The 144,179-nt window shown below is 34.1% G+C and overlaps 6 protein-coding genes across 10 annotated transcripts in view; 2 read left to right on the forward strand and 4 right to left on the reverse strand.

The window, feature by feature from the left end:
• Positions 1-25,660: 25,660 nt before the first annotated feature.
• LOC111053952 lies at positions 25,661-43,450 on the forward strand. The gene is made up of 9 exons (XM_039432589.1): positions 25,661-25,820; positions 27,590-27,721; positions 34,251-34,349; positions 34,927-35,059; positions 36,531-36,655; positions 39,739-39,905; positions 40,916-41,069; positions 41,661-41,729; positions 42,305-43,450. Exons 2-9 carry the CDS (start codon positions 27,649-27,651, stop codon positions 42,451-42,453), a joined length of 969 nt encoding a protein of 322 aa, XP_039288523.1. The 5' UTR covers positions 25,661-25,820; positions 27,590-27,648; the 3' UTR covers positions 42,454-43,450.
• A 277-nt stretch (positions 43,451-43,727) lies between these two features.
• On the reverse strand, positions 43,728-84,821 carry LOC111053953 (replication factor C subunit 1). 2 transcript variants are annotated; one of them, XM_022340901.2, is made up of 15 exons: positions 84,411-84,821; positions 82,668-82,830; positions 80,867-80,985; positions 79,157-79,942; positions 76,392-76,794; positions 74,720-74,788; positions 73,896-74,042; positions 70,448-70,683; positions 65,218-65,388; positions 62,981-63,129; positions 60,626-60,743; positions 59,806-59,951; positions 50,577-50,790; positions 49,858-50,070; positions 43,728-43,840 (listed from the first exon to the last, which is right to left on the reverse strand). In XM_022340901.2, exons 1-15 carry the CDS (start codon positions 84,411-84,413, stop codon positions 43,742-43,744), a joined length of 3,036 nt encoding a protein of 1,011 aa, XP_022196593.2. In that variant the 5' UTR covers positions 84,414-84,821; the 3' UTR covers positions 43,728-43,741. The 2 variants fall into 2 exon arrangements, with proteins under 2 accessions (XP_022196593.2, XP_039293527.1); XM_039437593.1 differs by lacking the exon at positions 84,411-84,821 and adding an exon at positions 84,001-84,162.
• Positions 84,822-88,998: 4,177 nt separating this feature from the next.
• The window catches only part of LOC111058998 (spermatogenesis-associated protein 17-like), a 263,715-nt gene continuing 208,534 nt past the window's right edge, over positions 88,999-144,179 (forward strand). Inside the window, exons 1-3 of the mRNA XM_039432669.1 lie at positions 88,999-89,050; positions 92,068-92,090; positions 92,649-92,719. Of these exons, the coding sequence (XP_039288603.1) occupies positions 88,999-89,050; positions 92,068-92,090; positions 92,649-92,719 (146 nt within the window). The remainder of the gene's footprint in view (positions 89,051-92,067; positions 92,091-92,648; positions 92,720-144,179) is intronic.
• LOC120353563 lies at positions 107,260-109,217 on the reverse strand. Its single transcript, XM_039437668.1, has 3 exons — positions 109,067-109,217; positions 108,354-108,422; positions 107,260-107,615 (listed from the first exon to the last, which is right to left on the reverse strand). Exons 1-3 carry the CDS (start codon positions 109,194-109,196, stop codon positions 107,305-107,307), a joined length of 510 nt encoding a protein of 169 aa, XP_039293602.1. The 5' UTR covers positions 109,197-109,217; the 3' UTR covers positions 107,260-107,304.
• LOC120353566 lies at positions 109,183-110,209 on the reverse strand. The gene is made up of 2 exons (XM_039437678.1): positions 109,909-110,209; positions 109,183-109,449 (listed from the first exon to the last, which is right to left on the reverse strand). The coding sequence occupies exons 1-2, from the start codon at positions 110,174-110,176 to the stop codon at positions 109,214-109,216; spliced, it is 504 nt and encodes a 167-aa protein (XP_039293612.1). The 5' UTR covers positions 110,177-110,209; the 3' UTR covers positions 109,183-109,213.
• LOC120353561 lies at positions 110,093-121,065 on the reverse strand. 4 transcript variants are annotated; one of them, XM_039437644.1, is made up of 5 exons: positions 120,032-121,065; positions 113,675-113,816; positions 111,700-112,060; positions 110,858-111,055; positions 110,093-110,303 (listed from the first exon to the last, which is right to left on the reverse strand). In XM_039437644.1, exons 2-5 carry the CDS (start codon positions 113,812-113,814, stop codon positions 110,127-110,129), a joined length of 876 nt encoding a protein of 291 aa, XP_039293578.1. In that variant the 5' UTR covers positions 113,815-113,816; positions 120,032-121,065; the 3' UTR covers positions 110,093-110,126. The 4 variants fall into 4 exon arrangements, with proteins under 4 accessions (XP_039293578.1, XP_039293570.1, XP_039293566.1 ...); XM_039437636.1 differs by lacking the exon at positions 120,032-121,065 and adding an exon at positions 118,701-118,781; XM_039437632.1 differs by lacking the exon at positions 120,032-121,065 and adding an exon at positions 114,736-115,014.

The raw sequence follows: 144,179 nt of genomic DNA on the forward strand, positions 1-144,179 counted from the left end.
GGATGATATTATACATCCAATTTCGACGTTGGATTGGAAATTTGAGAAGGTTGCAATTTTACACGATTTGGCAACCCTGTAATTTCTACGGATGGAGGGCCAAGTCTCAACTTATTTTACAGAAACTATAAGGATTTTGATGTGATTTTCAATATAGAAGGATCTTGATAAAAAAATCGATTGCACTGAGTCTCATTCCTGGGAAAACTCGTTGAAGGACATGAAAAGCAGAAATCTATCCTTCCAGGAACAGCTGATACAAGACTGCAATTTCCATTATCTGTTGTACCACTAATAAAAGTGCGATGTGATTATTCCAGCTGAGTGGCCCGGCAAATACATTCTATTTACATCAGCTGATCACGTGTAAAACGTGACAAAATTCTCAGCTTAGAGGGGAGAAGGAAAAGGAGAAGGAGAAGATGGAGAAGAAGGAGAAGGAATGGAAAAAGGAGAAGAAAGAGAAGGAGGAAAAAGGAGAAGAAGGAGAAGGAGAGGAAAGATAAGAAGGAGAAGAAGAAGAAGAAAAGAATGAAGAATAAGAAACCTCATTACATTCATCTTCATTATTTATTATTTTACAAAGGCGACTTTCTAGAAGTATTTTAAGCCTAGGTGATGATGATGGGGTGAATGGATAATACAATGAAGGTAGGATAATGAATGAATAGAAATATAGGTTATGAATTGATTTGAGTCCACTTTTCAGTCCAGAAATAAATAAACCAGAAATTTTGAATTTGATTTGATAAAAACCAAATATAATAGAATGATTACATCCAATGAACTCTCAGAACTTGAAATATTAAGCTATTAAGAAAAATTTATCCCTGTATCAATTCTCATTCGCAATTGCGAAAATGAATGTAATGAGGGAATAGGACAAAACTGAAAATAATTACTCCTATTCCCTCATTACATTCATCTTCATCATCTATTACTCAATGCTGATGAACTTGATAAATCAATCATTGATTAAGGAATTAGGAATGTGAAAAAATTAATTAGACTATAATATTATTCCTCTTAGAATCCTTGATATCTTGTCTGTGTAGCCTACTTTATACGAGTATTACAAATAATCATCTTGCCGGTTCATTCAGGAAAAATATGACTTCCATGTACATTAACCAGGTAATAGTTGTATGTTATGGTCATAGTTGTGTGAACGATGTTATTGGAATGAGTAGCGAATGATAAATAATAGATGAATGTTACTTTTTGTGTGGAGAAGTCTTATACTCAAGCTTCGTAATTAGAAAGCCAGCCACTTCAACAGGAATGAATGAATTAAACGAAGGGATCATTATGCATGTGTGTATGAATGATGAATGTATGAAAGCGTTGGATAGAGATGAACAGAATTCTGCAATTAAGGGATTGATGATTTCTTGTAGGGAGGATAGTCATAAATAGTTGATAGGAGGATAGTCATAACTTTTCTTAGCAAATTCAATTACCTATCTATTAGTACCTGATTTTCTAAGATTGGACCAATATTAACTACTGTGATATGGCAGCTTTAGTGATAGGACACCGCTGAGTAACCCCTCAGTTGCAGTGCATGCGACTATAATCTGCCACAACAATGCAACAGTCTCCGGCTGCTTTGCATGTCATTATTTGTAAGCTATTTTAGATTATTTCAAACTATAATTCGATGTTACATAACTCTCTTGGTCTTGGCATAAGTTTATAATCTCTGTAATGTAATTTATTTCACTTGAGTAGAGAAAAAATAGTTGAATATTTGTTAACAATATGCTTTTTATTTACATTAATACAGAAACTTCTATACATTCTGAAAGAAAATAATAGTGCAAAGAAAAATATACAATTAACATAGGTTGAGAAACAAAGCCAAACTTCAAATAATTTGTACGAAATTCCGTCCACCTGCATTTTTTAGAGAAAAATTGGGTAAAAATTTGTTAACATTATGCTTTTTATTCACATTAAATACAGAAACTTCCATACATTCTGAAAGAAAATACAAATTCAAAGAAGAAAGAATACAATTAACAGAGCTTGGGAAGCATAGCCAAACTTCAAATAATTTGCTCGAAATGCTAATTCTTCTTCTTCTTCTCCTCCACCTTCTTCTTCTCCTTATTCTACCTCATCTCATTCTTCTCCTTTTTCTCCTCCTCCTTCTCCTTGTCCTAATTCTCCTTATCCTCCCTGTTCTCATTCTTCTCATTTTCTCCTTCTCCTTATTCTCCCTCTTATCATTTTCCCTTCTCCATCATTCTCCTTCTCCCTTCTCCCTTCTCCCTCCCTGTAGATTCATAACAATATAATTATCTATAGTTATTACAAAGTGCTTTTTCCATATCAAAACAGTTCAATAATTATTTTCTTAGTCTATATTATGTAAATTCATCTATAATTTTTCTGTATTGTAAGCTATTGTATATAAGTAAAGTGTATAAGCCAGTATATATTGTAATCTACATAAATAAAGTACTCAATCAATCAATCAATCTTATCATTCTTCTCCTTCTTCTCTTTCTTCTTCTTCTCATTCGCAATACTGCGAATAGATAGAGAATGGATAGATAAATAGACTAAGAAAAAAAATGTAATAAAGTTTCTTCTCCTTCATTCTCTTCTTCTTCTTCATCCTCATCATCCTCTTCTTCTTCTTCTTCTTCTTCTTCTTCTTCTTCACCTTCTTCGACTCCTTCTTCTTCTTCTTCTTCTTCTCTCTCGCTCTCTCACTCTCTCTCTCTCTTTCTCTTTATCATATCCTCTATCATAGCAGTCAAAAATTGAAACTTTCCTCGTTCATTCATTCATTTGTCCACGATGATGTTTTTCAAAATGTAAGACTTGATGAGTTCTTTCATAATGAGACTTGAACTAAGAAAATCGTTCGAGAAACCACGGAGGAGTTGAGGTCTCAAAAACAAGTTCGCCTATTCATTTAGAGATAGGCACACGCACTACTAGCTTGTACATCAAGTTGCAGATTTAGAAGTATTCTATTTTTTCTCATTCGATCGAATTAATGAAATATTGAAACTGGAACGTTCTCATCCAGCCGAATCCCAAATGATAGAAAACTTTAAGAATTTTCCCAATCGACAGAAAACGTTGTTTGTTGCATTGAGCCGAAAGTGGTGAGAGTCCCAAACGACCGAAAGTGTTGAGAGTCCCAAACGACCGAAAGTGATAGATAGGTTTCCCAAACGACAGAAAGTTTCTCTAGTTTGTCGCAAATGACAGAAAGCGTTCTGTCAATTGGGAAAAAGTAGTTTTCGGTCGTTTGGGATTCTGTCAATTGGGACCCTATGGGTCTAAACATTTTATTGTTAACGGTACCTTTTCCCCCCATCTCGAAAATAAAACATTTTGTTAGGTTTTTTTTTAACTGTAAGATACATTTTATTTCTGCAAAACATCTGTTTTGGAGACTAATTAACATTAAATTATGGTGTGTTCTCCGATCTGAGAATGTACACAATGAACATAGTTGATAGTTGATATTTTTCCAAAAAATTGACTCGTTTTTGAAAAGTTGTTACTCAACACTCAATAACGATTAGATCTCCGAACGATTTCATTATCTATAAATAATGAAAGAATTATCTGGAGTGATATTTTCTGTCCATTTGATTAAAGGTTTCCTATACTCCAGAGTCATCGCATGAAAAATCCAGCTTGTCTGGAATTAATTTCCGAATCAGATATCAGTCTGATTTATTTAGCCGAATGATTTAAATGCCTCGTAATCGAATTTATCAAACTATCTTTTACCGGTGGGTTTGGCATATTAGCTATTCCAATTTCGCACTCGCACTATTCTACCTGAGTACTACGCCCTGAAATTGACTTCATGTACCAACTGTCACAGAATTTGATAATGCCAGCAGGTGACACACTAAATAATAAACATCATGTACCTACCAGTATGTAGACAGGATAGAACATGTTATCGTTCAAGGTTCCGGAAATTGTAATGCACATTGTCTGGCAAAGACACACATATGTGGGTGGGTGGCATATTTGTGGGTGGTACGCCATGTGTTAAATATGGCTGTAAATCTAAGAGACAGTATACAAGGATTGATTGAATATTGAACAGGATGACGTCAGTAAGGAAGTAGGATGACATTTTTGCACGGATAATATGCGAAAATATGATCAATGGATTAAATTACAAATTGTATAAATGTGAATCATAGATAAAAAAATTGAACAACAATCAATCACACGGTAAGACGACCCCAATCGACGATCAATATTACTTTTATTCCAAAAAAAACTAATTAATTTTACTTACTTAGCCTAATAATTATATATTGCAACTTTATTATTTCTTTGGCTATAACTTCAGCGTCTTTAATACCTTAGACTGAACTATAAGTGAGTCATATTTAAAGGTGTGCTGGCTTATAAGAATCAAAATGAAACATTTATAATTAATTGTTCTAACATCTGTTTCAATAAAAATTGAACACAATAGAATATTAAAGTCCAACGAACATGCTACAATATTTTATATATTGAATTGTTTAGATTACATACGTCATGCGGATTCTTTTTGATGATTTTAAAAACCATCCATAATACTTGTAGTTCTGTGAACAGTAGACCTCGCGCGGTTGTATTGGACCACAGCCTCCTCTATAGCACATATTCAACAGGTTTTTCTTATCTCAACTCTGATTTCATCCCCTTCGGATATGGCAATGAGTTGAACATGCAAATCCCAGTACTCTCCACTCCTCTCTCATACTATAGTATGATAGCCTATATGAACTAATATACTATACGGTACTATTACCATTTATACATGGCCTATGGACTAACTAGGCATATAGTAAGATGTGTGTGGTATGTCATACCGTATCTCAAATATTGACTGTTTCTAGTGCTAAAGTAGACCGCACGAAAATAGTCCGATGAGAGTAAAAGATCGCTAGGACATAGTATTAGAGGAAGCTGGGATGTAACTGTGCGAGGTGCCTGGTCTATATTAGACTACTATTTAAGTGCTAGTTTTATAATACACCTGACTATAGTGAGGCCCACGTTATTATGGCAGCGGAGAAAGATAGGAGAACAGCATTGCCGATTCCAGCTGGAGAACAGCTTGTCAATACCTTCTGTAGAAGATAGCTGATTCTAGTAACTTATATTATCTGATGTTCATTCTTTAAGTTAGTCCAGTCAATATAGAGATAAAAAAGGGAGTGTGCTTGCAATTTATATTGTAGTCTGATTTTTCAATATATTATTTGGGTACTGTAATATTACATTTTTTCTCGATTAAAATCGAATCTTCAATTCAAGATTTAAATATACTTCCTTATGAAAGTTTAGTACTGACATGTAGGATAGGCTCTAATTAATCTTTCTCTTCCTTGTATTATTTAGGAAATTTATTTACCCAATTTTCTTTTTCTCTTATTTGTATTTTTTAGGGAACTTATTTACCCATTATCCATCTTGATCGTCTTTGTATTGTAATCTTGAAATGGTTTGTACTTATTACACAGTCTTCAAATTCTGAAATTATTTAAAAAATAAATGGTTCAATTTAGAACATGCTGAAATTCAATCTTATGTATAAATTCTTTTGTTATAATAATAAAACTTCAAAATTTGAAAAGTATTAATGAATTGTGTCGCCATATATATGAGATTTTCAATATAAATGAAAGTTAACTTGAATAATGTTTTCATTAAATAAAAACGTATTGTCATATTATTAATTAAAATGAGTTAAAGGTTAAAATTTCTCTAAAGTTTTTGTAATTGATGTCATTTTCTAAATTTGATATGATTGATTATCGTTTGAAATGGATGCTGGAGTGTATGTAGAATTTTTAGTGGGGTTTGTTGATTAGAATTTTGCTGGTATGTGATTGTTTTTTGAGATGGAAACCCATTATTGCCTAAAGAAGGAATAACAGAGGTTATGACTTAGAAAGGCAGTAATGAGATAATATTTTTTGTGTTGATTACTTATGTTGATTGCCATAGATGCAGATTACTTATGTTGATTGCCATAGATGCAGATGATTACTTATAAATATTGATTGCCTTTGAAGCAAAATATTATTGATGTTTTGAATGATTTCTTGTTTAATGATTGATAGTAAAGTTTTGTCATGAAATGTAGTTTGTGTTTAGAACATTGAAAAGTCGAAATAAACTATAGTATCCAACAAACGATGATTAATAATATTGAATAATTTGCTTTTTATAAAATATTTGAACAGTGAATAAATGGAAATGAAATTATTTTTTTATTAAAATTTTGTAATTGATATCTCTAAAGAGTTTGAGGAAATTTCACAATTTATGTATTGCTGACTGTATAATAAGATGTTAACAAATTTCATTTTTATATTGATTATATACTTAGAAATAATTTTCATGTGTATTAGTTTGTATTGGTAGCCTAATCAAAATTTTCTTTCTAGTTTATAAGCATTTTAAAATAATAAGTACAGCATGGACATTAACATCAAAATAATTATCACGTGAATCTCGAAATCAACAACAAGTGAACGCCATGAAGAGTGTTAAGAACATTTGGGTGATTTTCGAACTAGTGTGACTCATTAATTGAATATCTACGCCAATATCTACGCTGATGCCTACACCAATGCCAACGCCAATATCTACGCCAATATCTACGCTGATGCCTACACCAATGCCAACGCCAATATCTACGCCAATATCTACACCAATAACTACGCCAATATCTACACTGATGTCTACACCAATGTCTGCGCCAATGTCGAAGCCAATGCCTACGACAATGCCGATGACAATGCCTGCGCCAATGTTGATGCCAATGCCTACGACAATGCCAACGCCAATGCCAACACCAATGCATACGCCAATGACAATGCCAACGCCTATTGCTGACCATGTAACTCAAACTTCAACACTACCACATTACCTGGAGGTAATTGCCATCCATGTTCACGTTCACAACTTTGAATTCAGAATAACAGTCACAGTATCATGAAAGAATTGATTAAAAAAATCCTCTCCTAAATTATTCGTGTATGCAGAACTCTAAACCTTGAAAGCTGAAAATATCAAAAAACCAAACCTTACCTGAATTAATCCTCACCTAAGTTAATCCTGTATGCAGCGTCTATCTCTTTTCCAAAAAACAAATTACATTGTCATTTCAAGCCTGAAATGTACATTGCATTGTGTGCCTGCACTTTTTAAAAGATAATAGATAAGATAATTTTGAATAAAATTTAGGATTTAGAAATAGGCCGGCACATCTAGAAAATACCTGAGTCTATACCTAATTCATGCAGGTGAACGGGCTAGAGTCAAGAAAACTTCAATTAATCTTGCCATGCCTGATTTAATAGGTTTATACTATAGAAAATCACTACAATTTGAAATAATTGAAAAATACAAACAGTTTCAATAAACATTGGCAACTAAAATCGAACAACAGAAACAACAATTTCATGTTACTTTGTTGACATTCTTCATCTGATTCGGGGGCGCATTACTATCCCCGTTTAGATAGCAATACGTCACAAAACCAAACAATATCAGTCATCAAATAACAAATAATTAACTTCAACATAAAATTACTCAAGAAAGAAAAAACCCGTTGAACCCAAATTTCGTCGATAGTAACCCATATAACCCATTTCATAATAATTTTGAATCCCCACTTTTTATTGACATTCTCGAATGAACCTTTGTTTCACTACACTGCACTTTCGTTGGTTTGTACGTTGCTTTATCGTCGGGGTTACAGTACCTTGTTTTTGGCGGTGAGCTTTTACCGGTTGAATTTGGCTTGACGGCGACGTCCTCTTACGTCCCTAGACCTGTCGTCTGAACGGGTGTCTTGAAGCGGTTTTACATAAAGTTGCGGAACCAAAGGGGTGGTAGTACAAGAAGTTGGTTTGGACACACACATGAACCGCTGTAAATAAATGTATTACAGCATTAATTTCTAACTCTTCCTACAATTCATCAAAAGCTAAAACAGGAGTTTATTCTGTTATTTAATTTAGATTTTATCTTGACGTTCTGATTTCATTCTCAAAATTTAACAGATTTAAAACAAATTTACTTGCCAGAGTGTCATTGAAATACAATGTAACCTTTATGAAAACATCCGTAATAAATTAATATAATGCGTTTAGAAAATGAATACTTCATTAATTATGATGTTAACTTATATGATATTTTTCGTTTGGATTGCGAAATCAAATACAATTTTTCATATAGTAGCTCGGCTAGTATTGTTGGAAACTTGTGCGCTAGCCAACATTTATTTTATTTATTATTTATGAACTTTAGGACGCAATCCAAGTGTAAATAACGGGCATTCGCCCAAAACTGCTCAGAACCTTAATTAAAAATGAACATTCATTAACATTAATTTCCTGGAAAAGAAAAACTTTCTTCTTCGTCTATTAAGATTTCTATCATAAAAAATTTACTAAATCATTCGAAAGCCTTAATGACATAAGAAAACAGAGTCTGAAAAATATAAATTATAAAATGTCATAAACTCAATATGAACATAATCTTAAAAATTTCATTCCAATTTAAATGCTATCTTCCTGACTTCCAGCAATACTCTACGATAATATATCTCCAGAAACAATAACTCAAATGTAACATAACTGAAAACTTTCTATACTTCTGTAGAAAAAAATTTATAATTATCTTCCATCACTAATAAAATCAAAAGGATTATTCTCAATCAATATTATTAACTTGAAAAATAACAGGCTTAATTAATTCAATACTCTTATGGAAGTTTCAATCAATTAAATTATTTTAACCTTATTTTACGTACCTTAGCGGTTATTTGAAGAAACAATTATTCGTACTTGATGAAGAAACACAATTAAACTTTCAGGACATGGCACTACTAGTAAATTTAAACATTAATAAGAAATAAAACTAGCTTCTACATTAACTAATGAAATAAACTTATAAACCTGCCCAAAAAGGGCGAAACATAGTGACTACATCTTTACTCTCGTAGTGCTCCTAGCAAAGTGTCCTCCGAAACGTATTCTGGTCTGTCGGCTGGGGAATCGCCCCACTACTGTATTTAGAAACAGGTCTCCTATTGGGCGAATGGAATCAATTTGACCAATCGTCGCGTGGCTTCTACAGCCTTTGGACCAAATAGTAACTGCAAAATCGGTAGTTTGTTATAATTTCAATGCTTGCTGTTTTCCAACTTATCGCATTTTATGTCGCGACAAGAAGGCTAAGTTTTAGAGATAATTCCATAATCTACATTCCTCGACGACTCGGAGCCACAATTTTTAAATATCTATCATGGGAAACTCGAAGTCATGGCCGTTCATAATAGAGAGAGAAAATAATTTATTTCGCTAACTCACTTACAATAATGGCTCTAGTCTATTGCGTATTAAATTTACTATTATAACTTGGGAAAAGGCCTGAATTAAAGAGAGTGCCCGGCACACTCCCCTTCCTTCCGGTGTGAAACACGCAAAAAGAAATCTAATCAGGATATGTTACCATAGAGGCATTCTGTATGATTTGGAGAGTCGAATTTCTGGATTGATAGTAGGATCCAATTTGAAGCGGGCCCTCTTCAAAAGAAATCTCTTTAATCATTCCGAAATTCAGCAAAATGTATAACTAATTGAGATTTGTGGCAAGAGTCTTTAAAACTGTGGCAAGAGTCAGGACAAAACAATATGGACGTGTCCACCTTTTAAGTAGGTACTAAAGACGGACCGAGTATAATAATCTTGAATACTTCAATCACTTTATTGAGTCCCTGGTTATTTTCTTGGCAAACTCTAACAAGGGAAAACGTTTAAAAGACATCATAGTTTTAATTGGTTCTATGTTACTCTGCTGTTGTAAAATATGAAGTACGTTTGATCATAATAGTAAAGGATGAAACTTTTTCACTCAGCTGAATGTATTGAAATCTAACTATCATTACTATAGAGTTGAGAGTGCAACATATTTTTAACAATATAAAGCAATTCAGTAGGCAATACTATTCTACATAGAGACTACGATTCAAAGATAATAATGGTTGAAACTGCAACGCTAGCGAGTCATCGGAGAGCAATGACACACGCTTGATGTACATTCCGTAGCTATGAAACTTTTCTATCCATTATTGTATTCCAGCCGGAAATCTCCATCACTGAATTATATTAAGTGAACTAAAATGGAAGCAGTTAAACTGAATACACCTATGATAAGATTATAATTGTATCAATCATGGAAGGCAAACTAATAAAGAATAGGGATATCAACAAAATAATATGAAATATAAAGCGAATAGAATATAAAATATGAGGCCTTAGACATTATTCTTATTATTTTATGAATTGGAATATATATTATCTATATGTACTAACTCCTAACTATGTGAATGTATAATTCTTAACTATGAATGGATGAGTATTAAGCTATTGAAAATGGGTATAGTATAGAATATTATGATAAATCGTCTTATGCTAAATAACTTATTATTATTATTATTAGAGACATCATTTACATACATAGTATTATGACTGTTGATGACTTCAAAAATTGATCATCACCCGATTTACCAAACAATCAATTATCTACTACCGTGGGAAAACTGTACAATCATTTACCACGAGTATGCAGCCGATCAATGAAATAAAATTAAACCTAATTCACCTACCTAAATATATTTAATATTACGAAGTTAATAACATAATTTAATGACTAATCTATTTGCGCAAGTTATTTACATTCCGGAATTTCTTCTATATACATTATATTGTCACGTAACAAAATCTTTGACTAAACCCTTCATGAACCCGTAATGAATCCTTCTAACAAATACGGTAAATATCTTTATCATAACTCTTTTTCTCCTTTCTCCTTCTCATTCATTAGGAATCATCTCGTTGAGTGTATAGGGACAAGGCTACAGAGTGGCGCCATACTCACAAAAACTTATCCAATTATAACTCACGACAAAAAATCTTGTCTTCAATAGACTGATCTGTTTCGGATATTTTTCAACATGACTCAAGCGTGATTTTGCATTATAATATTCCAGTAGGAAACTTCTACCACAGAACGCTAGTCAAAACAAAACTATGATATCGGGTGCCAGGCTTTAATCGACAATAATAATTCTGTATCTCGCTTCTCACTAGAGTACGTGACATTTTCTCTAAACACTGGAAGCATACTTTTCATCGCATGATTTAATCATATGAAAATCCAGCTCGATCAACTAGCTTAGGACTTCTAATGTTTGACTTCGGATTATCAACATTATGAAATTTACCAATACATTAACACATTAATAGACTACTATTACACTATTACTGATTCTCAAGTTCACTGACATTTCCAACCTTACTGGAGCCTCACATAATTATTTCTCAACAATAAACTTCATATTTAACTAGATCTCAAAATATCCCAACTTATTCACATGGAAAACTTGATTGCAATTTTACTATTCATCATTAAAAAATTTATCATTTCATTAAAGATTTTCCTATTTTTTTTTTATTTATTAATTCTTTTTGACTTTTTGACTACTTATCTCTAAAGGGTCCTACTACTGTTAATTACCTCAATTTAATTTTCCCAACAAAAATTCTATTTCCTTTTTGACACGAATTTTCCTACATATTTCTACCTTATATCCCCATTTAAGTTTTTAATCAACCTTTCAACTCTCAACTACAGAATAATTTAAACTCATGCTTAACTCAAGAGATTTTCCCTTTTCATTTCAAATTCAACTAGAAGAATTTCACTGTTAATTTTATTTTAATTTAACCCGTTCATTACTGTTCCAATATTTATTTCTACTTTCACTGATAACCATTTTAACATTACCTAGGTACTCGAAAAGTTTCTCTGTTATTTTATTTGTATACCTTAACTAATCACTTTAAATATTCATTGTCTAAAACCTTCAATTTTCGTTACCATACCAAATTTCTAAGCAACTTTAAACTCAATAATACAACCTTTTTTTACCAATTATTACTTGTGTTTTTGCGGCTGACTTTCCTACCAAACATTAACGAACCTTTTGACTGGGCTTCCCTAAACTGCATTACGCTGATTGTTTTCCTTACAATCACTACGAAGACTCACTAAATATTCTAGATTTCGGTTTACGTTATTCTACTGACGAGCCCCATAACTCTCGAATGAACCAGACCGTTTACTAGATACAAAAAAAATCTTAGCTCACACCATCTTCGGTGCCTTTCGCTAAAATTATACAATTCCACCGTACAAATTTGCAAGGTTAGTCACAGCTAGATTCCTTGATTTGTTACATGGACAACTATCGGGCAGTGCTCCGTTCTCTCTGGACACGGACCTACACTCGCGCCGATTACCTAAATTCAACAACAACACACATAGGCAGGACATCCCCATGTCCTCCTCTAAATCTTGAGTCTCAACTAAACAAACAAAAAAAATTCCCCACAGTCTACAGGAAACGTCATCAACACAACGGATCTTTACACTATCACTACGCATGCCTACCGCAAAAATCACACCTAAAAAAAATATTTCCAATAATAAAACTGATTCACCTTTTCGAGAATAAACATTACTGATAAAGGGACTTAACAACTTCATCTGAATCAACTTATTTTTATACAAATTCCCAAGGATTTGATCATCGTTTCAACTTTAATCTACAATACCCAATTATTTAGTTTAAACATCTCAAGGCCAAAACTACTCATCAACTTTTCAAAACTACATATCAACAATAACTAATAAAACAGTTTCCTATTTATTCTCTGATTACCTTCGATCTACCTAAACTTATCAAAAAAAAAATTTCCTATTTTCCTCAAACATTCTCCCATAATAATTTCCGAATTTTCCTAATTTACTTGGGTTGACCTTTAAAATCTCAATATTCACTTTCACTACTACTATACTGATATTCAACTACCAGACGTGAGACCAGAATACGTACGTTGACATCACAATAATTTCTATCATCATTCACGGAATTACAGAATGCAAAAAATTTATTCAGCACTTAGAATCAGTTGTTTTCACCTATGCTAGTTTCTTCTACTAATTTTTATTCTACCGTTAAACCTTTAATTTCTTAATGATCAATTTCAATATGAAGTTTCAGAATACTTTCAACTTAAGCTTCAATGATACTTGACTTTATCTTTAAGCACTTCAAAAGATTATCATTTTAATGGTTTAACATAACTGAATAACTTTCCTGTTTCATCTACAATTATTTAAACATCAGAAAAATTGGAGTAGCAACTATAAATTATTCATTCAACTCCAAACCTAAAATATTGACAGTTAACACGTTCACAGAATGAATTATTAAGTATAGACTCAGAAAAATTGATCTAGTATTATTAGAGTAAGTTATGAAAAATTTAATTTTTTAGAAAATTTGAATTCCAGAGATTTAAATATCTCTAGACAGCAGAGTTGCGCAGTTGTGTGCCTGCACTTTTTAAAAGATAATAGATAAGATAATTTTGAATAAAATTTAGGATTTAGAAATAGGCCGGCACATCTAGAAAATACCTGAGTCTATACCTAATTCATGCAGGTGAACGGGCTAGAGTCAAGAAAACTTCAATTAATCTTGCCATGCCTGATTTAATAGGTTTATACTATAGAAAATCACTACAATTTGAAATAATTGAAAAATACAAACAGTTTCAATAAACATTGGCAACTAAAATCGAACAACAGAAACAACAATTTCATGTTACTTTGTTGACATTCTTCATCTGATTCGGGGGCGCATTACTATCCCCGTTTAGATAGCAATACGTCACAAAACCAAACAATATCAGTCATCAAATAACAAATAATTAACTTCAACATAAAATTACTCAAGAAAGAAAAAACCCGTTGAACCCAAATTTCGTCGATAGTAACCCATATAACCCATTTCATAATAATTTTGAATCCCCACTTTTTATTGACATTCTCGAATGAACCTTTGTTTCACTACACTGCACTTTCGTTGGTTTGTACGTTGCTTTATCGTCGGGGTTACAGTACCTTGTTTTTGGCGGTGAGCTTTTACCGGTTGAATTTGGCTTGACGGCGACGTCCTCTTACGTCCCTAGACCTGTCGTCTGAACGGGTGTCTTGAAGCGGTTTTACATAAAGTTGCGGAACCAAAGGGGTGGTAGTACAAGAAGTTGGTTTGGACACACACATGAACCGCTGTAAATAAATGTATTACAGCATTAATTTCTAACTCTTCCTACAATTCATCAAAAGCTAAAACAGGAGTTTATTCTGTTATTTAATTTAGATTTTATCTTGACGTTCTGATTTCATTCTCAAAATTTAACAGATTTAAAACAAATTTACTTGCCAGAGTGTCATTGAAATACAATGTAACCTTTATGAAAACATCCGTAATAAATTAATATAATGCGTTTAGAAAATGAATACTTCATTAATTATGATGTTAACTTATATGATATTTTTCGTTTGGATTGCGAAATCAAATACAATTTTTCATATAGTAGCTCGGCTAGTATTGTTGGAAACTTGTGCGCTAGCCAACATTTATTTTATTTATTATTTATGAACTTTAGGACGCAATCCAAGTGTAAATAACGGGCATTCGCCCAAAACTGCTCAGAACCTTAATTAAAAATGAACATTCATTAACATTAATTTCCTGGAAAAGAAAAACTTTCTTCTTTGTCTATTAAGATTTCTATCATAAAAAATTTACTAAATCATTCGAAAGCCTTAATGACATAAGAAAACAGAGTCTGAAAAATATAAATTATAAAATGTCATAAACTCAATATGAACATAATCTTAAAAATTTCATTCCAATTTAAATGCTATCTTCCTGACTTTCAGCAATACTCTACGATAATATATCTCCAGAAACAATAACTCAAATGTAACGTAACTGAAAACTTTCTATACTTCTGTAGAAAAAAAATTTATAATTATCTTCCATCACTAATAAAATCAAAAGGATTATTCTCAATCAATATTATTAACTTGAAAAATAACAGGCTTAATTAATTCAATACTCTTATGGAAGTTTCAATCAATTAAATTATTTTAACCTTATTTTACGTACCTTAGCGGTTATTTGAAGAAACAATTATTCGTACTTGATGAAGAAACACAATTAAACTTTTCAGGACATGGCACTACTAGTAAATTTAAACATTAATAAGAAATAAAACTAGCTTCTACATTAACTAATGAAATAAACTTATAAACCTGCCCAAAAAGGGCGAAACATAGTGACTACATCTTTACTCTCGTAGTGCTCCTAGCAAAGTGTCCTCCGAAACGTATTCTGGTCTGTCGGCTGGGGAATCGCCCCACTACTGTATTTAGAAACAGGTCTCCTATTGGGCGAATGGAATCAATTTGACCAATCGTCGCGTGGCTTCTACAGCCTTTGGACCAAATAGTAACTGCAAAATCGGTAGTTTGTTATAATTTCAATGCTTGCTGTTTTCCAACTTATCGCATTTTATGTCGCGACAAGAAGGCTAAGTTTTAGAGATAATTCCATAATCTACATTCCTCGACGACTCGGAGCCACAATTTTTAAATATCTATCATGGGAAACTCGAAGTCATGGCCGTTCATAATAGTGAAAGAAATGAACATTTTTTGATTTATTGAAATTTTATGTAAAAATTAAATGTAACAATTCATCAATTCATTAAAAAAAATTTTTTTTCAACATACTAAATTTTCATGCAATAAAAAATTGAATTTTTCTATCTATTAAATTTATGTGCAATTTCAAAAACTATTCTTTATATATATTAAGCTTTCTGTTGAGATATTTTCCTTAAATTATAAAGCTAAATCAAAAGTAATTTTGATATTTTATACTTTGAAATATTGTTTGGAAACGTATAACAAATGCTATTGATGAATTTTTATAATTATTTTCAATATTATGGGATGACATGTAATGTTTTTATAGAAAAAAATGTTACTGTTCTCGAATTTAATTTCAACAATTTCCATTTGTTTCAATGTAATTTTTTTCTTTGAATTCTCAAACAGTAAAATTTTTTATGTCAAGAGGGGGGTATTTGTAATATTACATTTTTTCTCGATTAAAATCGAATCTTCAATTCGAGATCTATAAAACTTGATAGTAAATATCAGAGTAATCGATATGCGGACAACTTTTTAACTGAGAATTTATCGTAAATAATTGTGTTGCACATTCCATGGTATCACCGAAACTGAGTAACAGAATTAACAGATAAATAGATCATTATAAATATAGAGGATATATATAAATTTAAAATAACAGTTTCGAAATAAAGTTTTATTGAGAACAAATGTAAAATGTAAATTCTAAACTTGTGATTTATAATTTTTTTGGAATTTAATATCGGTGACGTGTTCATAACGTAGACACTGATTTTGAGGTGGGGCTTTGCTTTGTACTTGTTAGGGTCTCTCTAAAAAATGGTGGCTGGCTATGTGTTCTGGTTTTGTGTTCTCTGAATATTTTTCTGTTTAAGTGAATTTTTAATGTTTTAAATTGAGTTTTGAACAGTTTTATGGTGTTCTAATTTTGTCTAAAATTGTTTTGTGTGTTTACAAGCCTATAGCCATTGTTTTTCAACTATATAAATGGATAAGTAGTTTTGCTTGTAATGATGCTAGATGTTTAAGTGTGTAAGGTATTGTTTTGTGGATTTGTGTTGTATATTGCCAAAATTCTTATGAAGATTATAAGTTGATTTGCTCTGAAAACTGGATTTCTTATTCATAAGCAATAGATCCATTCATAATTTATCAAGAATCTACCATTTTGGAGCCGATAACTTCCTTTAGGTTAATAGGTGAGAAATGCTATCCAACCTATTTAGGATGAATTGGTAGCATGGCAGTACATAAGAAAAGTCCAGAACCAATTTCTTCATGCGAAATTTCCTTGTGCTAGATACAGAGTGGCCCAAAAACCTCGTATTTTTGGCTCATTTTCCAGTTTTCAGCTATTTTTGCCAAATCTCGTAATCGGACAGAAAAATTTGCTCCTGCTTTTTTCTAGATTATGAAATTTTGGATAAAATGAGATCATTCGGAACTCTCTATCTCCAATGAGTGCTGAGTTATGATTTTTCAAAAATGAGTGAAATTTGAAGAAAAAATCAATTCCGATGAATTTTAGTTTTTGATCAACAATATCTTCCGATTGTTACCATTTAGATGTATAATTCAAAATCCCTCTGGGCGTATTTTTGTGCTCTACAATCTGAGATCAGGTAGAGCGCTCTATCTCATATAGATTTCCAGGTACATCTGACAACAATGCTCCTTGTATTGTGAAAAACACCTAATTTTCAGCTTCAACCATCATCACCAGCTACATAGTCTTCACATTGATACTTCGCACAATGACATGAGTTAATAAGATTATGTTCTATGAGAATCACCTGTTAGATGCACTCCATTTCAGTATTTCCTAGTGGAGAGGCGCGGTTAAGGACACCTCAAGGATCGAAATTTCAAACACATAACTTCTGACACAATACTCGGATTTCATCGTACTACACTTCATTCTTCTCGGCTCGTCAAGGCGGTCCAAAATCATGCATCATAAGTCAAATTTGGTCGAAAAGTGGAAAATTTATTGTTGAGTGTACTAAAGCCCATATTCCAATACACAAAAAATGGCCAATTTTTTTGTCTATCTAAAGGATAGACAAGGATAGCAGCACCAATGATAATCAAATATAACCTGGTTTCCAGGTTACACCCACCATGAGCACAAAAAAGGCCCAAAAATCAAAGATTCAAGACGCACTATGTAGTCTATATAATAAGAGAGAGTAGGGTTGTGTTTGTTTGTTCCTGTGTTCGCATCAAAACATGTCAACTTGTGGATTGCTTACCGGAAAAACGGGAATGATTTAGATCTCCAAATTTTGCACATAGATTCTAAAAATATCAATCTCGTGCACCTGGAAGCCAAAATTTCAATTTTCCTTCTAGATTTTTCAGAATTAATGCTTAAATTTCATCTATGCTACCGTACATGAAGTTCCATAGGCTACATTGTTGCAGCCCAGAAGTGTGTTTTTTTAATGCTGTTACAAGACAATGATTTCTGAACGGCCGTGTAGTGTAACGGTAAAACGCTAGCTTATGGAGCAATGGTTCCTCGGTTCGAATCCCGATTCTTCCCATTTTTTTTGTTCTTAATTTTTTCTCTTGAAACATATTATTATCAATTATTTTTTGAAGGAATATGTTTTCATTACAATTGAACTTGGATTTTATCGAATAATTATTTTTAATGTGAAATTTTGCCACCAGTACAAATGAAATGGACATAGTCTTCATGTTGTAGGCCTATAATTGAATTTCATAAGAAGAACATGAATAGATCACAATAAAATAAGTAATAATGTATATTCTTCAGCTATAATTTACTATCAGACACGAATTCGCAGTGAAACAAGTATTTTAGGTATTTTCTTTGGAATTGGGAAAACTAAAGGCTGCCTGATTCAAATTGAGGAGGATCTAATCGATACTAAAATGTATTGATGTATTGGAAAAATCAATAATATGATTCTGTGAGGTTTTCAATTATTATATCTTCTTCAGTTTTCTATAAAGGAAAGAACTGGCTTATTCACGTAAGGAATAGGGAATTATGTTTGACGCATCATCACGTCTGAAATATACTCAACTGATTAATTTGAAATTTTGCATATAGATTCTTAATTAACCGAGGATGGTTTTTATGCCTATTTTCAGTTCTTCAAGATTTCATTATGTCAAGTTTTCAATTTGTCATGCTTCCAGTTGTTGTATAGAAGCAGCTGAACATTTCTTTTAAAAGGAACATTAGATGATAGGTATGATTGGGGATCCTATTCGAAAAAAAATTGATTTTCTGTCGCATCAAAACCGCACCGATTTCTCAAACCGTTCAAAAGTTATTCTCATTCAAAGATACTGATAAATCATCCATCTATCCATCATCTTCACTATAATAATGGAAAGAGCTGGCTCATACACGTACGTGATGTAGGAAAATTATGTTTGACACATCATCACGTCTGAACTACTGGACTGATTGATTTGAAATTTTGCATTAAGATTCTTCATTAACCGAGGATGGTTATAGGCCTATTTTCAAATTTCGAATTTTTTATTACGTCAAGTTTTAATTTTGCAAAGTTTTAAAATAGACCCTTGCGAAGCACGGGTTACCTACTAGTATTACATAAAAAGAATGTTGTCTACAATATTGTTTGCTGAACGTTGGGAACTATTGAACTCATTCAAATTATTTGCAAATTGACTACAGCAATATTATATATTTTCATTGGCAAAAATATAGGAAACATCTAGAAAAAGATCACCAATTTTGAGCGTAGGCTATCTTCAGCAAAATATTGGAGTCATCTCAACATGAAACTTCTTGACTCTAGCAGAACCTTTGTATCAGATTTCAATGTTTACTGTCAATTTGTTATTGAAAAGTGGAGAAAACGCAGAAAAACGCTGATGGAAGCGCATTTTGTTGAGAATATGTTTGGCGTTATTTTAAAGTCTTCCAACTACAACATTAATTTGTACACTTCGACTGAACCTGTGTACCAAATTTGAACATTTTCCGTCATTAGTTTCTGAAAAATGACGAACGCAGTAAAGTGCTGGAAAATGATAAACTCGCCAATTTTGGGCATATCTTTGGTGTTATTTCAGAGCCACTCTAATACAACATTTCTACACCTTAACTTAACGTTTGTAAGGTTTGTACAGGATTTCATTATATTATTTTCTGTTCATCTGCTCTTGGAAAACTGACAAAACGAAATTGCTTGGAAACGCTTGAAATCACCAATTTTGGGCGTATCTTTGTCGAATCCCTCCCAATTTCAATACAACATTTTTACACCTTAGCCGAGCCTAGATTTTTAGTTCTGTTCATGGTGAATGAATGTACTTGCATCATGTTTCGAAACATAAGTAGTCTATAGAAGTTTGAATTGGAAACGTTATTAGATTGAAGAAAAGCTGAAAAATTTAGAAAAATTATATTTCAAATCCGAACTAGAGTACTAAAAAATTGATAAATATAGTACGTTGATATTGCAAATGCATAGTTTTTGAATACTTAGATACTAAACGAGAAATTATTCTAAAAACTCATAATCCTATTATATTGAGCGAGCAATTTCTGTATATATTCATATGGTTATGTGGTTACCTGGTTATCTGGTTATGTGGTTATATGGTTATATGGGTATCATGTATTCATGTTCAACGGATTTCGAAAACGGCTCTAACGATTTTCACAAAATTTGAAACATTGTAGCTTTATGATATAACAATTCGATTGCACTAGGTCTCATCATTGGGAAAACTCGCTGAACGACATTAAAAGGATAATTTATCCTTGGCTAAAAGCTGTGGATAGTAAAAAAGTGAGTGAGCAAGTGAGGATGTGAAAAATCAAAATATCTCATCCCCGAAACTCATAAGATGACGTATAGCCAGCTTTGAAATACAAACACGATCATTTTAGAGAATTGTGTTCTGTTTACTGTTAGAGAATTCCGTTGTACAGTCATACTAAATCACAAAGAAACTGGCACTTCACATCTATCAAATTATAGGATAGCTCCTCAACTGACCACTTGAAAGTTCTCACATGCACACAATTTTAAAAAATATTGAAAGCAGTGTTAATTGATGACTGTTTGTACAACGTACATGACTATTTTAGAATAGATTGGAATCGTTTTACGTGATTCATGTTATTTTATTGTATTGTACTGATACTGACTGATCTTAGTGTTTTTGTGTTTTTTTTTTTTTTTTTTTTTGACTTAGTGTTAAAAAATTGACGAAGTCCATGTATTCATGTGAATATTTTATGACCAATAGAATTCTATTCTATTCTTTTTAAATGAATAAAAATAACGAGCGAAGCTCGGTGCCCCGATATTTATCAATTATTAGAGTTCAAACATTCAGTTGCAGGAAAATTCAATTGTATTACCGCCACAAAATGTTCAATGAAACCAAAAACGAGTCATAAATGAATGCAAAAATATTATGATGGTTAGATGATCAAGTTCAATTGCAATTTGAAAAAATATATAATATTGTAATTATATGTTCGTGAATGGATCAAGAAATCGACAACCATAAAAATGATTCTACATAATACCGTAATTATTATAAGACTTGATAGTTTTTCTTTTATTCCAACAGGGCTACTTTATAGCTTTATTCTAGTACAATGTGCGTTCGAAATTTAAAATATAATAAAGGAATGAATTGACTTTTACATTTTTGCATATTATAGATTTTTACTTTCCTTGCCCTATTACCATAGGTAAGGAAAGTATTGCTTTCCGAAAAATTAAGGTACCCAAAATTCTAAATTCCTATACGTTTCAAGGTTGTGTGTGTGTGTGTGTGTGTGTGTGTGTGTGTGTGTGTGTGTGTGTGTGTGTGTGTGTGTGTGTGTGTGTGTGTGTGTGTGTATGTGCGTCTGTGTACACGATATCTCATCTCCCAATTAACGGAATGACTTTAAATTTGGAACGTAAGGTCCTTACAATATAAGGATCCGACACGAACAATTTCAATCAAATACAATTCAAGATGGCGTCTAGAATGGCGAAAATGTTGTCAAAAACAGGGTTTTTCGAGATTTTCTCGAAAATGGCTCCAACGATTTCAATTAAATTCATACCTAAAATAGTCATTGATAAGCTATATCAACTGCCACTAGTCCCATACATGAAAAAATTTCAGGAGCTCCGCCCCATCTATGCAAAATTTGATTTTAGATTTCCAATTATCATTTCTCAGATATAATTTAAACGAAAAATTTCGAGTGGAAAAGATTGAGCATGAAAATCTCTTCAATTAATGTCCAGTAACATTTTCACCTAGAATTGAAAATAAGCTTGAAATTTGAGAAAATGTGATTATTCAGTTGCAAACTGTTGGCAACTGTTGATTCTATTGAATCATTCACTATGAAGAGAGAGCAGATCTCGTGTGTATCCAGCGTTATTGTCCTGTCACCAGCTGGTTTAGATCTTTGAATAGTAAACTAGTATGTGCGGGAACACTAGCGTCAGGTGATCAATTTTCATAACGGCAAGGAAAGTTGTGTGAGTGCGCCACACCAGATTTTTAATTTACCGAAGATGGTTATAAGCTTATCTCTAATTATTCAAGATTTCAGTAGGTTTTTAATTATTAGACCTTCGCGGAGCACAGGTGACCTGCTAGTCATGAATAATTTCGAAATGTTAATTTATTGGCTTACAATCATCAAAGAAAACATTGTATAATACAGAGTGGGGCAGAACCAATTGACGAGTTTGGAAGGGTTATAAGTAATGAACGGTTCATCAACTTAGAAAACAATAATTCCCCTCTAATGGATTCAATTCAGTTTGATAGACAAATTGTTTCAGAAGTAGTGTCGAGCATTTTAGGATATTGTTCCTGGATGATAGGAGACTACAAATGTCGTATTTTGAGTGTCCAAAGCTCAGCGGTTATCCTTATAGCTGCCATTTTGTTTTTTCCACTTAGGAATTTTCACCTCAAGAACGAAATGTTGTATTCATCTGAAATTTGACATGAATATGTATACTATGAAGAATCAACTGTAAAAATTGAATAAAAAGTGTTCTATGTAGCCTACATATTCAAAATGGCGGTCATTTTTTATTTTTTTTATTGCAAATTTAACGAAAACCGTCCACTTTACAGAAAATGTACAGGAGGCAAAGAAGTTAGAAAATTTTATTAAGATTTTAATGATACGTCATTTATTAAGATTGGTCAGAGAATAACTGAGAAACTAACTATTTTCGTACAGCATGAATGATCTTGAACAAAAAAGATCATCTGAAAAACATTGTAAAATCAGCTTGATGGCTATATGGAGCCATACCGAGTTTCAAAGATTCGTCTTAAATACAATTGGATGGAATTAAAAATGTAACATTGATGTTTAAATTGTGAAAAGTGGTCATGCATGCAGTACGAAAATAATTAATCTCTCTGTTATTCTTCGACCAATCTCAATTAATAAGGTATCCTTGACATCTTGATAAAATCTTCTAACTTTTTTGTCTCTTGTAAATTTTTTGTTAAGTGAACGATTTTCGTGAAATGTGCAATAAAAATTTAAAATGACCGCCATTTTGAAAATTTACATCGAAAATTTTTGTATTTTATTTCTTAAAGTTGAGTCTTTATAGCATAAATATTGCGTGCCGGCTACCTCAAGTCCACCCTTAGTGAGATAAGCTGCCCTGGGAACATTTTTTGTCTCAACACATTCATTGAAATGCGCCCTGTATGGGCTGTAGCTTCATCCTGCTAAACCATATTTCTCCCAAGTCATGTTTCTCAGCAAACTCTTCCAATTTGGGGCGCAGAAACTTTTCTAGCATTGTCACATAACGCTGGGAGGAGACATGTTGGTGATGCTGCCATTCTCAAAGAACTATGGCCGGCACGCTCACCCGATTTAATCATATGCGATTTTTTGCTATGAGATTAACTCAAAAAAAAAAAGTTTCCAAAGATCGCCCCCCACCTTGGAAGAACTAAAGGAGCGAATCAGAAAAGAGCCTTACCAATCTCAGTGTGCCAAAATGTGTTCTAAACCTTCAAAAATACGCTACATCAGTGTATTGCTGCTTATGGCCGCCATTTAACTGATATAATTTCCAAAAAATTAACAATAAAAACTATATCTCAAACTGACTTGAACCCATTAAAAATTATTTTCCAAGTTGAACGTTTCATTACTTATAACCCTTCCAAAATCGTCAATCAGCTCTGCCCCACCTGTATGAGAAGAAAAATCAAATGAGAACATTAAGAAAGACTGGAAGAAGACAATGGGAATCCTTGAGAAGAAGCTCAGGAGGAAGAGAATAAGGGAAATAAAAAAGTTGGGCCAGAATAAGAAGAAGTAGTTTTGAAAGGTGTGGGAGGCAGAAGCAGAGGCAAGAGCCCAAGATCGACGACCTCTGCAGTCCAAATGAAGTCGTCCGTCTTTATTTTAGAAGTTGAGATGACAGGACTGTCACTGGACCCATTCACCCTCAAACGCTCTCATACTCTCACACTCTTTCACTCACAGTCTCTCTCTCCTCTTTGTTTTTCTTTCCATTCCAAAGTTTCTCCTTTTCCATTTCATCTTCAATCTCATATTCTCATCTTATACTTTTTCGTTATTTTTCCTCATAAGGTACTCTTGGTATCCTCCTCTTTGTTTTTCTTCTTATGCCTCATTTTTTCTTCTTCTTCTTCTTCTTCTTCTTCTTCTTCTTCTTCTTCCTCCTCCTCTTCTACACCTAGCACAAAATAAAAATCGATCAATCGTTCTTCTCCTTCACCTTTTTCTTCTCATTCTACGTATTTTCTCTTCTTGTTATCTTTCATCGAGCTTCTCACTCTTCTTCTCCCTTCCTCACTCCACCAGAAGTTTCACGCTACCATCATATCAGAAATCACATCAATAACACTGACATATAATAATCAATATTGGGAGCATGTTTTGTGATGATGTTTTGACCATAACTCGTGATCAAATTATTCATTTCGTAATATCAGAGACAAGAAATATATTGAGACAAGAGATGGCAAGACAAATATATAAGATAAGAAATATATTTTGTAGTTATCTTACACTTATCCTTTATCTATGGTAATATTGACAAGCTATAAACTATGGAGTGTAAATGTAGTTACTTAGCATAAACTGGCGAATTGTATTAGTGATTTGGGTTACATACAGATTCATTGGATTATGTATTCTACACGTGATGAATACATCTACTATGATGAATAAATATCTACTAGGTCAACATTTTGATTGACACACACTGGACTGGCATTAATAGCGACAGGGAGTATGCAAAGAACAAGCAGAGTCCCAGTTAAGAGTTGTAATTTATAATCAGAGTTTTAAACCGCCTTGACGAGCTGAGAAGAATGAGCTGTAGTACGAGCAGATCTGATCATTCTGTCAAAAGTAATAAGTGTTTAAAGTTTTGATCCTTGACGTATCCTTATGACGTACCCCCCCATTAGGAAATACTGAAATTAGATATTTCTAACGGGTGATAACTAGCGGAATAACTCTTATTTAACAGGAACTACATGTAAACTGAAACATTCTGAAGGAAGAGGGAATTATTATGGAGGATGAATTACGGTGGATAAACGTAAGAAGGAAATTGAAGAACAGTGAAAAATGACACTTGACTTCAGAGTAAAAAGACAGAGAAAAGAGAAGGAAAACGAGAAAGAAAGAATATAGCATCCAGGCCTATTGTACTTTAGATCAATATTGTCACTATCTGTACACTTTGAATACATTAAAGTACATTTGGAAGCAAGCAGAAGATGAAGGATATATATATATATATATATATATATATATATATTATATATATATATATATATAATATATATATATATATATATATGAAGGCAGTAGAAACATCAATACGGAAGAAACAGAGAACAGCGAGTTGTTGAAGAGAAAAAGAAGAACGAAGAACCAGAGGAGCTTGTCAGGTCAGCTGTGTGCCAAGCGAGACAGATCCCTTCCCCCACCCATCGCACCATCAATAAATATAATTTGATAAAGGCAACAAACACGTAGCGAGGAGAGAGGGCAGTCAACAAAATCCTTCCGTCGCGCCAATTCAAATCAGTGCGCTTCCAGAAGTGTGATACAAGTCAGTGAACAGTGAGTTCAGCCAATAGTGAAACAAGATTGATATCTACCTTCTCGTACATTGTTCGACTTTAAGGTGAGGTGCGGATTTACTATAACGTGAGATTTGGTTCATTAAAAAAAATAATGTTAATGGATTATGATGAGTTTACTCGAATGTTCAAATTAATGAAAGTTTTATATTGGAATAACATAATAAAAGTTCTTATTAATCCTTTTCAGCTTCTCCAATACAACCGTGAGATTGGATGAAGGAAAATCGTGTTTATGGATTATCATGATCGAAATAATAGAACTATTGTATTGTATTGGGATTGCAATGCATCCTTATTCTTTGGATTCTCCAATATAAAAGATTCATTAATTCGAGTTTAGAACAGTGGGTAGTTTGATTGTTACTTCAGTTGATTCTCTGATTTGATTCTTGCTAAGACCGTGTAGGTTTCTTTAGTGAGATACACATTAAACTGTCAGAAATGTTAGAATGGTGAGCATTGATATTATTAATATTTATTCCTGATAGTTTCAAGCGAATCCTACAAACAAGGGTGGGGGAGACCCCCTACAAAATCGCCGGTGAGGAGACGAGGTTGAGTAGTTTACTAAGGGGTTGAGTAGTTAAGCAGTAAAAAATGTAGAATAAAACAAAATATGGTACTGTATCATGTAATAATATTTTCTTTGAGGAGTTGATATTTCAGTAAATGATTCCTGAATTCTTGTTAGTTGTAAGCTTAAGCTTCCCTACATTTTTAACCAAGAACATTGAAATTTTTACTCAGTGCTTCGGTTTTATTGCGCATAAATTGACTAATGTTTGAACAAAAATTAGAATTTCATATCTATCCACTATCCAAAACATTCATACATATAAATCCAAATCATGACAAAGACATTGTCATTGGTTGGAAAAAACAGGGTCAACTCGAAACAGTTTTTCTCTGATATTTTCATCGAAACTGTTTTTCTCTATATCTTTTCAATTTTCACAATAAATTCTAGTGCTGTTTCTAGTTCAAACAATGCAATGAACATTTCGAAGTTGGAAGTAAGATGATGTATGAAGTTGATGATGATATTGCACTTTATAATACGCGTTCGATATAAACTTGAAAGCTATTAGATTGCTTAGAAGAATCTGGAAATGGTTGTCAAAACAAAATAAATTTTGTTCTCTCAAACGTTCAATGAGAGTACATCTCATACACAATCTCGTAATATATTTCAAATATTCTTCATAAATAATACTTTGCACCAGTAACATACATCATTCTTTTTTAAATGGAACAAGAAACTCGTTTCCGGCACCTCCTTTCAACATCTGTGCTCCATTAAAAACTTAAGTCTTGATTATATCAATCCAGACAGAGATATAACGACTTAGAGATATAATAATGCTGGGCTGCAACAACCTGCTTTAAATTGATCTGTTTGGTGTGAACCAGCATAATCATGAATAGAAACACGTGATCTTCACTGATTATCACTGCAGTGTTAGTGTAGTGCAATGCAGTACTTTTTCCTACCTCTCCTTAATCACTTTTTCTTCTCTTCACTTGACATTTTTCAGTTCTACTCTTTTCAATGCTACTTCTTTCTCCTTCTCATTTCATGTGATAAGTCACGTTACTCATTTTCTTCCCTGCTATTACGTTCTTTGCGTCTTTATTTTCTTGTTCATAATTACACTTCTCAATCCTTCTCTTTCTCATGTTACTTCGTTCTTCAACTCATTTCTCGTGCTCGGTTTTTCTTGTTCTTCTTCTTCTCCTTCGCCTCCTCTCATTTCCTCTTCTCCTTGTTATCTCATCTCACACGATATTAATTAACTAACACGTTTTACAGATAACAACCATTGGCGGGATTGGCAAATTTCCACCTACAAGATCGTCGCCTGATAAAAGATGATGGACGTGTTGAAAGTCCTACTAATAGTTCAAACCTTGGCTGTTTCCTCTATTTACGTTGTGGCAGAAGGTGAGTGATCAGGAAACACAGTGAGGTCACGTTCACATTGACGCTACCTCACGAAATTTCACGTTTCATTATGTCAAAAATGTTTTTTATATCACTACTAACAACACACTACATAGACCAACGTTATTATTTGAAAATTGTCTACACACCATCAAAAAGTATTGTATTTAAATTCGTACTGTATTTTTTCATGAGAGATTACCAGTTTATCAAACGCATATTAAATTTCACTTTATTATTGAAACATCTGAAAATGTTCCACTATGTTCAAATTTCATCATTTTCCGAGTGAATGGATGTTGATGCGACAATATAAGGTTTGGAGTTGTGGCGGGTATGTTGATATTATGAAGGCTTATTAACCTATATACGAAATTCTATTAGATTTAAACGTCTAATAATATAATGAGAAAGTTCGATTACGTGTGAATGAAATAATATGAATCCAATAGACTTTCTAATAGAACTAAAACTTAATCCAATGGAGCTCTTAATTAAATCTATAGAATTCATTTCGATATCGATAATCAGCAATAATTACAAAAAAATTAAATGACTTCGTACGGAATGAGTTATTTTGTTCTTTTATAACACAGTTAGAAAATTTCAAATGAAATAAGTTATTTTGCTCAAAGTGGACTTTTGTAGTCAGTGTATGGTGATATTATGTATCCTCTATTTACGTTCCCTACAACAGTTCGCGTTCTGCTTGCTTTCAAAATTAGTTAGTGTTCAAAAGAATTAAATTTGATTGGAATTATATTGATTATATGGAGTATAATACGAATAGAGAGGTAAAAAAAAACTGAAAAATAGATTGATTGACTTCATCACATTCATCATTTGTTAGCAGAGAAACTATACTCCAAAGAGAGAAATCAGAAAGCTATTCACATTCAGCTCAATGACAGGCCAGAATTGGGTCACTACTAAATAGTTAAATTTACTACCGTAACGACCTCCTTGACTCATAGCAAACAGAACGTACTTCTACTTCCTGATTTTCACCTAAATAAATGAATAATAATTGGCTGTAATTTAGTTTGTTACTTTCCTTGCCCTATTACCATAGGTAAGGAAAGTATTGCTTTCCGAAAAAAATTAAGGTACCCCAATTTCTAAATTACTATACGTTTCAAGGTCCCCTAAATCCAAAAAAAGGGGTTTTTGGGTATTGGTCTGTATGTGTGTGTGTGTGTGTGTGTGTGTGTGTGTATATGAGTGTATGTGCGTCTGTGTACACGATATCTCATCACCCAATAAACGGAATGACTTGAACTTAAGGTCTTCACACTATACGGATCCGACACGAACAATTTCGATCAAATGCAATTCAAGATGGCGGCTAAAACGGCAAAAATATTGTCTAAAACAGGGTTTTTCACGATTTTCTCGAAAACGGCTCCAACGATTTTGATCAAATATGTACCTAAAATAGTCATTGATAAGCTCTATCAACTGGCACAAGTCCCATATTATCTGTAAAAATTTCAGAAGCTCCGCCCCATCTATGCAAAGTTCGATTTTAGATTCCCAATTATCTTGCTTCAGATACAATCTAAACAAAAAAGTTTAAGTGGAAAAGATTGAGCATGAAAATCTCTACAATTAATTTCTAGTAACATTTTCACCTAAAATTGAAAATAAGCTTGAAATTTGAGAAAATGTGATTATTCAATTGCAAACTGTTGATTCTTTTAAATCATTCACTATGAAGAGATAGCAGATCTCGTGTGTATCCAGCGTTATTGTCCTGTCACCAGCTGGCTCTGATCTTTGAATAGTAGACTTGAGATGCACGTGTACACTAGCGTCAGGTGATCAATTTTCATAACGGCAAGGAAAGTTGTGTGAGTGCGCCACACCAGATTTTTTATGATGCTTCCATTTTCGACTTCGACAGTACCGTAATGCATTGAGCATCTGGTGTACTTATTTTTTTACTCACGGTTGTTAAGTACGTCTTTTAAATTTAACCGCTGTCAAATGATGACGTCATCTAAGTGCACCAATAAACGGATAGGAGGAGATGCGTTGACGATATTAATCAGTATTTAAATTTAATAGGCGTACTTGCAACCAGACCATTTTAATTAACGTGACATGCTTTTTAATTGGAACATGAAATATTGGCCCATACATTGGTGCTTGCAATAGTTGTGTGTAACTAGTGCGGAAAGTGACACTTTGCTAAATTCGAGAAATGAATTAGACAGCTACTTGAATACAAAAAGGTTTGCCTTCTAGCCCTGGAGCTTTTTACAGAGTGCCCCAAAAATCACGGATTTTCAGTTCTTTGAGATTTACGCCAAATCGAACAGAAAAATCACTCTCGCCTTTTTCTAGATAATAAAATTTCGATCGAAATGAAATAATTTGGAGCTCTCTATCTTCATTGGGTGCTGAGTTATAATTTTCAAAAATGAGTCAAATTTTCGGATTACCCGAAATTTGGAGGAAATTCCTTTTTTATCCAACTATATCGTCCAATTTCCACAATTAAAATTTATGATTCAAAATCCCTCTGAGCGTAATTTTGTGCTCTGTAATCTGAGGCCAGGTAGAACGTTCTATCTCTGATTCCCAGAATCCCAGGTACACCCGATAACAAATTGCCTTGCATTTGACCAGTTGGTTCCTATGTTGGTGATAGTATTGATTAAATGAGCATTTTGCGCGGAAAAACGTACATTATGAAGATTAACTAAAAGTTAAGATTAAAAAAGTACCTATATGACTCATGATAAATCATTTTTAAGGCCTTGAAACGAACTATACATTTCATACAAAACATTTTTCTCGAAAAACGGAAGCGTGATCTTTTATCAGACAAATTAGAGATGTAATCTTTATTAGATCTTTTATTAGATAAGATTATGAGATGTAAATTTTCTGTATTTCTGGCTTTATAATGTGAATAGAATAACTTCCAGAACCGTATAGATATATGGAAATATTATATTATATTAATTGTAGATCTATTCGTCCTTGAAACGAAAAAATGAAAGTGAGCTCAATATATTATATTGATTATTGATTTGGTGCCGAACGTGTAATACCGTTCTTGTATTAATTACGTTCTTGAATGTATGGGGGAGGATAGCAGCCTATCCGAGCTTCGCGCTCCGGCTTCTTCTAATTTGCATCTCATTCCCAATCAGTGGTTGATTCAGATTTAAATTTTATTGGGAAGGCTATAAACATGTGTGATGGCAACAGATCATTTATACTGTATATTGATTTGGTGCCGAGATACATTTGTTTTAAGAAACCATTGCAGCTACGAACTTCTGGGGGTTGTGAAGATGAGTATTTTATGATTCCAGGTTATGCACTATGTGAACTAACATCCTGCGAAAATCCATCTTTTCCCTAATTGGTTGCCCAAAGACATGTTTTTTGTCTTCATTGACTGGGCTAATATTACGGAAATATTGGACAATTAAGACTCTTCGATTTATGCATAGTTATTGTTCAATCATTCATCCTCGTGGAATATTCGATATGAAAAATTATAAATCTAGTTAAGGTTGTAATGAATTTTCTCCTCTTTACATTCCAATAGACGATTCTATTCATACGATTAAAAATAAAAATTTACAGTTTAAAAGAAAATGACTAATTTCATTTTCCCATTTTTTCACGATTCTTCTAATAATCAACAGCCTCCAAATTGAGACTGATACATGATGGGTACTTGCGATTGGTCATAAGTTGTAAAGAATCTTACACTCTACCTGCTCAGTTGCCTCGAGTTCATCTTCAATCAATCTGGAGAAAGTGAAGATGGCAGAGTTGAATTTCTTCACAAGAATCTCTACAAGACTTTTCATTTGTTTATTCATTCATTTATATTAATACAATTACAAATCATATGAATATGACTCCTGAAAGAAAAATACCACCAGTTTTTCACTAGCTCTTCTAGGAGCTCAAAGAATTCACTGCCTTCGATGGCTGCAAACGTCGGCCGCTTTAACCGTTCACAGTTCTTATGACTGATTTGGTTGACTCCACAGATATAGATGCAGGAGAGGTAGATAGATATAAGGGCTCTGATTTTTGTACTAGACAATACGGTATCGCCACCAATGCCACTCGCTACCATTCGACAAAGTGGTCAGCAATGTAAGATGATACCGAGCGGAATCAAAGGCGACACTCGTTTCGTTTCGATGTCCTAGGCCTTTCTGGTGGGCTGCTGTCATCTTCTCCAAAGGGATTATTTAAATTTAATGACTCATGTCATACTACAACTTTACTGAGTCTTATGAAATTTAATTTTTAATTATTCAAAACTTTAAATTTTTAAAACATAAAATTATTTAAAAAGGGATCTAGTCTTGTGCTCTCTAAATTGATGGATGTCCCTGGTGACCTCTGGCAAGCAAGTGGGCTTGGATCTACCCTTATTCATTTACAACCACACTTCCGACTTTTCAATTTACATAAAATTTAAATATCCACTCTCATTGGTAGATTTAACTACTCCGCAATGACGTAATTCAAAGTTGTCAAGTAGTCCATATGAAACTGTTATATTACAACCCAATGAGTGAATATTTTAATCTTAAATACTTATTTTATATTTGTTACATTAATCTGTGTCCTAAATAGATTACAATTTCTTACTGTTTATATAAACAATACATGTATATTTTGAATTAATTCTCTTTTACCGCTGGTCAACTACTGCATTGTGATTGGTGTATCCTAGAACTACAAAATGTATCCATGCGCTGAATAAAGTTACATCCCACTTCCTTCATCTTTTTATTTATTTTTTATATTTTGTTCATGCTCGTTTGATACAATAAATATTTTTGTGTTTTCTAAAACGCTTTTTCTTTTACATTGAATTGGCATGCTTGCTTACTAACCCTCTGATCATAGTTTAAGCGAATTCTATTTATATGCAACTAATTTGCCACAAGGTGTCTGGCTAATTCTCAAATTATACGGCTCGACCGATTACTTAGGTCGCCGACTAGTAAATACCAAAGAACCTAACCTCAAAATATTATATATTTTATATTATTAAATAAATAGCAATAATTCTTTTATTTTCATTTGGCTGTTCAAAACCATAGCCTTGAGAGCCGTTATTATCTAATCTAGTGTTTGTTGACATCGTATCTGATGATAACAATACAGCTGCTTGCTTGAGACCTATCAATTTCCTTTCATTTCATGATTTTGAGGAATATCCAAAATTATATTCTTACATCATGTAGCATGATTTTGAAACATTAATATGTAGTTCACTAGCCCAACACCATGCTCCTACATTTTTTATGCTTTTTCAGCACTAAATTCTCAACTTTCTGGCTCCTTGGATGTCAAAATGAAATTTACATCATCAGCAAAAAGGATGAATTGTGCAAGAGGAGCAGGCAGTTATATACATTGATGTATACAAGGGAAAGCAGTGGCCCAAGAAACGATCCTTGTGGTTCACCCCTCTTTAAAGCATGAGGGTCTGAGTGATCAGGATAATTTAATGATAAATGATTTGATTATGTTGAATCTCAGCAAAAAGGATGAATTGTGCAAGAGGAGCAGGCAGTTATATACATTGATGTATACAAGGGAAAGCAGTGGCCCAAGAAACGATCCTTGTGGTTCACCCCTCTTTACAGCCTGAGGGTCTGAGTGATCAGGATAATTTAATGATAAATGATTTGATTATGTTGAATCTCCAACTCCACAGCCTGGAATCTGCATCTCAGATAGACTGTGTCAGATAAAGGAATTCATATTGAATGAAAAAGACTAAGAAATTGTCAAAAAACCACTGATTTATTGATAATTAGAAAGACCGGTTTCGGTTATTACACCAATTTCTTAGTCTTTTTCATTGAATATGAATAATTACCACAATATCAACTTCTCAACTACACAAAAAGTAAAGGAATTCAACTTGAGCACCATAATACCTCAACTATAATCAATGAGAATATTATGACTGAGTGAGTCAAATGCCATCTTAAGGTCCACAATAAGAAACTAGCCATCCCAAACTCCACCATCCAAAGAAATATGAACTTCATTCAAGAGCACATTATAGTAGCATCCGCTGTTGCTCTTTTTCTCCTGAAACCAAATTGGTTTTTATTCAGAACATTTCCTAGTTGGAGGAAATGTAAAATTCATCATAATAATGATCTTTTCAAAGTTTTGAGAGGATGATGACAGCATTGAGACTGCCATAAAACATTCCACGAGCATTGAAAGGATTGAATGCCGGTTTCCAGTTTGAGCTCTGTAATTCTGTATTTTTGGAATATCTTTAATTTGGAAGATATATTTCGTATAATGATCTTGGATTTCATAGTTATTATAATTTAGGCCTACTCCGTTATTTCAAGCAGTACCTTGTTTCATTTATCCTCTACTCATTTTAATTAATACAATTTATTACAATCGAAATAAACGTAAACTTAATTAACTACAGAAGAACAGATAACTGCAATTAGTTTATAAGATTTATTGTATATAAATTCAACGTTTCTCCAATATTTTTTTTCAGACAAAAAAGTATGCCACAATAATTTGAAGCACTACGAAGAACTTAGATGCACTCCAGTTATCAACCAAGAGAGTGGCTGTATTGTCAGCTACGACTGTAGTAAGTCAAGTAAATAATTATTCTTATGATACTTTATTTTCTTTCATTATATTATAAACAATAATAAGTGAATAAGTGGTAGTATAAAATTCTAAAAAGAGTCTCAGTTTGAAATTTTGGAATTAGAAGAAATTCGTTAATTAGTTTCACGACTAAATCTAATAGCAATAAGAAAAACACATTCATTATTTTACTCAGAGCATATTGAATTATTAAGCTGCATACACATATTCGCGCTTCCAACCAGCACCGAGCACGCTCCTCCCTCGTACCGCCCTCGTACCACCATCGAACCACGGTCGCACCTCCCAAGCACCCATCATGAACGTTATGGAAGATGTTAGATCTTCTCGCGTTCCCCGGTCGAACGACTCTTGCTCGCCGGTCGATCATCAATCGCTCTGCTGGAGTGACGTTTGGTTGCGGAGCAGAGCGAAAGTCTGTACGCACCTTTAGACTGAACCGTTGAAATGTTATCAATTCGTTGATTTACAAGATGGGAGAAGTTTATTTTAATAATTTAAATAAATAATATCGTCATTTTTGATACCGGTAATGAACTTTTTTTTATATCCAGGTTCAATATCCAAGCAGAAAAAAGACAAATGCTATTACCAAGGAAAAGAATACTCGTTCGGTGAAGAATTGGCATCAAGCGAAATACTCAGCAATTGCATTGCATCATGCAGATGCACCAATGCTGATGGAAGGTATGTAGACTTTCAAAATTAATGTACCAATTGAAAATAATATAATAAACATCTAATAATAAATGAGTTGTTGATACATTATTATAGTACAGTTCTTATACAACTATAGATGCTAGTAATATTTTTATTTTTTTTTCTTTCAAGTTTATTGTTGTTAATTCGATATAATATAATATTATATATATATAATATCATATTATAGTATATATAATATATTATACCATGGCTAGAACCAGCAATCATTTAGTTGAAATAGACAAAAAATTATAATTTCTTAATTTTAAAGTGGGTTTTCGTATGTGCATAAACTTCCAATGCCGTCGACGACAGGCATTGTTATCCTATAACATTCATATTTTCCAAATTTCAAATATGCTTAAACAGCTGATCAAATATCGTTTTGTTGTCCATGTTTATTATCTAAGAATCAAAACAATTCGAATAATATCAACATATTGCCATTTAAATGTATAAACCTATAACTCCCCCCTTTGAAACATAATCAAACAAAACCTTCTAGGTTATTCGAATTGAAATCTAGCCAATCTGAGATCCTCACCCTGCCAATGGCATTCACGCACAAACCAAACCCCACCTTTAGAGAACAGTAAAGTAGAAAACGAACTGAGCATGTGCAGCGGGCGTGAAGTAACGTAATGGGTATGCACAGATATACATTTGTATATCTAGAAGCTAGAGTGTAAAATACAGCTTTTTCTCCCTGAGGGGAATGTTTGATGCCCGAGGCGGAGCCGAGGGCAATAATTTCTCCGAGGGAGAAAAAGCATTCTTTACTTGTGATGTACACAACATTTTTCCACCACCTACATTTTATAAAAATTTAAAATTAAATAATTTTCAAAACAATACGTGACAAGTAAAAATGTTTAGAATCTACAACATAGCCTAAAATATGAATAACTTTGAGCTCAGCTGCGAGCCAGGCACTGCGGATAGCGGCGCTATATAACGGCAAATGTTGTATCAATGAATTCAGTAAGCTACAATGATAACTCTACATCTTGGTTTCTCTTCTAGGTTTCGACCTTTCATCCTATTCCCAATGTAAGCTTCTAAAATGTAGATGCTTCCCATGTTATTTGGATGGAGTTACTTTTAGTCCCTTGGGAGTTTTTCTGTCTTTTAGTCCCGAGAGCAAAAAAGTGACATTTTACAATACAAAGAGTAAAGTAAGTACTTACGACAGTAGATGGATGAAAAATGGATTATCGGTGACCTGCTGAAAATCAGGCTTTTTTACTATGTGTATTCAGTAAAACTGTTTTACAAGCAGTTGTAGAAAAAATATTATTATTGACATCCAAGTTACAGAATGGCGAAGGTTCATAACCTCAACAATGGCGACAATATGCTATATATTATTGTATTTATTTTTTTGTAGTCCCATACTTTAGTGAAGAAAAACTTTCTATTAGAAAATATATTGATTTATTTTCAACTGATTTTTTAGGGGAAACTTCAATTGTGCCAACATTGAATGTGCAGAGGTATTCCAACCATCAATAAAAAAAGGTTGCGTGCGACAGTACTCACATGACTCTTGCTGTTCCATCGGCCAAAACTGCAGTAAGTTGAGCAATTTTTCTAATTAATTGTTCAAATTACAATCCACTAATACAAGAGTACCACCATAAAACAAAGAGTTCTTTTTCTTGAGAAGCAAGGCAAGAAGAAAAAAGTTTTATCAAATTTCGAGTCAATATGTTTTTCTAAATTATGAAGTTAGTAGGCTATATTCTGGTTGATATCCATAATCACTTTAATTATCAAAAATATTATCACATAATCAAAAATATTAATCCTGATCTTAAAAGTGGAAAATTTCATCCTTTAAAATTTTATTAATAGCTAGCTGGCCCGACGAACTTCGTAACGCCAAATAGTTAATGCATCTCATGATGCACACCTGAGGAGGCATGATGCGGCAATTTGCATCCAGGTGCTTCTTGCTGATTGGTTTGAATGGAAGATCTCACACACACTGAATCGGGCATGGCGTGGAACGGTGTGATAAAGCAATCTCCATAAGATCAACACTTTGTATCACCAAGCCGCGGCTCCTCAGGTGTACTAAGCCTTAGCTTAATCTGATGCACTATAATTTTTACGAAAACTATCCAACAATCAGTATTTTACATTTATATTTATTTATTTATTCATTTGATTCACAATTACAAATCATAATTGATATCTCAATATGGACTTCCTATGTGCTTAGTTAGTTGTGCAGCAGTTTGTATTTTTAGATGTAGTTGAATGCAGCTTGCTGGGAAATTGAATGGTATCTCCTTGCTGCTGATTTTCCCGTGCATATTCTAAATTTAAAGCATTTCGAGTTCTACGATCCAAGTTTGGACGTCGTTCGTACCGCGGCATTATTATTAGAATTAAAATTTTGTGAATGAGTAGAAAGAAAATAGAAAAACAGTTCTACCGACGGCTGTTTGATGACGCCATGATTATAAGAGCTGATTTTTATTTCTGTGTGTGGCCAGCACACAAATCTTCTCCCATAAGGATTACATGTAAGCTTTGAAGGACCGTAGGAAAGAGTCCTGAAGTCGGATCATAAATTTGATAGGCCATAAACCTGCTCCTGAACATGACAAACACAGCTAAAAAAATAATCAAATTAGGTACACACATAAAAAAGTTATTGAATGTCAAAATTTGAGGCACATTTTTATTTATATAGATGGTTGGGTTTTAGTATAGATGGTCATAGGTTTTATCAATTTAATATTACCTATGGAATTCTTAGAATATCATTTGTTATTCACTTTCTCAAGTTTCAATATTTATAGAATTACTTGTAATTTTTTAAATAAATTCTATTTTTTACGACTAAAAAATATTTTAATTTTGATCAATTTAATAATTCAATTTTATCAATTCAGATTAGATATTGTTTATTATTTTTTCATTGTGATTTTGATTACTATTTAATTTTCTCAATAAGATATATATTTCAATTTACTTTTCCTTTTTATTTATACTATGTTTATTTATATTTCCTTTCATAAGTATTCTCATTCTTGTTCCATTTATTTCTTTATTGAAACTTTTATATTGAAAATTGATATCGATACTCCCTGTCAGCACTCAAACTTCGGTTTTGCAGGCAGCGCCAAACATTGTATTTTGTTTTGACAGTTATTTTTGTTTATATTTAAAAAAATATTGATCAAAGTGTGTTTTTTTAACTTTGTATTAAGGATTATTATTTTTAGTATAACGAAATAAATTTGATTTGATATTGTTTGCACTTTTGTATTGATATCAAGTAGCAGAGAGTTCAGTGAAAGAGAGGGCCGACTGCGCCCTAACTTCGCACTCTAGGAGAAATAAGTTATACGTGTATAAGCCAGTTCTTTCCTTCATTATAGTATAGGAGATGATAGATAGATGGATTATATATCAGTATCTTTGAATTAGAATAACTTTTGAAAGAAAGGTTTGAGATATCGATGTGCGGTTTTCACCATGAAATCATGTATCATACGACCACCTTCCAATTTAAAAAAAAATGAAGTTGGATTCAAAATGGCGGACGAAATTTGGGTGCGACGGAAAACCTGTTTTTATTATTCGAATAGGATTCCTAATCATACCTATCTTCTAATTTCCCTTTTGAAAGAAATGTTGAGCTGCTTCCATACAACTGGAAGCATGACTAATAGAAAACTTGACAAACTGAAAACTTGATGTAATCAAATCTTGAAGAATCGAAAATAAGCCTATATCCATTCTCGGTTAATTGAGAATCTATATGCAGAATTTCAAGTTAATCAGTCCAGTAGTTAAGACGTGATTATGTGTCAAACATAATTTTCCTATTCCGTACGTGTATAAGCCAGTTCTTTCCTTTATTATGGTATAGACTATTATGTTTTTTTGATCTGTGATCTGTATAAATGTCCTGTAACATCTAAAGGTGCGACCACACATGCTGAACCGAACCTCGAACCGCGCAGCAAACCGTGCATTCCGCCGAACATCGCGCCTTTCAGCGAACATGAGCATAATATGTTTCATAAAGTTGAAAATCAGCTTTTAAACATTCGCCGTACCGTACTCCGAACCGTTCGCCGTCCCGCTCGCCTCTGTTTTAACTGTTCGCCGTATCGTACTCCGAACGCTGAACTCTTCGGCCAATCAGAGTTCTTCATTACAATTCACCGTGCAGTTTGACCTACAATTTTGACTATTTATCACAAGTGTAAACATGCGAACATGAATACAGAAGTATATGGGCCCTTTTTTATTTTGATTGAATTCATGTTTTGAACAATTCATTGTTACGAATGATAAATTGATAGGACCTGATAAATATTTTCCAATTCAAATAAAATAACTTCTGGAAAAATAATGAATGGATAAATACCAATATTAAAATATTGTTGACCAAGAACTCAGTACAACGACAATAATTCATTCAACTAATTCTGTACTGATAAAATTGAATCTTTGTTTTTATTGATAATCAATTTTACCAACTAAACATAAACTGACTGAAATAAATACTTCAATTTCCATGTATTTAATTGATGGAGTTATCTACAGTGTAGGTCATATCTAAATTCACAAAGAGTTCGATTGTTGTTGGCAAGAAACATGTTATTCAACGCAGAAACCATAGTTATTTTAATAAAATATAGTTGATAATAATTTTGCGACAATGAGCAGTGAAAGAGAGAAACAGGCTCTCAGTTCGCCGGACGGAGAGAAGCAGGAGAAACAACGAGCTACAGTTTCCTCGTCAGCTGTTAAATCGTCCTCGAGTGCTCTTTCGTACATGGATGAACCATTAGAAAACATAGAATCAGTACTTAGCAAGCTGCTTCATCAAAAACTGGGTTCGTTGGCTACGAAAAGGGATATTGTTGAGCATAATGCAGTGCTTCGAAGACCTCAGGGCAGAAAATAAAATGATCAAAGATGAGCTGCGATCTCCAAAGGAACTTAATTATAAACTGATAAAAAGAGTGAACAATTTGATGGATCGGTATAGGTGAAATATCTTGATTTTCAAGGGTCTCAAGTACAATGAAAAAGATGCTCGTTGCGATGCAGTGATTAAGGATTTCTGAACAAAGTTTTTGAAATGTGATAAATAGATGTGAATCGACCACTCATCCAAGGTGCTAAGAAGGATGATGTTCCTATAAAAGCACACATACAGGCTAAAAGGTTCCTGTTTTGTTGCTTATAGGGACTACATTATCGGAACAACTGTGACAAAGTACAAAGTCAGCTCACTCTCAAAGTCCAATATTGCTCGATATTTTGATTTGAAATAAGCCAAAGCAGAAAATCCAGATTCACTAAGGTACGTTGAAGAAACTAGACTGGACTAGAAGCTTTAAGCTTCTAAGATTTCAAATAAAAATGGGGGAAAATAGGAGAATATATCAACTAAAAATTATATATTATGTATTAATATAAGTATTATGAACATTTTATTTTTATTTTTGCTCGGGTATGTATGCGTGTATGAGTAAATTATTGTTTGTTTTCTTTTTGGCAATAAATGAATTTGATTTGAAAAATCTTCAATGAAACTCTGATTTCGCTTGGGAATCGCATTGAATGTCGATTGATTAATAAGGTTATTATTTTTCTAAGAGTGCTCACGAACCCCCCCCCCCACCTCACAATGAAATCCTTCCACGAACCCAAACCCCTCCCTCCCCCAGGTTGAGAGCCGTTGCTCTCTAGAGTAAATAAATGTGAAATTGAACAAAGCAAACATTTCGCGCGGCGTTAATAAGAACAGTCGTATTCTGCAAAACTATTCCTATATGAAATGGAATTCTGAACAACATTCAATAGCAGGTGTATTACGTCTATTTCGCAGGTACATTCGTCTCCCCGTACTGCGAGGACATAACATGTGATATGGAACTGCATTATGCTGATTACATCTCGGAAGGCTGCACTCCTGTCTATTACGGAGATGACTCATGCTGTCCTATTTACTGGCACTGCCGTGAGTTTCCTTTATATTTTCTTATTAAATACAGTAATTAAATTCCTATTATAGCATATACATTATAATCTAGAGCACATCATTCTCAATATAATTCATCTTTTGAAATTATGTGTATAAAAGAAAAATTGAGTTTTGCTATTCAGTCGTTATCAAATTATCATTCGAATCTAATAGTTTTCCTAATTATCACTTGATTTGAAAATACACTAGCCTTCATTATTTTATCTACTATTTTTTCCTATATCTGAATTACTTGGGTATCAGGTATGGAGTCAGGTTTGTTTCATGTTCCGCACATGCTTGCTTCATTAATGTAAACTACTGAAAGTTATAACTGTAAATTGTAAACTTTGGAGCTAACAGGCAAATTTTAAGCTCATCGTTCATTCCAACTTCCCTCTTTTAAATATCAACCAATTTATAACTGGTAAACTACAACTACAATATTATGAACTGTAAAAATAAAAGTAACTTCTTGACCGAAAAAATTCATTGTTCTATTTTTATGCTTACAATATCAAATATTATGTGATTGTAAAAGTTTGTATTAAAAAAGATCTATAAATTGCTATATCAATTCTGTTGCAGCAACTAAGAATGATACAATAGTGAAGGAGGATGTCGAGAAGGACAAGCTAACGGTTAAAAATAAAGATGGTAAGATGATAAGCAATTTTTTACAGGATATATCTTTTCAATATTCTAATGAATAAATATTATATAAGCCCACATAAATTAAAAAGGGCTTGGAAAGAAACTGAAACGATAATCTCTCTGATCAACTAAAAATCATTGAATAAATAGCTCAGGAAACTTAAAAACACATCCTAAATTATCATAGTTTTTGAAATATTTTATATTATATTTTTAATATTTTCTATTTATCAATTAATTGACGAAATAGTAGATGATAATTATTTATCAATATATTATGGGCAATAACAATGATTATCATGCGTTATTTGATTCATCTAAACGCATCATTCAGTTCTTGGCTTTTAGAAAAGCTTTTAAAATAGCTGCTTATTAATGAAGTATAGCATTAAATAACAGTTACATCTCTTTAAACTTAGTAAAATAGCAAGGAAATCTATTTTTCCCTCTATTCCTATAAGATGTATTTTATTGTTTAATTTTTGACATCACAATGCACAGTTCGAATAAATCTTTCAAGAAGATTGGATTAAATTGAAATATTCAGTAACATATTTGTTGTTGATTATTGCTTCTAGGTGTCCCAAAATGCAAGTTTGGCGATTTAGAAATGGAGATCGGGCAAAGACTAGCCCCACCCATCAGAGAGAACTGCCTGGAATGCTCCTGCAAAGTACCGCCTTTCATATCATGCGCAATCAACATAGAATGCCAGAAGAAAAACTAATTCGATTTTTTAATCAAATAACGCACCTCATTAAAAAATCATCTTTCATAAATATACATTCTAGTAATTGAAGTAATTTTAAGGAATCTTAGGTACATATTTAATACTTTTTAAAATAAAAATATTTTCCAAGAAGATGTTTTTTTCAATGGTTTCATTTGAAATCATTTTGTTTGTACATGTTTTGATAACCCTACACCAAGTGTGAGTGGATGGTCAAGTCACGAGAATGGGTTTGGCTAAAGAGGATGTTGGCTGCCCTGTCGGTTAGTGCAAAACACATTTCAAGAAGAACATATGCGCACCACTCTTTTCCCATCTTGCTGCCATCATTCAAACCACATTCACCTGGCAAAGCACTATCTTTAGCAATACAATTATTCGCTAAAAAAAATAGTGCTAATTTGTACTTCCGATAATTAAAATGAAATGAAATATATATAGTGATTCTATTTTCAGAGAAATACATAATTCACTTATTTCAAATATTTGACATCTCCTTTTGAAATCACATTACATAATAGATCTGATGTATAATTAAATATTTTGAATATTAGTAAATGAGAGTTATCCTTAAATAAAATAATTTCAACAATAATTATATACTATTAAAATATTTAATTTTTCGAAAGCTTTTGCGAATAAAGCATGCAAAGATTTGATTTTAATACAATACAATCCGATTTTACAGCTAATTTTGTTAGACAAATGAAGTCGATATATATCAAAATAACGAATTAACGATACAACGATAAGAGAAAACAATAATATGCCACAAAAAAGTAACAACTAGTGAAAATAACAATTATACTGTAAAAGAAAAACTGAAAATAGTACATTCAGGAAAAAACAAAAAGGAAAATACAATCAGTGAAAGATAATATCAAAAAATCAAAGTGATGAAAAACTATTAATTTTATAACTGGAATAAAAAAATATGAATTACAAGCAGAAAATTATCACAAAAAGTAGCATTTATAGTGCCGGTTGCACAAAAGTCGGTTAAATTTTAACCGTGATTAATTCCACAAGAACTAATCAGGGAAGCCTTCTTTTAAAAAATCTTATTGGTTCTTGTGAAATTAATCACGGTTAAAATTAAACCGGCTTTTGTGCAACCGAGCCTACGGGTCAAAATAATCTGAAAGACAAGTGACAAATAGCTATCACCAAATAAGCATATGTTAAAAACAGGAACAAGAGTCTATAATTAATCAATTTTGTTTGAATTAAAGCTTCCCTCGTTCAATGGGAATGGTGAGATTCTATTTTTGACTATCCTAAACTTTCACTTGCCTCGACCTCGCCCCCTCTTACCCCCCGCACCCCTTCCTTTCGAGCTGGATGCTTCGTTTTTCTCTTGAGTTTTGCTCGTTTTCTTTTTAACCTGTAAAAAAGTAATATTTATTTATTATAGTTTGAAATTTTGCAACATGAGTGAGTCTAAAACCGCTTCAATCCTAAATTGAAAGCTATGAATAGTCAAGAATATAGGCCCTATAAAAATGTTTCAAGGAACAAGTTTAATACACTGTTAAATTGAATATCACAAAAATATTTCATTTTTACATTTTTTCATTTTTACTCAAGGACCAGTTATAAATGTCAGTAACACCAAATAATCATACACTTGACAGACGCAAAATAAATTATTTTATTGGTAAATCGTTCAACAGAAAATAGTAGGGAATAACGGAAATGTATTTGAATTTCTAGTTCGCCTCTAGACATAGTGATGTAAATATCGATTGCTGTGTGCTCCCTTTATTGTTTAATTTGCGGGTTAACTATGTTGTGTATGGTAAGATACTGATGTGCCTGAACAGGACTTTTCAAAATGTAATGGCATAAAATGTCATTTTTTGTGTCAGTTAATGAAAGAATTAGATCAAGAATTAGTCAAGTGCAAGTGCAGTCATTGATGAAAATGGCTCAAGGGCAACCGTTGCTCATAACAGATAATCGCTCTCTCGCTTCTACTTACAGGCTAGTTCTATTGTCGATAGAGAAATAATACGTGCTGAACTGTCTCCTATATCCAAAAAGCACTTCTATTCAATAAAATACTATAAAATTTATGTCTTATGAGTTCGATGTTTTAAAAAAAAGAGCTGGCCACTTGCAAGGAGGAAATTGAATCTGCTTCTATAGTCCAGGCTCAGAAAAGGGCATCTACTGAAGGGCAATGGGCAAAAGAGCATCTCCTGATTTGCACTCTGTTGGATAATCTTACGAGTTTAATTCGGCAATTAGGTCACAATTTAACACGTACATTATAAGAGCGAAGTATCTTCTTTAGCTTCAATCATTTGATTGTGTAATAGAATTGGACTCAACACGAGCTTTATTTGACATTAAATATGTGTCTTAGTAACAGAGATAACAGATTATAAATATTACAGCTGTTTTATCATCACAATCTTCCCCCCTTAATATCAATCGGCACTCGTGGGGTATGGGGCGAGCTGGCGAAGTGAGACTGTCGATTCTCTGCCGTCGTTGTGGCGAACAAACGCATATTCAGGGTTACTCTCGATTAATTCAACTTTTTCAACTTGCGATTCTTGTTTTGAGTTTTTTGTCATCTTCTTCAACCATACTGGTCCAGGTGTCAATAGCCAGGTTGGTAATGGTTTTCCATTACTTGAGTTTCTTGCATGTAAAAACATCCGCTCATGTGGTGTGCAGTTGGTGCTTGTGCATAATAGGGAACGAATAAGGGCATCGGGAAGAACTTGTTCCCAGTGACTGTTGTTCAAACCTCTCGATTTTAGGGCTAGCATCACACTTTTCCATATAACTCCATTGTACCGTTCGACTTGCCCATTACCGGCTGGATTATAGGGCGATGTTCTGCTGCTGGCAATTCCTTTTGATAGTAGGAAATTTTTCAAAGCTGATGACATAAACGATGTTCCTCTATCGGAATGTATGTAAGACGGTACACCAAAAAGAGAGAATAGTGATGTAAGGTGTTTTATTACTGTATTAGTAGTCATGTCAGGACAGGGGAAGGCAAATGGGAATCTGGAATATTCGTCTATAAGAACTAAAATATACTTGTTCCTTGAACTTGATTGTAGTGGGCCTTTGAAATCCATATTAAGACGTTCAAATGGTCGAGTTGCTTTGATAAGGCGGCCAGTTCCTTTGGCATAGCGTGGTTTCATTTCAGAACATGTAATACATTTGGAACATACTTCTTTTACATCATCTATTGAATATGGTAAGTTCTTTGTTTTGGTCCAATGATGGAGTCGAGTAACTCCTGGATGACACAGGTCCTCATGGATTTTTATCAGTTTCTTTATATCTGTATGGCATCCAACAGTGGCACAGACTCTTGATAGTGTATCTGCTGGTATATTCTCTTTTCCAACTCTATAAATTATATTGAACTTATATTCTGACAATTCAAGGCGCCATCGTTGGATTTTGTCATTCTTAATCTTGCTGGTTTGTTTATTACTAAACATGAATGAAACTGATTTCTGGTCTGTGATAAGTGTAAATTCTCGTAAGTAAGTAATGTCGCCATTTCCTGATTGATTCCACAATGGCATAAGCTTCTTTTTCCACTGCAGAGTGCCTAGTTTCAGATGTGGAAAGCGTTCTCGAGAAAAACGCCACTGGTCTCTCATTCTGTGTTAATACTGCTCCAATAGCGTAATCTGAGGCATCAGTTTCCAAAGTGAACGGGACTTTTTCATCAATGTGCACTAGAACTGCAGATCCTATTTCTTTCTTTAATGATTCAAATATATTTCTGCATTCTTCATTCAACGGGAAGTGAGTATTATGCACAAGTGGATGGATCTTTTTTGAAAATTCTTTTATCCATTTGGAGTAGTGTGCAAGCATTCCAAGGACACGCTTCAATTCTTTCTGATTTTTTGGAGCTGGTAAGTCAAGGAGTGGTTTCAATCGATCTGGATCGGGCTTAATCATACCCTGACCAATTTCGAATCCCAGAAAGGTTGAATTCTCCATAGATATTTTACACTTTTCTTCATTAATCGTGAGGCCATATTTTTCTGTTGCTCTCCAGAAATTTTCTAAATTTTCATCATGTTCTTCTTGGGTCCTTCCGCATACAATAATATCATCTAAATAGGCATAACATGATGTCAAATTTTCTTGTTCTATGATTTGATCAATCACTTTCTGGAAAGCAGCTACTCCATTCGTGACTCCGAACGGAATTCTTTTGAATTGATACAGTTTGTGTCCAACTTCAAATGCGGTGAAATGCCTTTCCTCAGGCAAGATTGGTATCTGGTGATAGGCAGATTTCAGGTCAATAGATGAGAATATTTTATATTGCGCTACCTTATTGGCTAATTCTTCCATTAGTGGTAGTGGATAGGCATCCAAATTCGTGAATTTGTTGATGGTCTGTGAATAGTCAATCACCATACGTTTCTTTTGGTTCTCTCTTGAAGTAACAAATGCTTGAGCTCTCCAAGAAGAATGACTATTTTCTATAATATCAGCATCTTTAAGCCGTTTGACTTCATTCATCATAAACAAGTAATCCTCTTCTGAATGTCGTCTCGATTTAGTTATTATAGGCCGACAGTCCGGTTGAAGATCACGAAACAATGAGACAGGTTCTACTGTAGCTTGGGCTAGAGCACACTTTTTAATTTCATAAGTAGGCCTTCTTGCGTCATTGTCTTCATTCAGTTGTAGTGCTGCTTTAGATCCACCGAAATCAAAAGTGATGGATGAAAAGTTCTTTAGAAAATCGTGTCCCAAAATTACACTAGCGCAACATTTGTTCAAAACGATCAAAGGAAAATCATTATATTCTTCGTTCTGGAAATATATTTCACTCAAAGCGCACTCAGTTGTTTTAGTGTTGCAGGCACTTGAAGCAAATGTAATCAAATTGGAATATGGCATAGTTTTCATCTTCGATTGTACTACTAGTTTCTTATCTATAAAACTTGCTGTGCTCCCAGTGTCTAATAGTGCCAATGTATCTATTCCATTAACACGTATAGGAACAAGACATTTTGAGAGGTCAGTGCTGGTATTTGCTGCTGAAATTACTGTGGCAGATACCATTTGGTTTTTTTTATCGTTTCGTGCTCTGCATACTTTTGAAAAATGGCCTATTCGATTACAAGTTAGGCATGGTTGTCCTTTTGCTGGGCATTGGCTATTATCAGTATGATTATTATAGCCACAAAATCTGCATTGAATCTTCTTTTGGTAAGAATTACGGACTAAAGTCGTTTTCTCGGTATTTTTATTCTCGTTTGCTAGGACTGTGTTAACATATTCTGAACTGGTTTCGTATTCTTTAGCAATGTTTTCAGCATTCTCTAACATTCGTGCTTGTGAGATAGCGTCTTGCAAAGTTAGCGATTTCATTTCGAAAAGATGTTGTCTGATTTTCGATGATTCTAATCCGGAGATGAACGCGTCTCGGATATATTCACTTTTGTTATCGTCAGCCGTGACTGCTTGAAAGTTACATGGTAAACTTAGCCGTTTTAGTTTATTATAGAATTGATCAATTGATTCTCCATGGGTTTGTTTTGCTTTAGATAAGCAGTAACGTGCATGTACTACATTTTGAGGTTTTATAAAGCTTTCTTCAAGAGTTGTTATAGCTTCTTCAAATGATATACAATTGCAAATACTTTCAAAAATATTCGGTGACACATAATTGATCAAAACATTCAATTCATCCTTTTTCGGGATTGAACTGTTTTTTAAAAAGTTTAAAAATGTTACCTTCCAATGTCTCCACGTTTTCGGTGCTTCATCTGAATCTTGGTCAATCGATAAAACTGTTGGTTTCAGTATTTTTCCAAGCATTTGGTTTTGCGAATCGTTTTCTCCTTCACTGACTAAATCTTGACGTTTACTCGTTTTTCTTTTCGGACCCATTTATTTTATATTTAATGTCGAATAAATTGTAATAGAATTGGACTCAACACGAGCTTTATTCGACATTAAATATGTGTCTTAGTAACAGAGATAACAGATTATAAATATTACAGCTGTTTTATCATCACAGATTGGTAGGCAGCTTCCCATCGTTTTCTGTCCAGAGCTATACTTTTCAATTGGATTTAGCTCTGGATCCCTAGATCTTTGGTAACTTTCTTCAGATATTGGAGCGAAGTATATAGAAGCGCATTTATAACTGAAACTAATTTATTGTGCATATTTTTTGTGTTCAACGATTGTATAATCAACTGTAGTATAATAAATTTAGATAGAATTTATTTAATAATTTAAAAAATTAACTTCAATATGCATTTTTATAAAAATTGAAATTTAAAGTTATTCAATCCACTTTACATTTGTTTTACAGCTGTAATAAGTGAGTCAAAATGTCATGAATGATAGAAATTCCCTTAAGCTGGGTCAAGGTACCTAAAATACATGTATTCTATGTACATTGAGCTAGGCTTTCGTTTGTGCGTAAATGCCGTCATCGACCACGACAGGGTGAGGATCTCATATTGGGTAGATTTCAATTTGTCTGAATAACCTAAAAGATTCTGTTCAATTATGTTTAAATGGGGGATTATATTCTCGGGTTTTTATTCTTGAATAGTAAACACAAATAATGAAAAGTTATTTGATCAGCTGTTTTAAAATTTAAAATTTTAAACTTGAAATTTGGACAATATGAATGTCAACAATGCTTGCCGTCGTCGACATAAACAATAATGCACCTTTGGACCAGATATATCTGGACTATTAGACCAGATATATCTGGTCTAAAGAAATTCCAATACAGGTGTAATATATTGACGCATCACGGAATATAACATATAAACAAATCTTGATGATCATTAATCTTCATTTACTTTATTCTAATCACTTTCTATCAGTAATCCTCAACATTAATAATCCTTAACAATCCTCAATAATCCTAACATTTATAAATAACTCTTACAACTTCCTTAATGAAGCAAGCTACGGCTGCCAGACAACCAATAGGCATCGTTAAACTGGCTGCTAGAATTATTCTGATTTGTTCACAAAAGCGTGCTTCACTAAGAACGTCTCAAGAATCGTTTATAAATAGGAATCTGAGAAATGTACTATCTGTACGAATAAAGTATATACTGGCCATTAATCAAGAGTTGAGCTCTGGCCGATAGATAGCTCGAACAAGCCTGATAACGATGCATACTATTATATTCAATAAGTCATTCTGAGTTTTACAAATGGCTGTTATTCAGTTCCAAGGACGAACAGTTAGTGAGAGGTTTTACAAAGTACATCCCAGCTCTGCGCATAATTGTTTTAGATTTATATGTTTAGATTTTTATTTGTTGGAAATTGTCTGCCTTGAGTAATTTCTGATGCGCCTAATCAAGTGAACTGATAAATAAAATGATTAAATTTGTCGGTAAGAGACCGGACAACACTCACCGAAATCATAGAGTCCACCTCGATCGAGTCCTTGTCTTCGGCATCATCGTCTTCGGCTTCGGCTTCGTTCGGCTCTTCTAGGCCATCTTCGGTGGCTAGCAGCAGATCACCATCACCACCGCCCCCCGCCCGCCCCTTCTTAGCAACGGCCGCCACTGCGTAGGGGGGCGGCGCCGCCGACTTGTTGTAGGCGCGGGTGAAGGCGGCTTTCACCTAAATTGAAACAAATGAAGCTTTATGGAAAAATGGTTTGAATTATTAACAATAATTGCCCATCAAATACCCTTGCCCATACAAATCGGACATTTATATCAAAGTGAATAGAAAGTAAAAAGGATACAAGAAATGTTTACTATGAATGAGTGAAGAACGATAGAGTTGATTGATAAGATATACAATTGAAATAATATACTCAATTGTTTCAAGATATTTGAGGCTGTACATTTTCTTCGACAGTAGAAAAAAGCTGACATCTAAATGATAAGTGTTGCATTGTTAGAATTGACAGAATTTTATAAATGAACTCAAATTCAACCAATCTTGAATTCAAGTCTTGAATTTTCTGCAAAATTCAGTACTGATACTTAGTAATCTTAGTTGAATTAATCCATCACATATTTTATTTAAAAAATAGAAAAGCAATTTCAAGAGACTTAATAGATGTAGTTTGAGTATTCAATAATATATTTTATGAACAATTTCGAATCAAAACAGCATACCTTGCTCTCAACTTTAGCAAAAGGATCTTTGGAGCTGGGCCATTTACACAGTTCAGTCAGACTATCCAGATCATCTTTGACCAGATCATAGTTTTTGAGGGCTTCCAGAGACTGACTCACACCCTCACTCCCATGCTCCAGCAGGGGCCTCACTATCAGATCTCTCAGATGCGTGCTGTAGTCCATGTTGATTGCTTCTTTGCTGGCCGAAACCCTGAAAATTCAATAAATTATAAATCATTTTATAGGAAATCACTAAACAGACAACACCGTTATAAAGTTCATCAACAGTTTCAATTCAAAATCAAAATCGTTTATTGTCATTACAAAACAAAATTTGTATAACAAGGTCAAATACATTTACAACTTGTCAAATTCATCAATACAAATTAATAAGTATGGTAACTTTTTTAATAAAGCAACAATAATACAAACAGAACAACAACAATAGTATTCTATACATCTATATATGCGTAATTAAGTGTCAAACATTCTAGGAGCTCCTTAACACTGTACACATAAAGCTCACACAACATATCTTTCATGAATTTTTTGTAACTGGTCTAATTCAATGCTCTGACTTCCGTCGGCAATAAGTTGTAAATTTTCTTACCGAATTCATGAAAACTATTGAGAGTTAGTTGTAAATTGCATTGGCTTCTATGTAACAATGTGTTCTGACGTGTGTCACAGTTTTGAATGTAGTTATTTGTTTGCAATTCATGCAGGTAACCTTTTACATACAACAGACATCCAAGAACAAAAAGAGATGGTGCTGTCAGTATTTTTAGCTCTTTTTTGTAGAATCATGAGCTTTTTCATTTCAGGCGAGTGTCCCCAAACCACTATGCCATATGACAAATAACTTTGAATGTGTGCATAGTAAATTGACAGCAACATTAACATTGACAAAAGGTCAAAATTTCCTGATGGGAAATACACCACTAGCAACTTTTCCACTGATATTTTCAATGTGTATGCCCCATTTCATGTTTGACTCCAACGTCGCACCCAAAAACTTCACCTTCTCATTTCCCGAATAATTAGCCAAGGAAAATTTCATTGTAACTTCATTGTCTGGGTTTTGTTGCTGTTCAAACTGAGTGAATTGGCTGCTGTCCAGTCTTCTATAATACTATTTGCATCATTTATAAAACTTTCAACTAAATTGCAGCATTTATTTACATGTATTTACTCCATCGTCTCCAACAGCCAAGGGCAAGTAATTAACATAAATTATAATCAATGTGGGTCCTAATATGGATCCCTGGGTTACCCCTGATTTGATAGGCAGATATTTTGAAAAAGATCCATTAAAAAACCGATTGGTACCTCCCTGACAAATATTCTTTAAGAAGTTGTAAAGCAAACTGATCAAAGCCGAAATATTTCAACTTGTATAACAATATATCATGAGATATCGTGTCGAATGCTCTACTCATATCATACCAGCACCCCATGACCTTCTCTCTACTATCTAAAGCATCCAGACAAGCATTCACAAAATTTAGAATTACAATACCGGTCCCTCTTTTGGATCTAAAACCATATTGTTCATCTGAAAAAGCTGTTCACCCTCAAAATATCACTAAGCTGTTCACCCTAATCGAGTATTCAGCAATATTTCAAAAACTTAGCGATAATTGGTATGATTGACACTGGTCGATAGTTACTGCAATCAGATTTGGTACATCTCTTATAAAGTGGAATAACGTCTGACATTTCCTGAATTTAGTACGTAGATGAATTGTACAAGAGCTTATGTCAAACTATTTTCCACACCAACCAATTTCAATTGCATAAAGTGAAAAATACAAATGAAAAAGTTGAAATATGATTAAAATAATGAATGTAAAAATAACAGAAGTTATTATGAAAAATAAAACATACAGAATTAATAATCATACAAGAACAAGTCATCCTTGGTAAGCGATCATCAGAAGGTGTTTAAAAACTACCTTGTGTTTTCAAAATAATGCAATAAGGATATCGTGTAATCAGGGGGGAGGCGTGACTTTTTGGCTCTGTCATCTCCAGGAACAATTCCTCAGTTCAAAGATAGAATGAAAGCTACCCCCTTCCATCACTACTTAAAAAATAATAATGTTTCATTTTAGACGATTATTTATCGAGCAATATGACATCTAGTATAAGATAAGTTTACTATTTAAAATCTTAGAGTTGAAAAGTCTAGAATTTGACTAAATCTCAAGCTCGGAAACTGGCCCTTAATAATTGAAATAAATTTAAAAAATTGAAATGAAATTATAATAATTATCAATATATTAATAAATTGTAAACAAAATAATAATTATCGTACGGTTTGCAACACTGGCGCGGAACAGTGAACTCGCAGAAAATAGCGATGTCTTTGACCGTTTACTCCATCATCGTTTACGGTGAGAGGGAGAGTGATGATGCAGAAGAGTGATGGTAACGAATGCTGAATAGCATTAGTGGAATCGCATGCTTTTGAGAATCACATTGAACATTGAACGGATGGAACTGAAAAGTATTCCAGTTGCTATCAGACCTCGACGAAGGACGGTCGTGTTTTTAGACTCTCTTATCGCAGTTAGATAAGTGCGGAGTGAACTGTACAGAATATTGGTTATGTTTAAGATGGTATTCTGCTAGTTGTTTTTCGTGTGTCGGAACCCGTTAATTATTTTGAAACTAAATTCCCTCAATCAATAATTTTTTGTGTTCCTGTCTCAAGATGTCCATGTGTTCGAAGTGTGAAGTGCAATTTACAACAAACGAAGGTATTAAATGTAGTAAATGTAAACTCTGTTTTCATGCTCATTGTACTAGACTTGGTAACATAGAAAAATTCAAAAAAATGAGCTCTCAAGTCAAAGCAGCCTGGAAATGTGATGATTGCGTCGGTAGTGCTGAATACGTGAATGCGGGACTTGAAGCTAAACTGAGTCAAGTACTAGAGGAAATAACTGCGCATCGAGCTGTATTCGAGCCAAAGATTGATGCATTGAGTGCAGATGTTGAACTATTAAAGCAATCCAAATATACGTTAGAAGAAACATCCGTTAAACATGAGGATAATCTCACTAATTTGAATAAAATTTCCAGCTATTTGAGCGAAAGGAATAGCAAACTGGAAGATGAAATCAATTTCCTTCATCAACGCTCCAGATTGGATAATATTGAAATAACCGGCATTCCACTGACGGATGAGGAAGATATCTACGAAGTTTTGGAGGCTGTAGCTCGAGTGATAAAGGTTCCTCACCGACTAGAAGACATCTCGATTGCGCATAGAGTTCCTAACGTCAAGGGCACAAGCAACATTGTAGTCAAATTTGTGGCGAGAAAATCCAAGATAGCGTGGCTGAATGCAGCTAAAAAGAAACAGGGTTTGAAGTCTACGGAAATAAAGAGCACCCTCCCGGATTCCCACGTTTTTATTAACGAACATTAGGCTCCTCACAATAAAAAACTTTTAGGTTTGGCTAGAAATCTCAAAAAGCAAGGTAAATTGGCCTTCGTGTGGGTAAAAGATTGTAAAGTACTCGTTAGAAAGGACCTTTCATCTCAGGTTGAGCGTATTACAGGAGTAAATGACCTGGAGAAATATTCAACTAATGATTAAAACTATTAATAATAACTTACTTTCGATAAGACATGTCTTCTTTTAATAAGTTTTAGTAGAGCATTTACGTTTTGATTTTGATATGAATTCAGTATTTCTATTTTACAATTATATCCCATTTTTCGATTTTTTTCATTTTTTTTCTGTTCGAATTGTGTTAGGAAGGATATGTCTTTAATTGTGATTAAGATCATCAACGTTATTGTATTTACCGTCAATGAACAGTAAAATTCTAGTGATAAGATAAAACTATTCCGAATATTTTATCAGTTATACTTTCTCGGTTATAGTACTGCAACAGTTACTCATTTTTACTGATAAATCAACTGATAAATTTCTTAGGAATATCGTGAATGAAGTTTAATCGAGTATCGATATTTCGGTCTTACTACATAGATTTTATTTTAGCTTATCTTCAAGTGAATGAATTGATTGGAGATGGCAAATCGTCTCAATTTTCTTCTTCAGAATACGGAGTTTCGACATACTTTTTTTTTACTTTTTCAGCTTTCTTAAAAAATTGAGAAAACTAGTCTCTTAGTTGAATAATAATTATTATTTTCCTTATAACTTAGTATTGATCAAAATCATACATTTCTATATTTTTTCTCATTTACAAACTTTAGCATATTAGAACGTTTCTTATCAATAAATTGTTCTATTCAGTACTCTTTTTTCAACCTTGTTAACTTGTCTTATTTCAATTATATTATTTCATGGCTACCATTAATAATTTTGAAGATGAACTAGCTAATGAATGCTATGACACTTTAATAGAGGATTTATTTACTTTTGATCCCTGCAATAGTGCAAACCGAGCATGCATTAATGATATTAATATTCTCCAAATGAACATAAGTAGCATAAATAAGAACTTTGATGAATTTGCATTTATGATTCAGAATAGTAAAGTTAATTTTCATGTAATTATATTAACAGAGACATGGATTAATGAGGAACACTCTTTCGATTTATCTCTAAATGATGGGTATTCATCTATTAATCAGCCAGGGAATTTGAATAAATGTAATGGAATCTGCATATTCCTGAAAGATTTCTTGAGGGTAAAAAAAATTGATTATGTACTTGATGAGTCGAATTCTATCATACTTGATGTTCAATTGCCTAATCAGGCTGTTCAGCTGACTATGTTTGCCATTTATAGGTCTCCGTCTACGAATATTGATCTCTTCATCGATGGCTTAGATAAATGTTTACATAATTTTCGTGATCATAGGAATATCGTGCTACTTGGTGATCTGAATATAGATTTGATTTCCAACAGTAGAACAACCAACGAATATTTTAACACTATGTCCACATATGGTTTTAAATCGTATATAAACAAGGCTACCAGAGTACAGCTCAATTCAGTATCATGCTTGGATCATATATTCTTAAAAAATACTACCTACATTCGATTCAAATGAAATCCGTGGTATTATTTTTGAAACTAATGTAAGCGATCACTACTCTACATGTCTTCAACTAAGCACGCCCAGTGCCGTGGTAACCGAAGGAGTTCCAAATCACAGAGTTATGATTGATTTTGAATCTCTGGTGGAGAGATTGAATTCCGAAAAGTGGTTTGATGTCTACTGCGGTGCTGCTGGAGAGTCCACTATTGTTTTCATTAATAAAATAAATACATACATACAAAATGCCTCTACAAAAAAATTAATACCTCACAAACTTAGACCATTAAAAAATTGGATTACTAAAGGACTTATTAACTCAATTCGCACTAGAGATAAAATGCACAAGATGCTCACTAAACAACCATTTAATACCAGGCTCAAAAGAGAATATACCAAATACAGAAACTTATTAAATAATTTGATAAAACAATGTAAACTGAAATATTACAAAAATAAAATCAAAGAATCTAAGGGTAATAGTAAAAAAACGTGGAACTGCATAAATGAGATGATAGGCAGTAAACAGAACACATCTAATCCTGTAATTGACCCAGAAGTCTTGAATAATCATTTTGCTAATGTAGGTAGAATCTTTGCAGAGAGATTGAAAGCATCCAACAGCAACAATCGCACACACTCTGCACACAGAAATACTAATTCACCGCATTCTTTTTTCTATTTCCTACCAACGAGGAAGAAATTTTACAATTCATTGCCTCACTTAGAAACAGTTCAGCTTCCGGTATAGATGGAATATCAAACATGACTCTCAAAAGAATAGCTAATTCTGTAGCTAAACCGTTAGCAGCTATTATAAATAAGTGTTTTGTGGAGGGTGTTTTCCCTAAACATTTCAAAGTAGCCTCTATCGTCTCACTGTTCAAGTCTGGTGATCCTCAAAATCCATCAAATTACCGGCCGATTAGTCTCTTAAGTGTTTTTTCCAAAATAATAGAAAAAGTTATTAAAAGCCGTCTGCTAACCTATCTAAAGAAACACAATATTATTCACGAAAATCAGTTTGGTTTTCAAGAAGGTAAATGCACAGAAGATGCTATTGTCAAACTTGTGGAGATCTTATATGATAATTTTAATAATAGGAAAAAGACATTGGGAGTCTTCCTGGACCTGAGTAAGGCATTTGACACTATCCCACATTCTATGCTTCTGGAAAAACTGCAATGCCTAGGCATAAGAGGTGTACCCCTGGAACTTTTCAAGAATTATTTACAAGGTCGTTCCCAATTTCTGGCTATGGATGGTGTTACAAGTAAAGCTAATTTATCAGACTATGGGCTCCCGCAAGGTACAGTTTTATCACCAATTTTGTTCCTCATCTATATTAATGACATGCTCAACCTGGAAATAGAAAATTGTGAAATTTTATCATATGCTGATGACACTACTTTACTATTCACCACTAACTCCTGGAACGACATGAAAAGAGTTAGTGAAAATGGTCTCAGTAAAATTAAGGCATACTTGGATCACCACACTTTGACATTAAACACCACAAAAAGTACTTATTTAACTTTCTCTCCAAATCAAACCGGCCAACCTAATCAATTCAACAATATTAAAATTCATTCACATACCTGTCTTAGTAACAGATTGGTGAACTGTGACTGCCCGATAATAGCGAGTGCTACAAAAACTAAATTCCTTGGCATAATTCTTGACCGCCATCTTAGATGGGATATACAGATAAATAGCTTATGTCGAAGATTGAGGTATCCAATTTTTAAATTTCACAATATTGGTATGCTAAAGAATAAAGATATTTCTCGTCTAGTTTATTTTGCTTATGTCCAATCAGTACTGCAATATGGTATAATAGCCTGGGGAGGAGCCAGAAACATCCATCTCAATAAATTATTCACCATACAAAAATTTTTAATCAAATCAATTACTTCCAAACCAAGACGTTACCCCAGCAGTGATCTTTTCAATGAGTTCGAAGTATTAACTGTCAGACAATTATATACAAAGAGTCTTCTCTTATATATAATAAAAAACAAAAATAACTTCAGACTTCGAGAGACTATGTATGATTTGAGACCATCTAGCATTACTTTTCAGAATGATCGTACAGTGTTGGACGTGTGCTGTAGGCAGTTTGTCTTTGTAGCTAAAAGACTACTGAATCATATACCTTTTGATTTTGTCAATTTCAGATTAAACAGTAGAACTAGGCATGAATTGGATAAATGTATTGTAGCATTCAAGCTTAATGAAAAACTATTTTGATACAAGTAAAATTCATTTACTATAGATCCTATACTTTCTGTATTGATCAAAGATTTTCTCCTTCCAAAGTTATAATAACCTTTAAAAATAACAAATATCAAACTTTTTTGTAACTATTGAATAATGTATTCTTTTGTAGTGAATACCTTTCCCTCTTATTTTCAATGTTTTTTGAACTGATTCATGAATTAAACTACGTGATTTTCCATTTCTTTTTATATTGTATATAAATTTCAATATGCTAAGCATAGTGGATACTGTTTATATAAATTATATGCTATGATTATCATCATTTTATAATCATGAGTTGTGCTGCTGTTCAATATTTGTAATTTATATTTTGTACATTTCTATTTTCACGAATTATTGCAATTAACTTTAACTGTCTGCATATTTAATATTAATTTCTTTCATTTTATAGAGTAGTTTTTCAACATCCTGTTTCCCTCGATATTGTTATTATGTTATTTATAGCGACTCATTCCTGCGCTCAGGTTAAACCTTTGCAGGGATTTTTTCTTCTCAATGTGTCTTGTAAATTGTCATATGAGGATTAGGTTAGACAAGTTTTGTGAAAATGTTGTATTTTATACTGTAAATTTGTTTTTTGAAGAATAAATGATTTTGATTTGATTTTGATTTTGATTTGAACTGATGATGCAGTAGTCTACTTTATACAAAGTTGGCGCGCTCGCATAAAAACGATTATCTTTTGGTTTCTTCACCTTTTTTTATATTTATTTAAGATATTTTCAATTTAATAATATACGCATTACATATCAATTTCTGTCCAGTCATCGGCGAATCCAGAGATGACCGGACGCCTCGCCTCTGCGTGTTGTAGATATGAGAAAGACTGGAAATTCAAAAAAATCAAAAATCGATTTTTACGTGCAATGCGTTATAAAAGGCATATAATAACAACCTAGGGATGTTGTAAGTGGCAATAAAAATCCTACTAGTTACTAGAACCCTCGCAAGGAGCAGCACATGTGGAAGTGACTGACATCTAACTTTTCATGGAGAACGCTGTAAGTGCCCAAGAATAGTTTATAGATCGCTATATACTATCCTTGGTAGGCTAAATGCCACCCGCCGCCCGCCCCACACAGCAACAAGTAGTCTAGGCCAGTAGCCAATGCTTTGTTGTATATGGTAGCACGCGTCCATCCCTCATAATCATAGCCTCACTTCACTCTTTGAAACGTGTTCTGTGTATTTCAGTGTGTTTTTGGAGTTAGTGATTAAGTTTGCGTTGGTGGTCAAGTTGAATAATGTTGGAAGAGACATAGATCAACTTCTAGCATTGATGGAAAATAATTCAATTGAAAATAATCGATCATGTGAATTTCATAGCTGAATCATCAAAGAAGAAGATAATATTTGTATTTTTCAAAGACAAGTATTTCTAAAGAGTAAATAACAACTGTACCATCATAAAACAAAATGGTAACCGATACTAATAGAGTTTCCGAATTGGAGACGTTCTTGCCGTTCCTTAGTTTTTCTCTCCCGACAGTGCTTCCTTGTGGAAATTATAAAGAAATAAAAAAAATTAAGTATGTATCGTAAACTCTTGTAATTTTCATATTTGTATTGTATTTTGGAAATTGATATTATACTGATAACTTGGCGGATTTGACCTTTACGATTGTGACTTACCGAATATGATTAATTTCAAGAGGAGGAAAGTGTAATGTATTGAAAATGATAAAATTATTCAATAAGAATTTTTCATTTTATATTATTGTACTATTATGATTGTATACTGTTCAGTTGGTAGCAGTGTTTCAACCGTCATCTGTTCAAATAGACAATGCCTCAGTGCTCTGAGTACTTGTACGTCTTACGTCTGTACGTGTGCTATGGAATGGAAATGAATAGATTCAACACAAAAACGAACAAACTAATTATAATTGTTTTTATGTAAGACGAATTCAATTTAATGGATTACCTTAGCCTGGTGTGAACAAGCAGCTCTTGTTGTAATCTGTCCATTTTATTTTTCGACGAATTTTTGCCAAGCCAGGCGGGGAAATTGATCTGGCCGCCCATATGTCCTTTCAACACCTCTCCAGGAACTACTGATGAAAACACAGCCTGCGTAGATTTGGAAAAATCAATAATTAACAGTAATAAACATGGAAATGAAGCTAAAATAGCAATTATTGAAATGCTAAAGGTCTCTTCACACTTGGCTACGCTACGCTGAAACACGTCTTATCCCCCAATGTTAAATCCAAGTAACAAGCAAATCTGTCCCGTTCGCATTGGTAGTTAGGATTTAACATTGGGAGATAGGGCATATTTCAGCGTAGCGTAGAAATGGGAAGAGACCCTAACGAAAACGAATATATAATAATCAGTGAACTGAATTTCACATCAACAAAGCACAACATAAAGGATCATAGTTGAATGAATATTGAGCAATGATATGTGATGCAACAGTCACATTTAATCATTAGTCCTCCCAATTGTAACAGTTCACATAAAATGGCATCGATTGAACATATATACAATCCCATTTCATTGGAAGCTGATAGCATTACCATGCTTTCATCATCATTTTACCGTACAAATGATGAGAAATAAATGGACGGTTTTAGGTGTATTCTGAAACATTGGGAAATCTATTACAAATTCTAAGTTGTCTATTCCACTTCTTCGTAGTCCATTTAATTTACACATCTTTCAGCTACACTGTTCATATTCTGCACACATTATTTTCGGGAATACAATACTGTAGGTTTACTTGAAAAATCCTATTTCTGTACCTGCACAGGTAACAGAGACCAAGCGTTACGACTTCTTATAGTTCTGTCGACAAGATCTCCGTTGCATAGACTTTCGGCAGCTTTGGCAAACACGTCCATTTTTTCTTTTTTGTTCAATCTGTAACAAAACAATAATTTATAATAATTCAGGTGAATGTAAACAATGAAATAAAAAGATTTCATGGAATTCTACAATAGTTGCCTGAATGAAAATGAAGTATTGACAATATGAACTATAATACATGGAACCTCTAACGAATAAAAGGACAGCATTAAGAACATTAATAAATATAGAATATATAGCAATATATTATAGAATGAATAAGTATTCAACTGCATCTAGCAGGGCTTGAACTTCTCCTATTTTTGATTTTGTCTTATAATAGTCCGAAGATTTAGATTACGCGGCGTGCAAATTCTCATTCACACTGAAGCATTCCACTTTGTGAAAGTGATGGTTTAGTAGATTTTCTGGTATTCCTACGTAATGAAAGAAACAAATAGAAAATTGGATGGAATGAAAAAATTAAAACGTGGCCGACAAATTTGTATTTGGTTTATCCATTATGAATGAATTTCAAATAGAAAAATCAAATGATATTAATCTTATTTTTCGCCACACTGCACAGAAAGCAGCTGTTTTCCAGTCCCTACGTAGATCTGAAAGACATTGTTTGCAGACGACTCTCGTCTGACGCCAGAAAGAGTACCCTTTCCAGCAGCTAACATGGAACTAAGAAAGGTGATAAAAAACAGCTCATCAAAAAACTTTTCATTATTTGTGTTCATTATTCAAAAACATTTATAATAGTATCATCTTATTGTCATTTGAAAGAATAAAAAAGTATAAACTCAACCTCCCACACAATTGAACATCATCTTTTAGGTTATTTAGACAAATCAGAATAAAAAATAAAAATACTTGGACAATTTCCTGATATTCAGATTACCTCAGATTTGCTAGAGCTATCACCTTCCACTTCTGCTTTCGGAACTGCTTAGTAAACTACTATTCTCATATATATATTGTTTATTTTTGTGTGTGGCGAAAAATAGCGTTCGCACCACGGGCAAAAATGTTTTTCCGGCTCTCAATCTTTTCTAGTCCTCGGCCTACGGCCTCGGACTTGAAAACCGATTTCGAGGCGGAAAAATCTCATTTTCTGCTCTAGGTGCGAAATATACTATTTCGCCCCACTTGGATGTAATGAGCTGGTTTTCGTGCGTCATATGGAGGCCGAAAATGATTGTTTTCTGACCAGGCCGGTAAAAGTTTTACGGCTCTAGGGCTGTAAAATAACCTTGAAGTCAGCTGATTCTGATTTGATGTGAACTTGTTTAAAAAATAGTTTATGAAACGGAATCAGTTTATGCTTCTAGAATTGAATAAAGTATTTTGCAATAAGATACTATCATTTTATTTGGAGAAATGAAATACAAATAAGATATTATAAACTATTCAAATTCGATTTTCAGAGTATAATAGAATCCGACTCTAACCTCATAGTACTGCGTTTGCCACGAAACCTGTTGGATAATTTTGGAACTACTTGGGCAATTTCATTGGTGCTGAACGTCTTTACAAATAGTTTATTATGAAACGGAATTATAATTGAATAAAGTATTCTACAATTAGATACTATAATTTTATTTGGATGAATGATATACAAATAAGATATATTACAAACTATTCGAATTCGATTTTCAGAGTAGGATAGGACTCTAACCTCAACTTCCGCAGTAAACGATAACAAGCATTGTTGAAATCCAGATTGTCCAAATTTCAAGTGCGCTAAAACAGCTGATCAAAAAACTTTTCATTATTTATGTTTATTATTCAAGAATCAAAACAGTCATAATAGTATCATCTTATTGCCATTATTTTTAAAGAATAAGAAAGTATAAACTCAACCTCCCACATTAAAACATAATTGAACATAATTTTTCAAGTTATTTAGACAAATCAGAATAAAAAATAAAAATACTTGGACAATTTCCTGATATTCAGATTACCTCAGATTTGCTAGAGCTATGACCTTCCAGTTTTTCTTTCGGAAGTGCCTAATAAACAATTATTCTCATATATATATATATATATATATATATATATATAATATATATATATATATATATATATATATATGTTTTATTTTTCTGTGTGGCGAAAAATAGCGTTCGCACCACAGGCAAAAATGTCTTTCCGGCTCTCAATCTTTTTCTAGTCTTCGGCCTACGGCCTCGGACTTGAAAACCGATTTCGAGCCGGAAAAGTCTCATTTTCGGCCCTAGGTGCGAAATATACTATTACACTACTACTATCATAGTTTAAATAGTGGAAAAATACCCTATACTCACTTGGCATGCGGCACTACATTCAAATAGTTTTCTTGAACAAACAGAGGTGCAATGCTATAGTCGTGAAAGAACAAATCACTTTTTTCGTTGAATGTCATCTTTTTCAAATCCTCTTCTGAGAAAACCTTGCGTAAAACATCCCAAGGACCCTAAAAACGATAAATTCAAAGTGAAATTATTATATAATTTCTAATTTATATTAAAAATATAAGACTAATTTGAAACAGGAGCAAATGAGCCAATTTATTCATGGAAAAAGAGACTATATTCTTGAAGAATTTGTCTTCTAGTAAACTAAAAATAATTTACTCGACAGTGCAGGTAGAAATAATTGAGACAAATTTGTGAATACCTTTCTAACTTCAATTATTTCTCCATCAGCCGGGAAGTAGGCTTACACTGAACAGTGTAACAGGAGACAACTACCTGTAAAGTAACTTACTATTACTTTGAGTTACTTAATATTATTTAAAATCAAAATCTGTTAGCCTGTTCAAAAAAGCATTATACTCCATTATCGGAGCACAGAGTGTCCCATGAAAGGTGTAACAGCCGAAGACCGTAGATTCTACATGAAATTTGCAACAAAAATGTTGTCAAATTTTCTTATATCGACCTTAAGTTTTCGAGATACATCAGTTCAATTATATTTTTCAAGAACTAGAAAACTATTTATCAAAATGTGATTCTAAGAATATGATTGAAATTTTCATCATATAAATTTTCATATAATTTGTTCTATTGTTTGACGTTTGTTAACCTTTTATGAGAGTTAGAACGCTTTGAAATTTGACGAATGTACTTCTTTCAACTTTGAGCGCTGATAAATTGATCAAAAACGTCGAACAAAGGAGCAAATCTTATTTAAAATTTCTTCCTCTTTCCAACCATATTCTTAAAATTAGATTTTGAAAGATATTGTTCTAGTTATTGACGTTTTTGAAACATATCGTAAAATCAACACATCTCTAAACTAAGGACGATATAAGAAAATTTTACTGGACATTTTTTGTAGCAAATTTCATGCAAAATCGATGGTGTTCGGCTATTACACCTTTCGTGAGACACTCTGTATAGCAAATCACATAACTCCTACTCTATATTTTGTCCTGTTAATAGAGTCACCAGTTCAATGCTGGTGCTAGAGAATCAAGGGCATGTGGTTCTGAATATAGGTTTTTGAAATGCTAAATTATCAAGGTGAAAAATAGTTGAGAAATAACAATAAATGAACTATACAAATGCCAAAGTAAAGCTAAGTTTACACTATGTACCTGGAGAGCTATTTAGCTTTGCTACATAGCAGAGCTATATAAAATTTGAGCCACATATATAGCTCTGCTAGATGTAGCTCTGCTATAAGTAGATTTTAACGCTAATTTTATCTAGCAGAGCTATATGTAGCTCTGCAAGATGTTTGGAATAAATTTCACTGTTCAGTTTCCAGCCAGATGCCGAAGAAGGTAGTTCTTGCAGCAGTCGCTGCTTTCGCCGCAGCAACTGTGATATTTTCAGCACAGAGAAGAGAAAGACGATTTTGGATAAGACCCTCCCTTCAGGCTAGGAAACTATACAGTGGTAAAACTATACCTTTTGAAAGACCTAAATTAGGATGATAGAGACGATTTGACTTATGAAATTCGTTGTGATGATAGTTTTAAGAACTTTTTTCTAATATTATCTTTATTCCAGGCAAATTCACTCTCCATTTTTGCACAATAATATAATTATAAATCAGAAAGAAATGCTTGTAATGTGCAGTAGCCTACTAGCACTCAGACAACAAATGAGTACAGTATATCAGGTGTAAATCCAGGAGGCACTAAACAGCTGCAAACAGCAGTAAACAGTTGCGGCAGCCTTCCTTCAAGGACAGAGCAGCTACATCTAGCTCTGCTATAAACAAAAATTGACATATAGCAGAGCTATATGTAGCAGAGCTATATGTAGCAGAGCTACATGTAGCTCTGATTCTCTTTAATGTTTACCGAAAACTTTGGATAGCTCAATTTCTGCTATATAGCTGAGAAAATAGGCTCAAAACTGCTATATAGCCGGGCTATATAGCAGATCTCCAGTGTCACTTTTGAACATGTAGCAGAGCTATATAGCAGACAAGTAGTACATGTAGCTCTGCAATATAGCTGTGCTACATAGTGTAAACCTAGCTTTATAAATGCAAAATTACTAAGATAGCCTACATAGCCAAACAGTGAAGATCAGGGCAGGAGACTTACCAATTTGACAAACTTTTCTGAGTTGGGTAGTTGACTGTCTTTGTTGGCTGCCAACACTGAGAGGTGATTGAGAATGAGTCTGATGTCCTGATCGGTGCTCTTGATGATGTCATTCAGCTTGTCCGGCGCAATCTTCAGGCCTTCTTTGTAGCAGATTGACATCATTGCTCCCTACAATCGAACACACTGGCATTACAACTAAGTACATCAACATTAAATAACATTATATTGCAATGTAATTACATAAATAGGCTACTACAAAGACCATATAGTCATAAACAGAATATTCAATATAGATTTTGTAGAACATTATAGACGTACCGAACATATTCAATATTATTAAAAGTGTCTCTATATAATAGAAACGTGAAATAATGTAAACATTATAACATCACAATAAATCCCATAAAAGGGATCTTTTCGCAATGGATTTTCAAAACTATACTATAATGAGGACTTTATTCAACGACTCGAACATTATGGGCCGGTTTCCGAGCTCGGGATCTATAAGTTCTGGACTTACAGAGTCCAGGACTAAAATAAGCGCTCGGGTCTAAATCGTCTTTCTGAGTCACGATTTTATCTTCTAAACTCCGGAGTCTATTGAGCTCTCGACTTATTTGAGTCCAGGACTTTAACGCAGTAAACATGAGGGAAATTCACAATATTTTACTGTTGTATTGTTGGCATTATAGCAAAACGAAAACAGCTGATTGCAGCGGGATGATTCAAATAAGCATGCTCTCCAATCTATTTTTCCTCCACCTAGTGTCTAAACTGCCTACTTTACTCCTAGAAGAAACATAATACTAAAGTGTCACTTTTTCGTTCTCGGGAGGAAAAACCTCCCTAGAGCGTAAAAGTAACTCCATTTAAATAACATGGGAAGCATCTCTATTTTAAAAACTTACATTTGAAATAGGTTAGAAGGTCTAAGCTCAGATGAGGAAGCATATAGAGTAGCCATTAAACCAACTAAATTCAATACCTCAACCAGACATTTGATCAATGTATGAAATATATGTTTGAAAGCTAAAATTATTACAAACTTCATATCAGTATACTATAAACATGTATAAATATTCTTTTTATATTCCATTTTATTCAAAATAACCAGCCAACGAATATTCCTCATTAACTAGTCAAATTTGAAACGGGAACTTCATCATAGTTGTAGTCGAGTCGGCCATTGTTGTAAAAACTTATAAACTTATATAATAGATAGCTATCTGTCAGCAGAAGTTGTAACAACAATGGCCGCCAAAACTACAACTATGATGAGGTTCCCATTTCAAATTTGATTAGTTAATGAGGAATATTCGTTGGCTGGTATTTTGAATAACATGGAATATAAAAAAATATTTATACATTTTTTTAGTATAGTGATATGAAGTTTGCAATAATTTTAGCATACTAACATAAATTCCATATATTGATCAAATGTCTGGTTGAGGTATTGAATTTAGTTGGTTTAATGACTACTCTATATGCTTCCTCATTTGAGCTTAGACCTTCTAACCTATTTCAAATGTAAGTTTTTAAAATAGAGATGCTTCCCATGTTATTTAAATGAAATTACTTTTACGCTCTAGGGAGTTTTCCTGTTTTTTCCTCCCGAGAGCCAAAAAGTGACACTTTAGTATGTTCCAGGGAGTAAAGTAAGCACTTTAGACAGGAGGTGGAGGAAAATTTATTTTATTTGCAGTTTCTGTAAATGTAGGTGGAGGAAAAATGTTGTGTACATCAAGAGTGAAAAATGTTTTTTCTCCCTCAGAAAAAAAATTGCCCTCGGCTTCACCTCAGGCTTCTAACTTATCCCTCAGGGTGAATAAACAGTACTTTTCACTCTAGATATACAAATAACTATTGTAAAATTATTTTGTGAAAATACGTTTCGATTTCTTTGTAGGCCTATTCACAGCAAAACCTAACCTTTTGAAAGATGAATGTTAAAACGTTTCATTTTACGTTATGCTATTATTGAACATTGATCCTAACCAGTGATTTTGTAATAAAAATTTCATTAGGCTATTGAGTTTGAATACGTATTTGTTTTTAAAAAACTGGAATAATAATTTATTATTGTTATATTATTAATATGTTGAATATGACAATGATTAATAACATTTAGATTGGAATATAAATTCCAAGGCAATCCTTGTATTATTTTTCTTGAACATTTTTAGGTTGTGTCACAGTCGTAAAATAAGGTTAGTTTTTTACGCAAAATTCTGATACAATTTTATTCCAAAATAAACTTGCAAACTATAAATTATGTATTCAGATGGACTAATCCAAATAATTTAGGTATTCCATGACATCTATTTGGCTTTTCATCTACTCCAAAACAATAACTGAATTGTGTTTGCTCAGTTAAGTCTAAAACTTAAATTTAAACCATACCCCAGTCGAGAATTTAAAATCACGCTGTTCAAGTTCTGGACTTGACGATTTTTGCTAAATCCTCGACTCGGAAAGACGCGAGAATATAATTCAAGTCCTGGGCTTATAAGCCCTTCACTCAGAAAGCGAAATTATAAACTCCAGGGTTTAACCTTATCTCTAAACTCCAGAGTCTATTTAAATCCTCGACTACGTTAACGCTCTGACTCGGAAAGCCAATTTTCTGACTCCAGAGTTTAAAGCCAGTTAAAGTTTAGAACTTAGCTAAATCCCGAGCTCGGAAACCGGCCCTATAACAAGGTTCTCGATGCTGGTGACATCAACATAAAAACACGGTTTTTGATGCTGGCAGCAGGTTTCAGTTTGTCAAGTTGATTAAGACCAAATCAAGTATTCAGTTTGACTTTTTTCAAACTGAATTTTCAATTCGTCAAGATCTCAGTTTATCAAGTTTTCATAGCATCAAGTTCTCATTCCGCCAAGTTTTCAATTCGTCAGGGTTTTAGTTTATCAAGTTTTCACTTCGACAATTTTTCAGTTTTCAGTTTGTCGAATTTTCATTTTGTCATGTTCTCAGTTCATCATGTTTACAGTTCTTCAAGTTTTCAGTTTATCAAGTTTTCAGTATGTCATGTTTTCAATTCGTCAAGTTACCATTTTGTCTTATTCTCAGTATTCCAAGTTTACTGTTCTCTCTCTCCGAGTGCTTTTGACCTATTGTTTTTTCAATCTGTTTACCATATAGGCTAATTGGTTGATTTTTAGCAACAAGTCAGCAATATGATACTTTGCTTGAGCGGTCGTAGATAAAATAGTGTATACAACAGTTTTATATGGTATTTGAAAGCACTTGTTAGACACAAGTGAAGGAGCGTAGCGAGCGAACGCTTATTATAAAACTGTTAAAGTATAAACTACTATTTTTTGACAACATGCATCACAATAGTTTGGTATGTTGCAACAGGCACTTCTCTCAAAACTAATTGAATTCTAAATAATAGTACATAGAGGTTACGATCATATACTTCACCAATTATTACGGTTCACAAAAGATTTAAATCAACAATTTAGAATTTTCTAAATTAATTAAGACTTCAAACACAAAATCACAAACCAATAACAATACAAATGTTACGAAAATTTTGAAATTATTCTCTTATGCTGGCCACTAACGGTTGAACATGCATGCTATACAGTTGTCTTACATTGTTGTGTCATCACAGCTGTGATCACAACGAAACGCTTCTAGCAAAATGTTTTTAGTTGATGTTTTTATATATCCAATCCTTGTTGTTTATTTTTTCTTCGCTGCTCCATTTGTGGTTAAATTATTTTCCTATCATTATAATTGTAATTTTCCAGTGGTTTATTTATTGTTATTGATTGTTTATTTCATGTTAGAAGCCTCTCGCTGATGACAAAACTCATGCAATTACAAGCATGTGTGAAACAATAAATTCGAACGGTACCACGTACAATGCTTCAGAGGAGTATGGACAACTTCTCACAAAGTCTACAGGACAAAAACGGACAGCATTTAACATCTGTTATTCTATGTGTACATAATCGATGTTTTAATTTTTCCCCCTTTAATGTTTATAAAGGCAACATCCAAGGTACACACTAAAAAAAAATTGAGCTTAGTTTAAAAATGAGAGTGTGACTGTTATTTCAAATGATCCATACCTCCCTGTCCAAACCTATATTCTGTGTACGATTTTACGGTCATTCGTTTGTAAATAAAATTTTTAAAATAGTTCAACACGTCTCTAAGGCAATCTTATACTGAGAGATTAGAAAACAGATCTGTAAATATTGCAGGAATATGAAATGATTATTTTCGCGTTAAAAACTCACCACTGCTCAAAGAAGGGCGGCCATTCAGGCAAAACTTCTTGGGAGAAGTGAGGCTTTAGACCCTGCAGAGTTTCGGAGGGTACGCGACTAGGTGCCACCCCGACTAATTGTCCCCTTTTAAACCCGGTTCTTAGGGGACAAGTAGACGTGAGCCATACCCGTCTACTTGTCTCCTTTCTGAGGAGGAGACAACTAGTCGGGGGGACACCCTGACGCGAGGGTACGAGGTGTCAAGTAGTTGCTTACGGTCATGACTAGTTGGCACCTCCGGTCCAGTAGGTGTCAAGTAGTCGGGGGGACAACTTGACGGCTATGGTATATTTTACGAGGGTACAAGTAGTCGCCTATAGCCAAAATGACCAGGTGTCAAGTAGTCGGGGTGACAACTAGACGGCTACCCGTTTCGGAGGGGCAAAAAAGAAAACCCAAAAGACCAGAGATGAGTGAAACTCCAGGCACAAATGTGGGTCAAGAGACTGAGTCAAGGGTGGCCGGGCGCCCTAGAGGCAACTTGGCTGCCCCTTCCTCAGCTGAAGGACCTTCAAAGAAGGCCATGAGTGGAACTCACGTAGGTCACGAGGACTAATCAGTCTGAAGAGACTGCCAAGCATATCACACTGGATTGCGACAAGCAACCAGGTGATGAATGGGATGTTAGTATAGGGAAAACTCCTGGTTCTTGTAAAGGACACAGGTATTGGTTTGCCTAACTAACATACTACTTGGGAACACAATAAGCTTCGGTTGTCGTGTGGGGTTCCTTGAACCTTTGGATCCTTGAATCCGTCCCTTTAAAATAGTAATAATTCATAATGTTAACATTCAGCTGTTGCATGTGGATGTGACAAAGTAAAACTGTGTTTATGCAATTTCTGTAATATTATTACTTAACTATTACTACTTTGTGTAACCGTGTATTTTGCATTTCACAATGTTGTTATACTATGTACCTCATAATATAATGTTGTACCTTGATTTGCTCTACACGCGGCCGCTGCACCCTGAGGTCGAAGCAGTAGTTGACGAGGGATCGCATCTTGGGATGATTGCGGTCGTTGCACATGCATATGATCGGCACATGCGCACTCTTCACCAGCGCTATCAACTCTTGGATGCCGCCGCGATCCTCGTTGCCCGCCATTCCGTCCACCTCGTCCATCACCAGCACGTGGTTCCTCGTCATTACCCCCCGGCTGCTGCCACCGCCTATATCAAAATATTTATTATTATTTATCTATTTATTTGAAAATATACATATTTAAAGGCGCCAGGAACTACATCCCTCATAACGCACACTGAGCAGTACAATTTTGAAAACAATACATTGAAAATAAAATAACTAATACTATTGAGTTTCATGAAAAAAATTAAAAACAAATAATAGAGAACATTGCATACATGAGACTTACAGTAGCAGATAAAAAGAAAAGAAAAAAGTATGTAACTATTGCATTGAAGAAAAAAGACTAATAAAAAACGGAATAATGGGAAATTTTGCATACATGAAACTTATAGTCGAACTTAAAACTTAATATCGGGGGACCAAGCTCCGCTCTGGAGTGTAGAAGCATAGAAAATTTGTAACGAAAAATTGAATTCATACTTTATATTTATTTATTATTTTTTTCAGTCATACTATTATTTTTACAGTTATATGAGAAGGCACAACAAGACTTATGCCCAAAACTGTCCCTTTTCAAATTTATACTACAGTCCAAATCAAAATCTAGGTTAAGCTACTATCACTCATCATAATAACAATTTATTCACACTTCAAAAAACAAACACATCATCAATTACAAATAGATATTCTATGAATTCGATTTAGAATGATATACTATGTTTGCTACAATATTAAATATTTTGTTAAACAAATTTGTTATAACAAATTGTTATAACAAATTTTGTTAATATACTATGTACTATTCTACACTAACCACATCTAGTTACTATTTTGGACTTTCTGAAGTAAACATGTTTTCTAAAAAAAAGATAAATAAACAATAATAAGTTTATCTTGCTGGATTATTCTTTTCGTGAGATCAGCTGAGATCACCCACACATGCACTCGCTCACTCACCATTACGGTATTGACAGACGACAAAATTTCCAGCTGTTTTTTAAGGATGTATTTATCCTTTTAATGTCATTCAGCGAGTTATCCCAGGGTTGAGACCTAGTGCAATGGAATTTTCATATCATAAACCTACTTTGTTCCAAATTTCGTGAGAATCGTTAGAGCCGTTTTCGAGATCGGGTCACATACAGATATATGAACATATAAATATATAAACACATAAACAGAAATTGCTCGTATAGGATATCTCAAAAATAAGTAGGCGAAGAAAAAGAAGAAAAAATGAAGAAATATAAAAATAACAAGAGAAGAGCAAGAAGAGAAGGAAACATAACAAGAAGAAGAAGATTAACAGAGAAAAGAGACTGGAAAAGAACAATAACAAAGATAAGAAGTTGAAGAAGAATAAGAAAAATGAAGAATAATAAAAATAACAAGAATTGAATTGAATTTAAATGCTGCCTTTATCTCGCTCTATGAGGGCAAAGTTATGGCGCAGCCGACCCAAGAACAATCAAAGAAAGAAACATAAGATGAACAAGAAGAAACAGAAGCGTAAGATGAACAAGAAAAAGAAGCAGAAGAAGAACCCTATTGACTTGATGATGATCGGATTAACCAAATTCGGATTAGCAAAGTTCTACTGCATATGTCCTCTACCTACTACTACCCAAAGTTGTACTTTTATTTTCGTAAGACAATACTCAAGTACTACAGCTACTCCCAAAGAATTCACTTCACTTCGCAAGGTCTAAAAGTAACACAATTTAGCATCTGAGGCCGGATTGTCAGTTGTTGGAGATTGGCTGTTAGTGTTCTGACCGTTCTGGAGCAAAATATTATGATGAATAATCTTGTTTGATAGTTAACCACATTACAGTTTTTAAATTATTTTCTTTTTTTTAATGAATTTATTGTAACATTCACTTTCATAGTAACTATATTCTAACTTCATATGTGATATAAATATAATGATTTTTATGAATTGTAACATTACTTATATATTGTATCAACTAACTACATCAGTGATAATAATTTAGTTGTAAAATTTGAATGCATCTTTTACCTAACTACATTCATTATAAATAATTGGTCTGATAATATATCTATATATAAAAAGCGAAATGACACTCACTGACTGACTGACTGAATGACTGACTCACTCACTCGCAGAACTAAAAATCTACAGGACCAAAAACGTTCAAATTTGGTAGGTATGTTCAGTTGGCCCTTTAGAGGCGCACTAAGAAATCTTTTGGCGATATTTTAACTCTTCTATCCATCTATCTATCTATCTATCTATCTATCTATATATATATATATAAGCGAAATGGCACTCACTCACTGACTGACTGACTGACTCACTCACTCACTCACTCGCAGAACTAAAAATCTACCGGACCAAAAACGTTCAAATTTGGTAGGTGTGTTCAGTTGGCCCTTTAGAGGCGCACTAAGAAATCTTTTGGCGATATTTCAACTCTAAGGGTGGTTTTTGAGGGTTGAAAGTTCTTTTAGCATGTATATTCTTCTTATTCCAATATCTTAAAATTATAATTGAAATGTCCATACCATATGTTAATATAGAATTATAATCCAGAGAGAGTACCTCTTCGAAACAGTTGTTCTGGTAACTAAATTAAAAGTTTTGTCAGGTTGGCATTAAGTTGAGTTGACTTTGTTAGGTTGGCACCAAGTTGAAGATTGAAATGCATTTATCCAGGACCTCCTAAACACCCATTTATCCAGTTAGCCAAAATTAGCGTTTTCTCAGCTTTTCTGCGTTTCCTCACCTTTATCAATAATTGATGGAAAAATATACTTAAAAAAATTCAGTACACAGGTTTAGCTGAGGTGGAAGAATTTTGTTCGCCAAAGATACGCCGATATAGTAACAGGTGTTTTTCGAGATCAAATTGACATAATACGTTCAAATTCGGTACAGAGGTTCCGCTGAGGTCTACATGCAGGCGAGCGAACCGAGTTCTTTGGCTGAAATAAATTATTGATAGTATCTCTTCAGATAAGAACGTGGCAGAAAAATTGTGTTGTAAATAAACTCTCCAATAACCATCGCTAAATAAATTGCATTTTTTCCGCTCCGCGTGATGTCCATAATATGAGCTCCAGGCTTGGGCGGGGTACCACGACTGATCATGATGTTGATGATGATGATGATAGATGAGTGGACTTCTAGCTTTAGATGGGTTCTGAACTACCCGGAAACGATTTGTGTGGTTCTTTACTTATCTAGTATCCTCTTCTTACAGTCTTATACCAAAGGGCTTCTAAATTTTTATTGAGGAAGTGGCATGACCTATATTATGTCTTGCATACATACCTGTGAAAAACGGAGCCAATGATTTACTAGAAAGAAGTTCTGAGACCTCTTGATGTAGCAGCTTTTTAGATCTTGTATCGGATGCATTGAATTCCACCATATCGAAGCCAAGTTCCTTACATACCAGGTGTGCAGTGGTTGTTTTACCTTGGAACAGAGAATAAAACTATAACACACGTGAATGGCATTTTCATTTCTATTCAATTATTGATAAAGTACGCTGCAAGAAGTTTATAACCCTACGAACCTACCCAAAAACAATTCTTACAAGAGATTAAACGAATTTGAAGAGATAATTATCTTGATAAAACTATAAGCAAAAATGATCAAATAAACATGAAAAAAATAATTATTGAAACGAGTAGATGCAAAAGTTATATGGACAGGTTTATAAGATGTTCTAAAAATAACAGTTGATAGTAAATAAAAAAAACTTCTATAAATTATGAGAAAATAATTGAATTCCTTTGTCACAGTTTTTGAGAGCTGATGCCTGCTTCTTATATTCAAAATAAAGAGGCTTATCCTTCAGGTTTTGAGTTCGCTCTCCAGTTAGATTGTGTGAAAAAAATGATAGCCGAATCTCATAGCAAGCAACAAGTTACTCAAATCATTATTACTCGTATAATTGATTCAAGGGAACCATTACTTTTAAGGTGCAATTCCTTAGAGACAATTTGATATTTGATATTGAGTTTACCATTCATATCTAATGAATCATCGAATCTAATTAATTAATAGGTTATGTGCTCTAGCCGCGCGGCTCGAGTCGTCACTAACGAATAACACCTACAGAAAGTGATTTATTCTCAAGTTTAACATACCTATTCCAGGTGGTCCCGATAACAGAGCTGCTTTGAAATAGGCACCGTCGTCATCTTTCGCCCACGGACCTGGAAATAGATGTAATATATCGAGTAGATCAATATTAATAACTGTTTTTCTAATGGATAAACGTGGTTTAAATAAGGCTATTTTTTAATCTGTGAAAGTTGGTTTAATTTAAACATTTTCTCTAGGATTGTTTACATAAGTTTTAACTTTAATCTGGCTGCCTAGCGTAATACAAAAACATTGAAAGAAATTTTGAACGGTACAATAAAAAGAAAAACACTTATCGTTACGCTAGCAAAGGTTTTGGGTGATCCACACCGAAAAAATAGTTGGTGTCTTGAATCCCGGTCTCTGAACGCGCTCCGTTTGCTTCAGCGGTTAATTAAAAGAAGAGTGCACGGAAAGAATGCATTTTTGTCTCCAGGTCCGACTCTTCCTAGGCCTACATGTGAAAACTAGACTACGGCAGGAGGGAAGAAGAGCCGGAAACTTGATGGGACGAGTGGATGGAAACTATTTTTCCCAGGCTGGGATGCAAGCTAGGCAGTTCCCAACACTGAGAAAGATCCTCACCTCGTCCATCGTTTAAAAAATGCAGGCTTTCCGTAGCCTATACTAGGCAGCCAGCAAATAAAATAATACGTTCTAATTTTCACTACTTTTAATAATATCTACTTTCAATTGCTTCCATTACATTGAATTAATGCACAATAATTAAAATTCAATCAAATTAATAAGAATTAGATTAAATTGAATGTCAGAAGGTACTACAATTATTTGAAGGTTGCTGTGCATCTTTATTTGCATCATTCTTTAGTCCTCTCGATCCGTGAAGGCACATTTAAAGGCACATTTACTGGCATAAAACGTGTCAGGACAAAGCACTCAATACAGTGTGAGTTTTTAATCCGGTTACCCAGTTCTTGATTAATTTATAAAACGAATATTAAGTTGTAATTAAAATGTATAGTTGTTACATACAAAACAAATAAATAATATTTAATTTATCATTTCCTAGTAACTAAAGATTATCAAATAACAAGTTTAAAATGTTCACCTATTGAAGTAAGGCTATACAAGCTTTGACTCTGTTGACAGCACTCACGACCTCACAGAGAATTTCCAATTTGGAAACGACTTTTTTAAATGTTTGTACTTTTTGACACGATTTTGAATTAAAACTCTTGAAACTTAGAAACTCTTGAGATTTAGAAGATTAATGTCGCATACCGAGACCCATGCAGTCTGACGACAGACGTGTACAGGCCACGGCAGGGGGTGAGGAAGGGAGCCAGGCAACTGACGGAATCACTGGCGAACAAGGCTCGGTTCACACCACTGGATCACGTCACCTTTCCTGACGAAGCAATTTCCCCACCCACTCGCCTACCCATGAACAAAACTTCTCGCTTTTGAAAACTAACTCGCTGGACAGCCAAGAAACGACGCAATAAATCTGAACAATACATCAACTGTCTTTTGTCTATTATTAAATAAATAAACACTAAATAAAATATTCCCCATTTTAATCATAATATGAAAATTATTAAAAAATAATGACTGCATGTCGTTGATGATGTGAAAAATCGAGAAATATAGAATACTTGGGTCACAACTATTTGAAACACAAACATGTGAAAGTGATTAGCAGTGAATACTCACTAGGCCTTTGCAGCTTCTTATTGCCGCTGTGGTTGGCATGCCAGCGGGACAACCAATGCGTCAACTTCTTAGCCACACTTTTATCACCTTGCTGACCAATCAGCTGTTTCATGGAGGCCGGCCTATACTTGTCCACCCACAGCTGACTCAGTGGAGGGCGTGACGACGCACTAGACTGTTGTGAGGCAGATGCTTGCGATAAAGACGACAGTGACGCCTGTGAGGAACACGATTGGCTTGACTCGCCAAATTTCATTTTCTTCGAATCGTGAGGTGAACCGATGTCGTCCGACTTTCTTTTTTGTCCGGTCTCCACTTTTGTTTCTTCGATTTTACGGCGTTTTGGGCTTGTAGCTGTTGACTCAGGCTTGGCGTTTCTCTTCTGTGGGCTTTTTATTTGTATCTGAAAGGGAAATAATTTTTTTTTATCTCTGTTGATATTAAACTCCACACTAAATGAATATTATAAAGAATATATAAAACGAATAAAAAAAAGTTCTAATTAACATAGGTCCGAAAATGCTTAGTTACCAAGTTATACAGAGTGAAAGATTTCGTCTGAATTTCAGTTTCCATGAATAGAATAGAATAGAATAGAATTTTATTGGTCATAAAATATTCACATGAATACATGGACTTCGTCAGTTTTTTAACTCTAGAGTAGTCAAAACAAACACAAAAACACTAAGATCAGTCAGTATCAGAACAATAAAATAAAACATGAATCACATAAAACGATTTCAATCTATTCTAAAATAATCATGTACGGTGTACAAACATTCATCAATTAACACTGCTTTCAATACTTTTTTAAATTGTGTGCATGTAAGTTCCTTAAAGTGGTCAGGTGTGGAGTTATATAACTCGATAGATGTGAAGTGCCAGTTTCTTTGTGATTTAGTGTGACTGTACAACGGAATTCTAAGTTTGTGTCTATTTCTTGTATTTAAACTATGGAAGCTAATGGAATCATACTTATTCAAATTGCCTTGTACATAACATAATATTTTTAAGACATATAATGACGGCAACGTCAGGATACCTAGGTGAATGAAATAAGGTCTACAATGTGCATTATATGGTAGCTTGCATATTATTCTTATTGCTTGCTTTTGAAGAACAAAAACTGATTTGGCGTTTACACTGTTTGTCCAAAGCATTATTCCGTAAGAAAGGAGACTTTGGATGTGTGCATAGTAAATATTCAAGCATGCTGAAATGCATGCCTTAAGGCTTGCTGAAACGGATTCCTACGGGTATTTGTTGGCTGTTAATTGAGATGTACAATTTAGCGTACTTCATGTAAAATTAATTTTAATAAAACCGTTTCCAGACCTGTAGCTACAGTAGTTTTTTTTAGATATGTGACGAAATACGCGAAAACTTGGTCCTGAAAAACAAGTTCCTTCAAGGTTTGAAGCCAATTCACTATGTTAAATGTACAATAAACAGAAAATATTTTCTAACCATACTTGTAGAGTTTAGAAAATATAGACTTGAAGTCTATAATAGACAAACGCAATACCTTTAAAAATTAATCCTTAATATTACATTTGTAGAGAGCTCAACAGATTTTGTCTATTTTTCATGCGTTTTGTATGTAATAAGGATTATTTTTTAAAAGGTTGCTTTTTATTCAATTTTTCAGTTCATTTTACATAAAGTACGCTAAATTGTACATCTTAAGCCAAAACATACCCGTAGGGCTTTGTTTCAGCAGGGGAACTGAAATTCAGACGAAATCTTTCACCCTGTATAACTTGGTAACTAAGCATTTTCGGACCTATGTTGAGTGAAACTTCTTTTCTTCTTTTGATGTGAGGAATCATGCCCTGTCTTATGAGCACTTTTTTCAGAGCACCATTTATAGGTGTTTTCATTATTACAAACAAGATACGGATACGTACAATTGAAGCAAATTGAGATTCAGAGTAGACTGATGAATTGATACGTTTTGTGATTTATTATACGGTAGGATTAAAAAAGAAGGAAAGTTTAAAACAACATGTACGGGGAGGGATAGGTAATATAAATGTTTGACGCATTAAACTTTTTGCACTCGTGACGCAAATGGTAGCTCCGGATGTGAACGTCCAGGGTTCGACGCCATTCAGAGCCAATACTTTTTTGCTAAGTATTTTCAACTACAATTAAGATTATTCATTGACAAATAGTTTGAAGTAATTTTCACAAAATAATAAAAAAATATTACATTTTTGAACATTTTTTCAATTAATTTCTCTATTTTACATTGATATAATTTCAAAATTTCAGCAAGTAGCTATAAAACTAGAATTCAATATATTGTTTGTGTTTTTCACAGACCCTTGCGGAGCGCTGGTTATACTTGGCCGTTTTAAATAGAAAAAATTGGTTCTATTGCAATTAACAATTTCTATTTTCCATGCATTCCTCTCCTCAAGGGTTTGAAGAAACAAGATTGGTCCATTGCGTTTAGTTTTCCTGTAGGATATATAAACCTGAAACCTGTATCAAAGTTCAAGAATCTTGGAATCTTAGTAGTTTAGTAAATTCTCAAGGACTCAAACGCTATAGAGATTGTTTGCATTTCAATTGATCGATTTCAGTTAGAATTATGTAAATCAATCAATTTAACGCTATCTACAACTTGAATTAAGATTATCAAACAGCAAGTCTTTCAATTCACTTAGAATTCTATGAATACTTGATATTATGTAGTGAGCCTGTGAAGTTTTGGAAATGATCATATTCCAAGTTCAATAGAATAATTGGAAGAAACTTACCTCTTCATCGCTACTTCCACTTTCCGACATATCAATGCAAGTGTTTTTCATCGGTTCAATTTTTTTAACCTGAGGAGATTTTTTAATTTTCTTTTCAGGCGAAATCATTCCATTTTTATCAGGTGAATGTTTCAATTTAGCCTCTTTTTTAATATGTTCACTACTTTTCTTCTCTTCTCTTTTACTTTTATTCTTTTCCTTTTCAATTTCTACAGAATCGTCGCTATCACTATCTGATAAATTTAAGACTTGATTAGACATTTTATCTGCTATCTTATCGTTTGATTCTTTTATCTTGTGTTTTGTCAAACCATTGGATACAATTTTTTCAATTTTATGACTATTTTTCGATGAAGAGCTACTATGTTTTTCTTTATGGCCATTTCGTGATGGAGAACTATCAGGCTTTTGTTTATGACTTTTCTTCGATGAAGTTATTTCATGCTTATCTTTATGACTTTTTTCCGTCGGAGAACTTTCATGTTTTTCTTTATGACTTTTCTCCGATACTTCATGCTTCTCTATATGATTCTTTCTCGATGAAAAACCATCATGTTTTTCGTTATCAATATTTTTATCTTTCTTATCATTTCTATCACTTCCCTTCTCTTTCCAGTCCTTACTCTCCTTCTGCTTTTCATCTAATTCCATTTTTCCGTTTGAAACAGAGCTGGATTTTCCTGTAGCTTCCTTGATCATTTTCTCAACAGCGTCATCATTCAATTGAAGAAAAATGTCATCAAATCCATCATCGTCATCATTCTCTGTCACATTTTTAGAAGATTTCTGAAAAAATAAATATAAAGTAAATAGTTAATCAAACAGAAATACTAGAAATAAGCATTACAGTAGAACTCTTTAGAAAAATATATTTAAAATGCCAGTACTTCAGAAGTTACATATAATTCGATTTAATTGCGTTCAAATAATTGTTTCTATGTAGGCCTGGATAAAATAGTGACCTACAAATTTCCAAGAACGGTAAGCCTTAGAATTTATATTAATCAGTGAATTATTATTATGTTAGTCAGATAGTGAAGGATATCGGATTCACTATGAACAAGATGTCCAATATTATTTATAAATCAATAGGTCATCATATAAAAAAAAATTAAAAACTTAATAAATGCATAGTTTTCAGTATGATTGATGCACATATCATGTAAATTATCATAACCACAGCAAAAATTATAAAAATTGATGTATGATGATATCATAGATTGCTTGAATGAAGAAATCATATGTTGAACGATTCTGATTGATTTGATCACTAAAATAATGAATTTAAGTAAATTGTACTTATTGTACTGCGTAGTATTATATATATGGTAGGAATCACTATTGAATAAAACAACTTTAAATTTCCACGACTACTTATTTGAAAAACCCGTTTACTACCGAAGAATAATATATAGTAGCAACTGGAAATTGTTTAGGTTATCAAGTTTTTGATAAATACTTGATTGTATCTAAATGCAAGATTTCATTATATTTGTTAATCAAGTGGCTAGTAAAATTCGTTATTTATAAAAAATACTTTTGCAAACCTAATGAAAGCCATTGAGGTCCTAATACTAGGTCAACATGCATGCAGGTTTGCAGGTTTTATTTGACCAATATTTTTTTTTATTGGGAATGAAAAATTCATTTGGATTTGCTGGGAGCGAGTACTGAGTATTTAGAGTACTGGGTTGATAAAACTAATCTCACCTTAGTCGACTTTGGTACAGAAGTTTGTTTGACTGGAGCACAACTAAAAACATCCTCAGGTTTGGCTGGTTTGAAATATTTGGATTTCTGTTCATCTTTCACTGAATTGGTTTCATTTCCTGCAATGGAAACATAGACAAACAGGTTGTTAGAAGAATCTATGGAGGTATTAATGAAGGAGGTGAATGGAGGCAGAGGACAAACTGAGAAATACATTATATTCTCCAGGGAAGAGACATTGTACGACATATAAAATCCCAGAGGCAACAATGGATTGGGCACCTAGAAAGAATGGCTGAACAGAGAATGACCAAAAAATATATAAGGGTAGATTGGAGGGAAGAAGACGAAGAGGCAGACCCAGGAATCGTTGGCTGGATGAAGTGGTGGCAGATATTAGATTGATGAGGGTCAGAGGTTGGAAGCAAAAGGCAGGTGACCGTTTGGTGTGGAGACAAATAGTTGAAGAGGCTACAGCTCACGCTGACTGTAATGCCGAAAGAAGAAGAAGAAGAATAGAAACATAGAATGTTAAAGAAAAACTATTTGATATGTATTGGTGTAGGCAACTCAGAATGTCCATTAAAATCCAATTCATAAGGATTTTCATAAGAAAAACTACAGTAGAAATCCAATTATCCGAATTAATGGGACCCATTCGGATTATCAAATAATCAGATCATCGGAGTTTTTTTAAATTGATATTGGAGAGAAAAAAAGCTACGTTTTGATATTGCACTATTTTTTTATTAAATTAAATGAAAGAAACATGATATTTTCACATGTTTAAAATATAAATAAAATGTACTTATGTACAAGTTTAGAAATAAAAATCATTGTTTTTTAAACATCTGTTTTCAAGCTGTTTTGCGGTCTTCATCCGTCTATGCGATAATGCGTATCTTCTATATTGCAAAAACACTTCATTCACATGGGCTGCTTTTTAAATAAATAAAACAATATAAATCTTAAAGCACCCTTTATTTAAAAAAAAACTTTAAAATAGTTTTACAAATAGTTTATTTTTGTTAAACTATTTTAAAGTTTTTTTTTTAAATAATGGTTGCTTTAAGATTTTATATTGTTTTATTAGCCTACTTCGAATTGCATTCTATATTTATTCTCATTGATTAAATTATCTATACTTTGTGAAATTCGTTGAATAACTAGCATTATCGTCATTTAATATAAATTAGTATATAAGCAAGTAAATATTGTAACATACATGAATAAAGAAATCTAATCTAATCCGTTTTCGGGCAGACTCTTTTTGGACACATTTTTTTCTGAAAGTGATTCGGATAGTCGGAGTTCGGATAATTGGAGTTCTACTGTATTTCGAGTAGTTCTATTGAATAAATAAATTGATGTACAAATAATAGTTTTTTTAATTAAAAATACGTCAGTAATGTGTGCAAATTTCCAATAAGATTCTTTCATCAAGTCCAAAATGATACATTTGATTTGACAAATTTTCAAATTATATACAATGGCATTCAGTACATTTACAAAGTACAGAGTAAATTACTACAACAAAATAAATAACCATTTACTTTAATCAGTATAGCTATTTCGCTTTGTTATCGCAAATTTGATATCGAACATGATTTTAATTTATTTACATGCATGATAACGATTCAAAAGAAATTGTAAACCCAGAAGTCCTGTCTAAATGAAAGTATCAAATAAGCTTCGAAAACACTGTGGAGATTTTTCTCGAGACAAGCCTTTGGATTTAACGTTGATTGTGCAGCATGATTCAAAAGGATTTTTGACCATTTTTATTTTAAAATTCACTCACCAGTTGAAGATTTTACATTTTTCTTTGATGTAGTTATTTTAGGACTATCATCGTCGGATTCAGAATCACTAATGATTATCTTTTTGGCTTTTTTCTTTTTTTCTGACTCAACATTTTTCACACCTTTTGACGTAGGCGACGGCCTGAAGAAGTTCCTTATATCCTGCAAAAAGTATTGTATCACTTTGAGTCAAGTTGAAGAAAATTAACCAATTAACCACTAATCATGAGGCCAAATCATATAATTTGAATAATGATACATATATATGAAGTGATTATCGTTAGATATGTTATTTTACTATCCGGCAGGCATCCGTGTAGCCAGTGGCTCCGCCCCCTGGACCCCCGAATGGATCATCCAGAAATTGGATCACAAGGCTCAGTACAATGATAGTGTATTTGTTATCGCAGAAAAACACTAGGGAAAACGCAGTAAACCCGCCCATCTTGGGCGTATCTTTGGCGTAGTTCTGAAGACAAAATTTCTAGACCTTTACTGAAGGTACTCTGTCAATTAGTTCTTAAAAAGGCCTAGAGAACGCAGTAAAACGCTCAAAAACCGCCAAACTTGGACGGAACTTGGGCGTCCTAAACTAGGCAGAAGTTAACTTCAAATACATTTTATACCTCAGCTTAGTCTGTGTGTACAATGTTTGAAATTTTTTTCCAATTGGTTCTTGAAAAGCTGAGAAAACGCAGATTTTGGGCGTATCTTTGGATTTTTTTCACATCCGTTATTAGTGCGCCCCTGGATGACCAACTTAAAATACATGCCAAATTTGAACGTATTTGGTTCAGTGGATTTTTAGTTCTGTTGATTATGAATGAATGAGTGAGTGAGTTTGAATTTGAGTTTGAGTTTGAATTTGAGTTGAGTATGAATGAATGAATCAGTGCCATTTCGCACTTATGAATAGATTGATACAATAAGTTATGGGACTTACACTTTACTTTTTATGCATCAGTTCTATCGTTCTTGAAATATTGATAATAGACTATTAATATTGAGTTTCATGATTAATACTATCGATTATAAAACTGAAACTAATAAAATGAAGATAAATCTGAAACAAATGAATGATAAATATTCTAACTAATAATCTGATAACTAGAGCTCAAAGTAAACTACTTCAGTTATTACAACTTATGATTTTGCTGTGTCTCCAGCCTCCTAGATATAAATTTTTATTGATAAAGAAATTGTATCGATTACTTTCAAAATAAGTGGATACCCTAAAGAAACATAAATGTTTTTTTTTTCATTCATCAATCAAAGTCAATACTGTTTCACTGTCGCATTGAAGTATAATTCTATGGAAACATTCATACAAACCTTTAATAGAATAGTGTTGAAGGAAATTCATTGGTGAGTAGCCTATAATTCAATTGCTAGAATAATACAAGAACAAATTTATCATGGACATTGGCAAAATAAGCTGGATCTTTGATACTGCTACTCGAGTTCAAACTCAACTATGGTCAACTAAAATTAAGTTTTCAACTTATAAGCATGTTGAAAGTTGAAATCTGGGTAGGCTAGGTTAGACTGAACAGCACTCAAACAAGAATTTATGTACTTGGCTACCGTATTGATAATTCTAGTTTCAAGTTCAGAAAGAAGTTGAAGATTAAGAATAAAAAAAATCTGTAGAAAGTTCACTAAAATACTATTAATTATAATACAGTATTAGTTTAGCAATAAAAATAAACATAACCTTAAAAACTAGTACTTGCTCAACTTACCATTTTTATAAATTGAAGTAAAAATGTATTCCACTCAGTTATTCTATAAATATATAATATTTTAAATTGTATTCTATGTGTTGTAAATAACAATGACAACTTGAAAAAACTGTTAACATATTAATAAAATAATTAATTTCTACATCACGTACACACACGCTCAACTTTGAAATCTTTGAATCCGAACTTCGACTGATTCGACTCAAAATCGGAATCACGCATCGCGCCCGCGCCATCGCGCGGGTAAAATTTTTCACTAACCACTTGAGCGCAAGGAAGATCGTTGAGACGAAAAATAGGCTATCCTAAGGCACTATAAAGACTAAAGGTATTTATGAAGCTCTAATTATTATTTATATAAGAATAAAGGTATTTATAGAGTCCTACGCTATCCCATTGGTACACTCTGACGCCACTTTTTTCCCGCGCTAGCCATCTTGATTGACCATAATTCAAATTATGTCATTCCAATTTATGCATTTTCTCATCATTATTTACAAATTATTATTAAGTTATTATCAATGGCTCTAATTGAAAATAAGTATTTGGACAAAACTGATTATATCAATGTTATTATTTATATACTTATAAAATTCAAATACCACTGACTTCTCACTGACAACGATTAGTGGAAAACTACTGTAGGCTACCATATGGATTGCAGTGATTGGAATATAGCTTCCTTATAATATAGTGAGGTCCACGTTATAATGACAGTATTTGACCAACTTTGGTCTTGCTATTCTAGTCTATCATTCAACAAAGACGGTGGTACTATCCTTTTCTAGATCCACAACGATGACAATTATGTTTTTGAAAATGCAACCTTCAAACCACCCTCATCCCTTCAGCACATGATGTAGGGGTTGGGATTTTTGATATGCTCACCTCGAAACTAGTCTCAACAAAGCTGGGAAGTCGAAAATTGTGTTCCAAAGATTCCCTCCAAATTCCATTGTCAACTGATCTATTGTTGCTGAATAGAAAATTTCACTCTCAACACTAAAACTGCTGCAACAGTCGTAGGGAAATGCGTAAAATAGTGAACATATACATTAAATTGAAGATAATTTGATGCTCTATCAGCTTATAATCAGCAAGGATTTTTTTCATCAATCGTTCAAAAATCAGAAGGCCGAAAAGATGAAAAAAATGGAGGCAAAAGTGTTATTTCAAAAAATTTTTCACCTTCGAGAGCGGATATCTCAGAAACTGTGAGAGATATAGAAAATATGTAAAGGACAAAACCTGTTGGTAATTTTGTGAGCTTCAATTTTGCATAAAATATAAATGTTCAAAGATGCATAGTTTCCGAGATATATGCGAAAAATGAAAAAAATTGTGTCTTTCAAACCACCCCCACCATTTTAACACAGGGGGTAGGGGTGAGGACTTTTGATATGTTAATCGTCTTACCATCCTTAAAAGAGCTTCTGTGAAGTTGAAAATTGTGTTCCAAACTTTTCCGTCTATACATTTATTTGAGCATTCGTTGCCTGGACTATAATAGCATAAAATATATTGGTTAGGAGTGAGGTAGTCTGTTTTTATGTGAAAAAATTAGATTGTAGACACGCCTCCTGTCTGTCATCATTAGTTACATTCAGCGCCGGACTTGCCAGGTCTGGCCTGGATAATTTTGCCTGAATGCCCTGAATTAAAAATGAACTATAGAAATACTAGCAAGAACCCGTGCTTCGCAAGGATCTATTTTAAAAATTGACAAAATGAAAACTTGACGTAATGAAATTTTGAAGAATTGAGAATAGGCCTATAACCATCCTTGGTTAATTAAGAATCTATAAGCAAAATTTCAAGCTAATTAGTCCAGTAGTTCAGACGTGATGATGCGTCAAACATAATTTTCCTATCCCGTACGTGCATAAGCCAGCTCTTTACTCTATATAATTATTATAGATATAGTTAACGACTGCAAGAGATAGGACTGTGGAACAGAATAGTGGTGAAACTATGATAGCGCCAGAAGTGTCCCAAACACAATAGTAGGTACTACATGAACTTTTTGAAAGTGATTTGAGAAAATGTAAAAACAACAGAACTGAATCCTTATCATTCTACCTTCATTTAGCGAGGCTTTTGTTTGAGCCGAATGGAAATCTATTTATAAAAAAATGAATGTCTGTTTGTGTGTTTGTTTGTATGTTTGTTCCCTGTAGACTTGAAAACTACTTGACCTAACGGCATGAAACTTTGGGAATACGGTATGTTGTGTGAATATTGGGGATGGTTTCTGAACAGAAATTTTGAAAGGGGGGCTAATAATAATTATTTATTAATCCATTTTACAGACATATGTTTTCGAAATTTTCGGCCGAGCGGCTACTGAAGAACGAAAAGATGATCATGATTCAAGATCATATTGTGATAATATAATTTAGCATCTAAAGTTACCAGCTGTAATAAACATATCACCCTGAGATGAATTATATTGTGTACTGGTATTAAAACGGTAGTTTGGAGTTGAAGTGTAGTTGATTGGTACCAGCTGTTGATAATGGTTCCTTTATCTCCCTTTATTGGTACCTATACAAATAATTATCACTCCCCTATCATTGAGAAACTGGAAAATGATGAAAAAAATTATTCACCTAATGAAAGAGAGTATATATATATTGTATAGTATATATGTATAGTATTCATATTGCAGGCATTCATTAATCACTGAAGAATGAAAGAATAATTTACAATTTTTTGAATTTAGCTTAGCTTATATTCATCCTAAAATGGAAAGAATATGGAATTCTGTGTGATTCATCGTACATCGCATATTTCCTGGACCATACATCGACAATCTACAGCTATGAAAACATTGAATATTTCTCTTTGAAACACTGATATAACCTTTTTAATTGAAAACTTTACTGATAGATATTAGGCTACTACCAATTGATTGAGAAGAATAATATGTTTTCGGAATAACGGATGCTGCATGACTAAGCACATAGGAAGTCCGTATTGAGATGTAAATGAACATGTTGATTGTCAGATAAATTTCATGATTCACCAAATAAAGTCAAGTGTAACATGAGATACATTGGCGGTACGAAGTTTGCTGGGTAAGCTAATTGTAAATTAAGCTTTATTATTAATTGACAATGCTGAAAAAGACAGGCTCAATCACCAGGAATACTATAAATCTATGAGGGACCAGTAAGCCATTAATTTTGAGTAGTTCAATTACTTCCATTATGGACACTGGATACATTATGGACAATCAATACGTATGAAATTTATTAGCTACCATACAGTATAAAAAAATTTTGATTGCAGTGACCCCGACTTCTGTATTATGAATAACCATTCGGATCAATAATATAAGGAATTACTCGTATCTCTCATCAACTCGTAATTTTTATTCACAAAATATTAACAAAAAATATATATATATATATATTAATAAATATATATATAATAAATTTAATAAACTCACGGCCAGTACTCAAGTTTGTCTTTTTCTGGCCGCGCTACAAATAAATGTAGGTATATGTTTGACATTTTGTTTCTGTAATCTTGTTGTCTATTAAGAAAGTTTTCAATGTGATTTTTGATGGCAATAAAATTTGAATTTGCAAAAAGAATTATCACCAAACTCCTAACCAAAGAAAACCTTTGTGCTCTGTTCTAATCGGAGTGTATGAGACTCCATATACAGCTGATAGAAGGCGCAAACCGAACTGGCCAAGCATACAATGATGGAACAAACACGTGGTGAGCTCGCGCTCTCAATCAATGCAAAATCAATTCGATCAGCTAATTGATGAAATTGTTTTAAGCTTTCCAATGATTACAACATATGTTAGAATATCATGTGTCAATTATCTCAGTTCCATATGGAGTTCACCTTACCATAAGCTTACTTAATAGGATCCTTTTTCATCCTTTGAAATCCTTAGAGGCAAAATATCTCAAAATCCATTCTTAGTGCGCATCTAGCATGTTTGAAGAATATTTGTGCAAAGTTTCAAGTCTGTAGGCCAATTAGTTTGAGCTGTAGTGTGATTTTACATCAAAATTTTCGAAAAGTGCCCTCTCCTGAACCCCCCTGTGCTCCTGATCGAAATTTTTCTGCATAGATCTAATTTTTTTCGTAGCTGAACAAAAAAGTTCCTCATGACTTTGCTGTGCAATGAACGGTTAAAAAGTGAAAATTTTTGGGGCCCCAGCTCCCTCAGGGGGGGGGGGGCAGATTTCTGAAAATCCTTTTGTAGTGGATGTTTTGAGGCTACAATAAACAATTGTGTGAAATTTCAAGTTTTTAGGCTTAGTAGTTTGGGCTGTGGTGTGATTTCAGTTTGTCGGGGCTTAGCCTTTTATAAGTATAAATAGGAGATTCTATATTTGTTGTTCAGTTCTACCTTGGAGAATCTTGAAGGCCTGGTGGGGTACGCGCGACTCGCTGTAGAAATGCTCCTCTAGCATAGAGGAGTATGCTCATGTGCTGATAAAGTATTTGTTAGAGCAGTTCCGTTCACAGTGATAGCTGTTACTAAGCTGTGACTGGCATTCAGTGGAACTGCATAGTGCATAAATGATTCACCAATGAACGAAAACACAACATAACCCCTTTATGTCAAAATCAAAACCACTGAGCTCTATACCGTTGCTTACGAAACTACAAGGTTTGTCGGGGCTTAGCCTTTTAGATATAGGTAGAAGAAAAAGAAGAAGAAGAAGAAGAAGAAGAAGAAGAAGAAGAAGAAGAGAAAGAAGGAGAAGAGGAGTAAGAAGAAGAAGCAGAAGAAGAAGAAAAATAAGAAGATAGATTATTATGTTGCTTTGGCCTGTGATCTGTATAAATGTCCTGTAACAACTAAAGGTGCGTCCACACATGCCGAACCGAACCTCGAACCGCGAAGCAATCCGTGCATTCCTCCGAACATCTTGCCTTTCAACGAACATGAGCATCTGTTTCATAATGTTAAAATCAGCTATTAATCATTCGCCGTACCGCACTCTGAACCATTCGCCGTGCCGCTTGCCTCTGTTCTAACTGCTTGCCTCACCTCTCTCCGAACGCTGAACTTTTCAGCCAATCAGAGCCCTCGATTACAATTCGCCATGCAGCTCGCTCCACAATATTTTGGCTACCCATCACAAGTGGAAAACATGCGAACATGAATACAGAAGTATGGGCAATTTTTTATTTGATTAAATTCATGTTTTGAAGAATTCATTGTTACGAATGATAAATTGATAGGAGCTTATAAATATTTTCTAATTCAAATGAAATAACTTCTGAAAAAAATAATGATTGGATAAATACCAATATTGAATTATTGTTGACCAAGAACTCAGTACCTACATCGACAATTCATTCAACTAATTCTGTATTGATAAAATCATAATCATTTTCTCTATTGATAATCAATTTCATGAGCTAATCATCAACTAACTGAAAATAGTAGCTACTTCAATTTCCATGAATTAATAGAGTTATTTAAATCTAAAGTGTAAGTCATATCTAAATTCACAAAGAGTTCGATTCTTGTTGGCAAGATAGGTGTTATTCAATGCAAAAATCATTGTTATTTTACTAAAAGATAGGATAAAATGAATAGTTCTCTTTCAGGGGGAGTTTTGACAACCCACAAAAATCATTTTTCATTTGAAGAAATAATATCAAAAAGGTGCATAGGACCTTACTTTTTTGTTCAGCGTGCCAAAATACCCCTCATTTCAATATTAAAATTTTCGACTGACTGTACAGTGAGTCAATCATTCTATCAAGGATTGAATAATTTTGAAATTTTAATTAAATAAAAATGGTAGAGAATAATTATCATTTAGATATCAACAACTTCATTTCAAGACATATTAACTGCATGCGTTTTCATATTCCGATACAGCATTGATAAAACTGTAGACGTTTATTTAGCAGTCTCAAAAAACTGTTCTAGCTGAAAAATTAATCATACATGCCACGTGTAGGCTTATACATTGCATCAGGAAAACGAAGTTCAAAACAGCTATGGTTTTCCTAAACATATGTTTTTGAGATAATTTCTCTGATGCAGCTGATTCAAATTCACCATTATAAATTATACAGAGTTTGTGAAAATAAAAATATTTATTGATTACCAAAACAATACTATTACGGTATTATATTAATGATAATAATTAATTATTAAAACAATACTTTTATTATATCAATAATAATAATATTATTAAACATATTTATCAATTATCAGAAAAATATTAGGTCTATTGAGGTTGAGTGGAATCAGGTAGAAAGCAATAATAGAACAGATGTTCTTTTTTGAATTTCTATCATATTATTTTGTTATTTCCAATCATTACAACATATGTTGGAATATCACATGTCAATAAATAAATTATCTCATTTCCATATGGCACTCACCTTACCATGTTCATAACCTTACTTAATAGGATCCTTTTTCATCCTTTGAAACCCTTAGAGGCAAAATATCTCAAAATCCGTTCTTAGTGCACATCTAGCATGTTTGAAGAATATTTGTGCAAAGTTTCAAGTCTGTAGGACAATTAGTTTGAGCTGTAGTGTGATTTTACATCAAAATTTTCGAAAAATGCCCTCTCCTGGACCCCCCTGTGCTCGTGATCGAAATTTTTCTGCATAGATCTAATTTTTTTTCGTAGCTGAACAAAAAAGTTCCTCATGACTTTGCTGTGAAATGAGCGGTTAAAAAGTACAAAATTTTGGGGGGCCCCAGCCCCCTCAGGGGGGCAAATTTTTGAAAATACTTTCTTAGTGGATTTTTTCAGGCTACCATAAACAATCGTGCAAAATTTCAAGTTTTTAGGCTTAGTAGTTTGGGCTGTGGTGTGATTTCAGTCTGTTGGGGCTTAGCCTTTTATAAGTATAAATAGGAGATTCTATATTTGTTGTTCAGTTCTACCTTGGAGAATCTTGAAGGCCTGGTGGGGTACGCGCGACTCGCTGTAGAAATGCTCCTCTAGCATAGAGGAGTATGCTCATGTGCTGATAAAGTATTTGTTAGAGCAGTTCCGTTCACAGTGATAGCTGTTACTAAGCTGTGACTGGCATTCAGTGGAACTGCATAGTGCATAAATGATTCGCCAATGAACGAAAACACAACATAACCCCTTTATGTCAAAATCAAAACCACTGAGCTCTATACCGTTGCTTACGAAACTACAAGGCTAGAACGGTGGGTACCCACTCGGACGACAAACCACTCGGACGACATTGTAAACAAAGGTATTATACGTCATCACTAGGCACTCGGTCGACGTAGAACGTCATCATTTTATAATATATAGCATATACACTAGATCCGTGACGTTTTGAAGATTGATACTAGCGCTGCCTATAACATTCTTACCAGCTTAGTCTCTCTACATTTTTCTACTTGTTTCTATATTAAACTAAATTATTTTCTTCATAAACAAAGCAATGGATTAACATTCTTACCAGCTTAGTCTCTCTACATTTTTCTACTTGTTTCTATATTAAACTAAATTATTTTCTTCATAAACAAAGCAATGGATTCTTTTCGTCCAAAGCTTCAATGTGATATTTTATTAAAATTTCAAGTTGAAAATTAGTTTTCATAGTACTGTTTAGTAACGTGTATAGTAAAACAAGATTTATATTACAATATTTTTTGCTATTTATGTGGTTAACATAACAACACAGTGAAGTTAACAACAACAACACAGGTAACTCAGTGTTAGGCTAGAATTTTTTTCTAATCTGTGAGATTAATTTATTTATAATATAATTGTACAAAAGCTGAGACATGAATTATGAAATCTTCTAAGTAGAAAGAAAGAATAGAAAACACTAAATTGATCAAGATGGCCTCAACTTTATATATTTTTGTTAACTATTGTTGGACTAGCCCACTTTTAGGGATCCTACTGTTCATATTATAGCCAATGGCTTTTAGAAATTTTACTAATAAAAATATTCCTTTGCTCGTGAAGCGAGCCTGACGGTTAGTGAATAATTTTACAGTCTATGATCACTTAGAATGAGATGAAAAATTGCTTTGGTTAATGAGTTATTTTGTAGGTATTGAATTACTTATATAATTTTTTTTAAACTATATTATATCATGGTCAATCTTATTGTAAATAGAAGATGTATCTGTCATAGGCTACATAAAATTAAATAGGGTTTGAAGATTTTGTGTGTTTGTGTCATTATTGAAATGTAAGGCCTATTGAAACAGTAAGAATTGTCTAGAAGCTGTAAATCAAAATGTTTTTTTTCAGGTCTATCTTGATGTGACTATCTTATTCAATGTTTCTGGTTTTGAGGAAAGCATTTTCCCATCATTTCAAACTTAAGTAATTGTTGAATTTCGACTATTATTTTTTGTCCCATTTCATTGTTTTTGAATGTTTTGTTGTTGGTTCCTTGGTACGACTGTCGTTGTCAGTCTTTGGCGTCTTGAGTTGTCAGTCTACTTTTTTTGTGTTCGGTTTGTCTACTTTGCGCCGTTTTGTTGAGGTTATTCAGCTAGGATAGCATCTTTTTCAAATTGTTATTCAGACAATTATTAATATTTTCAATTTAAAAATAAAAATTCAATTTTTAATTTGTGCTCAATTGTCCTTTTTTATTTTTAGTGAGTGTTTGGTACTCTTATTTCATTTATAATCTACAAATTTCTGGGTTTTCGTCTTCTCCCGCCCGAAATGCTAGCTTCTCATTGGTCCAGATCAGTCGGTTTGGGGAGGAGTAGAATATTTTTTGGGGCATAGTGAACGCTCTGGCGACAGTCACGGCGTCTTTTCGATCGAATCATTGAATCGATTTCGTTCAAATCGAACCATTCTCCTGACCACACTTGGCAGAAGAATCTCAATTGTATCATCACTGACAAAATTACTCCTAGCGAGCCGCCAGCTGGTCTTGAGCTGAGTTGTTTCAACATCCCTGACAACATGAAATTGGCTGACCCACTTTTCTATAAATTGAAAAGTGTGGATATTTTGTTGAATGTTCCGGTTTATGTGTCACTTATGTCTGTAGGTCAATATCGACTTAGTGATAACTGTATGTTGCAGAATACCAAACTCGGTTGGGTTGTTATGGGTTCAGTGCCCTGTAATGCTATCATTAGCAATCAAAATCAATCTTCAATTATTTCAAATTTGTGTCATCTACTGAAATTTCCTGACAGAAAAATTTTGGAAGTTAGAAGACATTTCTCCCGAAATCAGTACACCTGCTGATCAGATTAAACTCGAACAGCATTACCTCAACACAGTTGAATGTAATGAACATGGCCGCTTCTCGGTATCTCTGCCTAAAAAAGAGTCATTCTCTAAATTAGGCCAGTCTTGCTTTCAAGCGCTTACTCGTTTCTTCTCTCTTGAAAAAAGACTTGCTTCAAATTCAGAATTGAAAGAGCAGTACACTGCCTTCATGAATGAATATCAAGAGCTTGGGCACATGTCACTTGCTCCACCCTCAACTTCCAATGAAACATGCTATCACATTCCGCACCACTCTGTGTTTAAGCCGGATTCCACAACCACCAAACTGCGCGTTGTATTTGATGCCTCGGCTGCGCGTTGTATTTGATGCCTTGGCTAAATCAACTTCAGGTTTGTCACTTAACGATGTCCTCCATGTAGGTCCTACTGTTCAACCTGAACTTTTTGAAACGGTGTTGTGCTTTACCACCCATCAAGTAGCTTTCATCGCCGATATCACTAAAATGTATCGACAAATACTTATACACCCAGAAGATCGTACATTTCAAAGAATTTTTTGGCGATCTGATTTCAATGAACCTGTTCAGGAATACTTTTTAAACACAGTGTCTTATGGTACGTCCTCTGCGCCCTACTTGGCGACTCATACTTTAAATCATTTAGCTGATGTTCAGTGTTCCCCTGGATCTGCTGTTGCTACAGTGATTAAATCGGACTTCTATGTTGATGATCTAATTAGTGGTTGTTCAACCGTCTCAGAGGCCATTGACCTTTCTCAACAATTACTGCACACACTTGCCAGCGGTGGATTTGAATTACACAAGTGGCTATCCAATTCCACGGAAGTATTAGATGCTTTACCATCACATCTTGTTGAAACTGTTTCATCAAAACCCTTGTCAGACTCTGATGATAGTGTTGTGAAGGCATTGGGTCTAATATGGAATTCGACTTCAGATCAGCTTGTAATTTCATCCAGTGTCTCATCAGTTATTCAAAAAACCTCATTTACAAAAAGAGAACTTCTTGCTTGCATTTCCAGTATTTTTGACCCTTTAGGGCTCATTTCGCCAGTAGTCATTCTACCGAAAATCTTATTTCAAAAATTGTGGTTGCTTAAAATCGATTGGGATGACAAGTTGCCCTCCGATTTACTTGCTGAATGGTTGAGTATATTACAGGACTTACCCAATATCTCTAACATTACAATTCAAAGATGTGTTCTTCCTATTGATATGGACGTCACCCTGGAACTGCACGCTTTCTGTGATGCTAGCGCGCATGCTTACGGCTCTTGTCTTTACGTCCGTAGTGTATCTCCTCATGGAATACACGTTCAATTATTAACTTCTAAATCTAGAGTTGCATCCATCAAACCTTTACTTACAATACCTCGTCTAGAGCTCCAAGCAGCTTTTCTCGCTTCACAGCTTGTCACTAGAGTACTTGCTGTCTCCAAATTGAAATTTGAAAGTGTCCACTTTTGGACTGACTCCAAAATCATCTGTGATTGGTTGAAAGTTCTTCCTAACTGCTCCGATGTGTTTGTTTCAGTACGAATTTCTGCCATACAAAATGCAACGTCAGAATTTTCTTGGCACCATGTCAAATCAAGTCAGAATCCAGCAGACCTTGTCTCTAGAGGCTGCTCGCCTAGTGCACTGAATTCTAATAGTCTGTGGTGGAATGGCCCCTCATGGCTAAAAGAACAACCATCGACTTGGAAAGAAATTTCTACAAATGTAGTCGTAACACGACCAGTTACAGCGTTCGTTACACGCGTACAACCCTGTATAATTTCAAACATCATTAATCGTTTTTCTAATTTTCATAAAATATTGCGCATTGTTGCTTACGTACTTCGTTTCATCAAAAATTTTCCACATCTAGCAGATAATTCGAAACAAATTCGAGGTGATTTGTCCATTGCTGAAATTCAGGAAGCTGAAATCAAGGTACTTCAAACTGTACAACGTGAATCCTTCCCTGATGAATTCAAACAATTGAAACAGCATTTGGAGGTGTCTAATCACAGTTCACTCAAATGCCTTTCACCGTTTATCCACACTGATAAATTTCTAAGAGTTGACGGTCGTCTCCAAAATGCCAATTTCCCATTTGATTACAAGCATCAAATTCTTTTGCCCGCTAAACACAAGTGTACGCGCACACTCATCATTTTGTATCACAATCGTATGAAACATGCTGGCGTTCAATCAACTATGACAGCTATTTGACAGCATTATTGGATACCTTCCACACGTCGTACGATCAAAAATGTAATCAAATCGTGTAAATTTTGTTTCCGGTTCACTGTTTATAGTTCTGAACAATTGATGGGTCAACTCCCTTTTGCGCGCATCCATGCTGATTTCCCGTTTTACAAGTCAGGTGTAGATTATGCGGGTCTGTTATCCATTCGTGTTGGTAGCCCCAAATCTCGCTCTTTTTCAAAAGCTTATCTCGCGATTTTTGTTTGTCTTGTCACGCGTGCTGTCCATGTAGAAGTAGTTTCTGAATTATCTTCTAAGCACTTCATTGCCGCGCTCAGCTGCTTCTCGTCGCGTCGAGGGATACCCTTCTCTATCCACTCTGACAATGCTACAACATTTGTTGGAGCCAATAACGAACTTCAAGAGCTTCATACATTCTTAATGTCTGCTGCACTTCAGCGTGATATTCAAGATTTCTCAACAGTCTTCAATATTGAATGGAAATTCATCCCACCGCGCGCTATACACTTTGGCGGTATCTGGGAGAATGCCGTAAAGAATTTCAAACGCATTCTACGTGTCAATACATTCAATGTCATCATGAATTATGAAGAGCTCAACACCTTCGCAACTCAAATTGAGGCCATCCTTAATTCGAGACCCTTGATTCCGCTCACGGAAGATCCAGATGATTTGAGTTATCTCTCGCCAGCTTACTTTCTTATTGGTAGGCCCCTCACGGCTCTTCCTTTTCACGCACCTGCGACCACTCACATCGATAATCGTTCACGTTGGCGTCAAATACAGGAAGCAGTGAAAGAACTGTGGAAACGATGGTCACAAGAGTATCTGGTAATGCTCCAGAAAAAGAGTAAGTGGATTTCTAATTGTGAAAATCTCAAAGTTGGTGCTATTGTCATCTTAAAGGATCCTGGTGCGCCCCAATCCGCCTGGAAACTGGCTAGGATTATCAAGACCTTTCCCGGACAAGACAACAAAGTTAGAGTAGTCAAGGTGAAAACCTCAACTGGCGAATTCACTCGCTCTATTGCAAGCCTAGCACCTCTCCCTATGGACGAGGATGTTTCTGATTCAGAATAATCTGTTCTGATCTGTGCTCTTTAGCACTCTTGTACATTTTCTTTTTGTATCCAGTTTGTATTTTTAATCAATTCGTTTTCATTACTCAATTGTTGTTCTACTTAGTGCATTGTAGCTAGTTTGCTCAATTCAACATATTATTTTTGTCGTTTTCTCGTGTTCTTATTGAGCCTCACTCCGTGCGCCTCAACGCGGGGAGCTTATGTTGAATTTCGCCTATTATTTTTTGTCCCATTTCATTGTTTTTGAATGTTTTGTCGTTGGTTCCTTGGTACGACTGTCGTTGTCAGTCTTTGGCGTCTTGAGTTGTCAGTCTACTTTTTTTGCGTTCAGTTTGTCTACTTCGCGCCGTTTTGTTGAGGTTATTCAGCTAGGATAGCATCTTTTTCAAATTGTTATTCAGACAATTATTAATATGTAATTTGTGCTCAATTGTCCTTTTTTATTTTTAGTGAGTGTTTGGTACTCTTATTTCATTTATAATCTACAAATTTCTGGGTTTTCGTCTTCTCCCGCCCAAAATGCTAGCTTCTCATTGGTCCAGATCAGTCGGTTTGGGGAGGAGTAGAATATTTTTTGGTGCATAGTGAACGCTCTGGCGACAGTCACGGCGTCTTTTCAATCGAATCATCCAGAATGTAAAACGCGTCTACTTCAACCAATTCTCTTTTTGCATATTTTTCTCTAATTATGTGAGAATCTACTTAAATTTTTATCACCAATGGGTGCTTAATTGTTCGTAATGTAACTGTACATATTTTTCGGCATCAATTAATTTTTTTCCAAGTAGTTTGTCCAAAGTTATGTGAACTCATGTCGTCATGCTGCCAGCATTCAACCGGATAATGCTCCCAATATTCAACTTTAAATTCATCTACATCTTCATTCATCTCTAACTCCATCTTCAATAAACTCTTGAAAGTTTCTGATTCAGTGAGTGTACATTTCATTTCAATCTCGTGACTTGTTTGCCTCCTTGGACTCAAGCTCCTCATCGGACCTTTGACTGTCTCGTCAAGGTTAGTTTAGCTTCCCCAGTGAACTAAACTCATTCATCTTATGCCTCTGATCACCCGCCCTACGGCCAGAGCATTCTCACCTTCGATTGTCTACATATAGAAATCAAGGTCATTAATTTGTGTTGCCTCCATGGAACCAAATTTGTAACAGTAGCTTCCCCTGTGAACTCTGTGCTTTGCTTGCGCCTCACTGAATCATTACATTTAAAGTTTCATTCGCCTCAGCACAATATCGAACTACTTCAAGTCTCCGCCTCCCTGAGGTCATCATTTTCGCAGTCATCGCCCTGCCGTCGTCCTGTTTCCTCCTTCGAGGTCCTGTTCTTTTGCAGCCATCACCCTGCTTCGTTCTGCTGCCTCCTCGAGGCGCTGATCATCGCAGCCACCACCTGCTTCGCCTCCTCAAGGTCCTGTTCTTTGCAGCCACCGCCTGCTTTGCCTGCTTGAGGCCCTGGTCTTCGCAGCCACCGCCTGCTCTACCTTCCTTGAGGTCTTCATCGTTGCAGTTGTCATTCTGTCCCGCAGAATCTCTGGAGAGTGCCTCCGCTAGCCTGTCGTTCTTAGCCCGCCACTAGACCATGGGGTCTTGTTCCTGAGTAGTTGTTCCTGCTCTTCAAATCTTTAAGCTAAGTACTTTGTCTCTTTTACATTTATTTTTTGTCTTTGTCATTCTTTTATTGAGGTCATTCCATATTGTTTAAATTCGTGTTTAAATACATAATCTAAACACATTCTAAATCAACCTAAATCAATTTGCTTCCTTGTAGGTTAGGTTCCCTAAACTCCTAAACTAAACTTACATCTAAACATATTTTTTAATCTTGTCTTTCATTTGTTATTATTTTGTTACAATTGCCACACAAGGTGGATTCACATTTAATCTTGGCTAAGGCCTATTGGTACACTGAACCTTTCACATTCGTTAATGTAGATTTGAAACATTATCCCAGCGTTGAGACATTCTTGATAGGTCAGTTTGTTCTGTGACTTGCTGCTTATCTAAATTTGTATTAATGTTCGGTTAATCAATTAATAGGCCTAATTCTTGTTTTGAATATTCACTTACCCCTTTTGCTTCTGAGCGTCAATTTGCTCCTTGTAAATCTTGTGCGTTAATGCTCCTTAGCATCGTTCTTTTTAGATTAATAAATTTCCCTACATATTTTTTGTTTTTGAATTTACTCAATCTAACGTTAATTAATTACAAATTAATTGATTGACAGTTCATTATTTTTTGTTTGATTGCTCCAGCAATCTCTTGTATGAAATTACATCACCCTGTCGGAAGGACAGACGTCGAAAAACAACACAAATTACCAAATCAAAACTTTTTCTGTCAACTGAATTTACTGTTAATAAATTTAGCTACTTGGAATTTTACCTCGTTCTTTTTTACCATTTGTTTTCATTGTAATTTAAGTACATGGTCCGCACTCAACCAGTCGGTCCATTCTTATTTCTAATATTAGCTGCAACATTGCCTGAATCGCACCTAACAAGTCGATCAGCTCTGTCTTGGAAAATCCCAACATTAAGCGGTCGGTCACACTTGTCAGTTGACCATCGATCTTCAAGAATCAGTAATACTGATCTTCAAATTATTATGTAAGTTTCTTTTGGTGATATCTATAAATGATTAACACAATTTTTCTCAGATTCAATTTCTTTATTATTCAAATACAATTTAATACAGTCCACTCTTTTAAGCTAACTTTACAGCTCAACTTCTCTCACCAAAAACTACAGTAATATTTGAGGAGACATTATGCTTCTTTTACAATTATTATTATCAACAGCTACTATTAACTATTAAGTTAGTTATAGTTATCAATAGTAACAGTTACTATTAACCATCTATGGCCTATCAAGTAGCATACTAAAACTAATATAATAGAACGGATAACTATAAAACTGTATAACTATAACTGCTGTATAACTATAAAAAATGAGTGCCTAGAGGCAGTGGCGGCTCCAGGGGGGGTCCATAGAGGCCATGGCCCCCCGAGAGCTAAGAAAATTTTATATTTTCAACATGACTCTATCAAATGAAATTAATGTTACAAAAAAATTATTGATTCATACAATTAGTACATAAAAATTTTAAAAGTATTCATAATTTGAATATAATTTTTTTAATAATATAAAATTCAATCCATTAAATAATATTTGCGAACCTATTTATAAAATGTGATTACTGAGATTTTAGTTACGGTAATTCTGAAAATCCATGCGTGAGCTAAAGAAAATGATTCCTACCATTTTTCAGTAAGCTGCAAGTTGTATTCATTATTTGTTCAGTATTTCACCTTGTGAAACCTTCTGATTGAAGATTTGGTGTTGAAATTGAAGTGAACATAACCTACATAATATTTGGACGATTTGTGACAAAATCAGGAAATTGAAGAAGTTTTGGGCAATAGCCTGTTTTTTCTTTTCCGACTATTGTATTGTTCGCTCTATCTAATAGATAAATAAATTTATTCCCAGAGGAATGCAAAAATTTCTCTCACAAAGGCCCAGTTGCACAAAAGCCGGTTAAATTTTAATCCTGATTAACTCCACGTGAACCAAATCAGAAAAGACCATTTAAAAAAGATGGATATACTGGAATTAATCAGGATTGAAAATAACCCGGCTTTTTTGCAACCGGCACTAAGCACCTGATTGAATGATTACAAAAGCTCAACAGATGAGGCATAATTTTGACACACTCCCACACACATGAACTCGTTCACTCACTTCCATCACCAACAGACGACGAAATAATTATTATCACCTGTTTTTTTCAAGGATGAATAATAATTATCCTTTTAATGTCCTTCAGTGAGTTTTCCCAGGGATGAGACCTAGTGCAATTGAATCTTTATATTATAAACCTACTATGTTCTGAATTTCGTGAGAATCGTTTGAGCCGTTTTCGAGATCCGGTAAAATACAATCATGTTGTGACATCTTAAAATTATTGAGACCATGAAATGAAATGAATCTAAGTAATAGAAGATATTATTATTATTATCAAAAACGATCATTGAAATAATTGATCCAAATCTGGTTCAAGGAACAGATCTAAGTGGAAATATTAAGTGGGGTCAGATCGAGATTATACGTTCTCTGTCCTTACCTGCTAATATCTCAGCTTCTTCTATCTGTGCCCTTCATCGACTTAGGAATGAAAGTTCCTACCACAGAGCAGAAACAGTTACAGCGTAAAGAATCATACAATAGAGCCTGAAACTTGGAAATATTCTGTCCGCGAAGTATCTTCCGAACGGCATTTGGTATATCAAACTTAGCCTAGACCGTCGGAATTTATTAGTGGCGCAATCCCGCAAATTATATGCACCAAGTTCCTTGCTCGACCTGTTTGATTTTGTGCACTGTCCACAATACAGGTAATAATTTAAGGTCTCTGAATCTGGTGTCTAGCAATTGTCACACTACGACGCATACTTTCAAAGAGTATTATTCTCATAGAGATAGTCATTGAACAGATCAAGGGGTGTGCAGCAGTTTGTGCCTCCCGCGATTTGGACTATTAAATTAAATCTTATATTGAATCTCTCAGTCTGGTGCTCTGTAGAATTCATCCACATACTCATAAATTTGAGATTACAACACCGAGGATTCAGTGTAAGATTTTATACCTGTGTGACGTCTCCGTCTGGGGCATTATTCAAGTCAAAAAACAAGGAACCCCCAAGGAGCGTTACAATATAAACAGAAGTTGCTCGTTTAATAGTATAGGATAAGACATTTTACAATGCATGCTTAACATCAAATAATAAATGTTGAAAGTTGAGGAATACACGCAGTTTCACTGAGCAATAAAATAAATAAACAATTGCAATGATATATTATTTTATTACAACACAAATCAGCTGGAATCCTATTATACTAGTAGTTCTGTGAACAGTAGACCTCACGTAGTATTCTCATCCACAAGTACCTGATTGAAACTATAGACCTTAATTACATCAATAGACTGGCTTCTCCACACATCTGTGTAATCACTTGTCATCTGATTTATGATGAATAATTATATAGTCTGATTTTTAATCTAATATTGACGTATGAAGGAGGCTCCTTTTTCCTTTTATATTATCCTTGAAATGCAAAATTTCAAAAAACCTTGTATATATATCGACGCGCAATTAAAAAAGGAACATACCTGTCAAATTCAATGAAAATATATTACCGCGTTTCGCCTTAAATGTGCAACATTTAAACATTGAGAGAAATGCCAAACCGTCGACTTGAATCTTATAGACCTCACTTCGCTTATTACCCAACAACAATGGGAATGCATCGAAAAATAAGTACTGAATGTTGGGTTGTAGAGGATTCAATTCTCTTCAGTTTGATGTATAATTTCAACATTTTATAATAGAATGTGATTCCTTTTCCAATTGAAAAAGCTACTTTCTGACACTTCAAAACGTTTGTCCGCCATCTTGAATAGTTTGTAACACTGCTGATCCAGGATCAAACTTGTTTACAGTTGATGCAATCCAGTTTATTAACAGCAAACTACAATTCATTGTGAGCCAAATCAAGTTTCGGTATCATTGAAAATATTGAAACTGCAAAACTGTATACTGTTTGTATACTTTATACTTGTATAGTAGAATAATTGGAATTCGAATTTCAAACTACATTATACTATAGCTTTATGAGTAAATTTCAAACTACGCATACTATAGCTTTGTGAGTAAATTTTTCCTCCTAGATAAATGATTGTCTGAGTTTTTTGAAATTTTCCAGAGTAAACCGATTCAACTAACTCTTACGGTGAAGCAAAACCTGCTAGAGCATTTCAAGAGTATGATATACAATTATAAATGAAAAATAATGAGAAATGAAACAAGTATGTGTATGTTGTCTCCTTTTTTTACTTCAATGAAAATAAAATGTATAACCAATACAAATTAAATAATTGAGAACTAAGTTAAAAGCATACCTATTTCCTCTATTCAAAGTTACAATTGAAATGAAAATTATGAACATTGTAAAATAATACACAATCATGCTCAAGGTGCGTTTTCTTATTCAAAGGAAGAAGCTCAAAGTATGTTTTCTTCAAGTTTTAGAATAATTCGACAATATACAGGGTGTCCCACCAAGGTTGTAGCAGCCGTTGACCATAGATTCTACTCGACATTTCTGACAAAGAATGTTCAGTAAACTTCTTTCCTATCGACCTTAGTTTTCGAGATATATCGATGGTTAACGAATCTATGGTTAACGGCTGTTACAACCTTGGTGGGACACCCTGTATATTACGATAGTGGAGGAAATTATACAATTTTCAAAGTAACGAAATTTTTTATGTTTGTTTTAGACAAATAGAGCTCATGATCAATCATATCAATCAAAATTTCAGAGAAAATTAACATTGCAAAATATGACATTAAACACCTGCAACAGCTGATCCACTTCTAATAAACAACAATACAACAGCCCACAACAAACGGATCTAAATGAAAGCAATCAACAATGATTTATGTTTCTTATTAGTGAAGCAATTCATAAAATTGCAATTGCATGATTACAACCATGAATTTCATTAATAATCAGCACACTGCTTGAGCAGTGAACGTAATGCCACGCCTATTTTCACTCTTGACTTGTAGAACAATATTCACAATTTACAACCAGCCTCTATATTTATAAAACAAGAATAAAAGTAGAACAAGAGTGATGTTCAACAGCAATAGCACTACCTCTCATGTATTATTTATTCAATAGGCTAGACGGCAATTCGTTCAAGGCTGAATGCAATGGATTCATCTCTCAAAGTGTGCTCTGTCCATACTAGAACAATTTCTCATCGTCAGAGGCATGAAAGTTGTATGTGAGGCATGCAACTGATATTATTTTTCAGTTTAGATCTGGTTTCAAGCCCGAAAATGAAAATTACTATACAGATAAATATTATATTAATATAATAATTATATACAGGGTGTTTCAGAAGTAGTGTCGAGAATTTTAGGGTATTGTACCTGGATGCTAGGAGACTACAATTGTCATATTTGAAGTGTCCAAAACTCAGCGGTTATCCTTATAGCTGCCATTTTGTTTTTTTCATTTAAAAATTTTTATCTCAAGAACGAAATGTTGTATTGATCTGAAATTTGGCATGAATATTTATGCTATAAAGACTCAACTATAAAAAATAGAAAAAAATTTTTTCGTTGAAATTTTTCAAAATGGCGGCCATTTTAAATTTTTGATGGCGAATATCTCGAAAACCGTCCATTTTACAGAAAATTTACAAGAGACAAAAAAGTTAGCAAATTTTTTCACGATTCCAATGATACCTAATTTATTAAGATTGGTCGAAGAATAACAAAGAAATTAATTTTTTTCGTACTGCATGCATGACCACTTTTCACCATTTAAAGATCAATATTAATTTTTTTTATAATTTCATGAAAACCGTTCTTATTACAGAAATAAACAAGAATAACTTTCCTCCAAATTTTATTTTACATTGAAAAATATTAATTTCACTCAAATCGGTTCACTGATACTAATGCAGCAATTGCTCAAAATGCTGTCCTTCAACTTGATTACACAGTCTGCACCTTTCAATCATGGACCGTCGAACTGCTATAAAAGCATTTTCATCATCTTGAATGGCACCTGCTGCAGCAACCACTCTTGCCACAAGGTCTTCTTCGTTTTCTACTGGCGTGCTGTAAACAAGGTCTTTCATATGGCCCCAGAAAAAAAAATCTAAAGGGTTGAGGTCAGGTGAACGTGCGGGCCACGGTACTGGTCCACCCCGCCCAATCCACCGCTGACGATAGGTCATGTTCAGAAAGTCCGTAACAACATTTCCGAAATGAGCAGGGGCACCATCATGTTGAAACCAAATATTATATCTGTTTGCAAGAGGCACATCTTCCAAAAGTTCTGGTAGTATGTCTCTTAAAAAAGTAATGTACGTGGGAGAATTCAGACGATTAGGAAGAATGTATGGTCCAATCATGCGATTACCTAAGATACCCGTCCAAACATTCAGCGAAAATCTATGCTGATAACCACGCACTTTGACCTCATGAGGATTGTCTAAGGCCCAGACGTGACTGTTGCGAGAGTTGAAGATTCCTTCTCTTGTAAAGCTGGACTCATCGGTAAATAACACATTTTCTAGAAAATTTGGTTGGATAATGTCTTGCTGAAGAAACCAACGGGCACAGTTTACTCTTGGCTCATAGTCGCGTTCAACCAATGAGTGAACTTTTTGAAAGCGGAAGGGGTGAAGTCTTTCCTTGTTTAGTACACGCCACACAAAAGAAGCACTTGAATTGATTTGCTTTGCAACTGCTCTCGTACTCGTTCTAGGATTGAAATCGAATTTCTGCAATACTTCCTCTTCAAAAGCAACATTTCGAACTGCTCGAGGCCTACCAGCAATTACCCTGTTCCGTTCAAATGAACCAACTTCTCTCAGCCGATTGTGAGTTCTTGTGAACACCTTGTCGGAAGGGAGACGGCGGTTTGGAAATGCAGCTGCATACATTCTTCTTGCTTCGGTCGCATTGCCAAGAGCTGCTCCATACATGAAGTGAATATCGGTGTACTCCAGCGAACTAAATTCCATTACAATAATTAAATATTTGTGTAGAAGCAACGTAAGAAAATATTGAAACTGGAAATTTAAGATTGAAATAAGACCTAGGAAACGTGAGACTAAGAAATAGGAAGCACTACATCTGGCTCTTTACTTTTAATGAAACAACAATACTTTTACAAGACAAACATTATCATCTGAAAACCATTGTAAAATCATCTGTTTGCCCATATGGAGCCATACCGAGTTTCAAAGCTTCATCTTAAATACATCTGGAATTAAAAAATTAATATTGATCTTTAAATGGTGAAAAGTGGTCATGCATGCAGTACGAAAAAAATTAATTTCTCTGTTATTCTTCGACCAATCTTAATAAATTAGGTATCATTGGAATCGTGAAAAAATTTGCTAACTTTTTTGTCTCTTGTAAATTTTCTATAGAATGGACGGTTTTCGAGATATTCGCCATCAAAAATTTAAAATGGCCGCCATTTTGAAAAATTTCAACGAAAATTTTTTTTTTATTTTTTATAGTTGAGTCTTTATAGCATAAATATTCATGCCAAATTTCAGATCAATACAACATTTCGTTCTTGAGATAAAAATTTTTAAGTGAAAAAAACAAAATGGCAGCTATAAGGATAACCGCTGAGTTTTGGACACTTCAAATATGACATTTATAGTCTCCTAGCATCCAGGTACAATACCCTAAAATTCTCGACACTACTTCTGAAACACCCTGTATAATATTTCCTGCGCTCAGGTAATTAAACCTCTGCAGGAATTTTTTCTTCTCATATTCACTAAATTATATGTTCTGCAAATGATTATACAGTATTAAACCAGTTTGTATTTACACTACTGTAGTGTGAACTATTTTTGGAAGAATAAATTATTTTGATTTCATTTGTTATTCTAACGTAAAATCTAAAACAACATTCGATTGACAGCGGAATGCTTATTGGACTTGAATACTTTTGTAAGACCAAAATCTTATTATACTCAATACTGCAGGCTTTTGAACAAGCTAATACAATACATGAGGGAGAGTCTCTCATGATTTATTAGATGAGTACCTATCTCTTACGACAAGATTTCATTTTTAATCGATAATTGAAATAAATTAATATCAAGTGCTTACATAGCTACTCATAATTCTGATTACTGCTGACAATAGAAAGAATAAGAATAAATAGACTACAATAATATTATATTATGATAATAGACAGACTGTATGTACAACAAATTAGTTTTGGATCACCATCCAAAGAAAATCTACAGTTTTGAAAGGCATTAAGGAGTTTTATTTCTTGTAAATCTTCAAGTATTCACATTTCAAAAAGTTGCAATACAATTCCACTAATGACTTGTTCCAAGACCAAGATGGACCTCAATTTATTAGAACTATGAGTATGATATATATTACACATTTCAAAGTAAACCCGATTCTATCGGGGAACTTTTTACTTAATCACATCTTTAATGTGATTGATCATTCATTTGCAATGAAAATTCATATTTTGTTGAAAATTATATCGGAGAAGAAAATCAGTTTTGTTACAACATAATGAGACTCTGTAAATAAAAAATCAATTGAACGTTGAATTTTAACGGCAATTCTAATTTATTCATGTACCCTTTCCTTAGCTCATAATCGTCTTTCACTTTTTGTAACACCTGATTCAGTTAACACTTTAGTTAACAATATCCTTATCATTACTGATTTAAAAATGCCCTCTCATTAATTTCCGAATTAGGCAATTGCATTGTGCGCATCTGATGGGCAGGCGTACCTCCTACAGCACGAGTCCCCCCACTGCTTCGAAATAGATGGGTATTCTAAGGCCTCGACTGCAACATTCTATGCATCCTGCCCAGTGCCCACATGGTACTGCCATTCTGGTTGCCTTGTTTGTTAAGCAATAACTGCATTGCGGATAAGGAGCTATGTGTTCGGAAGTAGCCTCCCAGTCCTCCTCCAAATCCCTCTCCAACTCCCGCAATTGCCGCTCAACAAAATCTTGCGGTGGACAAGAATGAATGGAATTTATATCCAGGCGAATCTTCTCCAGCCTATAATTTTCCAGATTTGGGCCTGCATATAGTTCTGGAAATTAGAAAAAATGTGATTTTTCATTTAGTTTATATCCTATCAAATCGAAAAAGATTAAGGTACACCAATTTCTAAATTTCTACACGTTTCAAGGTCCCCTGAGTATTGGTTTGTGTATGTGTGAGTGTGTGTATGTTTGTAAGAGGGGTCATACGGGGTGAATTGTGATGAAGCACAACACGAAGCGGGGAGCGGCCGCTTCATACCTCAGTGTGCACACGTAAACACGTATTGTAAACACGTTCACATCAAATCAGAATCAGCTGACTTGAAGGCTATTTTACAGCCCTAGGGCCGTAAAAATTTTACCGGCCTGGTCAGAAAACAATCACTTTCGGCCTCCATATGACGCAAGAAAACCAGCTCATTACATCCAAGTGGGGCGAAAAATTATTTTTTAATTTTAGTGAAAACACTAAAGGTGTTTTCAATAATTTCCGATAGTTGATTGAAGCAGTTGAAGAATGTATAAAACAATAACTGAACTTGTGAGAGGTAGAATCGTGTACATTTCAAGTCTGATTGAAAGCTTTCAATTTGAAATAATTCTCTATTCAGTAGTGATAGTTGTGATTCAAGTTATGCCGGTATAAAGGTAAAGAGGAAAATATACCTCTTCATGATCCAATTATACGTTTCCATGAATTACACTCAGTATTCTAGTGCCTGCTTCATTATATATACTTTTATGATGATATAAAGATTAAGAAAATATGAAAGCATTCATTTTACCTTCGACTGCAATGTTCTCAACCAGCTGCTGTGGAGGAGAGGCTGGCTGCTGCAACGCCACATTGACGTCTGGAACATTGGATTACCAATTTACAAAAAAGCTTTACAAAAAATAAATATAAGTATATCCTACTACACTTAATCTAAGATACATACATAAAAATTAATAATTAACATCTGATGTCAATTTATTTAATTAGAAATAACGAAATTATATCCTTTTTACTTTCCTTGCCCTATTACCATATTAACATTCTCACCTACAATTGAAAATAAGCTTGAAATTCGAGAAAATGCGATTATCTAATTGCAAACTGTTGGCAACTGTTGATTCTATTAAATCATTCACTATGAAGAGATAGGAGACCTCGTATGTCTCAAGCGTTATTGTCCTGTCACCAGCTGGCTCAGATCTTTGTTTATAAGTAGACTTGAGGTGCGCGTGCACTCTAGCGTCAGGTGATCAATTTTCAAAACGGCAAGGAAAGTTGTGTGAGTGCGCCACACCAGATTTTTCATGATATTATAAATAACAGTTATTAAATGAAGATTCAATTCATGCTCACATGCATGAGTACAGTGGGTGAGGCAAAAACACCGGCAGAAGGAAGATTCCGTGTGCGCCAGTGCGAGTCGTAAAATCAACTTAATCATAGTAATATATAAACTTGAATTTAGCGTAGTTGAAACTGTAATTGAAAGCATCGTTTTACCTTGAACCGGCCGCTGTTGCCTTGCATAGGGCTGCTGGCGTCTTCGTTGCCGTCTGGCATTGGCTGCCGCTAATCGCCGTCTAGGGGGGGCAACCTCCATCGCCACCTCTTCTGCGGCTACCGGCAACATCCAATCGATGTCAACGGCTATGTCGTCCGCTCTTGGCGTCTATTCAAAACTATAATATTATCTGCACAGTGGCCCACTTTCATGAGAAACTGAATGACCGTGATTCGGCCAGCTGTGAGACGTGACATGGCCGATCTAATGTCCTCTGTGACATTGTCGCTATGTCTCCTTCTCCTAATTTCTTGAGGATCCTCAGCTCGGTTGATCCTCTGAAGATTGCAGAAGGCCGTATGCTCTACTGTTCGTAGCTTTCCTGGAATAGATAATTAATACTACAATCCCATACTATTAAACGAGCAATAATTATGCACTTATTCACCTACTGTTATCCGTTTCTTATTTAGTAATTTGAATTGCACATATTGTAATTTATAATGTCTACTGTCTATTGAATAATACTGCTTGCTCAAACTGTCACCAAAACTCAGACGCATAGTCATATTGGGGGAATTCCACTCAATCAATTTTGCTCTTTTATACTATTCTATAAGTACTATGTAAATTTTATTTTGTTACGAATTTTTTATGCTTTTGTAAATACAAACAATGCTTTTGTAGTTGAAACATGGATTGCATATATCAAATGTTCATTGTGCGTGAATCACTTAGTCATAGAACACGATGCACATGAGAAAAGCGAGTAGTAAGTAAAATTCAAATGTATTCAATGTTCTTGATTGTTTAAAATGAACCGCTGTGCTTCGTTACTCACTTATGAAATTCCATACGTCGAGGTTAATGCCGAAAGCTTCCAGTAATCTGGAGTGGAAACTCTCAAGATGATTATTCGTTCTCCTTGGAGCCTCGAACGTTGAGAGGGTTTCCACCCCCACTACTCCAACCCAGAACCGCCTTATGTAGTCAACAAGGTTCCTCAATCGCTGATCGAGGTTTCCCTCCAGTATGTAATTGTTGACGGCATCAAGGCCTTCAACAACTCCATATCGTATGGAGTCCATAGGGAGGTACTCGTCGATCATGGGGGGGCCCTGGGTGTGGTGGTAGATGTGGAATCGCCATCAGCATCTTCACCACCCTTTTTGTTTCATCATCCTCAGCACGAATAATAGCTAAGAGGCCTTGTGCCACTGCATGTTTCCATATATTCTGAAAAATTATTCTGAATATTACCTAAGATTTAGAGAGTCATTCCAATCTAAGCTAGCATGCAAGAGAAAGAATATTAAGAATTACTATTCACTCAGGAATAAAATTCACCCAAGCCATATCAATAGCAATTGATTTTCCCAGTTACTCTTTTACAAAACTGATTTCTTAAATGTGTGCTTCATTTTTTGTTTCTTGAATTCACCACAACTTCCATCCATTTCAAATAATGTGTCCAATATCCAGTAATATCACTTCGAGGTGCGGCCACACTGAAAGCTATCTGCGATCACAGTAACACAGTACCGCATCACAGTAACAGTTGGTGGTGATAACACAGTCATTGAATAATATCAAACAACAATAAATATCATAAACGTCACGTCGTCGTCGGATCATACAACAAGTAGGCCTACCACAGTAATTGTCATGTTATTGTTAGGCCTGTCTCAATAGCCATTGAAGGTGCAAGGACCTATAGTAACTGGTAATTTACCAAGATAATTTACATATACCTACATCGTTAGTAGCTACGACACTTTAGAAACACTTACTTGGCGAAAGTGGAACCAGCATCCCTGGTGCCTTGCCTCCGGGAACACCTCCCTGACTGCGTTGACTAGAGCCATTTCAAAATCTGTTGTCACAGTGGCAATATGCCACTGTAGGAATCTCTCTCTCAAGAGCGCCAGCACACTCCGGTAAGTTGCTTCAGTTTTTCTTAACATAAAGAAAAATGCTACTGGTACAGCCTAAAACACGCATAAGCCTGTCACTAATATTGTTTCAACAATATTAAAATCTGAGTCTATTCTAAATCTAAGAATTAGACAATGTGAAAACAACTGTTAACCTTTAAAATGAATAATGCCATTAAAAACAAAGATTAAATCTACTTAAAAAATACACCAATTATTTTTTGAGAAATATTTAAGTCTTTGCTGCCTAAAGATCTATTTTAGCGTCGAGGCATGTTGACTCCAGCTGCAGAATCAGTTAAAAATGAATATTAACATCGTATTAATCTCAATTAATAATTTTTTTTCATTAGGTTGAATACATGATAATTATCAGATTATGAATTGTGTTTGCATCATATCCTGCATGATATCACGATTTTTATAATGGGACAGAGTCAACCCAAGTTTAAACTAAAAGTGACCTTCGTTTTATTTAACTACCTATAGTAACAGAACCCTAACCAGTTCAACTATGGATATTACAGATATACCAATTGAAGTACCTATATCATAGAAAGGCCAAAGTAATATGTTCTTAGATCTCAGCGATATCATGTCTTTTAGAAACTAGTTTTCCAATGCCACCCTGTCAAAGTCACCCCGGTCGATGGTATTTAAAAGTATTTATTCTTAAAAAAAAACTGATATAAACTTACAATATCCATGTGGAGAACATGAATTGAAAAGAATTGCTGTATTCTTTCTGGTCGTCTGGGAACGATTTTAAATGTGGCATCCATCAGGAGGTGGGAGGCCTCTGCTGGATGCCGCCTGAGGTGATCCAGGATTCTCTTGCTGACAAAACCATCAGCAACTACCTCCCCATCCGCACCCTTTATCGCCTCATTTATAAAGAACTCCGTCCCCATCTCTGTGGACCGCAAAGCCTCACGGCCCACTCGACTTAGTTCTTCCCTCATGTCTTCAAGGGTGATGCGCGGCTGAGTAGCCACTCTTATTCTATTCATTGCCCTCCTGGCATTAATTGTTGAAATGGAGTAGGAAGCTTCAGGATCTCTGAAAAAAGTATTCATTTCATTATTTATATACTGTACGGTAAACTAGGGTACAGAACATAACACAAAACAGTCAGTGTGTTTACTTCCAAAGAGCGATTTCTAGTTAACGATTTTGGGGGATAGCAGTCCAGTGAGCGATCCATTGTTCAGAATAACAGTAAGGATAGGCAGACGCTATGAATGTGAGGACTCGGGTGTCATTAATCATTAGGGACAGTGACGGAGGAAGGCCTCAAGCGCCAAAAATGGATAGTGTCAAGTTCCTTTAGAAGGATCTGGCTGGTGATTGTGGATAGGGCTGTTGAAAGTGCAATAAATCGGTGCCCCTTCATCAAGGCGCATCGTTGCCCTTGCCATGCACTTCCTTTTCAACTTTTCTGCACACTTCAACATTCTATAACAGAGAGTAATGACCACACTGAAATAATAAGTATTAGAGAGAGAAACAAGAGGCTTCAATGTAGTATAACTATTTATAATGATAACCGGGAAATCGTTATAATCGATTTGAAACAATTCTGTGAGTGTGAAATTGATGCTATTATATAGATTTACTATCTACTACACTCAACATTCACAATAAATTGGTGATTTAAGATAATTCTGGCAGCCGTCGCTGAGCGCCAAGTTTAACATGGGGTGAAAAACTTGTCAATCGACAAGCTTCATAGTAGTAGGGCTTCTGAAAAATGGCTATATTCATATCACGCAGTTTTTGAGAGGCTTTCATTTGATGTGAATATCAACTCAATATGATAAGTGGTGACTTTTCACTTGCTAAAAAATAACTTTAATTTTCATAAGAGAATCGTCAATTTGGTGAAAACGATTAAGCTATGATGATTACAAAGTTGTTTTTTATTAATGGATACTGAAATCGAAAATTGCTCAACATTTCCAACGTCTCCTTTGTGATTCAAAAGTTTGAAACACGAATATTTTATTTCTGGACATTGTTAAAAAAGAAAGTTTATAAATGCCTGCAAAAACTGCATTTAGCAGGCCTGCATATAGTTCCGGCGTTCTCCGAGGGAGGGTAGCACTGCTGAGAAGAGAGAGAGAGTTTGAAAGGAGGGATATCACCTTCCTTTTCTATTCAGAAGGGCAGATAGCAGGATAACAAGTTTGAATTTCTATACCTTCCACCAAAAATAGACCGATGAGTAGAAAATACCTACTGAGAGAGAGAGAGAGTTAGTGAGTGTGTGAGCGAGGGGGTAGAAAACCACTATTGTTCATTCACAACACTTTATAAACTGGTTGAGAAATTTCGTCTTTCAAGGGACTTCGACTGTGTTCTGTCTTTTGCCTTGTTGACTACGAATAGGAAATCATTTTTCACGAAAAATAGCAATTTTCAAGATGAAAATAGGAATTCATTTTTTAAATATTTTTTCACGAACACTCTGAAGACTAGACAGACAGTCATTCAGACAAAAGAAAGACATTTCAACAATCAATTTGTTAGGGTCATCTGCAGACATGTGTGGAGGGTTGATGGTCTTGTATTTCCACTTCCATGCACTCACTCCTTCCCAAACGCTCTCTCTCATAGCGCTCTCATTTCACACTCAGAAAACTGTACTGTTTTCAGCTTTACACTGGTTATTACCTCAAATCACCTCGCACTCTTTCGCAGTGGTAGTAGAAACCCTGCCCGTCTCCGTAGACGATGGTGCCTGCTCTTCTGCCCGGATATGCGGTAGAGGGCACTGGCGGCTGGTCATCCACAGCAAATACCAGATCAGCCATTCCTGAATCATACATTTTTCATATTTACTTTTCCCTATAATAGGGTTGATCAATTTTTCTACTCACATTCTCATTAAAAATGAAAATCATGTTCGCTAACTTGATCTTCAACAATATGGAAATAGAATTAATCAACAAAATATTACATCTCAATTATAGAAATTATATAATCTTATTTAATAAATATATCATAATTGAAATATTTTTTTTTACAAATAAAATATGCTTTATTTTTAACAAGAATGAACAGTTATCTATAGAGGGCAGTGGCAAGGCGGAGAATCGGCAGCACTATTTTCCTATCCTTCTCCACTGGCATTATAACGTGAATAGAAATTTAAAAAATAATAATTTTTTCCAACTTTATGCTTCGACCTATTACGTCATTCCTATAGGCCTATTACGTCATTCCAAGTGAATCACTTGAAAATTACATAAGTCGAAACATGAAGAGAACATAAATTTGAAAAAGGGTATAATGTGATTATTAATTTTTCATAAAAATACAAGTGGCCCTCAAAAAAGAAACGTAGTAATCTTGTGTAGCAGTAAATATCAATGAAAACTTGAAAGTGAACTATTGATTGATTATAAGTCATAGAATCAACAGTTGAATTTTGAACAGAATATCGTCCAGTAAACATTTTCACAAGACCAAAATTGATATCATCCTTTCAATTTAAATTTTCGAACAAATCTTTATATTAAGCAGTCCAATTTATGATACACAACTACACTTCAAAAGACAGTACAAACTGCACGAGTTGCAGAATAGGAATTCAATATTTTGCATTTGACTAAGTACCGGTATTTACAAATGCATTATGAAAATTATAAAAGTAGACTCTGTTTAATTTAAAAATTCATTCCAGCTTTCAGCTTTATGTATTTAATGTAATGAGCCTAATATAAATTTCTTACATACTGGAACACGGTGGGTACCCACTCGGACGACAAACCACTCGTAATCTTAAAATCTTTAAATTCGTATTTGCGCGCCTTTTTTGGAGAACGAAGCTTGGAACAAGGGATTCATAGAGCTACATATTTTGAAAGCAAATTATTCCACCTGGAGCGCTGAGAGCTGCCTACGTCATGGATTAGCTATATATAGTTTCTTTACAATGTCAACAGAGTGGTAAATGGTTTGTTTACAAAGTCGTCCGAGCGCTCCGTCGTCCGAGTGGCTGTCTCCCGGCTAGAACCATCAGGTGATCAGCTGTTCAAAAGCGTACACTTCAACCCGTGTTTACATTGAAAACCCTATGTTGAATGGAATTTTTCGTGAATAAACGTTAATAATTCAACTGATATCACTTTTTTGGAATAATGACTTATTTTATTTTTCCAATTCAAATTTTAACCTACATCATAAATTTCAAGGGTAGTAATCATTGAATTATATTAATATTTTTAGTTATTGGTTAACCAATTTGTAGGTTACATGTTTCAAGATAGCTTATTCAAATTCAAACTTACTTATTTTACAAAAGTATTAAGTTTAGCCAAGTCATGGTTTATAAATAAGAATTATCATGTTATTGATCAACAATAAATTATAAAAACATTGTTGATAATCTAAATTAGTTTCTTTTTAAACGAATTTAAGTACGATGTATTTACGGGTGCGCTCAACGCTATTCTGGAGTTTAAGACTAAATTAATTATTTTTTCAAAACTTTCAAGTAAAAAAGTGTTGATTTTGAATCGTGTAGGATAAATATTACATTTATATATTATCAAAGCTTTTTTAGACTTGAGGATTCATAGCTTGCATACATTTAATAGAGAATGAGTTACAATTTATAAAATAGCGTACCCTGGTAGGTCTACAAAATTAACTGTATAGTTTAACACCGTAATTTTTTTATTGACATTATGACATTTACAATCATGAATAATATTTCAATTTAACTACTGTATATACCTATACTTTCTTCAAAGTTTAGAATCATTAAAACTGCTAGTAGTGTTTTGAATTACGGTATGTGTTTCCTCTGATCCCACAACCGTGGCTAATTAATAAAGCAGAAGTTATTTAAGATCGTGCTGTAATTCGAATAGCAGAGCTTCAAAACTGAATGAAGTATAAACATATCAGTTTTTTGACATTATATTTTATATTAATATATATTAGGTAGAAGCACAGAGGAAAGAAACACTACTTATGCTTATTCCGTGGTAGAAGTAAAATGACACTCATTCTTTTACCCATTAATCTATTTACTCACCCGGATAAGTAAGAAAGTCGTGTTTCAGTTGATTCGTTGTTGATTATCCATATTTTTTACCAATGCAATATTATTACAAAGTATATTGTATTTTGATAACTTTAAACTGAAAAAACACATTCTTTTGATGTAACGACGACCGTTTAGTGCTGGTGTGTTGTACATTCTCAAGCCGAACAGAAGCTCGAAACGGTAGTCGCCACACCAAAAGAATATGAGTGTTTTTTCACTTTAAAGCTGTTATCAAAATGAAATATAGTTAATGTTCAACCTTCTAGAGGCGCACTAAGACACTACCTCCGTAAACACAGAGGTGTACTGACTGAGACCGTAATTGAAAAAATCTGGTGTGGTACACTCACACAACTTTCCTTGCTCATTGAACTATAAGCCTCATTCTTAAAGGAGAATGATTTAGGGGAATAACATAATGACAATTGGCGGCAACATAATATTTGAAACTACGATCAGACTTCTGTATATGTGCATAATTGTTTTCAAAGTACTTTTTCCTTTGTGTAAATTGTGAAATTCGATATTTTTTAAAAGTCATCAAAACAGCTGTTTTACAGATGAAATATCTCGACTATGTGTTCTTTTTATGAACTGCTCTACCTACCTACCTTATGCACGAGAAGGAGGCTACAAAGTCCATTTCTCAAGGATGGGGTGAACCATTACCTCCGTAAACAAAGCCGTAGTGCATTTGTGTGACGTCAGCACAGGTAGGGCTCCTACACCAATAAAAATTCGTTGATTTCAGATGATCTATATCAGCTAGAGTTTCTATTGGTGTAGGAGCCCTACCTTTGCTGACGTCACACGAACGCACTACGGCTTTGTTTACGGAGGTAGTGGGTGAACCCCACATTAGTTTTCCAGAAATGAGACTCATTCCAGTTAATAGAGCAGATAAATGACTATACAGGGTATGAATTGAAAATAATCAGTCGAGTCATTTTTGAGAAAATAGTGGAAAACATGGTTTTTTAGTGATTATCCGCCATTTTTCTCAATAATATTACGGAGATCCTGAAATTTTCCCAGAAATAAGACTCATGTCAGTTGATAGGGCTTATAAATAGCTATCCATGGTATAAATTTGAAGAAAATCGTTAGAGCCGTTTTCGAGAAAACCGTGAAAAACATGGTTTTTTAGTGATTATTCACCATTTTTCTCAATAACATTACGGAGCTCCTGGAATTTTCCCAGAAATGAGACTCATGTCAGTTGATTGGGTTTATAAATAGCTATCCATGGTATAAATTTGAAGAAAATCGTTAGAGCCGTTTTTGAGAAAACCGTAAAAAACATGGTTTTTTAGTGATTATCCGCCATTTTTTCCGCCATCTTGAATTGAATTTTATTGAATAATTTCTTATTGTCGGATCCTCATGGTATAAGGACCTTAAGTTTAAAATTTCAAGTCAATCGGTTAATTAGGAATGGAGTTATCGTGTTCACAGACATACACATACACACACACACACACACATACACACATACACACACACAGACCAACACCCAAAAATCATGTTTTTGGACTCAGGGGTCCTTGAAACGTATGGAAAACTTGAATTGGGGTACCTTAATTTTTTTTGGAAAGCAATACTTTCCTTACCTATGGTAATAGGGCAAGGAAAGTAAAAAAATTCAAAGATGGCCAATACGGTATGCGCTTTTTCAAGAATTGACAGAAAAATGTTGAATACAAGTTCAGTTAAAGGGTCTAGAAATTCAAAATAGCTAAACCTTATTGACTTCTATATCGCTCAGAATAGGCGATTTTTTTGCTCTTACCAGCGTTTTCTTAGCTTTTTAAAAATTCAAGAGAGAATTCTTTCGTTTGGTACAAAATTTCAGGTAACTTGAGGTGTATTAGTTATGTAGGCTATTGCAGGGCCTAGAAGGTGTGCTAGATATTGGCGTTTCCAGTGTTTATCTGTGTTTTATCAGCATTTTTAAAACCTAATGAGCAGAAAATGTTCAAATTTTATACAATTTTTTAGCATAATATGAAATAACAGTTCAAGGAATGAAATGACAAATTTATAGCAACACTGAATTGGATTATTAATTGCGCTATAATGATACCTCTGCCATTTAGCATATAATCTTAACTCAGCTGGGGGACTCTAGCCTTTGAATGTTAGAAGAGACCATCATAAATATTAATATAATTTGTGCAAGAGCGCGCTTAATTATGCATAACCAAGCTTGCAGACGAGAAACGTACAATATCTGAAAAGAGCAAGAGGAACACTCACACTGTAAGCATGCACTTGGTTGCGTTCAGTGTGAACGTGTTTCAATAGCATTTTTCAAATTTTGTTTTTCGGGTCATGCATGATTCGACGAAAATTTGCACATACCCATTCAATGTGATCATACCCTTATTCTCATGTTTCAGGATATTATTCATATTATTACTTTTGTGACCAAGAATAAATCTTTCAAGTAGTATCCTACCAGAGCGTCAATAAACATAGCATTGGTTCATTAGCACTATTGAAGAATATGTACATAGATTTTTCATGATACAACATGGTCTTACATATTATGATATAAATACAAGAATTCTGATATCTCACTCTACAACAAATTATTATTTACTCTGTATCGATCAGCCATAACCCATAAAGAACACTACTTACCGGTACTTACTTCCGATGAGTAAGATGTATTCCTCACGGTCTTGGAATGGGGAATCGTCAAATTTCAAATTGTGTCAAATTCTGTTAAGAGTAGAAACAGATTAGATAAAAATGATATGTAAGTTACTGGATCAGGCTGAATATTAAAATCCTTCACTGAGTAAGCTAGCAGTATAATCATTGATCACATATTTTCGTTTATAATAATATTGTTAGAAATACCTTACTGTATGTTCTGTTTTAATACTAAAGATAACCAACACTGCAAAAGTTTTCTATTTCAAGCCATTCTTTTTATGATTTGAGAAGAATTCTTATTCCAATAGTGACTTATATAATAAAATGAGTGATAGACTACCTATTTACCTTTTCAAAAAAATTATGTTTTATCTAAAAATTCCTCAAATCTAATAAAGCTATAAATATTAGCATACTACAAAAGCTGTGATTGTAATTCCTCTCGTAGAAATTGAGCAATACTGTAATCAAAATTGAAAAAAACAATAGGTAGACCTAATTCAAAGCTCAAGCAACTCAACTTTACACTATATTTTTTGACAATAATTGAAATACGTGTTGAATTTGAAAAAGCTAATTTAAAACAAGGCTAACCTACAAATTGGTTAACCAATAACTAAGAATATTAAGAGAACTCAATGATTACTACCCTTGAAATTCATGATGAAGGACAAAAAATGTATTGGTAAAATAAAATAAGAACCTTTTTTTCGAAAAAGTAGTTATCAGTTGAATTATTAGCGTTTATTCATGAAAAATTCCACTCGACATAGGGAATTCAATGTAAACACGGGTTGAAGTGTACGCTTTTGAACAGATGATCGGCTGTATGTTCTGGCCATGTAGATCTTTAGTAGGCACTGTCTATACTAACTGGAACGCTACAATGCTAAGCTACAGCCAAAAGTGTGTAAGGCGGAGTGAGTGAGACAGGCCTACCGTGTTGGATTCCCTTCTCTCTCGTACTCATACATTAAAGCAGGTTGTTGCAGCTCTTGAGTACGATTATTCATTTTTAAAGTTGAAAAACGGATTTGAATGAGTATTAGGGCTATCAGTATTAGATCACAACCTTTTCTCTTAAATATTGTGATGTATTTGTCGTAAAATGCGTAGAATTGAATAAAAATACGACCGAGAAATGGTGATGTATTGTGTTGCATTTGGATGCAAGAATGGGCATGTTAAAGGAAATAAAATAGGCTACCATTTCACAGTTAAGTCAAACATTTTTAGTCTATTGATTAATTTGAAGAAACCTTTTTGTTTTACAGACATTTCCAATATATTTTTCTTGTTACTTACTTACTTACTTGTTACTTGTTGTAGTCTTCTCCATGGTCGTTGACCTGGGAATCGTCAAATTTCTTCCCAATCAATGGGGATTCACGGTCGGTGATGCCGGTATGCATGGTCGTCTATGAACTCTGCCAATGCATAGTAGGGTCTCATGATCAAGTAGTTCTTCAGACTTCTAGTAAAGGCACCGTAGTCCTGAATTGCCTTAAGCTCCTTGGGCAGAAGGTTGAAGAGTCGGGCCCCAGAGTAGGCCGGCGACCTGCTGAATTTTGTAAGCCGGTGCTGCTGGAGTTCAATGTCAGCTCCATTTCTTGTGTTGTGGGCATGTCTATTTCCCCTCAATTCTGGGCTACTCCTCACAGCCAGGGTTGTTACTTCGTATATGTAGAGTGCGACAACTGTGAATATGTTATGCTGGATGAAGAGCGCCTTGCAGTGGTCCATCATATCTCTTCTTAGGATAGTTCTCAGGGCCCTTTTCTGCAATCGCAGAACTCTATCAATATTCGTCTGGGCTGCAGACCCCCAAGCCACAATGCCGTACTTTAAATGAGACGCAAATAGAGAATGGTAAGCCATGAATGCAGTTTTCTCCTCTGTGATATTTCGGATCCTTCGGATTACAAAGATGGCAGATGACAGTTTTTTGCAAAGCAGTTCAATGTGGTGCTGCCAGTTGAGGTGACCATTGATCAGTATGCCCAGGAATTTAGTATTTGTCTGTGCTGGTATGCCTATGTTTGTTTGGTCCTCAATGTTTCTATTTTTTTGGGGTGAAGCGAATGTGAACTGTTTTATCCTTATTTATGGTTAGATTCAGTTTTTTGCATATTTCGTTTGCTTTGTTGAGTGTTGTGTCCACCACGTCTTCGGTGTGTTCATGCTTTTTATATGGTATTAAGATAGTGGTGTCGTCTGCAAAGAGAATACAGTTCTTCCTATGGTCGATTTCTGTGGGGAAGTCATTTATATAGATCAGAAATAGTAGTGGCCCCAGTATTGACCCCTGAGGAACACCTTTATAGACCGTCCTTAGAGAGGATCTGTTGCTTATTATGCTGTTTTTCTTCTGATGGTTGATTTCAACATATTGCTTTCTATTCAGGAGATAGTCTTCCAGCCATTGTAGGGCTCTCCCTTTGATGTTCAATATCTTGAGCTTTCGTTTCAGCAGGCCAAGGTCAATGGTGTCAAATGCCTTCTGGAGGTCAATCAGAAGACCTGAAACAGTTTTACCCTCCTCCCAGTGTTTGCTGATGTTGTTACATAGTTCGGAGATCGCTGTAACTGTTCCAAGGCCCCTCCTGAATCCATGTTGGTGTGCTGAAAGTAGGCTGTTGTTCTCAAGGTATGCAATAAGTTGGTCATATACAGCTCTTTCAATCAACTTTGATGTGATAGGCAAGTTAGCTATGGGCCGATAGTTCTTTGCATTCAACCTGTCACCTCCTTTGAATTTGGGGAAAATTTTTGAGATTTTCATGCTCTGTGGAAAAACAGCCTGGGAAATTGATGCATTTACTATGTCAAGGAGTGGCAGCTTTAGTTCATGCTCACAATGTCGAATTATCTTGCCAGTGATATCGTCGTGTCCTGATGAGTTATTAGGTTTGAGATTTCTAAGGAGTTGCTCTAACTTGGCCATTGGAATGGTTTCGAATTTCTTGAGCTCCTGTTTATTATTTGCCAGGTGGATATGGTCAGAGGTATTTTCAGAAGCAGTCTCAGAGGGTGGCTGCGTGAAGGCAGAATTGAGGAGGTTGCTAACATGATATGGATCAACTATCATTTTGTTAGTTTTCTTGAGTCTTAAGTTGTCCATTTTTCCCAACCCGCTTCTGTTTCTTTCCTCATTTATTATCCTCCAGAGTACTCTGGTTCTGTTATCAGCTAGTTGGATTTTTTTGTTAATGTAAGATTTTTTCTTTCTTTGGATGTCCTGTTCATAGATTTTCTTAAGTTTTATAAAGTTCTGCTTATCCTCTGGTGATCCTGTAGTAATGAACTTATTATTGGCCTGATGTACTTGATCCTTTAGAGCAATGGTATTGTTGTCCCAGAACACGTTCTTAGTTGATGTAATTTTCTTTGGTTCTCTGGGCATTGCTTCATCTATGTTGAGGCGCAGGATCTTTACAAAGTTTGATTATTTATCCTCTATCAAGTCCTGGTTTATAACCTGTTCCCAGTCAGTCTGACTGAGTCTGTATTTTAGTTTGTGTAGGTTATTTTTTGAGTAGTTTCTGGCAAATTTGAACATTACTCTCCTGGGTTCTGTTTTATGCTGAATCTGGCAGAGAATTGAATTGTGGTCGGATATCTGGTTTTGGTAAACAGTGACTTTGATGTAATCAGGTGGCAGGCTGTGGTAACATTCGTCAAGGCTTGTGGCTGAAGTAGGTGTTATTCGAGTTGCGGGCAGTTTGTGAATGAAACATCCATGCTGATTCAGTGTGTTTTTCAGCTCTTTATAGCTTTTTCCATCAGTTTTCAGGGTATCTATGTTGGTATCTCCCAGTATTACTATTTCGAAATTTTTTGAGGAGTATTGGTGCAGCAGGTTTCCCATTTTCTCCAGATAGTCCTTAAGCGTTCCAGGATCAGGTGATCTGTAGGTGCCTACCACTATAAGGTTGGTTTTCTTCAGTTGAATTTTCAGAAGTATTGTCTCAAATGTCCGTTCAGAAGGCTGGAGTGATTCTTCAGGTATGATTTCATCTATTTTTAGGTTTGTATTATCCTGTTTGTACATGGCTATACCTCCCCACATGAGGTGTGAGCGGCAGAAGTTTGTTGACAAAGTGTAGCCTGGAATGTGTGTACTAAGGAGCTCCTTCTTTCGCAGGCCATGCTCAGAGAGGATGACCAGGTCGGGAGAATACAGGTGAAGTTCAATCTGCAGTCTATCAAGTCTCTGTTGTAGTCCTCTTTGGATATTTAGGTGGTAGATCTTGAGTTTCAGGTCCTTTGTTTTGCTATTCTGTCCTTCCCTTCTGGATCTCATGTGGTCTGTATTTTCATTTGGTTGTACTGTATTGTTGTGTGTTTCGGCAAAGCTATTTGAATTCTGTCTGGGATATTTTTGGATGTCTTTCTGTTGTTGCTACTCTGCAGAATGGACTCCCGTGGTAATGTTTGTAGCTTGTTCTTCCTTCCTCAAAGGCCTTTTAGTCTCTTCCGGGTTAATGTGGACTCTCGTGACAATATTCGCGCTCTCAATTTCGGGATCATCAGCATCTCTGCCTTCGTTCTTCCCCAGCTGCAGGGCGTTGCATATAGCAGCTACCAGGATGTTTTTACCGTCATTGTTAAGGTGTGTGCCATCCCAATCTAGGTGCTGCCTATATTGATCAGTTTATTTGACCAAAAATAAAACAAATTTGGTTATATTCCTAGTATACGGTGATAGTTAATTCTATGCTAATTGAAAATTTAGGCCTACCTTATAGCATCTAAAATAAAGAAACATAGTTGAAGAACAAATTAATCCTTATTCAAAAAAGAATAGATACAAATGATTAATAATTCTGTGTTATCATCATGAGATGACATAATTTATTTTAGGTATGGTACCCTACCTACTTTTATTTGAAAAATATGATATTGCTATCAGCTGAATTGTGATTAATTTTTGAAACCTTCCTGTTTCAAATAAATAATAGTTCAATTTACAATAATTATAATAATTATTTAGCATATTTTACTGTTTGCTTATCATATGGTCATAATTATAATACAATCAATATAAATATGTTTCTTCATAGATTTCTTTGCATCATTTCTGAAACTCCCACACTTACATTATTTGAAATGTTATCAGAATGCCTAATTTATTGCTATCATTACATATTCAATAATCCTGTATTATTGAATCAATCATCATGAGTCCACATAATTCATTCTATTTACCTACTTTTATTGTAAAAAATATGAGATTGTTATCAGCTGAATTGTAATTAATTTTTGAAACCTTTTAATTTCAAATTGTTCATTTTACTCTGGTAATTATGTAGCATATTTTACTTTTTGCTTATCATAGTCATATAATATAATAAAATGTTTCTTCATTATTTGCTTCATTTCTGAAACTCCCACTCTTACATGATTTGAAATTACACCAATGCACACCTACATAATTCTACATTCATAGCCTGCTGTAAGTAGGCCTATATTATTAAATTGAGATATTTCCTCAAACAATAAATCATAAATCTTTCCTGTGACAATAACAATAAATCTTATAATCCAAAAAATGGTATATCCTATCAAAATAAACATAAGACTGTGTTTAATAGTTTCAATTAAACACAGCCCTCCTTTGGACTGTGTACGAACAAAATTCGGGATTGGAATAATAAGGACTATTGTCATACATGACATCAGAACCTATTCAATTTTTGAAATTTTATTTTGTGAATTGGAAATCTGGTCGCGGATTTAATTATTAAATATAATTGATAAAGCAAGAAGATCTCCAAAGATGAAACGTGTGTTTTATCACGTTTCGTGAAGGCAATATTATGGGTTTTAGCTCCATGCTATGCAAACAAGTAGAGTGAGTTGACTTTTGGTCTGTGAATCAAGGCTGCATGTGTTTTTCACATAAATAGATTTTGGAATTTTTCTTTTGGGCCCCGTATACTTGAACCGTTTGTGAAGTGAGTTGTTGAGTTAAGGCATTGGTTACCTGAAGGATTCTGTCTTGAGAATTCAATTATAGGCTGGCACAGTCCGGGCAGTTTAAACCTACATAATTGTATTTTTCAGGATTTGAATCTTGTAGGGAAAGCTGGTGGTTTTGATTCATCAACTGGCAGAGTTTTTTTTATATTTTTTTATTTTAATTTCGGGAGTGTTTTTACTGAACCTTTGAAGAACAGGCCAAAGGATTTTGTTAAGGTAAAGTAAGATCCATAATTCTAAATAGTAATTTTAGTTTTTTATTGTTATTATTCTCATAAACTGAACGACCACAGATCAGCAAAGCAAGTAGCCCCTGAATTATTCATCTGATTATTATTATTTCATAATTTCTAATTTTTGTAATAAATAATCTATTGATTTGTTTTAAATATCAAAAACCTGTACGATCTTTTCTTGTTTATCATTTTCCCACATTTACATATTTGGTGGAGGCTCAAGGGTTATTTTAATCCAGCTTTATATTTGGACTTTCCCGGTAATCCTCACAGTGTGGTCGTTCATGTCTTTTGATATTATGAATTTGCGCATAAAAGAATTAAATCTTCAGCAAGCTCTCGATCTCGCAGAAAGATATTGGTTGTTTATCCCAGTTAACGCTGATTTAGATTTTGTTAGGTCCCATTTAAGAATTTTGAAGTTGAATTTGACAACTCCAGAAGATTATTGGCGAGAGCAGGAAAGGGCAATTCAGCACATTATTGATAATATAAAATTGTCCGAAGAGTTAACGACTAGGCCTACATATCCGAATCTTGCTTTTTTAGAACAAAATTACATACTAGTTTTCTATAGATAATGCTAAGACTAAACTTAAACATATTCAACACGAAAGTAAAGCAAATCAAACAACTTTTATTCCTGGTGACACAGTGGAAATTCAAACAGATAAAGTAATCTTAAAGGAAATATCTGAAATGTCTGAAAGCAAGAAACGTTCTTATTTAGCTCCAAAACCTTTCAGTGGAAAGGATGGAGAAGATATTATTGAATTTTTCGAATATTTTGAACAAGTAGCTATGGCCAATTATTGGGACGACAAAGATAAGTTGATAACCTCTCTTTCTATTTGGATGGCAGTCCGCGCAAATATTTAGGAATGATCAAAGCTGAAAAGGCCGCTTCAAATATTAAAATAGAATACAATAACATCAAGCTGGAATTGCAGAACTATTTTCGTCCTATCCATGTGGACTGGTATGAGTTAGAATTGGCAAATTATAGGATGAAACCTTATGACTCTATCCGCGTGATTATATGACTCAAGTCATGTTTTTATGTTCAAAAGTAGATGTCAATATGTCAGAAAGTCGAAAAATTAAGAATATTATGAAAGGATTATTGCCACACATTTTTGACAGGATAGTTATGCTTCCGAATACATCAATAGCGGAATTATCAAATAATCTAGATCGGTTTGAGCTTTCAAAGTGTATGATAGGCGAGAGAGTAACAACAGACAGTCAACATGCTAATCATGTAACCGATCATCATATTATGCAAATCAGTGAAAAAATCGACAAATTGATTGATAATAATCAACACAGCTTCTCGAATAGGTCTACTTATGGTCCAAATAACAATGGCAACACTCAACGATTTGACAGAAATCCCAGGTTTGGCGAAAACCCGCGGTTTGATAGAAGTAATTGGTTCAATAATAATAATAATAGGTTGGCGTGCTACCAATTTCTCCTAAATAGGTTGGATAGCATTTCACACCTATTAACCTACAGGAAGTTATCGGCTTCAAAATGGTAGATTCTTGATAAACTATGTAATATTACATTTTTTCTTGATTGGAATAGAATCTTCAATTCGAGATCTATGAAACTTTATAGTAAATATCAGAGTCATCGATATACGGACAAACTTTTTGACTGAGAATTTATTATCGTAAATTTTTGTTGCATTGTTCCATGGTGTCACCGAGGCTGGGTTGACAGAATTAATAGATAAATGGTTTATTTAAATTGAGATGATATATAAAAATTTAAAATAATAGTTTCAAAATAAAGTTTTATTGAGAACAAATATAAAATGTGAATTCTAAACTTGTAATTTATAATTTTGTTGTTGATGTGTCATGAAGTCATCACTGATTTTGAGATGTGGTTTTTGTTCTGATGACGAAGCTTCCTTGTAGCTTGGCTTTTCCTGTTCTTCTCTCTGAAACATGGCTGGCTGGTGTGTGTTGTAATTTTGTGCTCTCTAAATAATTCTGTTTAAGTGAATTTATTAATGTTTTAAATTGAGTTTTAAACAGTTTATAGTGTTCTATTTTGTCTATATATTGTTATTTGTGTATACAAGCCAATAGCCACTGTTTTTTCAACTATATAAACTGGATAAGTAATTAGCTCGTAGTGACTAGATGCTTAGGCTTGTAAGATATTGTTCTTTGTGTATTTGTGTAATATTTTGCCAAAATTCATCTGAAGATTATAAGTTCATTTGCTCTGAAGATTGGATTTCTCATTCATAGGCGATAGAACCATTCATAATTTATCAAGAATCTATTACTTTGGAGCCGATAAATTTCCTTAGGTTAATAGGTGAGACAATGCTATCCAACCAAATTAGGAGAAATTGGTAGCACGGCAAATGTTACCCCTGTGGTGGGACCGAATTACAAAATAAATATGTCCCAAATGGTACACCATGAAATCCCTGGTTATGAAAAAATATTAGTAGGATAGATATCTTGATGGGTTATGAATGGTATACTGCTGAGTGGGAAATCGGTTCAAGAGAGATCAAGTCCTAATGAATATATTATCTGTGCAGACTAGCAAAATGGCATACAATATGAAAAATATTAAAAATGATGATGAGTTAATAGCTGCCTTAACACAACTGTTTGATGAGCAAAATGCTAAGTTTGATGCTAGGTTTGATGATATGAAGCAAGAATTTGCTAGCATTAGACTAGAGCAGGCTAGTATAAACCTTCTATTGAAAGATGCACATGAAACATTGAAAGATAATCATAAAGATGAAAGCAAATTGAAGCATGATAATATGAGTATTAAGATACAAGATCAACTCATTCAAGTTTCTGACAATGTAGGCCTAGTTACTGTTGTTGAAAAAGTCAACCCTAATGAGATAGTAGAATTGAGTAAAGAAGTAGGTAGGGAGTTGTCTTCACTGAAAGTCAACTATCATGAAAGTAATATTGCTACATTGAAGGTTAGGAAAACTATAAACAAAGTGAATGATTACATGAGACAGGTTTCTGTGGAGGTTAGGAACAATGTAAACAAAATGAATGTTGCTTTGAGTCAAGTTGATGAGTTCAACTTTCAACTGAGAATTGAAAAGGTGTATGCAATGCATTCTCAAGTGAACATGACTAACTTTTGTAAGCAAAATGGCTTTGTTGAAACAAATGAACCCATGAATAAAATTATGTTCTTGAAGAAAACAAAACACAAAGTCACCATTGATGTGTTAGTATTCAAAGGTTGTTTCAAGTTGCTTATTTACAAGATGAATAAATGAATAAATGATCTTTATTACCTTGTAAGCTATAAGTAGCAATTGGTTCGTCAGAAAAACAAGCACACAAAACATATATATCAACAACAGGAGAAATTGATAAAGCTTATTAAATTAATGAGCAAATTAAGTCTTAGGTGCAAAAAACACAATTTCACATGAAGAAAAACAGTATCCCATAAAGTTCATGTATAAAATTCTTTGATGGTAACATCCGGAATATTGAAAAACTCTCTTATTGAATACAGAGGGGTTTTCACGAGGAATGCATAGGTGCATTTGTTGAACTGCCGTGTTGTAAGAGTCCTCGCTGATGCTGGCAGCCGGTTGAAAAGCCTCATGCTGAGGCTACCTGGGCTATTTTGTATCCTACTCAGCCTTGTGAAAGGCAGGTTGAGTTGGCTTCTGCCTCTTGTGTTGTGGTCATGAAAGTCACTCCTCAGACTCAAACATTCCAGGTTGCCCTTGATTTGTTTAAGGGATATGAAGATGAAAAGGCAGATGACAGTCATGACCGATTCTGCACAAAAAAGTGGGCGACAATGATCAATTATGCCAGAGCCTGTGATGATCCTGATGGCCCTCTTCTGCAGTAGGAGAACTCTATCAATGCCGCTGGCTGCACCCCAGTGTTCCAATCCATACATCACTATTCCTTGGAAGAATGAGATATATGCAGTCCTCACATAGCTTTTAGGTACACACAGCATCAGCTGCCTAAGTAGGTAGATTACTCTGGAGAGCTTTGTACACATGTAGTCAATATGAGGGTTCCATGTCAACTTTGAATCCAGATGAAAACCCAGAAGTCCAACACTCCTTGCCTGATCTGTGACATTTCTCAAGCCAAATATTATCCGTTGAGTCTTTTCCTCATTTAGTTTGAGATAGTTGGACTCAAACCAAGCTGAGACGGCACTCAGAGACTGACCCATCTCTACGTTCAGATTGTCCACTGATTTATTGACATCATACAATGTGGTGTCATCTGCATATGCAACCAACCTGTTACCCAACACTGATGGAAGATCATTCATCATGATAATGAAAAGTAGGGGGCCCAATATGGATCCTTGGGGAACCCCATGAAGAATCGCTTCCAATCCGGATAACCTTCCATTCACCTGAACTGCCTGGCTACGATCCGACAGATAAGACTTGATGAGCTTCAATGTCCCCTCAGTGACTCCATAATAATCCAGCTTGAACAGAAGAGTTTGGTGGTCGACAGTGTCGAAAGCACGGCTCAGATCACACAATGTCAATCCGGTGAAAACATGGCTCTCAAAACCTCTAGAATGGTGCTTATCAGCCTTCCAACTGCCTGGGCTGTAGTTCTGCCAACTCTAAAACCAAACTGAGCATCTACAAACAAACCAGTGCTCTCGAAGTACCAGCATAACTGCTTCTTAATGATGGATTCTAGAATTTTTGAGAAGACTGGCAGGATAGAGATAGGCCTAAAATTACCAGGCATATCGAATGATCCCTTCTTATGCACTGGAATGGTCTTAGCGATCTTCAGAACAGTAGGGAAGACACCCTCTGTGATGCATGCATTCAGGCAGGAGGTCAGGGGTATAAGGATTTGCATAATGACACTCTTGATCAGATTCACTGACATGCCAAAAAAGTCTCTACTATTTGAACTCTTCAATTCACCTACAATTTCCAACACCTCCTCACATGAAACTGGTCGAAGTGAGAAAGCTGCCTCAGGCTTGGGCACAGCATTCAGAAACTGCAGGGCTGATACTTCTGGAGTGCCTATAGAATCACGAACTGCCTTAACTGAGTCCACAAAGTAGGAGTTGAAAACGTCTGGCTTGATCCTCGTGGTTCTTCCTGGAGTCCCTATTTCTCTTCTTATGACTCTCCATGCAGCTGAGCACTTATTTTGTGAAGAGTTTATATGCTGTGCATTTGCATTTTGTTTAGCTCTTAGAAGTTCTTCTTTGTAATCTTTCTTGAGCATTAAGTACATTTGCTTGGCATCATTTGTCTTGAGATTTCTGTACCGATCATAGGCCACAATGACCCAGTTCTTGAGTACAACCAATTCTTGGTTCATCCAACAGGGCTTATTTCTATGGTTGGGTTTTTGATCTCGTTTTTGTATTTTGACAGGGAAAACGTTGTCGAAGAGATACTTAAATCGACTGAAGAATTTGTTGAAATTTTCCTCTGCAGGGCCAGGTGTTACTATTTCATTCCAGTTCACCAGTGACAGGAGGTGTGAGAAGTGGTTCAACTGACTCTTAGCTATTGGGCGCACCATAATTTCCTCAGGAGGATCATTCTCAAAAAGATCAGAGCTCCTTTCATCCACAGAGAAACAGATAGATTCATGGTCACTCAAAGCATAACTCATCACTGCCACTCTGTACAAACACTGTGGCAAGTTCGTTACCACATTGTCTAGACAGGCTTCCTTTCTTGTGGGTTGTCTCACAGTGCAGTACAAATTCAGGGACCTCATCAGATTAACAAAAGTTGCAGTATTTGTGGATGCAACATCAAGAAAATTGAAATTAAAGTCACCACCTATAACAATATGATGATTTGGCATTTTCTTCACTAGTTGGAGAATAACCTGTTCCAGATGTTCTATGAAATAATTTGGGTCACCATTGGGTGAACGGTACACATTTACAATTATTATCTTGGGCTCCAACAATGTAATACAAGCAAACTCAAAATCAAGCTCCTTACAATGGTGATAGATATTCAAATCTACATTTCTTGCTTTATTTTGGCCAAGTACATCCTTGGATACAAAGATTGCTACTCCTCCATGTATATGGGTGATTCGACTGAATGAACTAACCAGTAAATAGTCATCAAAATTTACCATTTTCAGTTGATCATCACATAGCCAGTGCTCCACAAGGCACAATATCTTGTAATCAACCCCACATATTGCCAATTCAATATCAAGTTTCTTCGCCAAGTTGAGACACTGCACATTACTGAAGAGAATTTTGAAATTAATCTCAGATGCCACAGGGTCTATACTGGTACTCGACTTCCTAATTGGATCAGACGCTATGTGATTAGCTGCCCCAAGGTTCTCTTGAATAAAAAACGTTTAATTGTTACATTCCGAGGCCAAAGTTCACCATCCAGGAAAGATTTCCTCTTTTCAAATTCAATGTCCAAGAGGAATGTTTTTGTGAGTCAGAAGCAGATTTGTCACTAACCACTGAGAGTACGTCCGAATCCGAATGATACTTGTTTTTATTTTCACTTTCATTGTGCTTGACAGCTGCAGTCGATGATGTGTCCAGTTTATTTGTCGACTTGTCAACCAATGACGATGTGTCGATTGTTGAATGTCCGATGTTTACTAAGTCAATCTTTACTATCGACTTTCTTCGAGCAGTCGATCTATTTTGTTTGTTTGAGTTGGTAGACTGGTGTTGGCCTGCGCGTAAATTCAAATTCAAACAGTCTGATTGACCAACATGTTTTAGTTTGTCATTGTTTACGTCATGGAATTCCCTGAACTTTATGTCAAGTAAATTATCAAGTTTCAGAAAAAAATCATTATTAAAAGAGTTCATAGCCTCCAATTTAATATCCATTTCACCTACCTTCTTAGATAAGGATAAAATTTCGTCAATACTAAGGGTTTTCACTGTAGATAACCTATCATTACAGACACAGCAATGCCACTTAACCACATCACCAAGTGATTGAATTTTCTCATAATTGTCATTCGAGACTTTAGCACATTTTGAGTGATACCATCTTTCACAAAACAAATCACAAAAAATAGCTTCTGAATTTGACTTAATAGCTTTTTCACAGAGACCACACAATGAGTTCACTAATTCATCCACTGCCATCTTGACTAATTCCCAAGATGACAGTGAATCACATGATAAAAGGGTATTCCCCAGCACACAATGATTAGGAATCCTGTGTTATGCCGGGATTCAGAATAGCATAATCGCTACGCAGTGTATGGTAAGAGTCCATAATTGTGTCTTTTTCCTCTCCTGTAGCCTATTTTTCTTGGCTCTTGGTCTTTTCAAATTTCGATTCTTTCCTGTCTTTGTGTAATGTTCAGTAAAATTCTTCTATGATGCATATCTTAACCAATCTTGTCCATAGTCATTTAAATTTGTATTCTTCTGAAATAATATTAGAAGTTAAAATAGTAGCTTATTTTCCTAATCTTTAAATTGTTGATAAAACTTAACTTTTCTAAAATCTATCCATTGTAGTGTAAATAATTGTTTGCTTGCGGTATATTTTTTCATCATGTATTACATATTTTAATCATGTCTATTTTTTTTAGGTATCATATTAGGTAATTAGGTTTTTCAGAGCAAATTATGTCCCATGTTCCCATCTTTCATTGCATATCATGCCATAAGCCATATGTAAGTAGGTTATAGTTTTCTTCTGGGCTTTTAACCCATTTTGCATTTTATTTTATTTTTTTCTGTCCAATACTTTGGAATTTTGGTAGACAAGTAGGTGTGATTCTTTTAGAGGTGTGGGCATGAACCACATACGGCTGGACTCGATTATCTGACCTACTTGTTTGCGATATAAAAACCTTAAGACTGCAACATCAAATGTTTGTAAAAACTTTTGCATACTTTTGTTTTTGTGGTCCGATACTAGAGTCTGCTATCACATTGCCTTACAGACATCTAGGAACTCTCCACCCAGTCACAATAGTCAACATTTTTTTTCCTTCACCAGTTGTTTTTGTGGGAGTGATAGCTCACAATTATAACAGATTAGAGTCATACTTGGAATTTACAAAATTCCATAGTAGTATATTTTATTAAATATACTTCCTCATGAAAGTTTAGTACTGACATGTAGGATAGGCTCTAATTAATCTTTCTCTTCCTTGTATTATTTAGGAAATTTATTTACCCAATTTTCTTTTTCTCTTGTTTGTATTTTTTAGGGAACTTATTTACCCATTTTTCATCTTGATCATCTTTGTATTGTAATGTTGAAATGTTTATATTTATTATAGAGTCTTTGAATTATAAATTATTTAAAAAATAAATGGTTCAATTTAGAACATGCTGAAATCTATTCTTATGTATAAATTCTTTTGTTATAATAATAAAACTTCAAAATTTGAAAGTATTAATGAATTGTGTCGCCATATATATGAGATGTTCAATATAAATGAAAGTTAACTTGAATAATAATGTTTTCATTGAATAAAAACGTTGTGTTATATTATCAATTGAAATGAGTTAAAGGTTAAAATTTTTCTAAAGTTTTTGTAATTGATATCTTTTTCAAAATTTTAAAACTGTTTGTTCTATAAATTTTGATATGATTGATTATCGTTTGAAATGGATGCTGGAGTGTATGTAGAAATTTAGTGGGGTTTGTTGATTAGAATTTTGCTGGTATGTGATTGTTTTTTGAGATGGAAAACCATTATTGCCTAAAGAAAAAATGACCAGAAGGTTATGACTTAGAGAGGCAGTAATGAGATAATATTTTTGTGTTGATTACTTATGTTGATTGCCATAGATGCAAAATAATGATTAATTATGTTGATTGCCATAGATGCAGATTACTTATGAATATTGATTGCCTTTGAAGCAAAATATTATTGATGTTTTGAATGATTTCTTGTTTAATGATTAATAGTAAAGTTTTGTCATGAAATGTAGTTTGTGTTTAGAACATTGAAAAGTCGAAATAAACTGTAGTATCCAACAAACGATGATTAATAATATTGAATAATTTGCTCTTTATAAAATATTTGAACAGTGAATAGATGTAAATGAATTTTTTTTTATTGAAATTTATAATTGATATCTCCATATTTCACAATTTATGTATTGCTGACTGTATAATAAGATGTTAACAAATTTCAATTTTATATTGATTATATACTTAAAAATAATTTTCATGTGTATTAGATTGTATTGATAGCCTAATCAAGATTTTCTTCTTAGTTTATAAGCATTTTAAGGTAACAGGTACAGCACAGACATTAACATTGAAATAATTATCATGTGAATCTCGAAATCGGCAACAAGTGAACGCCATGAAGAGTGTTAAGAACATTTGGGTGATTTTCGAACTAGTGTGACTCAACTACGCCAAAATCTACGCTGATGCCTACACTAATAACTACGCCAATGTCAACGCCAATATCAACGCCAATATCTATACTAATATCTACACCAATAACTACGCCAATATCTACGCTGATGCCTACACTAATAACTACGCCAATGTCAACGCCAATATCAACGCCAATATCTATACTAATATCTACACCAATAACTATGCCAATATCTACGCTGATGCCTACACTAATAACTACGCCAATGTCAACACCAATATCAACACCAATAACTACGCCAATGTCAACACCAATATCAACACCAATAACTACGCCAATGTCAACACCAATATCAACACCAATAACTACACCAAAATCTACGCTGAGGCCTACAACAATAACTACGCCAATATCTGCTCCAATGTCAATATCTACACTAATAACTACGCCAATATCTACATCAATAACTACGCCAATATCTACACTAATATCTACACCAATAACTACGCCGATGCCTGTGCTGATGCCAACGCCAATATCTACGCCGATGCCTGCGCCGATGCCAATGCCTGCACCAATGCTGATGCAAATGCCAAAATCTACGCCGATGCCTGCGCCAATGCCAATGCCTGTGCCAATGCTGATGCCGATGCCAATATCAACACCGATGCCAATGCCGACACCAAAGCATACGCCAAGAACAATGCCAACGCTTATTGCTGACTTTGTATCTCAAACTTCAACACTACTACATTACCTGGAGGTAATTGCCATCCATGTTCACATTCGCAACTTTGAATTCAGAAGAACAGTCACAGTATCATGAAAGAATTGATTCAAAAAATCCTCTCCTAAATTATTCCTGTATGCAGAACTCTAAACCTTGAACAGCTGAAAATATCAAAAAACCAAACCTTACCTAAATTAATCCTCACCTAAATTAATCCTGTATGTAGCGTCTATCTCTTTTCCGAAAAACGAATTACATTGTCATTCAAGCCTGAAATGTACATTGTATAATTACAAATATGATACAAAATTTACGTGACTCTGTATCGAGTTTGGTATGCAGCTGTCTACTACAAGCATGAGGCAATGCTAACTGAGATGTCACCTGTATCGAGTTTGATATGCATCAGTCGACTACAAGTATCAGACCAACACTACGTGCATCCAGATCAGCCCAACACTACAAGTATTAGGATCAGCCCAACACTGATGTCATCACACTGGAGTCACACTTAACTGAAAATCATACTGAGTGCCTTAACGGACTGTTTTCCAAAATGTGCATCGATAAAATCAACCGCGTCAAAAGTGAAAGAAATGAACATTTTTTGATTTATTGAAATTTTATGTGAAAATTAAATGTAACAATTCATCAATTCATTTAAAAAAAAAAAAAAATAATAATAATTTTTTTATTCAACATACTAAATTTCTTTTATGCAATAAAAAATTGAATTTCTCTATCTATTAAATTTATTTGCAATTTCAAAAAACTATTCTTTATATATTAAACTTTCTGTTGAGATATTTTCCTTTAAATTATAAAGCTAAATCAAAAGTAATTTTGATATTCTATACTTTGAAATATTGTTTGGAAACATATAACAAATGCTATTGATGAATTTTTATAATAATTTTCAATTATAGTTGACATGTAATGTTTTTATAGAAAAAATTGTTACTGTTCTCAAATTTAATTTCAACAATTTTCAAACAGTAGAATTTTTTTATGTCATGAGGGGGGTATTTGTAATATTACATTTTTTCTCGATTGGAATCGAATCTTCAATTCGAGATCTATGAAACTTTATAGTAAATATCAGAGTCATCGATATACGGACAAACTTTTTGACTGAGAATTTATTATCATAAATGTTTGTTGCATTGTTCCATGGTGTCACCGAGGCTGGGTTGACAGAATTATTAGATAAATGGTTTATTTAAATCGAGATGATATATAAAAATTTAAAATAATAGTTTCAAAATAAAGTTTTATTGAGAACAAATATAAAATGTGAATTCTAAACTTGTAATTTATAATTTTGTTGTTGATGTGTCATGAAGTCATCACTGATTTTGAGATGTGGTTTTTGTTCTGATGACGAAGCTTCCTTGTAGCTTGGCTTTTCCTGTTCTTCTCTCTGAAACATGGCTGGCTGGTGTGTGTTGTAATTTTGTGCTCTCTAAATAATTCTGTTTAAGTGAATTTATTAATGTTTTAAATTGAGTTTTAAACATTTTATAGTGTTCTATTTTGTCTATATATTGTTATTTGTGTATACAAGCCAATAGCCACTGTTTTTTCAACTATATAAACTGGATAAGTAATTAGCTCATAGTGACTAGATGCTTAGGCTTGTAAGATATTGTTCTTTGTGTATTTGTGTAATATTTTGCCAAAATTCATCTGAAGATTATAAGTTCATTTGCTCTGAAGATTGGATTTCTCATTCATAGGCGATAGAACCATTCATAATTTATCAAGAATCTATTACTTTGGAGCCGATAAATTTCCTTAGGTTAATAGGTGAGACAATGCTATCCAACCGAATTAGGAGAAATTGGTAGCACGGCAACTATGAATGGATCTATCGCCTATGAATGAGAAATCCAGTTTTCAGAGCAAACCAACTTATAATCTTCAGAAGAATTTTGGCAATATACAACACAAATCCACAAAACAATACCTTACACACTTAAGCATCTAACATCATTACAAGCTAAATACTTATCCATTTATATAGTTGAAAAACAATGGCTATAGGCTTGTAGACACACCAAACAATTTTATACAAAATTAGAACACCATAAAACTGTTCAAAACTCAATTTAAAACATTAAAAATTCACTTAAACAGAAAAATATTCAGAGAACACAAAACCAGAACACATAGCCAGCCACCATTTTTTAGAGAGAGCCTAACAAGTACAGAGTAAAGCCCCACCTCAAAACAGTGTTGACGTCATGAACACGTCACTGATATTAAATTCCAAAGAATTATAAATTACAAGTTTAGAATTTACATTTTACATTTGTTCTCAATAAAACTTTATTTCAAAACTGTTATTTTAAATTTATATATATCCTCTATATTTATAATGATCTATTTATCTGTTAATTCTGTTACTCAGTTTCAGTGATACCATGGAATGTGCAACACAATTATTTACGATAAATTCTCAGTTGAAAAGTTGTCCGCATATCGATTACTCTGATATTTACTATCAAGTTTTATAGATCTCGAATTGAAGATTCGATTTTAATCGAGAAAAAATGTAATATTACAAATAATTTTTTCTATAAAAACATTACATGTCAACTATAATTGAAAATTATTATAAAAATTCATCAATAGCATTTGTTATACATTTCCGAACAATATTTCAAAGTATAGAATATCAAAATTACTTTTGATTCAGCTTCATAATTTAAGGAAAATATCTCAACGGAAAGTTTAATATATATAAAGAATAGTTTTTGAAATTGCACATAAATTTAATAGATAGAAAAATTCAATTTTTTATTGCATGAAAATTTAGTATGTTGAACAAAAAAATTTTTTTTAATGAATTGATGAATTGTTACATTTAATTTTCACATAAAATTTCAATAAATCAAAAAATGTTCATTTCTTTCACTATTGACACAGTTGATTTTATCGATGCAAATTTTGGAAAACAGTCTGTTAAGGCACTCAGTATGAATTTCAGTTAAGTGTGACTCCAGTGTGATGACATCAGTGTTGGGCTGATCTGGATGCATGTAGTGTTGGGCTGATACTTGTAGTCTACTGATGCATACCAAACTCAATACAGGTGACATCTCAGTTAGCATTGCCTCATGCTTGTAGTAGACGGCTGCATACCAAACTCAATACAGGTGACATCTCAGTTAGCATTGCCTCATGATTGTAGTAGACGGCTGCATACCAAACTCGATACAGAGTCACATAAATTTTGTATCATATAATTTTATACAATGTACATTTCAGGCTTGAAATGACAATGTAATTTTTTTGGAGAAGAGATAGATGCTGCATACAGGATTAACTTAGGTGAGGATTAATTTAGGTAAGGTTTGGTTTTTTGATATTTTCAGCTTTCAAGGTTTAGAGTTCTGCATACAGGAATAATTTAGGAGAGGATTTTTTGAGTCAATTCTTTCATGATACTGTGACTGTTATTCTGAATTCAAAGTTGTGAATGTGAACATGGATGGCGATTACCTCCAGGTAATGTGGTAGTGTTGAAGTTTGAGTTACATGGTCAGCAATAGGCGTTGGCATTGTCATTGGCATATGCATTGGTGTTGGCGTTGGCATTGTCGTAGGCATTGGCATCAACATTGGCGCAGGCATTGGCATCGGCATTGTCGTAGGCATTGGCTTAGACATTGGCGCAGACATTGGTGTAGATATTGGCATAGTTATTTGTGTTGGTATTGGCATCGACATTGGCGCAGACATTGGCATAGACATCAGTGTAGATATTGGCGTAGTTGTTGGCGATGGCATTGGTGTAGGCATTGGCATCAACATTGGCGCAGGCATTGGCTTAGACATTGGTGTAGACATCAGTGTAGATATTGGCGTAGTTATTGGTGTAGATATTGGCGTAGTTATTGGTGTAGATATTGGCGTAGTTATTGGTGTAGATATTGGCGTAGTTATTGGTGTAGATGTAGGCATTGATAGTCAATTAATGAGTCACACTAGTTCAAAAATCACCCAAATGTTCTTAACACTCTTCATGGCGTTCACTTGTTGCTGATTTTGAGATTCACGTGATAATTATTTCAATGTTAATGTCCACACTGTACCTGTTATCTTAAAATGCTTATAAACTAAAAAGAAAATTTTGATTAGGCTACCAATACAATCTAATACACATGATTATTATTTACAAGTATATAATCAATATAAAAATGAAATTTGTTAACATCTTATTATACAGTCAGCAATACATAAATTGTGTAGACATCAATTACAAAATTTTAATAAAAAATAATTTCATTTCCATTTATTCACTGTTCAAATATTTTATGAAAAGCAAATTATTCAATATTATTAATCATCGTATGTTGGATACTATAGTTTATTTCGACTTTTCAATGTTCTAAACACAAACTACATTTCATGACAAAACTTTACTATCAATCATTAAACAAGAAATCATTCAAAACATCAATAATATTTTGCTTCAAAGGCAATCAATATTCATAAGTAGGTAATCATCTGCATCTATGGCAATCAACATTATTAATCATTATTTTGCATCTATGGCAATCAACATAAGTAATCAACACAAAAATATTATCTCATTACTGCCTCTCTAAGTCATAACCTCTGTTATTCCTTCTTTAGGCAATAATGGGTTTCCATCTCAAAAAACAATCACATACAAGCAAAATTCTAATCAACAAACCCCACTAAAAATTCTACATACACTCCAGCATCCATTTCAAACGATAATCAATCATATTAAAATTTATAGAACAAACAGTTTTTTAAATTTAGAAAAAGACATCAATTACAAAAACTTTCGAGAAATTTTAACCTTTAACTCATTCCAATTAATAATATGACAAGACGTTTTTATTTAATGAAAACATTATTATTCAAGTTAACTTTCATTTATATTGAACATCTCATATATATGGCGACACAATTCATTAATACTTTCAAATTTTGAAGTTTTATTATTATAACAAAAGAATTTATACATAAGATTAAATTTCAGCATGTTCTAAATTGAACCATTTATTTTTTAAATAATTTCAGAATTTGAAGACTGTATAATAAGTACAAACATTTCAAGATTACAATACAAAGACGATCAAGATGGATAATGGTAAATAAGTTCCCTAAAAAATACAAATAAGAGAAAAAGAAAAATTGAGTAAATAAATTTCCTAAATAATACAAGGAAGAGAAAGATTAATTAGAGCCCATCCTACATGTCAGTTCTAAACTTTCATAAGGAAGTATATTTAATAAAATATACTACTATGGAATTTTGTAGATTCCAAGTATGACTCTAATTTGTTATAACTGTGAGCTATCACTCCCACAAAAACAACTGGTGAAGGAAAAATATTTTGACTATTGTGACTGGGTGGAGAGTTCCTAGATGTCTGTAAGGCAATGTGATAGCAGACTCTAGTATTGGACCACAAAAACAAAAGTATGCCAAAGTTTTTACAAACATTTGATGTTGCAGTCTTAAGGTTTTTATATTGCAAACAAGTAGGTCAGATAATTGAGTCCAGCCATATGTGGTTCACGCCCACACCTCTAAAAGAATCACACCTACTTGTCTACCAAAAATCCAAAGTATTGGACAGCAAAAAAAATATAAAATGCAAAATGGGTTAAAAGCCCAGAAGAAAACTATAACCTAATTACATATGGCTTATGGCATGATATGTAATGAAAGATGAGAAAATGGGACATAATTTGCTCTGAATTACCTAATATGATACCTGACAAAAAATAGACATAATTAAAATATGTAATATATGATGAAAAAATATACTGCAAGCACACAATTATTTACACTACAATAGATAGATTTTAGAAAAGTTAAGTTTATCAACAATTTAAAGATTAGGAAAATAAGCTACTATTTTAACTTCCAAAATTATTTCAGAAAAAATACAAATTTGAATGACTATGGACAAGATTGGTTAAGATATGCATCATAGAAGAAATTTACTGAACATTACACAAAGACAGAAAAGAATCGAAATTTGAAACGATTAAGGGCCAAGAAAAATAGGCTACAGGAAAGAAAAAAGACACAATTATGGACTCTCACCATACACTGAATAGCGATTATGCTATTCTGAATCCCGGCATAACACAGGATTCCTAATCATAACATAGTGCTGGGAAATACCCTTTCATCATTGTTTCAAGTGGATAGATAATTAGACTTTATTTAATTGACAATATAGAACGACAAACGACAATAACATTACATGACATGATGAAGACCTAACCTCTAAGCACCAGTCATCACAGCACTTGGCACCTAAAAACAGATGATTGACTATTGCCAACCTACACACAACACACTTCTTTTTTTTTTTTGCATTGTGACATTTTACAAATTCTACATTTTATGAATTAGTGTGATTAAGTCATACAAAACTACAGTAACAACTACAAGCAGAACAACATAAGAGTAAACAATAGTAATGAATCTATATACCTTCAGGAGTAATCAAAATACATAATTACAAGTAGAAGAAAACAATACAATCATCAGAGATAACTATACAAAAGTAGAGATAATAAATATGAGAATCAAAGGGATGTCTTATATCTATGTTGTATACTCAGAAAATGAGAATCTTCTTGGCCTTCTAATAACACGTTTTCCCCTCCCTTGAGTGAGACCACCAACCAATGAAAAAGACAGATCAGGTAAACTAGTATGACAGACATTGTCAGGGAAACCCATAAAGTCCCCACTTGAGCCACCATCTGAAATCTCACTGTTCATTTCCCCAGTAGTGTCCTCATTTTCACCCCAGAGAGGTACAGAAAAATACATATTACGTTGTGGGGGAACATTTTGGCTGACATTACCAGTTGCATCCACATTTTTTGTATGGTCTCTATGATATCCAGTATGATGTGTGCCAACTAATGGAGTCAAGCCTTTCCTACCTGACTGCTTCAGAAGGTGCTTACGATTCTGTCTGTAAACATGTCCAGAGGCTGACTTCACTGTGTATGACCTAGGCATTTCATCAATAGATACCGCTGTAGCAGGGGACCAGATGCTGTCAGGAGTGAGCTTGAAGAAGACAGATTCACCAACACAAAGAGGAGGTAGCTGGCGTACATGTTTGCCAAACTGTTGTTGAGCTCTCAGTTGTTGCTGCTGGCATTGTTCCTTGTGCTTGGAATGGCCTGCCAGAGTCGGAGCTAGAAGTGCATCTGTGATTGGGAGAGTTGTCCTGAGCCGTCTGGAAAACATAAGATGTGCTGGTGAGAACATATCACCTTTTGGGGTATTGCGTTGTTGCAATAATGCCAAGGAGACATCTGAGCCAGAATCATGACACTTGAGAAAAATATTCTTTACAATTTTAACAGCACTTTCAGCCATACCATTTGATTGAGGAAAGTGTGGACTGGAAGTTGTATGAGTAATCTTCCAGTCAGTGACAAAGTCCAAAAATTCCTTAGATGAAAAAGGGGGGCCATTATCACTTACAAGTTGACATGGAATGCCAAAGCGGCTGAAGACAGACTTGAGAGCAGATATAACACACTGTGCATTAGAGGATGACAGATGACAGACCTCAATGAATTTGGAATAATAGTCAACAAGTACCAAGTATTTTTTATGATTGAAATCAAAAAGATCAGTACCAATCTTTTGCCAAGGAATATTGGGAATCTCATGATTCAGAAGAGGCTCATCTGGATTGGCAGGATGATATTTGATACAGGTAGGACATTGTTGGATCATTTCCTTGATTTCTGAAGAAAGAGTAGGCCAGAACAAAACATCACACACTGCATTTTTTGTTCTCTCTATCCCCATATGACCACAATGAAGCTTCTGAAGAATAGATTTTTGTATTTTCTGGGGTACAACCACACTATTATTTTTGTATAAAATGCCATTAGCAGTATTCAGTTGTTCTCTGAAGCTATAGAATGGTTTACAAGAGTTGGGTATGGCAGACTGGCGTTGTGGCCATCCCTGTAAGCAATAAGATATAAGGAGAGTAATGGTCTCATCAGCAGATGACATTTCTTTGACCTCTTTCAGTGTTTGAGACACTATTGGGAGAGAGGAATGGATTAGATTGACATGGACTGAGATGTCATCATCTATCAGGCTTTCTACCTATGGGAGTGCAGCTCGTGACAATGTGTCAGCCACATGCATCAATCGACCAGGTTAGTAGTATAAAAAGGGCGACTCTGGCACACAAGTGTGCCAGAGTCGCCCTTCACTTCAAGGTCATCCAGGTCAACTACCCTAACCTTAAGGTCATCCAGGTCAACCACCCTTACCTCAAGGTCATCCAGGTCAACCAACCCCAACCTCAAGGTCATCCAGGTCAACCACCCTAACCTCAAGGTCATCCAGGTCAACCACTCTAACCTCAAGGTCATCCAGGCCAACCACCCTAACCTCAAGGTCATCCAGGTCAACCACCCTAACCTCAAGGTCATCCAGGTCAACCACCCTAACCTCAAGGTCATCCAAAAAAAAAAAAAATAATAAAAAATTAAAAAAAAATTAAAAAAAAATTAAAAAAAAATTAAAAAAAAATTAAAAAAAAATTAAAAAAAAAAAAAAAAAAAAAATTAAAAAAAAAAAAAAAAAAAAAAAATTAAAAAAAAACAAAAAAAATAGAAAATAAAAAAAAAAAAATAAAAAAAAATTAAAAACACATAAAATCGGGAATAAATGGGGAAAAAAGGGAAAAAATTCCCTCCGGATCCTGAACTGGGTATAAAAGGAGTTGTTCTGCAAGGAGTGGGACATTGTGTCTAGTGCAGTCGTGCCGTCAGTACATGTGTGTACCACCAGTACGTGTGTGTGTGATTTCGGCATATTGGTTTTGGATCACTTTCATCTTTATCAACATCAAGAGTAAGTACCAGTGCATTTTATAGTTATTTATATATATATATATATATATATATATATAATATATATATATATATATATATATTTATATTATATTCATGATTCAACAATTAAGTCCAAAAGAGTAGAATTCTGAAGTAAATGGTTTGGCGATAGTGGGGCGACTGGCGGCGATAGTGGAGCGACTGGCGGTGATAGTGGGGCGACTGGTGGCGTTAGTGGGGCAACTGGTGGCGATAGTGGGGCGACTGGCGGCGATAGTGGGGCGAC

This window comes from Nilaparvata lugens, chromosome 1 (genome assembly GCF_014356525.2).
Source record: "Nilaparvata lugens isolate BPH chromosome 1, ASM1435652v1, whole genome shotgun sequence".
Lineage (NCBI taxonomy): Eukaryota > Metazoa > Arthropoda > Insecta > Hemiptera > Delphacidae > Nilaparvata > Nilaparvata lugens.

Excerpts from the sequence above, each read along its gene's own strand:
- LOC120353563 (XM_039437668.1), bottom strand. The coding sequence starts at position 109,196 with ATGTTGCCGGTAGCCGCAGAAGAGGTGGCGATGGAGGTTGCCCCCCCT. Across the intron at positions 108,423-109,066 it reads GCAACAGCGGCCGGTTCAAG|ACGTCAATGTGGCGTTGCAG; the intron begins GTAAAACGATGC and ends CCAATGTTCCAG. Across the intron at positions 107,616-108,353 it reads TGAGAACATTGCAGTCGAAG|AACTATATGCAGGCCCAAAT; the intron begins GTAAAATGAATG and ends TCTAATTTCCAG.
- LOC120353566 (XM_039437678.1), bottom strand. The coding sequence starts at position 110,176 with ATGATCGACGAGTACCTCCCTATGGACTCCATACGATATGGAGTTGTT. Across the intron at positions 109,450-109,908 it reads CGACGTATGGAATTTCATAA|GAAAGCTACGAACAGTAGAG; the intron begins GTGAGTAACGAA and ends TATCTATTCCAG.
- LOC120353561 (XM_039437644.1), bottom strand. The coding sequence starts at position 113,814 with ATGGCTGATCTGGTATTTGCTGTGGATGACCAGCCGCCAGTGCCCTCT. Across the intron at positions 112,061-113,674 it reads AGAGTGCGAGGTGATTTGAG|AGATCCTGAAGCTTCCTACT; the intron begins GTAATAACCAGT and ends TACTTTTTTCAG. Across the intron at positions 111,056-111,699 it reads ATGTTCTCCACATGGATATT|GCTGTACCAGTAGCATTTTT; the intron begins GTAAGTTTATAT and ends TGCGTGTTTTAG.
- LOC111053952 (XM_039432589.1), top strand. The coding sequence starts at position 27,649 with ATGATGGACGTGTTGAAAGTCCTACTAATAGTTCAAACCTTGGCTGTT. Across the intron at positions 27,722-34,250 it reads TATTTACGTTGTGGCAGAAG|ACAAAAAAGTATGCCACAAT; the intron begins GTGAGTGATCAG and ends ATTTTTTTTCAG. Across the intron at positions 39,906-40,915 it reads CATTAGAAAACATAGAATCA|GTGTATTACGTCTATTTCGC; the intron begins GTACTTAGCAAG and ends ATTCAATAGCAG.
- LOC111053953 (XM_022340901.2), bottom strand. Across the intron at positions 80,986-82,667 it reads AAATGTAAAATCTTCAACTG|GAAATGAAACCAATTCAGTG; the intron begins GTGAGTGAATTT and ends TTTCCATTGCAG. Across the intron at positions 65,389-70,447 it reads CGCGTGTAGAGCAAATCAAG|GGAGCAATGATGTCAATCTG; the intron begins GTACAACATTAT and ends GTTCGATTGTAG.